This window comes from Electrona antarctica, assembly GCF_951216825.1.
Source record: "Electrona antarctica genome assembly, chromosome: 3".
Lineage (NCBI taxonomy): Eukaryota > Metazoa > Chordata > Actinopteri > Myctophiformes > Myctophidae > Electrona > Electrona antarctica.
The window spans coordinates 41,494,898-41,597,397 of NC_136808.1; the positions used below are offsets into that span (position 1 = coordinate 41,494,898).

The 102,500-nt window shown below is 42.9% G+C and overlaps 2 protein-coding genes across 2 annotated transcripts in view; one reads left to right on the plus strand and one right to left on the minus strand.

The window, feature by feature from the left end:
• pepd (peptidase D) overlaps positions 1 to 15,431 on the plus strand; it is a 28,260-nt gene extending 12,829 nt beyond the window's left edge. Inside the window, exons 8-15 of the mRNA XM_079497785.1 lie at positions 1,105 to 1,180; positions 1,783 to 1,829; positions 4,303 to 4,371; positions 6,064 to 6,141; positions 7,376 to 7,524; positions 11,787 to 11,971; positions 13,558 to 13,749; positions 14,688 to 15,431. Coding sequence (XP_079353911.1) covers positions 1,105 to 1,180; positions 1,783 to 1,829; positions 4,303 to 4,371; positions 6,064 to 6,141; positions 7,376 to 7,524; positions 11,787 to 11,971; positions 13,558 to 13,749; positions 14,688 to 14,834 — 943 coding nt within the window. The 3' untranslated portion in view covers positions 14,835 to 15,431. The remainder of the gene's footprint in view (positions 1 to 1,104; positions 1,181 to 1,782; positions 1,830 to 4,302; positions 4,372 to 6,063; positions 6,142 to 7,375; positions 7,525 to 11,786; positions 11,972 to 13,557; positions 13,750 to 14,687) is intronic.
• A 6,662-nt stretch (positions 15,432 to 22,093) lies between these two features.
• Positions 22,094 to 93,982, minus strand: thsd4 (thrombospondin type 1 domain containing 4). Its single transcript, XM_079496341.1, has 17 exons — positions 93,948 to 93,982; positions 93,748 to 93,817; positions 90,898 to 91,238; positions 89,000 to 89,417; positions 87,629 to 87,731; positions 85,813 to 85,949; positions 41,716 to 41,923; positions 37,191 to 37,366; positions 36,431 to 36,518; positions 34,985 to 35,185; positions 34,481 to 34,610; positions 32,361 to 32,565; positions 30,367 to 30,540; positions 28,718 to 28,891; positions 28,005 to 28,184; positions 24,137 to 24,281; positions 22,094 to 23,730 (listed from the first exon to the last, which is right to left on the minus strand). The coding sequence occupies exons 1-17, from the start codon at positions 93,974 to 93,976 to the stop codon at positions 23,588 to 23,590; spliced, it is 2,922 nt and encodes a 973-aa protein (XP_079352467.1). The 5' UTR covers positions 93,977 to 93,982; the 3' UTR covers positions 22,094 to 23,587.
• Positions 93,983 to 102,500: the final 8,518 nt, after the last annotated feature.

Sequence of the window (102,500 nt, forward strand, 5' to 3'; positions counted from 1 at the left end):
TGCAATTGCTTTTTGGTTGCACACAAGTTGTTAACATCTTTTCCAATAAAAACTAAAATCACCAAAATACATTACTTGTCAAGGGCTGCCAAAACCTCTGCATACAACTGTACATACATATGGAAACAAATTGGCCCATACAGTATTTCCCCCCCAACCCGGTGTGTATCCCCATGTAAACCGCCTTTGAGTACCTAAAAAAGCTCTACATCTGCGATATTAATATTGATGGGGATAATATTATTTACTGTTCCTCACAAACAATGTATTGCTGACCAAGCTGTTTTTTTGTTTGTTTGTTGTAGGGGTTTTTGTGTGTGCAATGTTTAAAACCAAGCAAATTTACTACTTAATTCCTTCCGTCTTGAGAAGTGCCATAATTTTGGTTTGAACAACACAGATATTTCTTCTTGGATTTCAGGATAAATGAGGACTCTGTAGTCTGTACCATATAGTTTCACCCGGGCGTAGTAGGAAGTATGGTCGCCAAAGATTTAAATAACAATGTCCTAATCTCAGAGGCTGCTTTTAAAAACATATATTCATATAGAAGAAAGAAGGTTTCAGACAGCGTCCTGAAGGTATTGTGGTGCCCAGAAGAATCTTAGGCCTGTCAATCATGTTACATGTCAAAGTGAATGGAATCCTCCTCCTCCTGATTCTAAAATTCCAATCACCTCCGCAGTTTTTCATACTTTTTTCCTTTTTTTCAGACCAGATAAGAATATAATGCAGTTTTCCATGTGACATAATACATACTGTATCTCGGTTGCAATATGCTGCAGGAATGACAATGTTTTCATACATTGTGTTGCTATTATTGTCGCTGTCGGGTGGAAACCTCATGCAGTATGTCCACAACTGTTGCTTTTCAGGACTCAAATTCAAATGTAGAAGATCTACAGCTTGCAGATCAGCTTGTATTAAATTATTGCTATTTTGACGCTTTTGTGTGACACTGTAGTATGATCAAGTAGTTTAGAAAAACAAACCTAAACGGTTAAAATATGGAAATATGAGGTTTCAGCCAAACTGTGAACATATGCTGTTGACGTTCTGATCCAAGATAGCTCTCTGACTCCTTGTCTCTGTCTCTCCCTGCAGCCGTCTGCTTAAGACAGACATGGAACTGGAGGTCCTGCGTTACACCAACAGGATTTCCAGTGACGCCCACAAAATGGTAAGATCATGTAGGGCAGGAGAGGCCGTCTACAGGAACACCCCCGAATATTTTTTAAATTATATAAATTATAAAATATCGTTGACTCTTCAAGAACTCTGATTCATATACGCATGTGTAAATGATTATGCAAGACAAGATACGGTTTGTTCTGAAGCCACAATAGCATGGACATGCAAAGAATGTTAGAGAGACCGGTGGTGACATTTCCTAAAAGGGCACTTTTGGTGAAAATAGCAGATTTTACTGACACTCTTCAGCTACTGAGGATGTGGTGTACGACATGGATTTCTCCACAAATTCTTTCAACGCAAAATGCTGCGTTCAAGTTCAGGAGAGTTAGAAAAAAGGCAATTTTCCTGAATGCTGCTTTTGGATATGGCATGGAAAGGGGGGCACTTGCATTTCTTAAATTTCGACATACATGCTGCGTTCATGGTCTAGAGAAGGAAGGTTTTGTTTTACAGATGGGTAAAAGAGCAGGATATTAAGCCCCATTTGATGTCTGTGTGCACGTGCCTGCCAATAGAACTCGAATGTCTGTAGTGTGACCGCTTGTATCTCATGTCCACCAATAATGAAGCCCCTTTGTTTCTCTGTAGCTGATGAAGCATGTGAAACCTGGAATGAAAGAGTATGAGATGGAGAGGTGAGTAGCCCAGTTATGGAAGATGCATACAGATCAGCTGGAGACATCTTCAAGAGTTGGTTAATACATTTAAAAATAGATTATTTTTTTCATTCCTTCATTGGATATTATCAGTCTCCATGTTTCCATTGGATATTATCAGTCTCCATACTATTTCAGTCTTTTCCTGGTGTTTCGCCCAGGTGGACAGGGTTTTGAGCTTAGGTTTAAATAAAAGGACCTATAACGTAAAATTCTACTTTTTCCATTTTTTTTGTTTTTTAAGCTCCCCTGTGTATTTTCTATCCCCACAAATATGCAATTTTGAATAATCAGGATTTCTCATCATATAGGGGCTTTTATGGAAATTGCTCTCAGGAACAGCTCAACTGATTTGGTCGTATTTGTGATGTCATCAATGTCACCCTACTTAGTATAATTCCTCCCTCTCTTCAGTTCCAAATTTGCATTTCCACTTTGTTTACAATGTCCACCATTGTTGATTTTCCAAGCTGGCATGGAATGGAAACAAGCCTGGGTTTATATATATGTTATATATGTATGTTATATATATATATATATATATATATATATATATATATATATATATATATATATATATATATATATATATATATATAAAAAATTCCTGAGGTCAACCCCGTTAATCCATGCGATGTATTTTTTTAGTCATATCTGCCCTGTCCTCTTTTTGAGTGGTGTAAACCACTCCTACAACTGGCTTTTGTGTGCATAAAAAAATGACCATGGTTGCTATGTTCAAAATAATTTCTGACGTAATTAAATCACACCCGGGTGAACTGGATGACCGTAGCAACCGTGGTCATTTTCTCTGCACAAAAAAAGCCAGTTGTGAAATCACATCCAGGTGTGATTTCATTACGTCAGATCAGAGCTTATCAGGCTACATAATACCTTACCTTATTTCATTACGTCAGACATTACGTCAGACCACAGCTGATCATGCTATATAAAACCTTACACCACTCAGTTCACACGGGTGTGATTTTTTCATTACGACAAATGTAATTTACGTATATTCATAAATGTTCCACTGCCAAAAACGCAATTAAATCGTCAATCACAATTATTTGTGTGACAATGAATCGTCAACTTAAATGTGTAATCGTGACACATACACTATAATAGGGCATTAGAATGTTCGAGAGCAGATAAATAACTCAAAGCTACTTGAAATGTGAGAGATGGATAATATTATGCAGTGACATCCATTCAGTGCCTGAGGCTTTACTTGTAGAACTCCCACAGGTCTAATGGAGTCATGACGTTCCACTCAATAAGGAATTGTTTGGAGGAAAATGGCCTAAGTGGATTAAACTTGTCAATTGATATCATACAAGCAATGTTGGAGAGGCGTAAAATATAAGCACTGTTGGAGAGGCTTTCACAGTGAATAAGCAGTTTGAATAAGCAGTTATACACGCCACAGGGCTCCCCAGCACGGCAACACGTTGAAAATCTCAGGGTTCACTTCAGAGTTGTTTAACCCATTCTCACCTGAGATCAGATTCTAAAAATGTCTTCTACATCCTGACAGTTTTCTGAAAAAGCTATGTTTCTATGTCAGTCGTTCTTCGATTTTTCAAAAATAGCAGACCTACAAGAGTACAAGCTCGTAGCGCGCCACTCGGTGGCGCGCTATGAGCTTGTAGATCTGCTATTTTTCAATAGCTAGAGCATAACATAATGCTAACACCAAAATGGGTTCCCGCCCACCAAAATGGGTTAAAATTGCTATGGAGGCGATGGGGTGGCGCAGTGGTAAAGTGCTATCAGTCAAACAAGTCACACCACTGAACACTGTATTGTATAGTACTGGGTCAAGACAGCTGTAGGGTAGTTATTATTATGCACCTTTTAAATATGAGTTATGCAACAGCAGGTTCTTTCATATACTACTATCCAAGCTAAACTATTTGCATGCTGTTTCTCCAAATTTGACGTGAGCTTTGTTTTTTTTCTATTCTGCATTAACAAGTGTTTTGTATGTGCACATACTAGTCTGTTACCCTATGTATAGTCTTGCATCACACAATCACTACCTTACTTCCTATCCGTTTCTACAAGCAGTAACTAGACTGCTTAAGTCATTATTTAAATATTTCCCATTTGGTTTTCAGTTTTTTCATGAATCCTCCATTACGAAGTCTGTCATTCAGTTGCCTTGGGTGTGTGGGCCAAAGCAAAGAACACACCGCATATCAATCTGTGCATCGTTCTGATGTTTGCATTGTTCTGTCACGACAGATGCAGCACAGAGGGTGTCTTGACGTGCATGACTGTGATGATTAGCAATGCGTGAGGTCAGGAGTAGGGCAGGGTGAAGCGTTCTGCTAATTAGTGTTTCATGTGATCTCGGCGGTATCATTCATTTGATTTTCTTCTGTGTTGCTTGGATATGTCTTTGAAGGTTGGGGGGATGTTTTTTTCTTCTTCTCTATTCTATTTTCAGCCTGTTCCAGCACTACTGCTACACCAAAGGGGGAATGCGTCACACCTCCTACACCTGCATCTGTGGAACGTAAGGCCTTCTGCAGGGAAGCATGGATGGATGGCTGGATAATTGGATGGATGACTGGATGGTTTGGATAGATGATCGGATGGATGATGAATGAAATGAAATGGATGGATAAAGAGAGAGAGAGGCCAAGGAGTTTGGCGCTGAAAATGAGCACAGACAATGAAAGGTGAAGCATTTAGACCTGAGGCCTGTTCTAGAGATGTCTTCTAAAGTTTTATGAAAAACCTATGTTGCTATATCGGTGTTTCTCAAAAGTTTGTTCCATGTCTCAAAACCGCGGACCCTATCTCAAAATGTTTTCTTCCAGGGACCCCCAGAAGCAAAGATCTGAATTAAAAATGCTTGCTATAAAATTATATTCAAAGATGTGCACAAAATGGGGGGGGGGGGGGTGGCTATTGCTCCGGTTCAGACTCTATCCTTTTAATACTCTATGGCAAAAACATGATGGAGTCTGTCACCTTGAAATGGGCTCTGAAGCTGCAAATCGCTGGGCATACTGATTTAATGGTTCCAACTGACCCTGGGCTCTCAAAGTGTTTTTAACTTATAGCTTGTTTGAGCAAATTAAACTGCTCAATGCTTCAATTAACCAATTAAGACCTGAAGCCAATTCTACAAAATGTCTTCTAAATCCCATCAGTTTTCTGAAAAACAGTGGTGCTCAAACTTTTTCAGGTCAAGGACCACCAAAATGATATGTATTTGGACACGGACCCGCATCTCAAAATATTTCATTCCAGGGACGCCCAGAAGCAAAGATGTTAGTTAAAATGGTTGCTTTTAAAAATATATACTGTATATTCAAAGATTTGTTCTAAAATGGCTACAAGGCACAAGCTCAAGTGACACCTTATGAGTCTGATATCTTTAAATAGGGATATCTGCTATTGGTTAAAGTGGTTAAAATCCAGCTAAAATATTGCACATGAAAGCGGGCGATTAACGGGAGGGGATACACTTAAAAGTTAAAAAGTGGGAGCCTCCTGCTACAGTTGGGAGTGTTGGTAGATCCCTCTGGCGTCTGGCCTTTTTGTTTTAAAATACAAAATGTCTCCGTTTTCGTCAGGGATGGTATAACTATAAGGGATTAAGTGTTTTAGTCGTCATTCTAATTTGTGCATGTCTGAGGCCCTGACTGACTTCCCTGGGGCATGCTTCAAGCCAATATAGCAATCCTGAATCTCAGAAGGTGTTTTTCTTTGTTTGTTACAGCCTAACTGTATCACCAGGAAGCCTGGTAATTGACACTGGGTGTGCTGTTACTCTTACTTTAGTAGTAAGATCAAGTAGGGGCATTCATTTCCGCAAAAATACATAAAATATTGGTATATGGAGATAGGAGGTTTCCGCCCAACAGCGACGATCTGTTCTGCAATAGTAGGTGATCAACTAATGATTCATACTTCGTCTCACAACGTTGTCGAGCTTCCAAATAGCAGATCTGCAAGCTCGAAACGTGGGTGGATTAAGAACTTTCTAGGTATTGCTGCTAATTTCACTGTTTTAAAACTTAACATAATAAAATGCGTCCTGGGGATTAGTGGCCACTCATGACATTATGTCAAGCTGTGGTTAAACCATATACTGTACCGCACAATTTTCTTTTTAAAATATTTGAAAAGCAGATTTTAAATATACATAATTCAACTGTTTTTCAAATGACCTGATGATTCTCTTGTCGTTCAACAGGGGTAACAACTCCTCTGTTCTTCACTACGGCCATGCTGGGGCTCCCAATGACAAGAGTATTGAGGATGGAGACATGTGGTAAGTAATTGTGTTTACTGTCTCCTATTCATGATCAGAAATGTAACATTTTATTGAAGCAAGTTTAAAAAAAGAGCTTGTGCCTCAACAGTAGGAGTTTCAATTGAATCTTAAACCCATCTGTTACACATTTTGGCCTCGATTGTGACCTTGAACTTATTTTAATCAGTTCTTCAGGGCATCCTACTGAATCCTAGGGTTGTCGCGATTATAACATTTTACTTGATGATTCATTGTTCGCTCAAATAATTGTGATTAACAATTCAATTGTTTCTGTTGTTGAACACTGGAGCATCTATTATACAATTGAAAAGGTGTGCCCAAAAAGCTGTGCGCAACCCAGGAACAAAAGGCACCAGCTACTACGCCACTGACACACTGCAACACACACTGCAACAACCCACAAATAACTAATATATTTATTAACGTCATACTTACGTAGTAATGACGTATACGTAGTATACGTCATACTAGAAAAACATTAATAGTGGAAATATCTATAAGCTCAAAGCGTTGTTGTGCGTCACATTTTAAACCATTTCCAAAAGTTCAGCATGCAAATGATTATGACGATTATGTAAAATAGAATTGCGATCATCACAAAGAATTGCGATTATGTCCTAATTCTTACAGGCCTGCTGATTCCCACCAACTTTCATAACAATTTCATAACATCCATTATCTTGCAAAAATGACTGATTACAGTATCTAAAAATGGCTATTATGGAGACAAATCATTGGACACATACTGTAGCTTCAGGCAAGGTAATAGTGTCCACAATGGCCTTTATTTTATCACTTTGAACCTGGAGTCCCTATTTTGGTAATGTCATAAATTATACCGGTACTATAGGGCCAGGCGGAAATAATTCCAATACAGCAGATCTACAAGCTCACAACACGTTGGATCAGAATGTGTTTGTGTTTGCTTTTAAATCAACGATTTGTGCTATTCGTCTACTATAGGGGTTCAAGTCATTAAAGGCGTTTTATAGTCTTAGGTAGTCTACACTACAGTACTCAGTGGAAGTAAGGTTGATATTATATCCTTAAGTTTCATACATATATTATTTTATTACTATTTATTTGTTTGTTTATGTATTTATTTGGTTTAACGGAAGGCACTTCAGTGATCTTTGTTTTGATGAATGCTTTATTATTATTGTTGTGACTAACTCTAGGTGTGTTAGTGCCCAGCACGTCACAATGTTCACTTGATGCTTTGTCCCTGCAGTCTGTTTGACATGGGTGGCGAGTACTACTGCTACTCCTCTGACATAACCTGCTCCTTCCCAGCCAACGGGAAGTTCACAGCAGACCAGAGGGCCATCTATGAGGCAGTGCTCAAGTCTTCCCGCGCTGTCATGGCTGCCATCAAACCGGGTACACTATCACCTCACTATAGTAACTACAGTTGGAGGCCATCGATATTGTCCTTTTCTTTTTGCTGAGGTTTGCGTGATCTGCGCAAAAGGACAGTTAACCCATTTTGGGCGGGAACCCATTTTGGTGTTTTAAACTATGTTATAATTTAGCTATTGAAAAATAGCAGATCTACAAGCTCATAGCGCGCCACCGAGTGGCGCGCTATGAGCTTGTAGGTCTGCTATTTTTGAAAAATCGTGAAAATATTTATTTCAGAAAACTGGAGGATTTAGAAGGATTTTTTAAAATTTTGGGTCAAATGATAAGGGACAATATCGGTGGCACCCAACTGTATATATCGCTGTTGTCGGGCAGAAACCTCTTATCACCCATGTTTTAACTTTTTGTGTTTTTTTTTTTCTTCTTCCCGTCAATTAACGCCCCACTTGATCATACTAACTACAGCATAGAGGGTAGCACGGGTCCACCTGGAACCCAATACCCGAGGGCTGAACCGAGAACCGAGCAGTTTTGAGTCACACCGCCGGCAATATTAATGCAATCATGGCGAACGAGGTGAAACGCAAAGCAAACTACAAATCACAGCAGGCCGTATGGGACAGGTTTGTTGTGATTGTCGACTGCTCTGGTAAGAATGTCGGTGCGCTAAATGCACTAATATAATGCAACCCTCCGTTCCGCTGCCTCTGCCTCGGAGAGGCTTGGGTGACACTCGTAGACGAGCAGTCTCATGTCATGCTGAAAATAAGCATAATATAGTAGTGCACAATATGGGTTCAAATCTATTTAGGATCGGATCAGCGCCGTTTCGTTCGGACCGGGTCCAAACCACCCAATCCTTCTCGGCTCCGTTTCGGACCGGATCCAATCCTTCTCGGGGCCGTCGCTGCAAATTAGAATGTTTCTCGGATCCATTCGCTTCGGTTCAGATATCACCGTCCCGTATCGGAAGCAGGTCCAATTTTATGGACCTGTGCTAGGCGTGCTACCCTCTACTACAGTGTCAACAAAAGCAGCTGATCTGCAAGCTCAAAACGCGGTTCAAAGTGACGTGTTTTGAGCTTGTAGATCTGCTACCTTTGCTATATTTGAATTTTAATCTTGAAAAGTTAATAGTTTTGGTCATGGGGTTTCCACCTGACAAAAAACTACACTTGCAAAAATTGTATTGGGATTACAAGGTGATTTATAAGGCTTTTTCAGAGACAATACCTACAGTTAACTGCGTATTTTAGCAACACAGTTTGATCTAATCACATCTTTAATAATTGAGATGTCTGTTGTCTGCTTTGAGCATAAACGAAAACTAGAAACCTATATGAAATGAAATGAAATCTATATTTACCCAGGGTATCTGGGCTAAGCTCAAGAACTTGTTTCCAGCCAGGCCCTGCTCATAGAACACATTTCATCGTAGTGGTTGATGCCTTGTTCAAGGGCATTTCAGCGGTGGTAATTTTAACGTGTCGGACGGCTGATTCGAACTGGGAACCTTCCGGTATCTAGACCGCGCCGCTATCCGTTCGGCCACCGCTGCCACAAATATGAAAGTAACAACTTTGCAATTTTGTGTTTGGTAGTCGATCCTCGATTTCTATTGTAACAATGCTTCTTGGCAATATATTTTATACCGTCGGAAAACCTGGTTATTTGTAACGCCCGGGATTCGAGCCCCGGTCTCCCACGTGGAAAGCCAACATCTTAACCACTAGACTAAAGGGGAATTCCCCCTTGCCTGGGGAGATATTAGGCTTTTGGTCATCAGGCCACTGATTCACTACTGCTACATATTTACCTTTATTTGTAAGGAACATGCATTTGTGGGGTGAGCAGCGCAGTTCAGTATGTGGGTTGTGCCCATGAAAAATAAAAATCTGCCAACAGCTTATTCCATATCCTGAAGGGACGATTATTCACAAATATGGCAGCTGTTATTGACTGATCTGAAAACATTTGAGAATTGAGGTCCCTGGCCTGCTGTCAATTTGTGCAAGAAATAGGATCTGCCTAGCCACGAGATTAGTGGAAAGACATACGTAGCCACACATACAGCACAAGATTGAAATGTGTTAACATCTGGTTAACATGAAGGTAAAATAAAACAATATATTGAATAATTCTGCAGGTATTTTATAGATCACTTCTTATTTCACTTTTCTGGGCAATATTTCCTGTCATCACGGTCAAAAACTAGAAAACGACATCATATAATGGATCTACTGGTTGCATGGCACAGTACAAAAATAACCAACTCTGCTAAAGCAGACATTTGAGACCAACGGTTACCTGCAGCACAATTGCTGTGAAAGCATCAAATACCTGCTTTTAGTAGCACTTTTTAATTTTTTCAAGTTTTAGGCCCTCATTTATCAATTGAGTGTAAAATCTGCCCCAAATTCGAGTGTAGGTTTCGTAGTACACCCACGTCGCCACGGCATTTATAAAGTGATCGCAAACAGCTGATCCTTCCTTAATTTCGTTCCGATGTTAATAAATGTGACGGCTGAAATCTATCTGGGCACGCCCTATGAAATCAAGCCTCGCCCTCGTTTTTGCGACATGAACAACTGCAATACGACCTGGAAACCATGGTTACAGGGGGAAAAAAGTTTCCCTCGCTTGCCTTGCTGCCCCCTCTCTCATACACACACACACAGAGACGCACGCACGCACACGCAACTTGCAACTTGTTGTATCTTAAATAAATAAACCTGCATGAATTAAATAAAGCTGTAGGCCTACCCTGTCTGTTTCTCCTCTCGCTTCGCTTCCCTTCCCTTGCTGCCCGCCTCACCCCAACACGCACGCACGCACATATCGCAATTTGCAAGCAACTGTCACTGTGTGTTGTTAGTTGTATATTAAATTATGAAAGTCTTTTTAATTTAATATACAACAAGATATATTAGTAAACGAAAACCTGAACCTGTGAACCATGAATGAAATAACAAATAGGCACACACACACACACTGCTGTTTTGCATAGGTGCTCCTCCTGTCCTGTTTGTCTGTCTCTCTCTCTCTATCACTGTGGTCCGTCCGTGACACCGTGACCAACTGACCATGCACCGCACGTTCGACAGTCTATTTAGATTGCCTCGCAGTAGCTAGTCGCTGCAGTGGCTGGGCTGTCAACTGTCAATATATGAATGTGCAGCACGGTACATTTGGCATTCGAGCGACGCGTCGGGTTTATTAAACGAGGAGGAGATTGCACATACCGTAACTCCAGAAAGACATCAGCCTGCTGTAGATTAGGCTACAGTAGGCTACCCACGTTGGGACTCTATGCAGCTGCAGCACTGCACTATAATATACTCTCCAACGTCCCGTCATGGAAATATTTCAGCACAGACAGCCCAAATCCTCGCATGTATGCGCTCATGCTTAAGCATCTAACTTGCAACATTGTTTTTAATTGCCTGTAAAGTTGGAAATCTCCTAATTTCATATGACACAAAGATACATCGTTGATGTATACGTTTACTCTTTTTTTTTTACATTTAGCCCATACAGTTTTATATAAACATTAAGTGAATACATATGTTTAGATGCCTGTGACAGCCTCTCAGTTGGTCAAACAATGCTGCTCCGCTGTTCTACGACAGAAAAACAGGTGAGGACAAAGCGTACGACAGCTCCCGACCAGACGTGATTTTTGTCCTGGCACACGTTCAATTTCAAGCTTTGGCGGAAATGATAAATGCCGACAATTGCGGTAATTTCGGCGTGCACCAATATTTTGGCGTACGCCGAGTTGATAAATGAGGGCCCTAGTCCTAGCACCAAGTGCTAGAAACAAACACTAAGCTATTATTGGCGCCAGAAACATGCTTGGTCACAGCACAGCAGGTTCCCTATGAAAACGCAGCACAAATTAGTACCTCACCAGCAAGCCAATAAAATGGAAACAAGCAAGAAAGCGCTAAACTAGTCTAGTTGAGTACTGTACATTGTCTCTGCCAGGTGGAAACCTCTCCTAAAAAAATAAACGTACTTTTCAGGATTCAATTGCAAATGCAGCAGATCTACAAGCTCGAACGTCTCTTTGCGCCACATTTCAAGCTTGTGGATCTGTTAATTTAGATGCTTTTGTGTGACGCTGTAGTATGATCAAGTAGGGCATTAATGTACGGAAAAAAATAAGTTTGAATGTGGAGGCATACTGTATGTTAGCAAGTACGTACAGTATAAGGAAGTAAGTTTGTTTACTACAGGATGTATAAACATAAATGTTGTGTCCCCGACTCCCCATGCAGGTGTGAAGTGGACAGAGATGCATCGGCTGGCTGACCAGGTGCACCTGGAGGAGCTGGTTAAGATCGGCATCTTGAAGGGAAGCGTGGCGGACATGATGAAAGTCCACATGGGCTCCGTGTTCATGCCCCACGGCCTGGGACACCTGCTGGGCATCGACGTCCATGACGTGGGGGGCTACCCAGAGGTCAGTGCTGCCCTCTCTATCCCATCTGTATTCAGTATTTTAGCTGTGACGTGAGCGCCCCCTCCAGAGATGCTTCCGGGTCCTACTTTTGTGTCGCTTTTGTGTCCCCATAGAGTTATACTGTGACGCTCCGTCGGACTAAATCTGAGACGAAAACAACCACGAAAGTCTAATTTTACCGCTTTCCTCGCAACAACAAAGCTGCTGCTCTCCCAAATCTGGCTGTGACAGGCCGTCTTGCCCCACACTGAATACTATCGCCATTTTATTTAATTGTGTCAACTAAATCCTCATTAATTGCAAACTAGATTCAACATACTCAAGCCTGCACACATTCTAAATATGCCCCCGAAATATTGTACTGAGCAAATGGACTGTTACCACCTTCAATAATAATGATAATAATAGTCTTTATTGTCTCCACATCATATATTTTCTTTTTCATGGACACTTGTACAAAACATTAATAATTATATTCGAGTTGGAAGCATTAAGACCCATTTTAACCCTCAATGGCTTCCTTTCTGAAAAATAACATCATTGTAGCGTTTAGATATTCTATTTACAATGAGATGCGGACGGGAGCTGGTGCCACTTGGACCCGGACGTAACGTAGCACTACAAGACGTCGGACTTAAATACTGAATAGGGCGTAGCAGTGGCACCATTTTCTGGTGCCATCGTTCCTCCAGACACCATTCATTTTTCCCTTAAATATTTACAAACATTTTGTGTCAGTTATTTTAAGCCTAGAATCAAGCCATCCAGGATCCTGGTGATTCATGACCATAAATCAACTGATTCTGTAAAAATTATATTTTTTTATATTTAATTATATCGTATACCGGTACTATATTTATTAAATACCCTTTGTATTGTGGTTTTCAATTATTAATTTTTTTTCACAGAATAAACATTTATGGTCATGATTCACCAGGTGCCTGATTGGCTTGATTCTTGACTTTTTTTGACATTTTTTGACTTGACATTTTTGGAAATGTCTATTGGAAAAATGAATCAGGTCTGGAACGATGGAACCAGAAGTATAGTTGATTTGGTCAACAAATATGTATTTTGGCGAGCCTCGATTACATAGTAATGGCTGATTTTACACTTGGTTGCATGCTGAAAATAACCGATCTACAAGCGCACAATGTTTTGTGAGCTTGTAGATCTGCTATTTTCAGAGTGCAACACCCGAGCGCAACCAAACATAACCGGGTCTCTTCTCCACTACTCCCTCCCTAACATTTTAGTCTAGTTTTTATTTGTTGGCGAAATTGTCAAGATATTTAGTCTTAGTTTTAGTCTTCATACCTTAGTTTTTATTTTGTTTTCATGTGTGTGTGTGTGTGTGTGTGTGTGTGTGTGTGTGTGTGTGTGTGTGTGTGTGTGTGTGTGTGTGTGTGTGTGTGTGTGTGTGTGTGTGTGTGTGTGTGTGTGTGTGTGTGTGTGGTAGTGGACGAACATTTTTCATCATAGTTTGTCAACGAAAACAACACTGGTTGTAGGTATAACGTTTGATTGTAATTTGACATTTGCTGTAATAACAGATTCACTGAAGTGTAGCATTATTCTGTGCTCAGGGCGTGGAGCGTACCGACGAGCCAGGCCTGAAGAGTCTGAGGATGGGTCGGCTCGTTCGCGAGCGCATGGTCCTGACCGTGGAGCCCGGCATCTACTTCATCAACCACCTGCTGGACCAGGCCCTGGCCAACTCCGCACAGAGCTGCTTCATCGACAACCAAGTGCTGGCTCGCTTCCGCGGCTTCGGAGGGGTGAGTCAGTCTGTCCTCGTCCTCACAGGCCGGCAGCAGTTTGTTTCATTGTGTTTGAGGAGTAGGATTCAGTTTAATGAAGAGGAAAGGCATACGAGTCACCCACCCCCAGCTCACATACGCTATTCTGTACTGTGTGTGGAGGCACACATCTCGCTTTGCCTGTTTTGTTTGCTTTCAATTGAGTGAAGTGAAGGTGTGTTATTGTGTGGGCCTTTCTTGATTTTTTTTTTTTTTTTATGGGATTAGTGTGAGTTCGTAGCCACCACATTAAGAGATACTTGTGCATGATGCTCTATCATTAAGCACATGAATTGTGATTTTTGGTTTTGCAATTGAATTGATTTTAAAAGGAAATGAATAGAGCACAATCTCTGGTGTAGATGTCGTACGGACCATCGGTCTCCAACCGATCGGTCTTTTTTCTGTCTCACCGCCTCTTTACTGTATGTGTTGATTGTTTGAATGACTGCTGTATTGCGTGTATCTGTGTGTGTGCTGTATTGCGTGTATCTGTGTGTGTGTGTTTGTATTACTATACTTGTACCAAATGTCCCCCAAAGTATAGTACAATTTGAGAAATACGGTAGACATTGTAAGGACCCCTTTCCTGGTCCTCACAAGAAAAATCTTTGTTTTATGGTAAAATATATATATATATATATAATAATAATTTATATTGGGAGAATATTCTGATTGGGTATAGGATTTGACATTTAGACTAGAGGTTAGGTTTAGGGGGTAATGATTTATACTTGTCATGCACCGGCAAATAGCTGATCTATAATCCCACAGCGCATTGCGCTGCGACGCATTGTGGGCTTGTAGATCTATTCGTTTTCGGCTTTGGGATTATGATTAAATTGGCAGAATGCATTAAAAATGGCGTCTTCAAATGCTGACGTGCTATATAGTATAGTAATACTAATTGTGTGTAGGTGCGCATCGAGGACGACATTGCGGTCACTGCGAGCGGTGTGGAGCTGTTGACCTGTGTGCCTCGCACGGTGGAGGAGATTGAGGAGTTCATGAGTGACCCAGCAGTGAAAGCCTTCAGTCCCGTGGTCTGCAGCCAGAGCTTATGAATGACATCGCTTCGCCTTCAGAGGTCGCCAACAACACAGTTCCCATTTTATGCAGAGGGATTCTTTTTTCTTTCTTACGATCAAATTATTTGTTTATATACTGTCTGTATTTTGTATTATTATTCATATCAGACACAACAGAAACATAGCTATAAACAATGACTTTCGACTTAATTTGGCTACAAATGAGCTTTAGCAACATACAATGAGCAACAACACCCAGCTGCAAATATAAGAAGGGATTGCCAATATACTGTGATCCAGGAACGACTAATTCCTAGTAAGACATGTAGCATATAGCAAAGGAAAGTTGTTTTCTCTTTCACATTCTCATCTGTGTAGCACTTCCACAATTACGATTAATGAATCACATTCTACAACAGAAGCAGAACATGTCCATAAAAATGCAAGAATGTTGCTCTTTAATTTGTACTATAAAGACTAAAGAGCACTTTTGTGCTGTCTAAAAAGATGAAGTCTTGCTGCTAGCATTTCTGTGCCTCTTGGCGAATTACCTGTTTTTATCAAATGTTTTTATTACTAATAACAAGCAATTCTCCAAATCACCTGTGACTTAATAAACTCCCATTTTCAATTGCTTGCATCATGTATTTTTCAGCTTTAGAAAAAGGACAATCTGAGAACCCATCGTAAAAAAAAAAGGAAAAACAGAGCCCTCTTTTCCTTTGAATTTGGGATCAACAGTCTGAGACTAGAAAAAGGATATCTAAACCATAATGCTGATGTGTTGTAATGGCTATTTCTGACCTCTAGATGGAGATATATACCCAAGGCAGTCCCATATCCTTTGATTTTAGCCACACTAATGGACAGTATTGTGCCACTGCTAAAATACTGTATAGCAGGGGGTCCAGGACCCCTAGGAGGTCCTCATAGTACTGCAGGGGTCAGCCAAATATTTGTGTGATTAGAACCTTTCTTCTTTTTTTACATTAACCACATTGAACCCAGCATTCCTACTCGATCTACAAGCTCACACAAGTTGTGAGCTTGTAGGTCGGCTATTTTCGGTAAAGGGGGAAAAAAGAGTAGACCAAGCAGCCTACAGAATCAAAGGTCAAGTTTACAATGTATAGGGTGGTGGTTAAATGTAAAGAAAAAAAAGTGAACATGAATATGGATACAAAACATTAATAGAGGAGATAGTGTGTAAAATAAACAAAAACATGAATTGACACGACTGTGGTGGTTTATTGTAGCAGCACTGTTGTCTGCCCAGTGTTTTCTCCATTGGCATTGAGCATGACATCAGATAGTCATTGGATATGAAGAGTCAAGTGTAATCATTTGCTGAGGCCAAAGCACGCAAGATTTAGTATGTCTCCTAATGCTTATTGCCGCCCTGCTTGGTCCCGCCTTATCGCTGCTTGCAGCTATATATTATTTAATCCTCCAAAATCATGAAAAACTAGAACTGCACTTTGTCGAGTGCCTACTTGCGTGTTGCACACAAGTAGGCCATAAATGGCAAGCAGAGCGCGCAAGTATTGTCGACCGCTACGAACTTTCAAATCTCAAACAATCTCTGTGAAATAATGGTTTCAATATTGAATTATTAGGTTTAGCTATGTGCTATGACAGCTATGTACCTAGTTATTGGAGGTAAAACTAGAAAAAGTGCCCTTCTGGGCACAGGTCTCCACCAGGAGGATAGGAGTGTGTGTGTGTGATGTTTGGCAAAATGTTTAGGAGTAATATAAACATGTTTTTTTTGTTAGTTTGTTTATTTCTTGCAACAATTTTCTTCATTTTGTTGAGGAAATGCAGAGCCAGATCACTCATAGCATCTCTGAGGATAGAATTCTGGATGAGCAGGACATGTGCAGCATTTTGTACAAAACGGGCTACTCCTGAAAACTTTGGAAGGCAATCTTAGCTAATCTGTGTCGAATTTGAGAAATCCAACAGGCTCGTCTTGATCACATGACTACAGAGATCATGTGTACCGATTTGCGTGAGATTTGGATGAAATCTGTGCGACTAAGATAAACAATGTGTTTTGCAGAAATCGGCCTAATGGTGGCGCTATAACCGGCAGATGTGGAGGGATGTAGGGAAAATGTTTTTCCATGGCCTCTAGGGAGTGCGCATACATAAGTTGTCGATGCAGTTATAGGTAAAAACAGGAATTGGCCTGTTATAGCGCCACCGTGAGGCTGATTTGGGAAAAAAATTGTGGCATGTCGTCCTCTGCCTTTGGGGCAGAGGTTCGTCGTGGCATGGATCGGAACGGTGCCGGAGATTAGCTGATAACGGACGGACGGAAGGACGGACGGACGGACACGCACACACACACACACACGGACGGAGTGCAAAACATACTCTCTCCCCATGCCTTCGGCCTGGTGGAGACAAAAATTGTATTTTGAAGTATGGTAAAAGCTTCTATCTATAAAAGAAATACAGTCCCATTGATTTAGAAGTGTCCAGGATCCACTTGTAGTTTCATCTTGTAGTTTTGTATGGATATCAGATGGTCAAAACGCGCACCATCGCGTTTTGGCATTTCTAGCGATGAAAAACGCGCACCATCGCATTTTGGCATTTCTAGCGATGAAAAACGCGCACCATCGCGTTTTGGCATTTCTAGCGATGAAAAACGCGCACCATCGCGTTTTGGCATTTCTAGCGATGAAAAACGCGCACCATCGCGTTTTGGCATTTCTAGCGATGAAAAACTGTCATTACCATTAGTTGTGGTATATCTCTGCCATAGAAAAATTGCATCCATTCCCTTGATTTTTCTCAAGATTTCCCTCCTTTTCTCTTCTTTCTTCTCTTTTTCTTCTCCCCCCCTTCTTCCCCCTCCATTTTTCTTCTTCCCCCCCTCTTACAGTCTATTGTTCCCCAGCTTTAGCTCAGTCAGTAGAGCTCTTGCCTTCGAACCACAAGGTTGTGTGTTCAAATCCAGGTACTGACAACTCAGCTCGTCAGTCTTATTTGTGCATGTTGTTCTTATTGCATATTGTCTTCTTTCTTGGTCCCGCCTTATCGCTGCTTGCAGCTATATTTTTTACCATGGTATGTTTCAGTATAGTGGTGGCCGCCGTCTTTAAATAGTCTATTTTGAGGGGTTAGGGGCCATTTTTGAGCTTGGCAGTTCGCATACAGCAGATTTGGATTCAGCACACCTCAATACCCCTAAAAAACATGTAGGCTATTCCATAAATTAACACGATTTGCCTTCAGCACTTTAATAAGCACATTTTCTGAAATCCTGCCTTGACTAGTATCATGGTCAGTGTAATATGATCAGCTCAAGGTAAACCACATTAGATAAAACCAAGAGGCATGATATTAAGTGTACAAAAGTCATTAGTAATTTATTTTATTAATCCATACAATCTGAGGGGGGGGGGGGGGGGGGGGGGGTGACTCCCTGTGGCAGTCAAACTCTGCATTTTCTGAGAAATCAGAAGTAGAAGTGATACAGATGACAAAAACTTTATTGGATGATGTTAAATACTGCTGTATTGTAATTCAAAGTCCAGTAGGCTATGTATGTGATCTTACAGTACATTAATGCAGTATACTTATACAGCACAGTTAAGTCAACACATTCAGAATGGTTCATTCCCTTAGGGGTTGAATTCACTGCATACTTGATGAATGTTTTAACTTAACATTAATATACAGTACTTATGGATAAGAGGTAAATGTTAGGGGTGATAAACAACTGAAGAATATTAGAGCACATAAATGCAAATGAATACGAGGCACAAGCCTATTGGATCTGACTGAAAAGGGATTATAGTAGGAAGTAGATGGGCTTGTTTGTTAGCTGAGGAAAGCCTTACTTCCAGAAGATGGTTCTACAGAAAAAACAAAGTTATTCACAAACTGTGACATTCCAGGAATAATCAAGTCAATGGGACATACTGGGACTGTCTGTCCCTGGGGTGTACAATTGTGAATTAGATTGTTCCTTGTACCGTTTCTCTTTTGGCTCCGTGTTGAATTAACCCATTAAGACCTGAGGCCGATTCTACAAATCATCTCTGTCGGGTGGAAACTGTAAAGAAACCTCAATTTGTGCAAAAGTGTTACTTTTCAGGATTCAAATTCAAAAACGGCAAAAGTAGCAGATCCACAAGCTATGTTTCTGAAATCTAAAATGGCACAAATGCTTTTCCGGTACGTGTTAACGAGAGTTATACAGATATAACCATAATCAATTTGGTTACATATGATCTGTACACCAGTTAAAATGTGTCTCTCCCTCTGAACCCACGTAAATAAATAAAGAGGGCTTCCTTGTCCTCGGTCGAATGAGCAAGTCACACTCTCAGATATATCAATCACGAATACATACTGTACAGTACATACATCATATATACATGAGCCATGGGCTGTGTTTGCACAGGGATAATACAATAAAATCACATGAAATAGTGAACTCTTTGTGGCACTTGATCAGAACTTCTGGAGGGAAATGTCAGTTGTCATGGAGCCAAGCCAGAGTAAAAATAAGACCTGTCTGAAGTGAGTGGTGCTGAACTGAACTGAACTGTACTGTACTGTACTGAACTGTACTGTACTGTACTGTACTGTACTGTACTGTACAAGCCCTCCTTCCCTGGCCTGTGTGTGTCTGTGTGTTAGGCTGTGCAACAGTGATTGTCCAATAGCTGATGCCAATGCATTTGTGTTTCTTTTAGTTTATTTTCATTACCCTTTTGTGCCAGAGAAACAAATACATATTCATTGTTATTTTTGAAGTGAGTCTTTCAGCCCTTCATAATTTGTCGTTGGGTAAAGTTAATTATGATTTGCATTTTGGTTTATTATTTAGCTACGTTTTTATTTTAGCAGTCAGGGAGGCTCCTGATGAAGACCAAGGAGGAGTTGCACATGGTGAAATACAACCTGCTGGGTTAGAGGTCAACAAGCAGAAAACTTGTTAGCAGCACTCTTGCATTCACACGTTAAGAGTGTGCTCTCTTTTCTTACCTCCTCCCCTTGTGGGCACTGTATGATTTATGGGAAGGCTCATAAGCATAATACAGTAGCAGTAGTGTTTCATTACAATCAAACACTACACTAGGTGGTTTCATTAATGGCTTCTTTCTCTGGTAAAAGGTATAATAAGTGGTGAAATCAGCTGGTGAAGTGTTGGGCTGCCCGGAATGATTTATTTTTAACTTGAACAGAAACCATTTCACATAAAGAACATGTGATGTGAAATATTTCACTCATTCAGGGGGGAAATGACATGAGGTTATTAGAAATCTGAGAAACCCCCCATGCAAGTGCTTAAAACTAAAACATGTGATTTTCATAAGATCTGAATTACAATATGAGGGTGTGATGAATGCAGCATGCCCAGTGTAAATTAAGTTATTTTCCGTTTGAGAGAACTTGCGCCGCTATATCCTTTAACATGTACATGAAATGTACAGTAGGTACAATTGGTGTATATAACATTATAATACTTTGATGGCCACACTAGCAGCCACACGTGTGTGTGTGTGTGTGTGTGTGTGTGTGTGTGTTGGCATGGGTGCGTTAGGGCTTTCACTTCTAGTGATTTGTACTAGTTGCCTAGTTTACTAGTCGACTAGTTGTTTAACTAGGCCTACCTATTATTATTATTTTAATAATAGGTATTATTGTCTCCACCAGGCCGAAGGCTTGGGGAGAGAGTATGTTTTGCACTCCGTCCGTGTGTGTGTGTGTGCGTCCGTCCGTCCGTCCGTCCTTCCTTCCGTCCGTCTGTTACCAGCTAATCTCCGGCACCGTTGGCCCGATCCATGCCAAACTTTGCACACACACTCTCTGGATGCCAACGACGAACCTCTGCCCCAAATATTCCTCAACGGCCTGTTATAGCGCCACCATGAGGCCGATTTAGGCAAAACACATTTCTGTAGATTACTCGTACACATTTTATCCATACATCACACAATTCGGTATACACTATCTCCATAGTCATGTGATCAACACGGATCTGCACCATTTCCCATCTTCCTTCCTGATTGGCTAAGATTCGCTTCCAAAGCTCACATGATTGGTCTGTTTCGAACAAAATGCCACAAATCACAAACACAGTGTGCAATTTCCGTGAAATTATACACGCACATTTCCACTAGGCTGAGGACGACATGACACAATTTATTTTCCAAACCAGCCTCATGGTGGCGCTATAACAGGGCAATTCCTGTTTTTACCTATAACTGCATTTTCCCTGCATCCCTACACATCTGCCGGTTATAGCGCCACCATGAGGCCGATTTCTGCAAAACACATTGTTTATATTAGTCGCACAGATTTCATCCAAATCTCATGCAAATCGGTACACATGATCTCTGTCATGTGATCAAGACGAGTCTGTTTGATTTCTCAGATTCTACACTGATTGGCTAAGATTGCCTTCCAAAGTCTTCAGGAGTGGCCCGTTTTGTACAAAATGCTGCACATGTCCTGCTCATCCAGAATTCTATCCTCAGAAATGCTATGAGTGATCTGGCTCTGCATTTCCTCAACAAAATGAAGAAAATTGTTGCAAAAAACAAACAAACATGTTTATATCACTCCTAAACATTTTGCCAAACATCACACACACTCCTATCCTCCTGGTGGAGACCTGTGCCCAGAAGGGCACTTTTTCTAGTTATAACTATAATCTAGCTGATCTTGAGGCCTGCAAAACATAATAATAATAATTTAAAAAAATCTTATCAACTAGTCAACTAGTACCAACAAGGTCGACTAGTGGATTTACTAGTCAACTAGTTGCTTAAAGCCCTAGCGTGTGTGTGTGCTTGCGTGTAGGAGGAGGAAAAGCTAAAGCACCATAAAGAAAAGTGACAATCAGGAGATGAAGAAACACCACCAGCTCTGGATTCAGCGAGAGGACACTTTCTGGAGGAAACTCTACTGTAGTTTAGTTTATTATGAACTGTTGCGGCCGCCTGAGTGACCACCTGGGTGAATGCAGATCACTGGCTTCCTTTAAAACAGGCCTGAAAATCCACCTTTCATTAGGCCTCCCTTAGACAGGTGATCCCCCCCTTTACTCGCATTTTCTTCCACTCTCTACAGTCTCTACATATAGTGTGTTATTGTGATTACATTGAATTTTGTTGTTATTTTTTCATGTCATGATTATGAATTGAATACATAGGGCCCGAATGGAACAGGACTTGGTGCTATCCTTTTAGACCAAGTGACTGTACTCTGTTGCTGTTTTCACATTGACTGAGGTGACAGCAAGTATGTCGGAGGGGATATAGCCCTATTACAGTGCGATAGACAGAGCTGATGTGAAGTGCCACACCTACCATCAGCTCCCAGTACTTACGGCACGACTTGACACACCTAAGATTAGGCTCTACTATATACGCTGGTGGTGTCTTGGATCAAACCCTTGACCTTCTGGTTCAAAGGCAAGTGCTCTACCGACTGAGCTACCCGGAAACAATCTATGTGTGTCATCATGTGTATAACTGTGTATTATGTATGTTTAGTATGTGGTTTTGGACACAATGTGTGACAAGAAATTATATCAAGAGAGAAAGACCCCTAATTAAGCTAGCTTCTTGCACACTTACAACGCAATAGTTCATAGAGAACTAGGCTTTAAGCAGCACCGGTCCAAAATGGAAGCTCTGTGTACGTTGAGGACAAGTCTTCTGTTCTCCCGACAACAGGGAGGATTCTTTGGTCAGCTACCGTTTGGCAGAGTTCAATAGTACTTACTGATTCATGATTTTAGCACTTCATAGTGCTTCATAGCACATGTGAGCAGTCATACCATAAATATCGTCTCTCTCGGGTGGAAACCTCATACTGTATGTCCAAAACAGTTACTTCTCAGGATAAAAAAAGAAAATACACATCAAAAGTAGCTGATTCACAAGCTCAAAACGTGTCGCTTTGCGCTACGTTTTCAGCTTGCAGATCTGCTACTTTTGACACACGTAGTATGATCAAGTAGGGTAATAATTTACGAAAAAACACAAACAGTTAAAATATGGAGATTCTGCCCGACAGCAACGATATGCAGATTGTAGTGAAGAAAAGCTTATTAGAAGGTGTAGGATCTATATACTGTACAATATACACAACAATGAACAGCTCTCCAACTTCTCCCTGTACATGTCCTGTTATCATGGCAGCCCAGAAGTACATTTTCATCACTGTCATTTAGCTTAGCTGACTGAGAACTGCAAACCGCTTGTCATGATTCGTGAAACGGTTCCCATTTGACTGGACGTACCGGGTTTGATCCCAAAAAGGTTTGTACTAGGTTCTTCTGCTTGATGCTGCTTTCTCTGGTCCAACCATTATTCAGCCAATTCTCAGCTTGTCCACAGTGAAGTAGGTGTGCCGAATCATGCTCGAGGACGGTTTGATAGGACAGCTTGTATTTGACACTACAGCAACCTTTTGGAATAAAGGCCAGGGACAATCTGGCTGTTTAGGGTTAACTGCTTGCATTAGACAGTGACCCCTCCTCCAATGTCCTACTGTAGGTCAATGTGTATCCACCGTTATTCCAAGCTATTCCCTGTGACGATCTTCAAGCAAATCTAGGACGTGTCCCTTCTGTCAGCTGATTATTTTCGTCACTCCTAAAATAAAAGTGTCCATTCCGGGCAGGTTCAGGCAGTTCGACAACACCCCCCACTGACTCCCTTCTGGGTTAACGTCTTTGACTCAGAAACAGAGTGCCTGCCGTGGGTACAGAGACCGGGCCCGACCGGGGATCCTAGGGGCCATGGGAGAGAGCGCTAGCTGCGTCCACGGTGGATGGACTGTCTATGGGCCACTCGGGTACAGGATGCGCAGCACGTGGTCTTGTAGTAGTCATACACGCAGAGGCGAGCCTGGACCACCACGTTACAGTTGAAATACTTGTCTCTGCAATTCTCATCTGAAACAAAATGAAATACATCCGAATCATTAAAGTCTTAAACGCAAAGTAACACTTGATTTTAATGAATTATTTAAAGGTAGGGTAAGATATGTTCCTTTGTTAAAATAAGTGTTAAATAGATTCTGAGACCGTACTCAATGTTATAGAGTGTTTGTTCAGTAACAGACTCACTGTCTCACCAGCTCTTTAGTACACATAAAATGCATTTTTATGTTTATTAAATAACTGGAGACTGGGAGACCTCTGTTACTGAATAGCTATCAGAATATACTGTAGTGCTTCAACCTGCTTCAGAAAAAAGGGGTTGTTTTAACCAAAAAATATCACTTAACCTACCTTTAATACAAGGTTTCAAAGTGCTTTACAGTATATAAAAAGCTGATCATTCGGGGAAGTGACTGACCTATTTGAGGTATACAGGGTTCTGGGTTGCAGTCCTCCTTCCCTGCTGGTTTGAGATGTTCCTCACAAGCCTCACTGGACCGCATGTCATCAGAGAGACAGCGCACCTCCCGCAGACGAAACCCACCCTCACACGTCTTAGAGCACTGGAGGGGTTAATGGTAGACAGTTAGAGAAGACAGAACGGAAAATGTTTTATATACTTTTACTCAATTATACTGTGAAGTTTCCCAATACCCATTACAAACTACTCACTATTATACAGTACTTCATAAACAATTGTCTTGCTAAAGCGATTTAATTCTTTGGAAGCAAATCTGAATCAACTTTATTGACACGTCAAACAAATTACAGGTGTAAAAGAGTGGGTGAAATTATTTTTCAACATTGCAAGTACAGTTGAAATAGGGATAGAGAGAATCGAGAAGAAAGGGACACATGAGAACAAGAGCAATCTTCACATGCAGAGATTAAAATAGGGTGCATTTTGCATCCCAAAACGCAGTTTATAGTTAAGGGACGCAATAAAACAACAACCTCTGCATCCACGGGATGCGCTATTGTACTACTGTACTGTTTTTTATTCTAGTTTATTTTGCTAGCTTTAGTTAGAATAATGATTTCTTCTTCTGTTTTCTACATGAATATAACCACATTATAACCATATAAAATGAAATGGGAGTTAAATGCTGCAATTTGTAAAAATGGCAAAATATGACTCCTAACGTCGTTGAAGTGGGACTCATAAAATGTACTGGGACTCATCTAAAAGACCATCCCTGCATCCCGGGACTCATTACATTGAAAACCTATTTACATCACTGACATGTGCATGCTAGTTCAATATTATGAACAGATACATATACCAAGTGTCCCCTATGGTCCCCATTAAACCTGGCATTAACGTGCTTCCTGGGTGATCAAACTAGTGCTCAAATGCATAAAAGCCAGGTGCATCCAGACACACTGAAGGTAATCAGAGATGCATTTGGCCATATTGAGTAATCCACATGTACAGTACAACCACATGAAAGGAAATGAGCTTACAAAAGTCATAGGCAACTCACACTGTAATTTACACTAGTATAAAATGACTCAGCCGACAAGAGGATACAAACAAATGTAAATATCATGAGTAAAGTGACGAGTGCGTTTCTCAGATCTGATTTCAATGTGTATACTGCAGACATGTTAAATAATAATGGCAGGTTAAATAATTATCTGGATGCAATCTAGATACAATACATGTTAAATCCACATGTAATAAAGCTGAAGAAAATGTAATAAGTAATGTAATGAGTCTCCACTAGCCGCCGAGATGAAAGGATGTGTCTTGTCGCACTCTCGCGCTCAGTCTCAGACTGTTTACAAAAAAGCGTATTTTCTCGCTCATTTTCTCTTTCTACTCCTGTGGATTATGGACTACTTTAATTCACCCTGGTACTATCATCGCGTGGAAATGGGAAAAAATGGATTACAAGAATAACACCAGTGTTATTCAGTGTTAAGCAACATCACAGCAAATTTTATCTCCACAACAACAATGGATCTAAACACCTGGGCCACAGCACGGTTGGAATCCACGCGTTGTTAACCTGCAATCCAGCTAGACGAAACAAACCCAAAATCGACAAAAGAACGTTTTGTTTTATGATTCTGCTACTGTCAGGAGACATACAGCTTAACCCTGGTCCTGTGACTACTAGACAACAGGCGATGAAACTGTTTTGCAGCCAGGAGGTCGCTTCCTCCTTGTCAGAGAACGTCGAGATCACATCGGACAACAACACAACAACAACAACAAATGGATTCCACCGGCCAAGCGACGGCCGCTTACAACAACACCGCTGACTTCCCTCCACCCCAGCCAAACTGCGCACCCACCCAGGAGACACAGACCTAGTTGAGGTCCCGGTTGCGAATATTGTTTTCATAGGAGACCATGCTACCCCACCCTCCACTAACTTTTTCCCATCACTTGGACCAAGGCACAAACAAAAGGGCCGGTCAGGTAGGCCATGAAACACAGCGCCATCATCGACATTCCCGCTTCCCCCCTCCTCCAAGACAAACAAACAAAGGAACGGTAGAGCTGACCGTGAATCACCGTGAATGGGGGTGGTGTTTGCATGTATATCCACAAAGATACTGAATTCATTACCCGTACTGACTTGCAGCATGTTGAAATTGAAACTGTGTGGGTTGAACTAATTTTCTAAAATGCTGAATCAGTACTAGTTGGCACAGTCTATAGACCTCCTGACCAACAAGGCTTCTATGATATCCTTGAGGGATACTTAGCTGAGGAGGAGGGTACAGAGAAAATTCTGATTGGTAATTTCAATTCAACGTAAAGAGGCGCCTGTTTTCAAATAATTTAGTAGGTTTTGTGATCTGCATAGTGTCAGCCAACTAATTACCCAACCCACTAGTGTGTTTCTACTCAAACTGTCATTGATCTCATTCTGACCTTGGACAAATCTAGAATCTCCAAGAAAGGTGTTATTGTATGCGGGCTTAGCGATCATTTTATGATATTCTGTACCCGCAAAAAACAAAAACGTAAGACCGGCTGTCACAAAACAGTCATATCTAGGGACCTACTCTAGTGAGGTCTTTAATTGGAGAGTCTGGATTGGTCCGATGAGCTTAAGAGCACACTTGTCGAAGAAGCATGGCTTGGCTTCTTGGCTTCAAAACCAAATCAGTACTGAACAACATGGCTCCTTTGAGAACCATCAGGGTCAAAACCCGCTCGGAGCCATGGATGAATTCGGACCTATTTTCTACAGTCTATGATTCGGACATACTGACTGCAATGACAGCCAGAGACAAAATATGCTCTGAATTTCTAAAATGCAAGTCAAAGCTTGCCAAGCGCTTCGACAGTGATCTCCAAGCTCAGCTGGACAACCTAAAAACCTGTTCAGGTATTATCATTCTAATGTTGCTGCTATTCTACATACATACAGTTAACATTTGCTTTTATAAAAAAGGGTATATTTGAAAAAACAAAGAAAAGGTCAGACAATTGTCTGTCCTGATGAAGGTCTAATTGACCGAAACGTCGATCCAATAAAGAGCAACATTTTGGCAAGTGTCTGACAGTGTGCGGGACCTTTTCTTAGTTTTTTCAAAGATACCCTTTTTTATGTATGCTATATTGCCCTACGCACCTGTCACTAGCCTTCTGAGGTGTGCATCAGCCTTTTGCTAAAAAAAACCTTTGCTTTTATGACATTTCTGAGACAATTCATGTTTATGCAACATGAATTTGAGCTTGTCGATCTGCTACTTTTGATGTTTTGAATCCTGAGAAGTAACAGTTTTGGACATATGAGGTTTCCAACCGACAGTGACGATGTTTATGGTGCCATGATGATGAACATGAATTTGATTGCTAGTTTGATCATCCTAGAGCCTGGGTTTGCTCGACGTTTCTTCCAGTTAAGGGGGAGTTTTTTGTTACCACTGTCGCAAAATTGCTTCCTCAGGTCACATGTACATTGCTGTGATTTGACGCTTTAATAAAATTGAATTGAATTGAATTGAATTGAATTGAATTGAATTGAATTGAATTGAATTGAATTGAATTGAATTGAATTGAATTGAATTGAATTGAATTGAATTGAATTGAATTGAACGTCAAAGACTGAACATAGCCGATGTACAAGCTCACAGCACGTCGCACAACGTGCTGTGAGCTTGTAAATCTGCTATTTTTGGTGCAAAGGCATGCTTTCATAGAAGACACGCTGGCTTCTAATGGAATCCAAATGACTGAAGTCAGTCGTGGCGACTGAGAACGTGAATCCATGGAGTCCGGTGTGAACTGTGAAGTGAAGTGTGGGCTGGCTGGTGTGCCTCACCGCGCTCCAGTCGGTGTGGTACCACTTGGCCCCACACTCCTTGAGGTGGCAGCTCTGCTGGCTGAGCGGCCGGTCCAGGGAGGAGCACTCGTATGGAGGCATGACAGCGAAGCCCTCGTCTGACTTCATCAGGCACACCACCGCCCTCTGCTGGCTGCCTGAGCCACACTCTGCAGAGCACTGGAACATAATATACACACAACACAACATGTTTACATGTTGCCAACTGAGCATACTATACATACATCCAATGCAGGAACAGATTGAATAAGTAAAAGATTATTATTATTTTTTTAATGAATACAATCTTCATTTAAAGATTGTCATAAGCAACTAGATAAATGATACTTTGATGGAACATCCGATTACTAACTGCCACTGGACATGGATTGATGGATGTGGGGATTGAACCCATTGCCTTACTAGGGGACTAAATGTGTGTTACTGTTTTGATTGGAGAAAAAAAAGAAAAAAAGAAAATAATAATCGGCCATCCCGATTCTCTAAATATCGGCATCAGCATTGGGCACTGAAAACTGATACTTGGTTGATCACTACATGTATTGTAAGACATTACAACATGTAAACCACCAGAGAGACACCACATCTGTAATGTTACTGTAAAATAACTGTGTAATCCTTGTGCTGCTTTACTGTAGATAACTTCTCTTTGACACGGGCATGACCTCATCTTATCCCCGTACCGTACATACCTGGCTCCAGGGACCAGTAAACCACTCGATGTGGCTCTCGCATGCTCCGTTGTTGCAGACCTGCGAGTCGGCGGGGCGCTCATGGCCACACCCCTCCAGGGGCAGGCTGCTGATTTGGTTGGTTAGGCAGAGCACGCCACGCGTCCGTACGCCCATTCCGCACTCAGCCGAACACTATGACAAGAGCTAGACAAGATTAGTCTCTGATCATTTTTATGGAGAGATAAAAAAAAGGTATAAATTGATCCATTCGAGAGGTTTTGGATTGACCAATATTTCCAACTAAAGTAACGCACTGTGAGCTTGTATATCTGTATAGCCAATGCAAAAATCTAAAATGACAAGGGAATCTTCAAAAGAGCATAGATTGATATCAGCATTCCTGTTCTTCAAAATATCAGAATTAGTATCAGCCTTGAAAGATCCATTTCGGACCACCTCTAATGTGCATGTAACTTGTCACAGTGGTCACAGTGGGTCAAAACACTATTACCAAGTGATATAATGGTGTGTGAGTGACAAGTGAGTGACTTACTCGTATTAGTGAAGGGTGAACAGATTATTAATTTAAAGATGTCTGCACGCACAATGGACCACAATATGGAAACAAGCCCTTTAGGGCTTTTTGTGTTATATCCTATTAGCATCATTGTAAAATCGCACTGTACTTATTGCAAACTGTTAAAAAGTATTCAATCAATCGAAAACGTCACTCTATAAATGCCTCTTTCGGCCTCTGTGCTAAACCAAAAAGGAGACACTCGATAAACACATACTGTATGTATTATTTAAGAAAGAACTAAAGATAGCATTAGAAAATGGAGGTCCTGGGTATGTGAAAAAAAGAAAAGTAATCTCCTGTGAGAAAGGGATTTTTTTGTATCTTGTATTTATTTAGACAGAAAGTAAGAAAGCAGAGGCACTGATGGGATTTGACCCCAGGCCATCTAAGCACAGATGGGGGTCTGAAGGCAGTGATCCTAATCAGTATCTCATGGATGGGCACAGAAAAATGAATAAAGGTTGTGCCTAAAAATAGAAGAAAAAAAACCTAACCCTAACCCTAATACAAGAAAAACTAAAAATGCCTTACTTAGTGTTAATTTTGTCGATTAAAACTATGACAAAAAATGTTTGTCGACTACAAAATCAACTGCAAAGTTAGTCGACTGAAATCTTGTGATATTTAGTCGACTAAAACTATAACTTTTCAGATGACTAAAATGTGTCTAAAACTATTATTTTATTCAAAATAATAAATCAAACATTGCTGTCAAAATCAACACTGTTTCATAGTGGGTAAACCAGTAAGTGCACAAACCTATAATGTTTGTGTTTTATAATATAAAAAAGTGTCACATTCTGGGTGAACTGCAGACCGTGTGGGGGTGTGTGTCACAAACATACATGCCCATATACAGTATGGGGAGAACACTTTAAACTAGATTTAGGCCGTTATTTCTGAAATAGCGGCCTCTAATACTGTCTAATCTCCAGGCGGAGCATAAATAGATACTCAATACGCAACATTTATTTCAATCCTGAACGATGGTGACAATAAATATTTCAATTGATTGATTGATTGATTGATTGATTGATTGATTGATTGATTGACTGACTGCCTCACTGGCAGACGGAAATGAGCTTACCCTATCGCCCCAGTTGGTGTAGAACCAGCTCTTGGCACAGGCACCCATGTCACAGTTCTCCATGTCGCCGGGCCGAAGGTTCATGTTGCACTCCTCGTCGGGAACAAAGTCACCCACGTTGCTCACACAGCGCACCTCCCGGGACCTTTGGCCCAGCCCACATGGCACTGAGCACTATAGGAAGACACAGGCAACACGATTACAATGAATGCACTACTAAATTAACGTAAAAAGGGATTACAGGTGCAGTGTTTATAAAAGTTGCACTTTTTACTGCATGGTTGCAACCCACCTCGCATTGCAAGCTGTTGTGACTCGTGGGCTTGTAGATCGGCTATTTTCACAATATTTATCTGTGGAACCGAGTCAAACTAAATGTGATGCCTCAGGGTCAGGCACCCCATATGATTATTTTGGGGGGTCACGGCATGAAAAGGTTTAGAATGCTGTCTGAATAAATTAAACGCAATAAAATATCATTACTTTAAGTCACACAGCACACAGGCCCCTTTTCCACCTAAAGAACTTTGGTTCTAGAACTGGTTCTGTTCTAGATCCTTGGAACCTTGGTGCTTTCACAGAACCGCCAGACATTTTTTGGTTCCAGTTCCGAACCAACATTTAGTGTTCTGAACCAATTAATTTCCAGTGGAAACACTCTGAACTGGTTCAATATTAGGCAGGGAAAAATAAGCAAACCGGTTCAACACCGGTGGAAAAGGGCCCCAGTTAAACGGGAGGGAGAACAATTCATTTTCCTGGGCTTTTATTTGGAGAAACAAGCTATGTATTGTATTCATTATTGTCAGGAGGAATACAACCTCTAAGAAAATAGTATGAAGCAGATTTTTTTTTTTTTAGCATTTCTTGACTGTCTGTTTGGGGTTGGAACTGCAATACCGCTGGGTGACCCCACAGTTGAGCAGCCTACATGCCCATTCACACTGAGCACTATAACTATATAACTATATAACTATATAACTTCCCAGCTCCTAATCCAGACAACAGTCCTGTCAAAACTTGACTATTGTAACTCTCTCCTTACTGGCCTACCGGCATGTGCACTGAAGCCTCTCCAACTGATCCAAAATGCCGCAACTCGCTTGGTCTTCAACCAGCCAAAATTCTCTCATGTCTCCCCCTGCTCCGCTCCCTGCACTGGCTCCCGGTCGCTGCCCGCACAGAATACAAAACTCTGATGTTGGCATTTAAAGCAACCAAAGGTATGGCTCCCCCATATCTTGCCAGCATGATTGAACCCTACAAACCCTCCCGCGCACTCAGATCAGCCAACGCAGGGAAGCTGGAAGTACCCTCACTAAAAACGCCGGGACAACGCTCCACACGTCCCAAACTCTTCTCCCTTCTGGCCCCAAAACTGTGGAATGCACTTCCCGTTGCAATCAGAACTGCAGCATCACTCCCGATCTTCCGCCGTAGTCTGAAAACCCACCTTTTCAGACTCCATCATGGCCCATAGCACTTACCCTACCCCCCTTAGACAGCACTTCTTAGACTTATATAGCATTTGAAACAGACTTATAGCATGTCATGTAGACAGCACAATAAGTGCATTGTATGTAGTCACAGCACTTCATAGTATATATGTACAGCATAGTATAGCATATATGTATAGTTTATATGTATAGTGTCATTATATAGATATGTTCTAGTTATAGTTTATATGTATAGTGTCATTATATAGATATGTTCTAGTTATAGTTTATATGTATAGTGTCATTATATAGATATGTTCTAGTCACGTTCTTAGCTTATGCATGTTTCGCGATAAATGCATTTTACATATGTGATGTATTCCCATGCTTTTTGTTCTTGCTTAATGTAAGTCTCTCTGGATTAAGAGCGTCTGCTAAATGCCTAAATTGTAAATTGTAACTAACAATAAAACTGTAACGTACAGTATAGAGTATTATCACAATAAAAGTATAGTTGCACCGCTCAGTTCACACAGGTGTGAATTATTTTGCACTCACAGAACTCCACTCTGTCCTGATCTGCCACTCGCTGCAGATCTTCAGCTGGCAGGTACTGGCGGTTTCGGGTCGTTCCAGGTGGCGACAGCGGCTGACGTGGACGTTGAGGGAGCGGTTGGCGTACACTTGTCGACACAGGACCTGGCGGTGCTGCATGCCAAGGCCGCAGGTCTTACTGCATTCCGACCACTCTCCTATGTCCCAGCTGCTCATGGGAGAGAACACAAGGACCTCGTTGTCAGAGAGATGGATATGTGATGATTGGGTGGCTAGGGGAAATCACATACGTGACTTAATGAGGTGATCACTAACATTAGTGTATTTAAGACTGTATGAGCAACCACATACTGTACATTCAGAATAAAACTAGTGTGTACTGAATGTACTGCAGCAATAGCAAACGTGTTGTTCTATCCCTAAAGGTCCTTTCAGATGAGCAGCGATTAATGCGCCTAGTAATTCGTTTGAAAGGGGTTTAATGTCGGGCAGAAACCAATTATGTCCAAAATATAAAATGATCAACAAAAACAACACAATACTGCATAATCGAAGTTGGTATTATGACTTTATACATTGTCAGATACTTGCATGAGTCATTATATTATCATCACTTTAAATCCAGCTGAAGTGGAGTTTGGGAGGTTTTTGACCAGTGAATGTGGAGATAGATCATTGATTACAATGAGTAATGAGGAAATAAACCTGAGTTGGAGTTAGGTGGTTTGGAGGTTTAGTCAGAAGCGCTTTTTAATACTTTTCATTGGTTCCATATTGTATATTATATATACAGGCGTAAACTATGCACCTGTGTGACATTTGAAGATGATGCTCTGCATCCATGAAGAGTTTCAGCTCCAAACGTCACACAGGCACTGTGTGGGTGCCAATACCAACAAAGTCGCCCTTTTACCCACTCACTCCAGGCGTACAGCCTCAGCCTGGTATTCCTAAAGTAACCGAAGAAAATTATGCCCAGGAAACCTAACCCTATTCTTAAACTTAACCACAGTAAAACTATGTCTAACCCTAAACTTATTTCTAACCTTATTCTCCGTAAAACAAAATACAAGAAAGTATACAAGAACCGCCGCACTGAGCGGTCGGCGTGAGATCGGCAGAACAAAACAAGGGCGAGATGGATTATGGACGACAGTACCCGTTACCGTGGGTGAAATACATTGCCAATACTTGCTAAACTGGAGTGGTTTGTTGTTGTTGTCTTTTCTAGTTTGTTTCTAGTTTTGCTCAGTACCTGATTAACGTCTCGGATTGGATGTGCATTAACAATGGATAACTCTATAATCTCTGTTTGATATTATTCGGCCCCTGTTGATGGCAAGGACACTGTTGTGTGCCAACTGTGCCAAGGGCATTCAAGTGAACTAGAGCCTGTTAGGCCTTGGTCAGTCTTTGGTTTATATCCAGTATCCACTATCAATTTAATCATAATCACAAGACATGGCCTGCTTCAATAAAAAAAGAACACTCCAGTCTTTGTCCTATCTATGCTAAAACAGCATAATTAAACAGATGATTGTTGTTATTAAACCCCACCTATCCTCTAGAACACATCCCAATCCTCCTCCTTCATATCAGAAAAGCCCAGGGCATAGAAAGCTAGAAGCAGTCTATGTATTCAGCAGAGTACATATTAACCTTTGCTTACAGACATTTTATTATTTTTAAAAATGATATAACCCATAACTGCATGAACCACATGAACCCTAGCATCCCTATTCTGGGGGCGAGCATTTGGCAAAAAAAATAGCATCTCTGCTGGATTGGCTATTTTCAGTTAAACTATGCCTAAACCTAAATGTATTCCCAACCGTAACTTTAGAAAACAATGCCTAATCCTAAATGTATTCCTAAACCTCACCTTAGGAAAACAAATACAAGAATACAAAAAACAAATCTTTGCTTCTGGAGGTCCCTGACACAAAATATTTTCGAGATGGGGGTGTTGGCATAAAATACATTTTGGGGGTCCTTGGCAAATGACATAACAACAGTTTGAGAACCAAGTATGAGGGAGACAGAAGGTAGTGAGAGGGGGTAAGCTCTTACAAGGCTGGACAAGTATGAGGGAGACAGGGTAGTGAGAGTGGGTAAGCTCTTACAAGGCTGGACAAGGCTGAAGGTTACAGGGCTCTTCCTGTGGGCTGGGCCTCGTGGTACTGTCACACAACGCATCCGACACCGCCTCATGGTTCACCCGGTGCACGCAGCCAAAGATGGGGTACCTGAACCCTGACACAACCAATCAGAAAGTACACATCTTCATACAGAGCCATGTAACAACCAATCAGAAAATAGACATCTTCATATAGAGTTGGAACAGAGTTTCTAGCTAAGACTATGAAGGACTAGTTAGGTGCCAAAAAACTGAAAACAATGTCATATCCCCATTGAATTGAATGGGAAAGTGAAATATCTATAAAAGTGTAATTCAAATTCAAATTTCAAAAGGTTCCTAAGTAGGCCAAATGTTGTAGAGTTGGAACAGAGTGTCTTGCTAAAAGTATGAAGGAGTAGTTAGGGGCTAAACTTGGTATGGGAGTAACAATAGTGTTATTGAAGTAATGCAGTGATTTGGAAAACGAGTGCATTTATGCAGTTCTGACCTCTGCCACAGGAGGCGCTGCACTCCGTAGCCCCAGACAGTTTCCAGTTGTAGTCTCGTTGGCGTCTGGGGGGCTGTATGGCTGGCACCTGGTTGTCAGGGACATGTGCTGGGTACCGTCCCTCTCCAGCTGGGTTGTAGCCCTCATGGTGGGTGTTGCCATGGTGATTGTATCCCCCGCCCTGGCCGTTCAGGGTGTTTCCTGATGTGTGAGGACATACACAGGAGGATGTGTGAGGACATGTGTAGGACACATGAAGCACTGCGATGCAGTAGCAACATGGATGGAGAGATGGATGAAACTTCATGGATTAACCCATTAAGACTGTTTTCTGGAAAAACGTATGTTCCTGTGGTTCCAGTGGTCCTCAAACCTTTTCATGTCAAGGTCATTTGTGATCGCACTGGAATGCTTGGAACGCCACGCCCCCCCTGAGGCACTGCTAGAGTGTAAACTGCGCTCAATTGCCTGGCTGTTTCCAGAATGTATAATAAATTAATTATAACGTGCATCCGTTAAAACTGATTTAAAAATAAGAGTTTATAAATAGATGGACAGATGGATATGGCCAGTTCACGCTTCTCCCTCTCTCTCTCTCTCTCTCTCTCTCTCCCTCTCTCTCTCTCTCTCTCTCTCTCTCTCTCACATGCACGTTACAAATAATAAAGCGTCGAGTTGATATAAAGTGACTCGTGAGGCGGAACGCCTCCCTCTCTCTCTCTCTATCTCTCTCTCTCTCTCTATCTCTCTCTTGCACACTTTAAAAATAATAACAAGCGAGATATAAAGTAGTTGTCATCGAAAGGAAACATGTATGATAATTATAATTAGCCTCCATCCATTCACACAATTGCACCAGATGATGGGGATGGGCAATGATTAGCCTCCATGCATCCATCCATTTATTCACACAATTGCACCTCCTCTTAAATCAGAGATGAGCTGGCCTGTTCCTTTATAATATATCCACGTTTCCTTTCAGTGACAGTGTGACAGTGTGCGGATCCTCTTCTTTGTCATCCAGAGATCCCTTTTTGAATGTCAAGGACCCCCATCTCCAAGTGTTTTGAATGTCAAGGACCCCCATCTCCAAGTGTTTAGTGATATATTGAATGTCAAGGACCCCCATCTCCAAGTGTTTAGTGATATATCGAATGTCAAGGACCCCCATCTCCAAGTGTTTAGTGATATATTGAATGTCAAGGACCCCCATCTCCAAGTGTTTTGTGATATATGGGTCTGGGTGTGGTTCCATTTGCACACTCTCTGAGTTAAAGTAACACTTGAGGAATTTCACTGATGAGATCAAAAATCCTATGAAATGGGGGTCTGTGGCCTAGTGCATATCAACATGGTGGTCCTTGAAAGCAAAGGGTTTGATTAAAAGGAATCACTGCTGTATGTATTGATAGACAGACAGACAGATCTAGATGTGTGTAGTCTTACCGTCTTGCCTGTGGTTTGGCTGCTGGGGGTTGTCAGAGGGTAGGATGTACTCATAGTGAACACCAGGGTTAGGTTGCTGGTAGATCATCTGAAGGCAAATATATGAGATTTACTGGAGGACAATTCAGAGAGCACACCAAATATATGGTCGCTGTCGGGTGAAAACGTCATATGTCCAAAACCGTTTTTTTATCAACAAAAACAACAGTGAAAATAGACGATTTACAAGCTCAAAATGTGAAGGGTGAGAGGCGTTGTGAGCTTGTATATCTGCTATTTTCACTACTTTTGTGCGACACTGTTGTATGATCTTTTTATCATTTTATTTTTATTTTTTGCCGTGGACATGCAAATGAGCGGACAGTACAAGAAACCATTACAGTTCTATAACACTCAGAGTGTATGGTATTACAGGGGTCAGTGGACTAGTGGAATAGTGGAATAGTGGACTAGTGGACTAGTGGAATAGTGGAATAGTGGAATAGTGGAATAGTGGACTAGTGGACTCCTACAGTATATGTGTCATGGTAAATCAGTGTCATACATATTCTGAAGAAAACCTGGAGACTGACATTCAGTAATTTGGGTCTTATGGTCAAAACATTATGATGTTATGTAAAAAGTAAAACAAAATAAAAATGTGTCCACGGACAACTGCAAGTCTTTCTACGGACACCCATGTCCGTGTACGGACATATACTGTATACTGGATGACCCCTGGACATGACCTGCTGTAGGTCTGGGCCGATTGGTGACTCACATAAACATCCAGGATCTCATTGGTGGGGCCCTCGGCCAGGAAGGACTCCCCAGTGGTGGTGGTGATTTCATTGGGTCGGCGGTAGGTGAACATTGTCCCGCCTCCCTCATACTTCCCTGGCCGGTCAATGGCCCAGTTCCCGTTGATGATGGACCGGCCCGATCGGCTACGGAGAGCTGAAGGTGACAAACAAGACCGACAACAACCTTTAACTGACAGAGTTCCGACAGACAGGAAAACGGTTATAAGAACCACTTCCACGTAATTGCCGTTTAATGTGAAAACGTTTAGACGTAATGAGCAATGTAGTAAAAAGAAAAAGGCTGAACCCCTGCATTTCTCACTTTAAAAAACACAATTACAGGAGAATAAACGATCTCACATGCAGTTTCAAAGCAGCAACATTTTATAAACGCGACGAGACGACCACCTTGTTTATGCTGGCAAATGTTTCATGTAAATCCTGTAATGGAATCTTTCAAGTATCTGTCCACTGATTCTGTGGATTAAGGACGAGAGGCCATTAGAAAAGCATTAGATAGGTAACATTAGACAGGCGTGTAGGAGAGTGTTTGGACAACTAAAAGCACATTAGAGATGCATGGCGCAGAACAGAAGTCTATTGAGAGAGCATCAGCGCTGCTGGAATGAGAAGTGCTGTTGGGGAGATTCCTGATTCGTGTCCCTGTCTTCTGTTTCCTGGCACCCATCAAAATGTCATTCCTAAAACCTGCTGTGTACACTGTACGAACCTCAGAAACAATTTAGTGTGCATACTGTATGTAACAAACAGGTCTCTCACTCTCAGTAACAAATGGATACATTAAATGTGTGTGTGTGTGTGTGTGTGTGTGTGTGTGTGTGTGTGTGTGTGTGTGTGTGTGTGTGTGTGTGTGTGTGTGTGTGTGTGTGTGTGTGTGTGTGTGTGTGTGTGTGTGTGTGTGTGTGTGTGTGTGTGTGTGTGTACTGTTATTTGTACAGGAACACTTTTACACAATTATTGACAATATGAACCTTAACCTATATAGCCCCAGGGGTCTATACACTCGACACCAATACACACCATGGGTCAGATTGGGTCTTCAACAGGGGGACCGGGAACCCTAGGGGATCCTCAGAGCTACTACATGGGGATTCGCTAAGTCTTAGTTCGATAGATACTTTTTTACATGAACCAATTGAACCCCAGCATCCCTATTCTGGTAAGACGCTAATTTGCTGCGACGCGTTACTAAACCTGTTACTTTCGCCAAAGAGGTTTGGTGGACATGGGGAAAGAGTAAAAGTACACAAATTGAGAGTTTAAGTGCACATAATCCAAAATATTAATAGAATAGATAATGTTTAAACAAGAACACAGTCTATGAAGCCATCTAAAAAGTTTAATCTACAACACAATGTTATACAATATGTAGTGGGGGTCCCTGCTTCATCTCTCTCTCAACTAAGGGGTCACTGGCCTGAAAACGACACCTGATCTAAGTATACACGAAAAATAATTGCTGAAAAAGCCGCTGTTTTCGGTGAATGTTCGCCCAAAAAAGTTGCGTTTATTGTATAGGCTAATTGCAATTATACAATGCAATTCATACTTTTACTTCTGTAAATACAATGTGTGGGAATCGTTCAATCAATATTTCAAAACTAACAAATAATTGTATTTTAGCATTTTTGCTTTATTCCGGGGGTTGTTGCTAATAATTACTGCATTATGGTAAACCAACTCACTCTCTGAGCCATATTTTCACGTCACGACCACAATTACAGTAGGCCTATTTTACAAAGAAATGTGATATATTTTTATTCCAACAATCATTGTGTCACGTTTCTGTTGGAACTGAGGTCTTAATTTCCTCTACAAGCTGTTATAATACGTTCCTCCAGAGCACTCACTCACTGAAAGGAACTATTGTCTATCTATGCATACATTTCCACTTATGCATTCATTGTGTGCGCCGCAGTGCGCGTGTGCGCGTGTGTGTGTGTGTGCGCGTGTGTGTGTGTGCGTGCGTGCGTGCGTGCGTGCGTGCGTGCGTGCGTGCGTGCGTGCGTGCGTGCGTGCGTGCGTGCGTGCGTGCGTGCGTGCGTGTGAGGAGAGGGGGGTACTTGAGTATATGACAGTGAGTCTGAGTGTAAGAGTGCACTTTGCAACCCAGTTTACACTTGAAAAGCAGCCACAGCAAAGAGAAAGACAGAATGAAAGCGAGACAGAATGAAAGCGAGACAGAATGAAAGCGAGAGAGAGAGAGAGAGAGAGAGAGAGAGAGAGAGAGATCCATCTTTAGTGTTCCCGTCTTCTCCCTTTTCTTTTCTTTTTTCCTTGAGGAAGCGGTGAAATTCCTCACCTTAATTAAAAAGGCTGAGGAGGCTGAAGGGCCATGGTCCTCTAATGAAAGCTTGTTTATACACTTTCCCCGAGGGGGGAGGAGGAGGGGGGGTTCAGGGAACCTCTGCGGGCCGTGTCTGCTCTGTCCCTCAAAAACCTACTGCTGAGACGTGGCATGGCTCTCATTAAACCAATGTCTCTAGCCTCCGACAACAAAACACTGACATTCCAACCAGTCACTACTGAAAATAAACAGCTACTGTGTCGCCGCCGCTCTTCGCCTGCTAAAGACACCAATTATCTGTAGAGGAGCACTTCATTGGGAGGGCTGTGGATAATACCCGCCATGCACGCTAGAGAAGGCGGATGGACGCCCTCCGGGGTTGATCTGCCTTATAATTAGAAAAATCTAGTCCGTTTCACGAGTGTGGCATGCTGCCGCCTGGCGCTGGGCGCACTGCTGTGACTTGGGGAATACAGTAAATGCAGAATAACGCATAATAGTCCTGTATGCCAGTCACGTGGTTCTCAAACGCTTTCATGTCAAGGACCCCCCCCCCACCCCCCCGAAACCCTAACCCTAACTGCAAAAATATTTTGTGCCAGGGACCTCCAGAAGCAAAGATTTGAATTAAATGTTAAAATGTTCACTCTGAAAAAACGATATATATATATATATATATATATATATATATATATAATATATATATATATATATATATTCAAGATTTGTAAAATTTTTCTAAATATAGCATATCTACAAGCTCATAGTGCAGCACAAAGTGATGTGCTATGAGCTTGTATATCTGCTGAGCATATAAGCTTGTAAACAACTGCTGTATTCTATAATCTTGTCAGTGTCTGTGTTTGTTGCCTCTGCCAGGCCAAAAGGCATGGCACATACTATGTTTTGCCGGGTGTCCATCTGTCCGTCTGTGAGCTTCTAATCTCCGGCACTGTTGGCCCGGTCGGTGCCAAACTGTGCACACACTGCACTCCCTGGATGTTGCAGCCAGGAGGCCGATTTTTGCAAAACTCATTTTTGGACAGTACTTCTAAAGATTTTGTCAAAAAAATCACACAAATCAGTACACAGTATCTTTCAGATTTGTCATATTCCATCCTGATTGGCTAGCTGCTGCCATGAAATGTGAATTCCAGTGTGAAACACTGCATGGTTTGATGTAAAGCTCTGCTTGTCCTTGGTGAGTTTTGATCCAGGACAGGTGGTTTATGGTAACTGTAAGCCTGGAAGGTAATTGAACTCCCCTAATGCTGTCTGTAACTGTGATACACTGGTAACATGATATGATTGGATGAATATCAGGGCCATGCTATTTGGCTTACCCTATTTTTATTACATTCTGTTATACCTTTTCTATCATCACAGACATGATTTTGCTGTTTGTTTGTTGTTTATCTTTCTGTGTGTTCGCTTTGGGGTGAAATGTGAAACTATTTTTCTGTAGGTTTCACTTAATTACACATTCACTTTCTCTCTTCTTTTTACGTCTTCTTCTCAGAATGCAACTGTTATTTATTACTGTGCAGCCAACTAAACTAAACTAATCTACATTAATCCATGCAATCAGGGAAAGCATCTGTGTGATTTTAGATTGTCTCTTAGGATTTAGAACATTGGTTTAGTACAGAGTACTAAAGTACTAAGTATTTTTATTCTGAATCATTTTGAATTTTTTAACACAAACCTTTTCCGGGTATCCCTGGCTGGCACAAAACATTTTCAGACGGAGGTCCGCGACCAAATACATTCCAAAACATAAGCCTATCTCACAGAATTTCCCCGCCCCCCTAAATACGCCCCCTTTCGGGGTTAGTGGTGATAGCGTGACGTCACTCCATAGACGCTACATGTTAACAGAGGTAATTTAAGAAGTCTACAACTTTTGTTTTCTCAAGGTAAGGTTTGTTCTATCTGTTCGACCTGATTTACCATCTTGTTTGCTTCATAATAATATTGGTCTGTCACATTTTTACATTATAAAATGTACTTAGATTCTCCAGAGAAAAAAACGTGTAAATGCTCATGTTAAAGACACCACTATTTACCGGAAGTGGGCGTGGAAAGCGGGCTGTGAGATAGGCCTATTCTGGGGGTCCTTGGCACGAAAGAGACCTGAGACTACAGTCTCAGGTCTAAATGGGTAAAAGACCAAGAGGAGAGTGTTGACATCTCACCTAGGTAGTTGCGGCTCTTCACCATCTCAGTGACGTTGATCTTGGTGGCTCCCTCTGGGATCTCCACTATCTTGTGGTAGCCCACCTTGGACAGGCTGTGCTGCTGGAAGAGGCCAGAGACCAGCCGGCAGGCTGTGTTGTCCCCGCCACACACGCCACACTTGTCCATCACCTTGCCCGAGCCGAGGTAGTCATCGCAGCCTGGGCTCTGTCACAGAGAGGAAGGAATAAATTGGACTCTTGAAGTTGAAAGTTACAGCAAAATTCACCTATTCAAGAAGGACATGCCAGAGGTGGCCAATAGCAGAATGGGTGGAGAGGACGTCTGGGAATCAGAAGGTCCCCTGTAAGTGTCTTTGAGCAAGGCGCTTATCACAAACTGCTCCCCAGGTGTTATATAGTACTGTTTCCCAAACAGTGGGTCAGGACACATTAGTGGGTCGCGGGTCGCGACACAGACACATTGTTATGGGTCCTCTTAGTTTTTATTTCCTACATTTGGTTTTTTATTATTATTATTTCAAAACTTTTTTAAAAAGCATTCCCAAAAAAGCTACATTTTTCATGAATTAATCCAACGACCACGGACAGATGGACGGACGGGCGGACGGACGGACGGACGGACGGACGGACGGACGGACGGACGGACGGACGGACGGGGTGCACAGGGTGGAAAACACAGCTACGCCTTCGGCCTGGCGGAGACAATAATCTAATTATCTATAATATATACAATTGCCATTCCGTATCACTTTACACTGTGATTGGCTGAGCTTTGCATAACGTTTGTGGCGTGGGAACCATGAGAGAGAGAGAGAGAGAGAGAGAGAGAGAGAGAGAGAGAGAGAGAACACATACCCTCTCACACAATAAGTCCTTGTGATGAAGAGATAGAAGAGGAAGAGGAATCTGTTAAATTGGCTCTTATCCATATTTATTCTCCTAACATTTCCCTGACACCTCCATGAGGTATAATGCTGATATATGGATTGATGCTTACTCAACTGTTGCAACTTGCACGTGCCGGAACTCCCTCTCGATAAAAGTGTCATCTAACGCCATAAGTACAAATTTAACAAGGAAGTGCTGAGTGTTTGGCTTAAACAGTGAAACACTCTTCAGGTGTTGATCTGTTGAGGCCATTTGTCAACGCTGTACAGTACAGTACAGCTGTATGCAAGTGGAGAAGGACACAGCAGACGTTACAGTAATTAAACACAGGAACATACAGTACTGTACATTTACAAAGCTCGGCTTAGCTTCACCTGCTCGCCCAAACTGCATAGACTCCATCATAATTAACTAAAATAATACAACAACCAATTAGTGGAGGCCTGGGTCCTCTCCCGGAGTCATATTCTTGGCACGGTTAGAGAACAGTTTTCCTCTGGGGGCGGAGAGTTTTCTGTTCATTGGTGGCTGTGAATAACAGGAAACGTAGCTACAGTGAGTATAGAACACTCAAATCAGCAGTCCATAAATTCAACCCAACAAGCCATAAAAAGCAGCTGGATGTGTTACCAGGTGTTCCAGGACTGGCAGCGGTCCCACTAGGGCCCGTCTTGGACCAACCCGAACCTTTCAACCACTCCACTGGGACCACAGTGACTGTATACTGATGCCAAGACCTCTGTGATGGCTCAAGCTGGATTTATACTTGGCCGTGCACCGGCGCACGGTGTCACTTACCGAAAAGAGCTCTATCTACAAGCTCACAACGCGTCGCAGCAAGACACTTTATGAGCTTGTAGATCGGATATTTTCGGTAGACGACACTGCGCGCAACAAAGTATATGAAGCCCTCAATTTGACAAGGATACAAGCAGGCGGAATTGGGCATTAGCCTTTCTTTCAAATCCTCTGATTGGACAGCCGCCAATCTCCTTGCTTTCCTGTCTGCTCAGACGTGAGAGTTGTGGCTTCACAGTGCCCCCAAATGCGTCATTCACACGAAGCCCTCCATTTCCTAGCCGTTAAACCATCACAAACAATCTCTTCCTGACCCCGGGTGAGGTATTATTATTACTAAGCTTTCTGTAGCTACCCAGCTTTACGTGTGGTCTCTAAGTGCTGAATATAACTCTAAAGATAAATCCCATCAACAAATGTGAATAAGATGTGTAGACAGTCATAAAAAAGGGTTTTGCAACAGATTGCAGTGAACTCCTTTGGCTTAGCTGTCCTGGAGTAGCAATAAGTCACTAGGCTGAGGACAGAGAATGCAAAAGGGAGAGATGAGAGGGAAAAAAAGCGAGAAAGAGATGACGACAGGGAGATGAGGGAGGATGAGAAAAGGAGATCGATGATAGAGGGAGAGACGTTCTGAGGAATCAAGGGATAGATGGAGAGGGAGATGGGCTGAGAAAGAGAGAGTCAAACGGGGAGAAATAGAGAGCAATGAGAGGAGAGGGACATATGAGGGGAGGGGGACATGAAGATGGAGAGACCGAGGGAAGAAAAGAGGGAGAGGCTGAGAGAGGGATGCTGCGGCGAAGAGGAGAAGATGAAGACAGGAAAAGGGGAGAGAAGCGGGCTGTTCTCAAGAGACTAGAGGCAGGCTCAGACCCACCCACTGCAGCTCAGTGTAACCCTAGTCAAAATACAGTACCAACTAGATACAGAGCACCTCCTCCTAAATAGGAAACCAGGTCATGAGAGAAGGATGGGCAAACTAGGGACAGAGAAAAACAAATACATACATTAAAAGAAAAGAAAATTGACAAAACTGCAGGCAAATGCTGTTCTGTGCTCAGTGTGTGGAATGGTGCTACAGTACAGCAAAAGGTAATACGCACATGTCCTTGGTTCTGTTTACATGCATAATAATATCCTCTTAATATTCCGGATCCTTGTGTAGCCTATTCTGTTTATGCTCTGTTGGATAACCCGGATACGCTCTAATTTTGGCTACAAGAATAAGCCTAGATAAAGTGCCCGGCATATTCTGATATCTGGGATACTGAAGCAACATGATGTCTTGCTATGTGGGTTTCTTTATTTCAGAAATCTCAGTTGCACTGCTCTGACACAGCACACTCATCCATAGTCACAGTAGGTAGTTGGAAAATAATGACTTCCCACCAAATATAACATTACTTTCTCAACAGCTACAAAGAGTTGAATTACAAACAGGAAGTTCATAGTAAAAACTATGCTGAAAATCAAAGTGCCTTAACTAGCGGGCGAGGGAAACAAATAAACAGAAAGCGTAGTTTTATTTGTGGGCAGATTGAAACAGGGACACTGGAAAGCATGGTATCAACAGTGAAAATAAACAGTATCCCAAATAAGACTAACAGAGATGTGAGCATGTGAGTTTCTGTTTGTACAAGCCACTGAGAGGGAGAATGAGCAACATGCTATGGCTGTCCTGTGTTTTTGGTGAGCCAGAATCATACACACAGTCAAACATGTTACAAGGTTACAAGATGGTTAAATTATTACTGAGTATAATTGTATCATTAAATAAAGTGCCTAATAATACACCCACTGCAGTATACTATAAAGCACTTTTCTTAATATTTTGACTGGCTTCAGTAAGTACACCACAGGAAGAAAAACAAGGGGGAGGCTTGCTGCTCATGGCATTCTAGGAAGGCTATCGGTTACGTAGCATGAATCTTTCTTTCCCATATCAATTTTCACCATAAATCCCTTGACCTAAAATAACACAATTATCACAGCTATCAGTTCAGCTAGCCTTCAGCTAAGGAAAAAAAAGTGAGTAAAGTAATCCTCCACCTCATAAAGATTTTGACAGGCTAAGAGGTTATCTGTAGTCATTTGCCTGGGAAAACCTCTGAATCACTACATATTAGTGTCAGAGGGGAAAGTGGGACATAATTTATTAACAGACAATCTGAGTTATTGATGTCATATGACCATGAACTTTTTAACGAGGGGGGGACACCCCATATGTAGGATTCCCACTCCTTAGATATGGTAAGAGCTACGGCAATCATTTGATATCTAGTAATGTGGACAGTTGCGCCCTTTAAATCGGCAACTGTCAAGACAAACTTTTCAGCATTAGTCTTGCATGCCATACAAATCACAGACATCCTGATCTGTCCTCCCGATTAATCCCCCCTGAAACAGTCAGATCTTGCCCTCAGGGCTGTCCCTGACAAGAGGTGACCGATACTGTGACCCCGGGGGACAAAACGGGGTGTCGGAGGTGTCAGAACACATGAGCACAGCCAAGGACATGGGAGACTTAGCTGTTCCTTGCAGAGAAACCCCTGCTCAAATCCTGTTCCTTGCAGAGAAACCCCTGCTCAAATCCTGTTCCTTGCAGAGAAACCCCTGCTCAAATCCTGTTCTTTGCAGAGAAACCCCTGCTCAAATCCTGTTCCTTGCAGAGAAACCCCTGCTCAAATCTGTTCCTTGCAGAGAAACCCCTGCTCAAATCTGTTCCTTGCAGAGAAACCCCTGCTCAAATCTGTTCCTTGCAGAGAAACCCCTGCTCAAATCTGTTCCTTGCAGAGAAACCCCTGCTCAAATCCCGGCTTTGGAACGGAGATGAACACTCGAGCCCAGCGAGGGGCTGAAGGATACTTTTTTCCTTCTTCAGGGATATGCGTGCGTTTGGCTTTTTCCAAGTCATTTTATTTTATTTTTTATTTATTTTTTTGTCAGGGGCCACATCGTTACTGTCTTTATTTTCACCTTTTCTCTGTGGGTGGTTTATGCCATCTGGAGAAGACAAACACCCCTGTTTTCAGTGGAGCTACAGTAGGCCTATAGTAGGATTTTAAACTGTCACTTGAAGCGTATACCTTCATCTGGAAATGGTTAGGCGTGTCAGGATAGTGGAGTCGACTCAGAGTCAACAGGGGAACGCTGAAAATAACATTATTCTTAAAGTAAATCTCAACAGAGTTTTCCCCACACACTGGAACCGGCATTCACTCACTGAATAGCTGAAATTGTAGAAACAAAAACTCACTTATTATTGCTAGTGCCACTGTGGATTTCTTCCATCTTGCAAAACATAACCAGGCATATAAACTCCAAGCCTTAATCTGAATCTTAAACTAGCCGGGCAGCTAGAGGTGCACACCTGCAGTACAGTATACAGTAAATGCACTGCAATGTGTGCTGACTGAGCCCTGACGTTTAACCAACTCTACAGAATCTCTCTGAGAATGGAGCATTGCATAAGCCTACAAACCAGGGCTCCTGGATTTCTCCTGGATTTGGTAGTAAACTCCCACAATTCACCAGAACACAGACCTTCAACCTACTATGTTAAAATGTTTCTGGGGGAGGACGGCCCCCAGGCAGTGCATGCAGTCATACAGAGATGTTTACTTAATAATGAATGGTTATTATTAAAGATGAGTCTTACATTACTTCAGTCATCAAATCAATTTCTGTAGGCCTACTTTTTGGCCTACCTCAACCTGGTCTCTCTCAAGCAGAAACGATGAACCCAAACCAGCGAGGAAAAAATCTGATATCTCCATAATAATTTCGAGTTGTAGTCTTGTTAGGTTGTGTTTACATGTGCGCTGTAGCCTCGGAAACCCAGACGTTTTTATTTCCAGGGAGAAAAAAAAGTCTGGGTCCGAGTCCACTTCAATACGGCATACGTATTGAACACGTTCATACGTGCATAAGTGCACACGTCAATCACTCTCTGCTGATTTCTGATTGTCTGCACCTTTGTTAAATTGACACGCACACACACACACGTACACGTACACACACACACACTCCTCTTTCTCTCTGTCGCTCTAATTAATTAGTCTCATGTCGCGCAGCTGCATCTAGATTCTCTGCCTATGCCACAGTAGGTGGACCCCAGGCTATGTGCCCCGGTGGCACAGCTTCAATACGTCATCAGTCTCGCCTCTAGGTGCCGCTGATCGGTCCGAAATCCTCTGGTTCGGGATACATTGTCTCTGCCCGAGAGTCCAGAAGGAGGCAGGAGGAGGAACTCACTACTGCCGTGCATCATCTGGCGGAGTCAGGTTAGAAACTGTACCCATCATTTTCTCCCAAAATTCACCAGAACACAGTTAATGACATCTACTCTGTTAAAAGGTTTCTGGGGGAGGACCCCCAGACCCCCTGTTTGGGGAGTTCCCCCCACCCCTCAAAACAATTTAGTGGATTCTTACAGGCCGATGTTGTCAGCTCTGCTACAGACCACCACAGAATAGTTTGAGTGGTACGATTACATACAAAGTCAATGCAAAGACGATGCCGCGTGAACGAGGCGAACGGGGCAACGTGAACGAAGCAAACGGTCGCCTGGTATCTTCGCCCCCAGCTGCGAAAATCCAACTGAAGCGAACTTCACTTCCCCCCCGACTCTGCCCATCGTGTCCTGACTCCTGACAGACAATCAGCGTTGATGTTGAAATGTTTTGGCTGTTTGGTTTTATCCATCCAGCTGCAACTTAACTTAACTAAGCAAAGGTGGAAAAATAATATACAAACCCTTTGCAAAGACATATGAACTAATTTTGCTGCTCATAAATGATATAGCAGGAAATATGTTAAATATATTGAACCGAGCCATCTTGGGTGTTTTCTAGCTCGGCTCTAGGTGTTTCGAGGTACAAAATGGAACGAGTCGGTCTGATTACACTCCCAAAGTTAAATTACTGTGTACTTTTTATATCTGTTATATCAATAATATATCAATAATCAATAATATTATCCTACACTCGAGGGAGGGGGAAGAGAGCTACAGATCTCGCATGGAAAGCGACTGGAGTGAAGGCACTTGTTTTTACCAACGCTGACCTGCACGACCAAAGTGAAGCAATTGAAGCAAATGGAAACAAATATATCTTCAGGTTTGAGTGCACCTTTATAATAAAAATATTATGGGGACCCGGCCTTGACACAGTAATTGCAAAATGAATGGCAGTTACTTATTACTTTTTCCCCAGTAGCATGTGTGCAGAGGCGTCTATCTCAAAGATTTAGAGGCTCATCAAATCTCTCCAAGTCAATATCAGGGAGTCAGTGGGTGGCGATGCTAAATATCATGCTTCTACAGTATATCATAGCTAAATGCTAAACATGCATGCTGTCAAGATATACAGTTGCACAGGCAATGTGTCACAGAATCCCTTCCCGACAGCACTGGCATAAGTTACAGCAGCCTTGCAATAATAGTGCTTTTAACAATGTGGGGGGCCCTGGTTTGTGGTTCCCCAGCAGGAATGCAAATATGACTAGAAATGGAGTGGTCAGAATGACTTCATGCCTAAATTAACAGGAATGTTGGATACAGCATGCAGGCTTTTAACTCCATCCCCGCCTACAGTAAATTAACTTTGAGATGCGGTGGGAAAGAGGCTTGTGCTGGATGCTGCATGGGGACCAGACCAGTCACAACTAGAAGCATGTGGCTGAGCTGACTGGATGCTGCATGGGGACCAGACCAGTCACAACTAGAAGCATGTGGTGCTGGATGCTGCATGGGGACCAGACCAGTCACAACTAGAAGCATGTGGTGCTGGATGCTGCATGGGGAGCAGACCAGTCACAACCAGAAGCATGTGGCTGAGCTGACTGGATGCTGCATGGGGACCAGACCAGTCACAACTAGAAGCATGTGACTGAGCTGACTGGATGCTGCATGGGGACCAGACCAGACACAACTAGAAGCATGTGACTGAGCTGACTGGATGCTGCATGGGGACCAGACCAGTCACAACTAGAAGCATGTGGCTGAGCTGACTGTGTATGTTTTGCACCCTCAACCTTGTTCTGGGTTAGTGTAATGTTCCAACTCAGGGTGGGTCCATGTCAAGCGCGCTTTAGCTAACGAAGACTCGCATTGGGTTAAAATGTGGGGACGTACTGCTTAATGGTAGCAAGATTCACAGCCTGGGTGTTCCTGAACTTCACCTTTGTTCAATATTATTATGTATTTTTTGTTAAAGTCAATATTTTCTACGTTTCTTTTTTTCTTTATTTTACACCACCATTAACTCACTATTTTAGGCATATCTCTTAAGTAAATAAAACAACATAAAAAACTATGCCTGGATCTGACTGAAACAAAGCTCTACTATTTTTGGGGGTTTTGACAGACATGGCAAATATAATGGCATATCAAATATAAATTGTAATAATTTGTTTCTCCTTAAGGACTTATAAAGTGACTTAGGTTACTGACTGACTCCCCATTGTTGAAACACAGGTTATCTGTTGCCTATATCACCGTGCTCTAGGAATAGATAGACTGAAATAGTTACAGCATTGCTTGGTCACCCAACAGTGAGCTAGCAGAACAACCAATCCTCCGGGTTATGTAGTCTATCCTCATTTGGTATATCAACAAAGTAGCCAATCACAGAAATATCGTGACTCCAAGGTTATGGGATTTACAAAAAGCTTGTCTGGAAATGATCTCTATTTAATCTCTACAGTCAAACACAAACAGTTTCTGGCCTACAATGGCTAGTTTAAAAGTTTGTTAACAACATCCCAAGTTTCCAGAGAGAGGAAACAGTTGTCATGTGTGGTTGCTACCCTGTCACGTTTCAACAATCCAATTGGCTTTTTCTGTCCAGAGTCTGTGCTTTGTCTCCCGGTCTGTGTTTATGGTGGTCATATCCTCTAGTGACAGGCAGATCCAGGACCAAGGCTAACAGTGGACTGACAACAGCAGATGCTATAGAGGCTAGTCCAGGCTCCTCCATCACCAGTGTCCATCCAGCGGAGGCAGCTGTTTGAGGCAGCCGTATATACTGTACATAAATGATCCATCATCACATCGGGGATGCAGGGTAGACATAATGGATCCAGCCCGGGTTTACAGTCTCCCTTTGACATATTGTTATACAGTAGAGGAAATCTGGAATGCATCTGACCAACCATAATGCCGGGTATATTATTTTCACGTGTCCTTGAAGAGGTTCACTTATAGATGGGAAACAAAAGCTGTTGAAAGTTGTGTCACTGCCACATAACCTAAAAAAATGGTGGTGTTTACCAAACATGAAAAAAAAATGTCAACATCGCTCCCACAACCTGAAAACACAGCATTACACTGGCGTCTATAGATATCCCACAATGACAATGCTCAAACATCCAAAGCCCGGGAAATACATTTCACAGTGAGAACAAAATATCTTCAATCCAAGAAATCACTGTGAAAACAAACCCGACGGTGTCTCAGTGGAGGCCAATTAGGGACTGGGCAATTCAAGTGAAACAGCTCTGTCCTGGCACGAGTTGTGCATTCTATTTAAAACCACTGTATATCCATTTAGGAAAAACAATCATTACTTGACATTCATCATCCGTTCTGTTATGTAGTGAACCAACCACGCTCCAGTGTGGTATGAACCAAGCTCCAGTGTGGTACAGTATGAACCAAGCTCCAGTGTGGTACAGTATGCCGCCCGGGGCCCAGAATTCAGAGTGCCTCGGAGACAGACATTAAAATGGTATCTTCAACCTCGGCCAAATGACAGAATCAGAGTGAACAATAAGAAGAAGCTATTTAAAATCCCGCTGGCACAGGCGCTTACGCTACGTCCTCAATGAGACTGATTTTCTTCACAGCATCACGGTCGACAGTTTTGGTTCTAATGGAAAGTCTTTAAACTATTAAGACCGAGTTTGTAGATCTGCTAAAAAAATTATAATCGCGAACAGCTGTGCACATCTTTGAATATATACAGTTAGTTTCAAGCAACCATTGTAACTCAAATCCTTGCTTCTTCTGGGGGGGTCCATGGAACAAAACATTTGAGATCTGGAAATAAATACACAATTGTGGGTCCTTGACATGAAAATGTTTGAGCACCACTGATGTAGCAACATACGCTTTTCAGAAAACGGTTTAGAAGACATTTGTAGCCTCAGGTCTTAATGGGTTAAATCCTGTGATCCAGGCAATTCCATCACCCTCTCTCAGCTATCAACGCTTATGAAACCAGTATAAGCTATGTCAAAGGAAAAGGACACTTTTGCCACATTCCTTACAACGAAATAAGGTGAGACATGTTTATATCTTAATCATATCAGCAGCCCTATTAAACTGTGAATTACCATCTGGAATAGAGCAATCTCAAATGACATTGACTCACAATTCTCTCAAGAAAACTTTAAGATTAAAGCATAGTCAAATGCTCTTCCAACCATAAAAATGCACTCTGAGATGAAAGTAGCACATCACTTTAAGAGCAGATTTACGAGGAACGGGTAGAAAGGGTTATTTGATGAACATCATGGGCCCATATCTTCCAACTCCTCGTGTACAAGAGATGCAGAGACCTTTGGACACCTGCCATCGTTGTTATCAAGATTTGGCCGGTCCAATGACACGCCAAGCTCATCTGGAAATGCAATATTTACTTAAGAGGGCTCCCAGGTCGAGAACGCTGAGGCAACATCATCCCGACGAAGAATTTATAGTGGAGAATTTATAGTGGACATGACGGTCACAGCATGGAAATGACATTACTGAGATCTTACACATATTATCTCTCAGACTGACCACATCCTACAAATATTATTTGGGGGGGGCTTAACAACTTAATCCCCATGTACTGTTAATAATTGTTTTTGTTTTAGTTTTTATTACTTGATAAAGATTTCTGGTCTAGTGGTCCACATAGGCTCTAATAGCCTGATAGTGCGCCGTGGGTTAGAATCCCGATCCCGACGACCTTCCAGACAATCCCGGGGAGTGTCACAACCCATGGGTCTCTTGCTTAGAATAGAATAGCATAGGAAACTATTGTACGCTGTACAATAGTACATCATATTTGGAACCGAATTTCACTTATCATATTTGTTGTCGTTGTTGTTGCTGGTGTAATTCAATCTTATTTCTCTTCCGTCAAGTTCCCTGTCCTCTCTGCTTCAAAGCAAGTCTCCAGCAGTGGGTGCTGTCTTTCACTATACCGTCTGTCTGTCTTAGCAGAGCCACACGCTTGACGGCTTGAGTAAAACTGAATATTTTGACTGGCTAGGAAAATATGAGTGTTGGGAAAGTGCATGGATAATGTCTAACTACCCCCTTCCATAGCTACTAGTTGGGGGACTTACTGCAACCCTGCCAGAGCATCTCAATAGTCCTAAACTGGGAAGCTGGCAGGTGTGAAAGGGTGCGACTGTACCAATGTGAAATGATGTACATCTCTTCAGCTTTACATTCACCTATTCATGGTGGAGGAAGCCATACAAGGCACCACCAACCTGCTCATCAGGAGAAGTTGTGGCTTGCTCAAAGACACTTCGACAGTAAACACAGGGGGAGCCCGAGGTCTACAGGAAGGAATAGAGCAAGCTATTCTTTCTCAGGAAGCTCAGGTCTTCCAAGGTGTGCATCAGGGTGTTGCAAATGTTCTACCAGTATGTAGTAGCCAGTAGGGGTGGGTAATATCGTGATAAATATCGTCTCCACGATATGCCTTTTCAGAGATATCATATATATCATGATAGTGAATGCACATTCTATGATTTGCAGTGCTATACCTTAACACAAAGTATGCCAAGAATGCGGGACCTCGTTCTTCTCTCCACAACCCGCCTTTGCCAAGACAAGGAACCTCGTCTTTCTTTAATTTAATTTAATACAGCAATTTAAAAATATTATTTATATATATATATATTAAGGCTGTCAAAGTTAACGTGATAATAACGCAAATTCCTTTTAACGGCGTCAAAAACATTGACGCGCGATTAACGCAGTGAAGTTTGATCCTCGGTGCACTCTATATAGAGTATAAGCAACAACCTCCCGTGAGCCGAAAATGGATAAGAAAGACACAAACAAAGCCCTTTCCAGGTACGGTTGTGGACAGGAGTCACAGGACAAAAGTAATCTATTGTATGTCACTACTACCGGAGATGAGTACGTATAGTTTAAAATACCACTTGTCGGCTAGGCTGCTACACAGCCAATGCAGAGATCCCTACGCCCCCTGCTCGCTTAACACACTGGATAGTTTGACGAGGAGTCAGCTGGACAAATTCTACAAGCCAGAACTTTCAACAGCACTCGCCAAATGGGTTGATATTGTGGAGGATTTTTGCACGTCTTTGGACGTAAAAGTGACAAGTGAGTGAGTGAGTGTGTGCGGAGGAGAGAGAGAGAGAGAAAGAGAGAGGAGAGGGGGGGAAGAAAGGGGTCTGGGAGTGTCTCCCATGCACACCATGGGATAAATGGGATTTTCACCATGGGATTAAACTAAAAAATGATTTAAAACTGAACTCCCTGGCATATTTTGGTCAGTTCAAAGGAATGCTCCAAAACATTTTAACCGTGATTTCTCCTGTTTCAATAATTATTGAGTTATTTTTGTTGATTGGCTGGCTGTTCTGCTTAAAGTTCCTTTGCAATGTACCCTGATTTTACAATGTGATGTCTAATGGAAGTATTTTGTTTTGTATTATATTGTAACCTCGGCTACATTGAAAATGAGGGCTTGCCCTTATTGTACTCCTGTCCTGAGTATAAATAAAGGTGATGATGATGTTAAAGCAGTTGTCTACTCCCCTGTTGATAAGAGTATTAACTAGAAAAAGTGCCCTTCTGGGCACAGGTCTCCACCAGGAGGATAGGAGTGTGTGTGATGTTTGGCAAAATGTTTAGGAGTAATATAATCATGTTTGTGTGTGTGTGTGTGTGTGTGTGTGTGTGTGTGTGTGTGTGTGTGTGTGTGTGTGTGTGTGTGTGTGTGTGTGTGTGTGTGTGTGTGTGTGACACAGCTTGGCCTGTTGTAGCGCCACCATGAGGCTGATTTGAAAACTGTCAAGTGGCATTTTTTCCTCAGCCTAGTGGGAATATGCATGCACAGTTTCACCGAAATCGGATGCTGCGTTGAGTAGTTTGAGTAGGCGATTTGTACAAAACGGGTACCAAGCGGGCTACTCCTGAAAAGTTTAGAAGCCAATCGTAGGCAATGAAGGTGGATTACATGACTATGGAGAGCATGTGTACCGATTTGCGTGCAATTTGGATAACATCTGAAGGAGTAATATTAGAAAATGTGTTTTACATATGTCGGCCTCGTGGTGGCGCTATAAAGAGCAGATGTGGAAAATTCCAGGCAAAGGTTTTTCCTTGGCCTCTAGGGAGTTGGCATACAAAGTTATCCACAGATCCGTGCAGTTAGAGGTAAAAACACTTTTCGGCCAGTTATAGCGCCACCATGAGGCTGAGTTGAAAATGTTCACGTGGCATTTCTTCCTCGGCCGAGTGGGAATGTGCGTGCGCAATTTCACGGAAATCACACGATGTGTTCATGATTTGCAGCATTTTGTTTGAAACTGAACACTCCTGCGAACTTTGGAAGCCAATCTTAGCCAATCAGGATGGAGTCTGGGAAATCTGAAAGACCCGTTTGGTTGAATGGCTCTAGAGAGACTGTGTACCAATTTGCGTGATGTTTGGACAAAATCTGTAGGTGTACTGTCCAAAAACTTGTTTTGCACAAAGCGGCCTCCTGGTGGCGCTATAACAGGCCGTTCTGGAAATTTTGGGGCAGAGGTTCATCGTTGGCATCCAGGGAGTGTGTGTGCAAAATGTGGCATCGACCGGGTTAACAGTGGCGGAGATTAGCTGTTCACAGACGGACACACGGACGGACACACGGACAGACGGACGGACGGACACACGGACGGACGGACGGAGTGCAAAACATACTCTCTCCCCATGCCTTCGGCCTGGTGGAGACAAAAACTTGAAAAAGATCTGTTTAAGTTAGAAGAGTTTAGAACAGATTACATATTTTTTTGTTTTGTTTTTTGCTTTTACTCACGTTACTCATGTTAGACAGCCTACATATGGATCTGATGTGCACGCGTACACGCGCTTATTACTTTGGTGTTTGGGAGATTATAATTCCCTGTTCTTACATCGTGAAGCCTCACTCATAACAAGCCACAGCTCATAACAAACATTATTTATGAACAATTGAGACCTTTTGTAAAGTAATCACTTCTGGAAAATAACAGAAGAAATATCACAGGTTGTTTTCTAATCACTTACTTTTCGATGTGCACAGAGTGCACAGTATATCATTTTATCTGAGGATCTAAACAGCAGCAGGTATCGTTTCTGGCTCCGAAGTATCGCGATATTTGGCTGCCAGACAGGAAACGGTGGGAAGTCTCGCGATACTTGGTGCGTTCAGAAAGGTACTTTGTGCTCTTTAGATACCATACCTCTATAAAAATTACACAGTGTACACATCGAATAACAACACAGCAGACAATAATGTGTTACATGTCTTCTGTTATTTTCCAGAAGTGATTACTTAAGACAAGATAAATATCGTCGAGACGATACAATGTCTCCACGATACAATGTCTCCACGATACAATGTCTCCACGATATGCACACACCTTTCATTTGAAAATGGCGTGATCGGCCCCGATTTCCGATCACGTGATCTGACAACCCTAATCACATCATACAACACATACAGATGATCGTAAATCGGGGCCGATCACGCCATTTTCAAATGATCGTAATCGACTGTCTGTCTGACTTTGGGCTTTATTATTTTGCCTCACGGCCGGGCTACACCAGGCTTTGCGCGCATTTTCCCTAAACGCGTGCGTTGAATTTAGGTCCAGTCCTATTTTAAAAAACGCACGCGCGGGCCACGCGTTTAGGGTAAACGCGCGAGAAAAGCCTGGTGTAGCTTGGCTGTCAGTCTCATCGCCACAGACTGCTGGGCAAGTGTCTCTCTGAACTTGGAGAGACCGTCCTCAATCCGTCTCCAAGCCATGGGATCTGATGCTGCAGCATCCCAGGTGCCCAGATCCATGTTCAGGGCCTGCAGGTCTCTCTTACACGTGTCTTTGTAGCGCCAGTTTTGGTCTGCAAAAATCTGGCATCGATCAGGCTCTCTAACATAAATGCATTTGAGTTGAGAATGAATAACACTGTAGCCAATCCAGCTTCCGCTACAGATCTGAGGAAAGGAGTCCAGCATAATGTTTCATTATCGTCTCAAATGGGTGGAAAGCTCATATGTCCAAAACTGTTACTTTTCCAAATTCAAAAGTATCAAAAGTAGCAGATCGACAAGCACAAAACGCATGCTACTTTTGATACTTGGTGTGACGCTGGTAGTATGATCAAGTTAATTTACAAAAAAACGACACAGTTAGAATATAGAGATAAGAGGTTTCTATATGGTACATGTGACAGCAGAATGACACAGTCCCATCTGTAAATAATAAAAGGAAAGCTCTATTAGCCTGCTGACCCTGGTAATTCTGTTCAGCAGACTTGACCACACATCTATGACTCATATCCTTTGTGTGTGTGTGTGTGTGTGTGTGTGTGTGTGTGTGTGTGTGTGTGTGTGTGTGTGTGTGTGTGTGTGTGTGTGTGTGTGTGTGTGCGTGTGTGTGTGTACGTGTGTGTGTGTGTGTGTGTGTGTGTGTGTGTGTGTGTGTGTGTGTGTGTGTGTGCGCGCGCGTGCGTGTGCGCGTGTGTGTGCGTGTGTGTGTGCGTGTGTGTGTTTGAGGTGAGGTCACGTGCGTCACAGTGTTTGGTATGACAGCCTGTGTGAAGTGAAGTGTGCACGGTGGCCACAGCCAGCTAGCATCTGCATCCCACATGGTGACACGCTGTGTATCTTAAACTGGGATTGATCCCAACTGCTTTTAATGAGCATCCACTCCACAGCTACAGCGACACTGTACAGTATATTTGCCTCAGTCAGCAACTTGAAAAACACATCTGCAATAGTGGACCCGAAGGCTGCGGGGACTGGCTGCTGTCAAGTTCAAAGGTAACTTTCTCGTTTCTCTCACTAGGTCCACCAAATTAACACTCACAGCACTACCTCTCCTCTGTTTATTACCGGCACTGTGCATCGGTGCTGTCGGGCAGAAATCTCTTATCTCCAATCTAACTATTTGTGTTGTTGTTTTTTCTAAATTAACAGCCTAGTACTTGGTCATACGACCCTACAGCGTCACACAAAAGCATCAAAAGTAGCTGATCTACAAGCTCGAAACAGGGCAGCGACAGCTTTTGAGCTTGTAGAACTGCTATATTGAATCCTGAAAAGTAACAGTTTTGGACAAATTGTATTTGGTTCCACCCGACAGAGGCGATATGCCACATTGTGAAATATACATTTTTTTCATGTCATAGCATTGAATGACGATAAGAAATTGAGCCGCATTTTTGCCTATTGTGAGGTTATGCTTACTTTATAAAAGGGAAACATGCCATGGTCTTTCAACCAAAGAGCTGCACAACTATTTGATGCTTTTCTAATAACCGCACCCTAATGAGCGCACTTGTGAGAAAAAAGCATCTCGTTGAACTCAAATAAATAGACAATTGGACAATCACACACCACATGGAGACAAGAGAAGTGATTTGGAGTAAACTAAACCCTTGTGAGCTTATTCAATTTGTTCTTTTCCCTCGGATTCCACTTTCGGTGTTTGTATCTTGGACATACTGGCACGAAGGCGGACCACGGCTTAAAACCACAAATAGAAACTCAAGGTTCTGGTGAGTCTGGAATAGAAATACAACTCAACTTTCCCTTCCCAGAATTACCTCAAAATTAATAGCCCAGAATTCTCCAACATGAATAACAACACGCATCAAATCACGCAGGACTGACTTAACCAGGAGTGGACGATGAGGTCGGAGAATCCCACAATTTACACAGTAAACTACTCCCACTACTGTACTGTACGTCAAAGAGACCGAAATCAGCCACAACACAAACAATGGTAGACTACACATCAGTGTCTGAATAGACTTTCTGCAAAAGCCACAGCTAAGATGTAATAGCATCATTAATTCCCCACCTCAGGTATTCTTTCCCACAGAAAGAATAGCCATAATAGCCATGGTAAAGTAATTGAAAGGGCTAATTTTATTCCAGTTCAGTAGCGTCACATTACTCTTTGGATAACATCAATGTGATTTATGTATACTACTTACTCATTGGCAAATGTTCCCATTGAGAGCAAGGGCCATAGACCGCCTTCCATCATACCTAAATAGGCCATCTATATTCTGCAGGCTGCCCGAGGGGATTTCTGTGTCCCAGTGTCCCAGAGAGATGTAGGCATGACTGGGGGGCCTTATCCCAACAGTAAAGAGGGGCCTCCGCACCACAAACTTGCTCTACGAGCCTGGGGCCAAGGGCACAGGGCCTCCATAAATGCCCAGTGCTTGTAAAGCACTCGGAAATAGCACCGAGGGTGTCGATTCTACAGCCATTAAAACGCATTGGGTTTCTAACTGACATCACTGCTCTGGTTTAGAAATACTGTTTTGGGAAAAGAGTGACATGCTCTCTGGTGAAATTGGGAGGGCACTCTAATTAGCCAACCTGTTAAAATACGAATTCTCACCATTGTTGGAATAAAGTGGCGTTGAGTATAAACAGTGCTATGAGAACTGTTCTTTTGCCAGCAACAAGTAAGTACACCTAAGTCATGTACATTTACATGTACATTTACAGGTATGGAAAAGGTGTTAATAATGTGGGTTTCTGAATACCAATTATACCAAAAAATACATACCACTAATTTCACAAACTATATAAAGGTTTGCCACAAAATTGACTTCCCTGACATAGTTATTTCCATACATGTCTATACATAAATCAGTCATAATATAGAATATATGAGTATATCATTCTAAATCAATACTTCGCCCTAGACAATACAGCAGTAACATCTAAGTTTAAATCAATCAATCAATCAATCAATCAATCAATCAATCAATCAATCAATCAATCAATCAATCAATCAGCTATCTTACCCCCATTAATTACTCAACTCAAAGCCCACTTCCCCTCTGCTGAGACCACCTACAGCCAACAAACTAATGCTTGCTAATCGGGATGTGCTTTCGCTGCTCTATCCGTGGCCAGCTCGGGCCCGTAATAGAGTTTCCAATAGTGTTTTAAGTACATCTTTATAGTCCCAGGACAGGGACTGACAGGCCGGGGCTTCCACCAGGAGGGAAATCTAATCCCACAAGCACCCTGTGAATGCGCTGTGGAAAAATAAACAGCACGGAGAGAGGAGCAAGAGCCACTGTGAAAACAACTCTACTGTAAATACCTCCAGTCAGGGGAGAGATCGCCTTGTGGAATCACAGGCGGCACAGAGCCACAGAAACCCAAGACAGAGAAGGACGGCGTTCGGTTTTAGCCTAGAATTGCCGGAAGGTTTGTGTTGGAGGTAAAAGTGGAACTTGTCTGATGTCGGCATCTAGAATCAGAGTCGCAATTGCAACAAGTGTACACAGAATGTGTACATGCTGACCAACACAGCATGAGGTTGACATCAGGGCTTCACTAACTTCCAGCACAAAGGTACAGGTGCAAGTCACATCACTGGACACCAGAATCATCTGATGTCCAGTGAGTGGTGTGACTTGGATACTGTAGCGTGTCGTGTCTTGCATGCATTAACTTTCACCAGTCTATGCATTTATTATTGAACCTTAGTCTTCCATCAGAGACACGAGTCACACGACAGTAAGAGTGTTAGTATGAAGGAGAATCACTTTTGTTATCCAGAATGGAAAACCTGCAGCAGCAAGGACCAGCAGGTATCTCTGAGATTTAGTAGGCCTACCACAACATATCAGTATCAGTACTAGCGCTCATGAGAGAATCAATATGTAAGCATTAGTATGTACAATAGTATTAGTATCACAAGGAGAGGAATCAGGTGTTACTATCACAGATAAATATCACACAGCCTAGCTACTACATGAAATCCGAATGGCTGTATCAGAAGCAACCGAGTGCCATACTGCATATACTGTAAGGCCGCCAAGGGTTTTAGCTCCCATCAGAGGGACTATAATAGTATACCAGACGAGAGTACTACTAGTATAACAGAGTATGATTAACGTGTCAATGAAATAAGAGTACACAGTAAAGTAAACCTCAGAGGTAATTTAACTCTGAGAGTGTACACATGCATGTTGGCTACATTTTGCACACACCTCTGAGTTGAGTTAACAATGAGGATTTTAGTGTTCGGTGGAAAATAAATCCCCAGGCTGGCCCAGGTTCCTCAAGGACCCGGAGGAGTTCCTTCCTCCGGGGGGCCTCCTCCTCTGACTCCATGCTGACCCCTTCTTACCTGTGTCCACGACTTCCCCTGCCCACGCACGTGGAGGCAGGCGAGCAGCAGGAGAGCCAGGCCTGACAGCATTCTCTCATGTGGACCGCAGGGAACAACGGACCAGCTCTCAGTCAGTCAGTCAGTCAGTCAGTCAGTCAGTCAGTCAGTCAGTCAGTAGGTCAGTCCGTTGGTCAGTCCGTCAGGAAGGCAGGCAGGCAGTTTTCCAGTTGCAGACTGCTACTGTTACTCCTGGCTCCTGTTTTCTCTTCTCGTTGTTGCTTCTGTTAGTGGTGCTGAACACCAGAAAAAAAACCCTCTCTCTCTACTACTACGGAGCTGAACTCTACTCGCTGCCTTGTAAACTGAGATGGAGGAGGTACTGATGGGATAAGGGTGGAGGGGGGGCTGAGGAGAGAGGGATTGTGGAGTAGACGAGGTGGTGGTAGGGGGTGGGGGGGTGGGGAGGAGGAGACTGTGGTTACTGCTGCTGACAGTAAGTTGGAAGAAAGAGAGGAAGTTTTAGGGATGAATATTTTCAATGTGAGAAAGTGGGGAAAGTGTGGAGTGGAGGGGAGAGACTCTCACTGTGTTATGATGACTGAATGAATAAGTGACAACATTGTAACCAGACCATTGAGCCAGAAAAATAAGGAAACACTCCCCAGTGTGGTAATGATGGGCAGGTGAACACAGAGAAACAGTCTCTCTTTGCCTTTCAGAGAGAGAGAGAGAGTTGTGAAGAGCCACTGGGATTTGTCCAGTGTTAGAATGCAGTCCCTGCACAATGCTATTGTCGGGCAGAAACCTCTTATCTCCATATTCTAACTTTTTGAGTTTTCACATAAAGTAATGGGCTACTTGATCACAAAACAGCGTCACACAAAAGCATCAAAAGTAGCAAATATACAAACTCGAAGTGTGGCGCGAAGCGACACATTTTGAGATTGTACTTTTGAATTTGAATCCTGAAAAGTAACAGTTTTGGACATTTCCCCCTGACAGAGACGATATGTAATGGGAACTGAGACACACGATCAGAATGTCTAAAGACATCTCAACAGCACGCCTCACTTTAACCACTTAAACCCTACGTTAGTTAGCCAGGGTTCCCCACTTCCCCGCCTGGGCTCTATACAGTACTACACTAGGTCTGCTCCCTTTTCCCCTCGACACCAAACATTTTTTCGCAGACACTAGCCGATCTGCATGCTGCAAGTGTTGTGAGGTGGTAGATCAACTATCTTCGCCAAATGTGTGTGCGTGCGCGTGCGTGCGTGCGTGCGTGCGTGCGTGTGCGTGCGTGCGTGCGTGCGTGCGTGCGTGTGCGTGCGTGCGTTATATATTCTCAATCTACGGCAACCACATCTCCCAAACAATATGATCCCTTGCACTCTTTTCTTCCAGCTGCGCCCTCCAGCTACTTAATTACAAGCCACGTCGCAAAAAAGTTGGAAGAGCGAATCTCCAGCCAGAAAGAGGATTGACTCATATGGTTTTCCTATTGCGCTGCCATTGTTTCCACAACATTAAGGCCTAATTCATGAGGATGCGGTGAGGCAAGGAGCGCACTCTTCGTCCCCATATCTGACAGTTGGTTTTCACATGAAACTTTACAGCCATGCTGAACACATCGGGGTCATTGTGGCTGTCTTGTGCAAAAGACAATTGTGCACACACATGCAAAAAGGAAAACATGTGCCTGAAATATCCATGACATAATTGAATACCTTCCCGGGGTGACATGATACACAGACCCCACACTGTACACACAGCCATGTTGAAGAAACTGTGTCATATCAATGAACAGGATATGGGCCACAGGTGTCTTTATACTGTTAACATATAATAGCAATTTGTGCACGAAAAAAATATATATAAAAAATAACACCTCATTAACATTTGTATGTTCAGTAAAATAAACACTTTCTAGCAGGCTTCAGAGTTATGTGTGTACTCACACATTTAACAAGACAGCTGAGCAGTTACTGTAGGCAAACACATTGCACGGTAAGGTTAACACGGTGTTATTAGACTGGTACTGGACTCCCAGCCACCCTGTTGTCTGTGAAGCTGTGTCTCACTGAACGAGTAGAGACATCAACAGCATAAAATGCAGGACTCCACACCTGGAGTTAGCTTGGCTTCTGCTGGGATCTCTCTTTCTCACACACACACACACACACACACAGAGACACACTTGCAAATACATATGCACACGCATGCATGCATGGCACGCGCACGCACGCACGCACGCACGCACGCACGCACGCACGCACGCACGCACACACACACACACACACACACACACACACACACACACACACACACTCATGCCCCAACATGCATGAACAGTGAACACACATGCATGCACAATCAAGCACATGCATGCATACACACTCGCACCCACCCACTGCACAGCCAAACACACACGGATACACACACACAGGCAAACACACAGACACACACAGGCAAACACACATGCACACATGGGCAAACACAGGCAAACACTCATACACTCATTCTGGTTGACCCTGGCAATGTATATGCTTGTCACAAAGATTAAGCCAGGCAAGTCTAACATTATTGTAACATGTACAGTAGCGCAGTGAAAGGCTCATTAAATCAGATATGGTTTCATGGCTAAATACACGCACGCACGCACGCACGCACGCACGCACGCACGCACGCACGCACGCACGCACGCACGCACGCACGCACGCACGCACGCACGCACGCACGCACGCACACACACACACACACACACACACACACACATACACACCACAGCTGCACACATGTGTAGTAGAGACATGTGTGGCGGAGGGAAGGCTCTTTCATCACAGTAAGCTCATATACCTAATCTCTCTGCTCTCTGATAAGATCTGCAGGCATTCTGTAACACCCAAGGGTTCTCTGTCCAGCTCTACACAAACTCCACTCTGTTTGGAGAATCTTTGTCTCAACTCAGCTCACAGGTCAACTCTGAAGAGCTATACAGTACAGTACTCTGAAGAGCTATACAGTACAGTACGGACATGGTGAGAATACAGGACTGACAGAGATAAAAGATGTGTGATAAAGACCGCAGGCAGGCAGGCAGACGGTCAGACGGACAGACAGACAGACAGACAGACAGACGGTCAGACAGACAGACAGACAGACAGACAGACAGACAGACAGACAGACAGACAGACAGACAGACAGACAGACGGTCAGACAGACAGACAGACAGACAGACAGACAGACAGACAGACAGACAGACAGACAGACAGACAGACAGACAGACAGACAGACAGACAGACAGACAGACAGACAGAAGGCTACTGTGTCTTAGAGGGGAAGAGAATCTCCTTCAACAACTGGGTCAACTCCGTAGAAACCTTGGCTCCCGTTTTCTAATTCCTCAACCCACACACATCAGAGCGGCGCAGTGCAGCAGGTGGTCCCAGCATTACTGTACCCTGTCAGTATCTGGAAGACAGGCGCTCACACACAAGCTTTATTCAGCTCCCATTTTTCTATTAACTGCCATATTTCCAGTTCTGTCCTGATAGTTGAAGGACAACTTTAATCCAAAGTATCTTACTAGTTACAAATACTATTCTCTAATTTCAATGAATGAATGAATGAATGAATGAATGAATGAACGAACGAACCAAAAATACACACAAGGCCGTGGAATGTTGTGATTATAATACAGCTACTGGTGTTATTGGCATGACGTGAAGCGGCAAGTATTACATGATTAAACGATTAGCAAGAAGATCCAGCTGCAATTTTAACCAAAATCTTCTTTCTTTTACCAATTTCAATTACCATATATGCGTTTTTGTAAATTATGGTCCCTTTCATTTTCAAATTGATGATAAAGTAGGGTTATGTTTTTAGGTCACTGTCACTCGATTGCTTTTCAGGAACGGAATTTCCAAGATGGTGGATTTGAATGGGTGATGTCACCATCCGTTCCCTTGGTCCATATTTATTTTACAGTGTATAATTGAACCCCATACTTTGAGTTAATGTTAACATTATGCACCTTCCCACTGAGCCAAACAAAGAATCAAACCTCTAACCTGTGTAGCGCTGCTGCTGCTTGCTCTAGCCAATAGCCATTGAGCTCCACAGGGAATAGAACCCCGGCCGCACTTGTGCACCGAACCGTATACAGTGACCATGGAACTGGTCAGAGACAGATACTCTACAGGGACCGTGGAACTGGTCAGCGACAGGACTCTTGATTTGTAAGGTATATGAGCATGACTTGCACCTCCCCCTCCTGGCAGGTATATATTCAAGAATGAATCACCATCAAACATGATGCCGCTTTTCAGTTCTTATTTCCCCAACATTCACCTTACAGTTCAAAGCCCTCCCACAAAAAAAAGGAAAAAAACTGCCTGGGATTCCAGCAGCCTGTGTGGAATCCACCAGATAAACCCGAGTGTCATTTAGACAGTGGATCAGCAGCACAGTGAGAGGAGGAGGAGGGGGAGGGGGAGAATGGTTTTTGTTGCAGCTGGGATAGATATTAAGCCAGCAAGGCCAGGCACATAGGTCCCAAGATTATTTCCTCTGAGCTATGTATTTGACTGAGGAAGGAGTGGAGGTGGGGGTGGTGGTGATGGTGGTGGTGCGGGGGGGTTAATGATCAAACCAGGGCCGGGGAGGGACGAGGTGAAGGGAGGGGAGGTTGGGGAGCCGTTGTGGTTATTTGTCTTTTGGCCTGTTTGGCTCATAAAGCCAGCTGGCTGTGAGTGACAGAGTCATCCTGTGGAGCAGGGCCGCGGTGGTTAAAGCATGTCAACACATCGTGGTTCGTTAGTCCTCTCTTATGCACGGTCCATGCTCAAGGCCAGGCCTAATGGACCCAACCCTGTGCATTGATTGGTTTTTGCACCACCACCAATCCATCGCCTGTGCCAGCTTCATGGCAGCAGTGATTATAATTTTTACTGAGGGAAAAGGATTCTCCATCCTGGGGACATATAGGTAGAGGGTTCCCAAACTGTGGGTCGGGACCCCACCCAGGGTGGTCCCCAAATGATTGGAGGGGGTCCCCAGATGCTTAATGTTTTGCTTAATGTGAAAAGTTTTTTTCACCCAATAGTAAACAAACCAACAGTATACGATACGTGTTTATAGTGTAATAATGACACCAAATAATATGAATATGAATATGAATATGAATATGAATATTAATATTAATATTAATATTAATATTAATATTAATATTAATATTAATATTAAGAAGAAGAAGAAGAAGAAGAAGAAGAACATTACTGCGTCAAAAGTAGTCAACAAACTATACTGTATTTTTAAAAAAATAGTCACACTTTGGGTACATTGTCTAAATTGCTAAATTGTCTAAGACGCCTGAGGGCGAGAAGCAGACTGCTGGGCGAGCGATGGCGCTTTGGAATGGGGGTCAGATCAACATATACGCCTGGGTGACAGCAGACTGCTGGGCGAGTGCTGCCGCTTTGGCATGGGGGGTAAGACCTTAATTTTCGGGCCTGTTAAGAACTTTAGTTTTCGCCGGCTGCCCTAATAACTTTGGGGTAGGCCCGTCTAGAGTTTAAATGGACAGGTATCAGTCAAAAGGGAGACATCGAAGAGGAAGGTTGGATGGGGAAGAATCAACATATGGAATGTCAGAACAGGTCAGCTCCATATATGGAGATCTAAGGGTTTGAGGTTTGAGGTCAGTAACAACAGTGACCCAAACAGTGGGTTGTCATAAGACATGTCCACAGGGTCATGGATTAAGATCGGCTCCGACAGGGAGACACTGGGTTATGCAATATATTGGGGCCGTCACTTTAACAGGGATTGTGGGTATACGTTTTGCGTCCACAGCAGATCCAGAGATAAGCTGTGTGTGTTTGTGATTCTTTACACACAGCACACTGCCAACACACTGCCATAAATGAAGCCATCAGGACTCAGTCAGATAAGAGTGTCACTTAATATGGGGTCTGACCCCCTGACTAGCAGACAGACCACCTACAGCACCACAAACCAACAAGCAAACCAACACACAAACCAGCACGCACGCACGCACGCACGCACGCACGCACGCACGCACGCACGCACGCACGCACGCACGCACGCACGCACGCACGCACGCACGCACGCACGCACGCACGCACGCACGCACGCACGCACGCACGCACACACACACACACACACACACACACACACACACACACACACACACACACGCTTACTGTACATATGTGTCACAAACACATTTATAAACAGTAACATCCTTAAAATATTAGGAATCTTAAAACATTAAATTGTACACACCTAAACACACACACACACACTCACACTCACACACACACACACACACACACACACACACACACACACACACACACACACACACACACACACACACACACGCTTACTGTACATATGTGTCACAAACACATTTATAAACAGTAACATCCTTAAAATATTAGGAATCTTAAAACATTAAATTGTACACACCTAAACACACACACACACTCACACACACACACACACACACACACACACACACACACACACACACACACACACACACACACACACACACACACACACACACACACACACACACACACACACACACACTTACATGTCATCCACACCCACACACACATCTCACATTCAGAGGCACCTCTCAATTGACCATGCAGTCAATGAGCACTGACCACACAGTGAGTGCCCCATGTTGCCCGGCATTCCAAACAAAGCAACAGCCACCCAGGAAGTAGCCCATCACTGTCAACAGTCGTGTGGCTGAGGAAGACCCATGTTACTTCTGAGTGCTAAAAATACAGGCCTGCGGTCAAATTCCCTCGTAAATCAGTTGATATAAGAGCCACAGGGCAGAAGTCGGCCTCTACGCTGGAACTATATGCTCTAACCTCCTAATCACCCATATAGCTAACTGTACAAGTAAAGCCCACGGTGGGTCACTAATCTCTGTCTATTTGTCTGTCCATTTATCTTTATCACACCGTCTGTCTGTCTGCAGTTAATTCAGAATGCTGCTACTCAAGTAAGCAAAGCAAAGCAAAGTTCTTTGTTTACCCAGGGTGAATGGACTAAGCTCGAGATGCTTGTTTACAGCCAGACCCTGCTCATAGAACATTTCATGGTAGGGGTTCAATGCCTTGCTCAAGGGCACTTCAGCGGTGGTAATTTTAACGTGCCGGTCCGGGGATTCGAACTGGCGACCTTCCGATAACAAGACCGTTCGGCCACCGCTGCCGCTAGTCCTTACTAAGACCAAGAAAGTGGAGCATACTGTATCACTGCGGTTCTGAAATCCTTACACTGGCTCGGTGGCTCCCTGTGTGTCATAGAATTGATTTCAAAATACTGTTGGTCTATAAAGCGTTAAATGGTTTAGGGCCAAATACGTTTCTGATGTTGTGAGATAACTTGAACCATCATGACCTCAGGTCATCTGGTAAAGGTCTGTTTTCTGTCCCAAAAAACAAAAATAAACGTGGGGAAGCAAGCTTATGCACCACATGTGGAACAAGCTGCTGGTCTGCAGCCACTCTTATTTTTTTTTAAAAACACAACTAAAAGACCTTTCTGTTTGCGCTGCCAAAGACTGAGGTACTTTTCTTTTCTTTCCTTTCTCTTCTATACTGTAACTGTATCTGTTATTTGTATTGTTAATTGTATGTCCTTTGCTTGTTCAGTGCAAAGCACATTGCACATTGAATTGAAAATGTGCTATGCAAATAAAACTGCTTTGCTTTGCTTTGCTTTGCCTTGCCTTGCCTTGCCTTGCCCTGCCCTGCCTGTCTGTCTGTCTGTCTGTCTGTCTGTCTGTCTGTCTGTCTGTCTGTCTGTCTGTCTGTCTGTCTGTCTGTCTGTCTGTCTGTGTCTGTCTGTCTGTCTGTCTGTCTGTCTGTCTGTCTGTCTGTCTGTCTGTCTGTCTGTCTGTCTGTCTGTCTGTCTGTCTGTCTGTCAACGAGCCCTGCGCCATGCCCATCAAGGACGTATCAGGGGTGGCAGAGTGGCAGAGAGGTGGCAGAGTGCAGTAGCAAGTGGCTCTGGCTGAACAGGGAACATCCCACATGGTGTCGCAATATATACTGCAAGCCGGCTAAGCAAGACGCAGAGGGGGTGGTTCTGGGATGTCAGAATGCACTGCTGAGCCTAATGGAGACATTGTGGGTCCAGTCAGTGAAGTGGTGATGAAAGTCGGAAGCCCAGTTGACAACCTCAATGACATGTCGGTCCAGCCTTCTCAACGCTGGAGTAGCGCGTAGGTCAGTGTTTAAGTCTTCTATCATTAGGTATGCGGTCAGCTTGGCTCAGTGAGGCGGGCGCCCCTGCCATGCAGAGTCCCTGCAGGCATTTTGGATTCTATATCACGTTCTGTATTCATCCATCAATCCATACATTAAAGGGCATATGTATGTTTTTACAGCTTTGTAGAATGTCTGATACTATAGAAATGTATGTTTCTATGTTTCTTTTTTTTTTATATCTTTTTTATCCCACGCTTTTGTAACCCATTTTTCACCCCTGTGTCAATTATCTAATGTGATCCTGGGCTCTACACACCCTCCGCCAGCCTAGTCCCCATATATGGGGGACATGGGGAGAGCAACGGACTTGAACTCATGTTTCCTTCATGCCTGAGTGTCCAAGTTGCTCCTTTACACCTGACAGGGGGGAATTTCCCTGGTTGGACGTAGCGCGTGGAAGGAACACGTTATTCCAACCAGTTCCTTTCCCCTCCATCAGGCACCCCGGCTGGCCAGGTGGAGGCAGTTTAGAGACCAGGATTACTGCATGTTTTTTGTGAGGGTACCTACTACCTACCCTAGGGGGCACGGGGAGAACATGCAAACTCCACACAGAAAGGCCCTTTCGCCAACCCCGCCTCGGGTATGGGCACCGATGACGCGGAGGAGGAGACACGCCGCCAGCGCCCACAGCGTCCCGAGCGGGAATCGAACCCAGGACCTTCTAGCTGTGAAGCGACAGCACTACCAACTGTGCCACCGTCAAGTCGTGTCTAAAACCTCAGTAGGGCAGAAGCTGGATACTAAAAGAAAATCACACTTGTGTGAAGTGAGGGGCGTTCTTATCATCATCTCATTCTGGCCAATCACAATTTGTCCACACTTTTCCGTCTTCACTTTTGTCTTCAATGTTACACAAACACGGAAAACTGGGCATAGGAGCATTAAATAACCATCGTTTTTAGCCTATCACCGACCATGGGAAAGAAGCATGGAGGTCCGGGGTTGTGGAGACCTGGGGATGCCTCAGCGGCTTGGTTCTGGCTTCTCTGGACAGCCAGGATCTCCATTAGAACAGACTCTGAGAGGACCGCACTGTTCGCTCATTCAGCGCCACACAGCAGCAGCTGTCAAGGACGAGCACACATGCTATTCGTCACGCGGGGTTGTGCCCTCCATTTAACATAAATCACAATATTCTCAAACCAGTCAAAACAGAACTGTGTGATATATTGTCCTTCCCTCAGGCTAATTATTCAAAAGAAAAAATAACACTGTACCGTAACACGCTACAGCAAGTTATTGATTTCGCGTCTTAACAGGAGTTAAGAGTCATGCCGGGCCAGACACAGACGCCCTGGGGATTCCCACTGAGAAAATACAAGTCTTATTCAGAGGAAATTAGCAGGGCAAATGTAAAAGACAGGAGGCAGAGGGGGCGGAGCGAACGTCGTGTTGGAAACACATCAATTGGAGGTCCCAGTGAAAGCAGACACTTTGCTTTCTCACAGCATGAAGGAGGCAACGTGGCCCTACTCAGAGGGTTAAAGACTCCCCTGTCTCCTCAACGCAGACTTTATGAGCTGTGGGCTCCCATCTCAGAGAGGACCTGGCAACGCAGAAACAAGTGTGTGTGTGACCCCGCCCCCCAATCTGGTGGACTTAAGCCTGCACAGGTGACATGTGGGCTAGAAGAGGCCAGTGTGGGTGTGGTCTGCTGTGGGTTACCAACAGACTGGGACAAAAATTCGGCCCGGTCATTTTCGCGTGAATTTGGCTCAGACCAGCCCACCACAACCAGCGCGCAGATAGCAGAAACTCTACCGCCCACTCCGTCGAGGCACACACAAACAAACAAGCCCTAATATCACCACTTTTACAGAACAACATAAATGATACAAACCAACAGACAACTACACAACCCTTTGTAGAGGGTTTATTTGTCTCACTGATACAGGTACAGTGAAATTATCATGACGGCACTGGCAGAATGGCAGCACGCCCGGACCTTTCCTGGTGGCCTGCCGCCTATTGGCCTGCCTTTTTTTTGTTTTAATCATGGCGGCCCCCTACAGTCGCGGCCCACCGGGAATATGCCCGGTATGACCTGTGGCCAGTCCAGCCCTGTTACCAAGGAGTAAGGACCAGGGAGGTCAGGAGATGGCTATACAAAGAATTGCGTCATAGAATTGATTAAAAAAAAATACTACTGTTGGTCTACACTACAGTATAAAGTTTTGAATGGTTTAGGGCCAAAATACATTCCTGATCTTGTATGATAAACCATCTGAGAGGTCTGCTTTCTGTCCCTAAAACCAAAAATAAACATGAGGAAGCGGAGTTTAGTTTAATATTCACCACATTATCTGGAACAAACTCACAGAATTATTATTTTAATGTATTTTTAATTATTTACTTTAAATAAGGGGGGGGGTCAAGTGGTTAAGACATCATATGTTCATATAAATTTTACAACACTACATGTAGTATGGGGTCAAATATCATATTCACAATACTTTGTATTGGAATTAGCAGTACAGGACAAAGTACAAATGCAAAATGAATTCAATTCCCACGATTGCCTCCCTTACAAACAACAGTGTGGACCAGAATGGTCAAAGGCACAGTCGCAGAAAAGGCAGTTTTTATGAAAACTGGCATCAAGCTGTGCTCTATAACACTGGTTCTAAATGTTGGGTCCAGGGACCACCAGGGGTCCAAAATGGATCCTTTCATGTCTGTTACTCTGAGAGTTAAAGTAACCCTGAAGATTTTGCATTGTAGATTAGGGAACCAGAGATGACAAATCGTATGAAATAGAGCATCGCAGTCCCGCCCCCTTTCAGAACGATGAGGGCCCAGGAAATAATTCCCCATTAATTTTCCCCATAGACATTTCAAAAAGTATTTATTCAAAGACCTTTTAAGCCTTGTACAAAGCCAACTCGAGTTGTGACAAATCATGACAACAAACACAATGTTTTGGGCCGATCAAATAATTAGTAAGAAGAAAAACAAAACAAAAAGTGTTGTACCCTGCCTTTTTTTTATTCTTTCTAATTATTTGTTCTGCACAAAACATTGTGTTTATTGTCATGATTTGTCACGATCCGAGTTGGCTTTGTCCACGGCGTAACCGCATTTAAATAAATACTTTTTGAAAAGTCTGGGGGATCACGACGCTCTATGGCTGTGTCTACACTTAAGATTCCATGAGCGGACAGAAGAAGCTGTCTTTTGCGTAATTTCCGGGTTTTTAGACAGCTGGTGGATGGAAAAGAAGCTCAACCCACGCGGCAGGTTGCCACGTCGGCCAGATTCCCGGAAAAGCTTGCCCCAGCGGCATTCTGCCGCGTGGGTGGAGTTTCATTTCCATCCACCAGCTGTCTAAAAACACGGAAATGACGCAAAAGACAGCTTCCTTTGGCCGAGCATGGAAGTTCAAGTGTGCCCAGGCTGTATAGGGGACTGTAGCTTAATGTTTCCTAAGCAGTGGTTCGGGACCCAAGTTTGGGTCAAAGGTCAAGAAATTTCATAAATTGAAAAAATAATATATATATATATATATATATATTATATATATATATATATATATATATATATAATGCATATCAAACTAGGGGTCCCTGAAATGAAAAAGGTTGGGAGTGACTGCTCTCTAAAGCAATGGCTACTGATGGTTTCTATTCTTCTGCAGCAGTGGGTATAGGCAGCACACTGGAGGCTTGCTGCTGCCTGGGCTCTGTGGTTACAGAGACAGGGTTGTGATCTCTCCGCCAGTCTGTGCCAGTTCAGCCATATATCAGAGCTCTCATCCCCCTTTTAACAAGTTGGCCTGTCCGCCATGCTGGAGAATGCCTAAAACAGATGCAGCTGTCAGAGGAGAGGAGTGAGGAGGGAAAGGCTTGGCTGTGGCCTATAGGCGCACTGGACCAGTTTGAGCCTGAGAGAGAGGACAGCGCAATAGGAGCTCACTGGCTAACTGTGTAAGTACAGTTAGTATTGTGTTGACGGGACAAATTTTGGTGCCAATATAAGTATGTTTTTTTGTTGAGTTGTTGCTTGTCCGCAAGCCTGCCAAAACATCTCACAAACCCATTCCCAGCGACACTGTTTGTGATAAATGCAGATGCTATGATTATTTGAACTTTTCTGAAATCATCACCTCCTCTCATAGCAGTGTTCAGGTCTTCTTTTCGGCCTGTCACTTGATGCGGATTCATATATTATCATGTTCTTAATGTTTGTGTATCTCTATAGATTCTGCCCTATGAGGGGTTCATTCACCACTTATCTCCATATTTGTGTTTATTTTGTTAATTGTTTTCGTAATTCACACAAAAACATCACACAAAAACAAAAACATCAAAAGTAGCAGATCCACAAGCTCGACACATGGCGCAAAGCGACACGTTTTGAGCTTGCAGATTGCTACTCTTTCTATTTTGGAATTTGAAACATGAAAAATAACAATTTTGGACATGAGGTTTCCACCCGGCAGAGACAATAATTATGTCTATTATCATGTTTACGTAATAGCGTAATGTATCTTTAGGCTCTGCTTCAAGGGGCATCGTGTGCTCAGAGTCAAGCCTGTGCAGATTTGTTCTGGAGCATCACAGGAACAGAGTCACACCGCCATGTACAGCACATCATGGTTAAAATGTGTTTCACCTCAACAAGAGGGTCTTTAATGTACTAGGAGAATGTGCCTTAAAGGTGTGTGAAGATACTTTATATAGTTGATTTAATATCGTAAGAATCACAGGTTCAACACCATGGGCTTGCATCAGTGTCTAACAGAAATATGGTCAAGGGAGACATTGCGGAGATATGAGGGAACTGTATGCATGGGCTAGCACACCAACAATAATATTGTCGGTATAACTGATATGTTATATCAGTTTGGCCAATATACAATATCAAGCCATTATTTGACGCTTTTTATAATATCTGTATCAGCAATTATGTAGTCCTGATTTTTAACCTCTTAGTAGATCTACAAGTTCTACCAGATCTTCACAGATCAGAAGTTGTTGTGTTTAATTGTATTTCTTTGTTTGCTTAAGTTAAATGTTCTCAAAATAGTTTTTCTAATTATTTTTCACTTTTTACAAAATATCAGTCCATCAGTAATCAGTGGTCTAGGTCAGGACTCTCCAAAATCAGTATTGGCATCGGACCGAAAAATGTGGCTCTCGTTTGGGCATTGGTGGCTTCTGAGGTCTGGATCTTTTTCACTTTCCATTAAATTGGAATAGTATTGAGTAGCGTTTTATATCTTCATTATCTGCTGAGCAGTCAGAGCAGCCCCAACGGCTATTGAACCTGGAATAGTACAAATCCAGGCCAGATATGGTTTCACCCTCTCCTGGGCCTGCCACTGCCAGCAGAAAAGTGTGTGGTCGGAGATCGCCCTTTAAAAATACACACACCCTTCTCAAATGCACTTCCTTGGCATAAAGAGAGAGAGAGATCGCGGCTCAACGGAATTCCCACCATAAAGGGAGCTTTCTTTTCAAGCGTTCATCTGAAATGAGTAACCGCATTCAGGGTTTTCGGTAGATGTGATCCGGGTTTTCCTCCTTAACGCAAAAGAGCTGGCACGTGTGCCCAGGGCCCTGCCGCACTCACAGGAAAAGCTTTCACCTAAAACATGTGATTCTAGGGAAGGCCTCAGTCTTTCCACTGTTAAAAGACAGCCGACTGTCCTACAGAGACCTTTGCGAGTTTTTATCCATCGCTCAGATGGAGCTTTGTGCTGGTATTGGCCTGGAGTTAGACAGGCTGAGTGATTACTAGTGCCAGGCAGAAAGGTAGAGTCCTGCTATGACCTGATGACTGAAAGGTAGCAGGCCTCACATATTCAGTACCTTAACACTGTTAGTGGGCACAGAAGAACTGCACAAAAAACACTAATGTCCAAAACTGCTACAGTGCTACCACACTTAACCCACTCTGACCTCTGTCTTGGAATGTACAGTATAGGACATGTTATGTGTATGTGGACATAATGTACATGTACAGTACTGTATATACCTGAGAGATACGCAAAAAGAGTGTTTCAACAACAGCTACCAGGCACACAATGCAGACTAGTAAGACTTCATCATGCATTTGTATCCTACTGTGAATGCACAAATCTGTCAGACTGTCTGTCCGTATGTACGTTTCCGCGTGCATTTCGTTGACATACTGTAACTCGTGAACCGTTCGACCAACCTACTTCAAACTCGTATGTGTCGCATGCCTATGTGGGACAGATTACTTAAATCTTGGCGTGCACATCAGCGAGTACCCGAGGGTGTGAAGTTGGTCAGATTGACAATGAATGGACAATTTTATGTCATAGTAGCTAATATACTTTTACGTCATGATGATGTACGATGAGAAGACATGGCTATGATTTTCTTTTTTTAATTTGTATTATAATCCCCATAAGGGACTTTAGATCGCCTCATATAAGAACTGTGTTTGAAAAATAGGCCTGGGCCATGGCTCAGTGGTCCAGGCACCTTGGCTGGTAATCCAGTCTGGCAGTGTGCCGCGGGTTCGACTCCCAATCCCGACGGCCTTTACTGCATGTCACCCCCCCATCTCTCTCCCCATTTCCTGTCAGCCTACTTTCTATCACTCCATAAAAAATAAATAAAATAAAGGCGAAAGAAAGCCACAAAAAAAAACTTCATGGAATCAAATATCAAATATGAGTGACTGACCGACGTAAACGATACAGAGACACCTCCCCGACAATATCGCAGAGACAGTTATTTTTGGACCACAATTATTATATGAAACAATTTATGGAGAATGACCCAATGTTATTCTCCATAGAGAAATTACTTCCGCAAACCAGGGGATGAGCGAGCAACCGTCATATGTGTAGGGGGAGAGGCTACTGTAACAACAGCCGTACTGAGGAAGATGTCAGCACACTTCAACACCAGCTAGGCAGCGGGCCAGATGAGATTCCAAGGGTGGGTATTTAGAGCAGCCATTGGGTGTTTTCACTGATATTTACAACCAATCCCTGTGTGAGCTTAAAGACACCACCAGTTTCAAATCAGCTACAATAATTCAAGTGCCAAAAAAAGCAAGGTAACTGCATGGTTTACTTTAAATGACTGGTAACCCTGTGGCCTTTCACCCCCGTTGTGAGCTAAATGCTTTGAGAAGCATCGTCTGGAAGGGCAGTGAGGGTGCATACCCTATACTTCTTACTACTTTATCATCAATTTAAAAAAATTACTGTATGGGACCATAATTTTTTTTAAAGGCATATCATGGTGAATGAAAGAAGACTGATAACATAACTTTATGGTTAGGCCTAACAAACAAATAATTTGGTTTCCGATTGGCTGTCATTTTTGAGTAGGTAGGGAATTTATTTTATTATATTTTTTATTGTATTTTTTCGTGGGAAGGATGGGTAGTGTCGTGGCAGAGGCATGAGCCGAGGCTGCCTCCTCGCATCTCAGGGCTAGATACTTAAAGTCGTCCAGCGTGGGGGGGAGAGTATGCCGGCTGAGATCACAGTCCATTTATCTGCTCAGTCGTGTCTCCCTTCTGCGGGCGAAAACCGACACCAGCACTGTTTCACCTCCTTAATTATGTCTGCAAATGATTTAGTATTCAATCGAATTATTTGTGGCGGTGCTTTGCAGGGGCAGACGACAGACACGGTACACAGTTCCATGCTGTGTTGTGTTGTGTTGTGTTGTGTTGTGTTGTGTTGTGTTGTGTTGTGTTGTGTTGTGTTGTGGTGTGCGTCTCCTCGCAATGACGCAATCCAAAACATTTGCGCACGTGATATTTTAGATGAAAGAAAACTTTATTTTGACTTCGCACGACCAGGTGGTCTCACCAAAGAGAATTTTAGTGATCAAAGACCTTTTTGGTCTGACTCGGTCGGATTCTGACTTTTTTTTTTTTTTTCACCAAATGCCAATAAAATCATCTGGGTCGCGCATATTTAATAGAGTCGGTCGGCAACCGGAAACCAAAGTATTATTTTGCCTTATGACCATGATTACTATGGTGACAAAATCAAGTGTAAAGTCCGGTCAAATCCCCTTTATAATCGATCAACTAGAAATGAATGAACTAGAAATTCGAGACGTAATGGGCAAAAACATAGCAATACAAAGTGGGGGGCAATGATAACGGCAGTGATATAACGGTTGCGCGATAACCCCACTTCAGCCACTTTCCCCTTGTAAGCGACACCCTTGCAGCCGTCCATGAGAACTGCAGTGCAGAAAAGCACTTCCCATCCATATTGGCTTCAGATCTAGTGGAGCGACCTTGCCGCCTGGTTCAACACCATGCAAGGCATCGACGTGCTCATATCATTGGATGCAGTTAGAGGTTCAATGGGCCTCATGCGCCAATAAGTTCCTAACTTTTCCTCTTACATTTCTTCCTAAGTGAATTCCTAAGAGAAGTCCAGTCAGATTCATGAAACGTTCTTAAGTAGGCAGAATTGTTCGTAAGCATGTTCTTATGATGATGAATCCAAATCCTCGTAACTTGAAGGGGTGTGCCAGTTCATTCAAATAATCATAGGTAGACGCCCCACATATCCTAATTAACATCCTAATTACCATAGGGAACCGCCCCACCAATCCCATATAAGGCATTGGGAATTCACTTTTCTACCTGTGTTCACCCAGGTGGGTGTGGTTTTGCATGACTCCATGGCCTTGCCTGCAGTCACACCTGTGTGTGATTGCAGCACACAGAAATCACAGGACCTCACACATAGAAATAAAGTTGAGTGAAGTCAAGAATACCTAAACTAAAGTCTAAATATGGTGGAACACCAGACTCCAATAATACTGTGGAGGTACTGAAGTGAACAGAAAATGTCAACATTTCAATATTTCAATATTTTCAATAATCAATTCATTATTTATCTCACAATAGTCAACTTGGAGGGGGGGGGGGATGATGGTGGGTGCATGGGGTGGGGGTTATGTGGTGGGTATGGTGCGTTGGGTTGGGTTGTGAACTCTAAACCAGTGGTTCTCAAACATTTTCATGTCAAGGACCCCCAAATTGACATGCATTCTGCAGACCCCCATATGAAAATATTTTCTGCTAGGGAAATGTTTTGAAGATTTATCAAAATGTTTCGAAAATAGCCGATCTACAAGCTCAAAATGGGCAGTAATGGGACGCGTTTGTGAGCTTGTAGATTGGCTATTTTCAAAGTATAAAATGGGATTAAAGTGGTAAATGTTCCATATTTTGCTGTGGACTGCCTGGAACTTCCTCAAGGACCCCTTGAGGTCCTCAGACCAAACTTTGAGCATCATGCAGATGGCGCTGTTTTTCCTTTATGTTTTCAGATTGCACTTAAGAACGAAAAAGGCACCCTAAGAGTGCTCCACAGTGTGCGTAGATTCTGTTCTTACCTACGAACAAATCACAGCTAAGAAAAGATTGAGGGATCCCAAAACCTTCTTAAAAACTTCCTAAGTGGGTCTAAGAACAAATTTCCTCTTAAGAACTTCTTAAGAACGGTTGGCGCATGAGGCCCAATGTCTTGCTCAAGGACTCTTCCGACATGATGCCATTAGGAGCGGGGATTACAGCGGGATGTCTTACAGGTTGCCTTACAGTCTGGCACTATGGTCCCTCATGATGTACATATACAGTACGTAAGGCTTCCTGTATGGATGTACTGTCCAGTAACAAAAACACAGAAGTCACCAGAGAAGAATAAAGCTCAGAGGATTTGTTCTATAGATTTCTATCAGCACTGTGGAATTCAATGATTCTGAGAAAAGAAAAGTCTGTAAAAACAATACTATCCACCACTCATTGTATTCTAGAGACTGTAAATAACAATGACAGAATGTTGTTTATTGTCCAATTTACTGACAGCAAACAGAATTGCTATGCAAGTTTCTAAACTCAGCCAATTTGTCTAATAAGAAATACACCATGGACTTCATGTCCAAAACTATTTATTTCATCAGCCGTGCATTTAGCTAGCCAATGAAGCATGCAATGCTATACTCAGCAGTTCTTTGAGTCAGTTCCTTGGAGGTTCTCTGCAGCACAGCTGAGGAAGGACAAATCGTGACGGAAAGCAAAGTCCTGGCACACAAAGACAAGGCAGTGAGCAACTGTTTAGCCTGCAAAGCTCTGTTACATTCAGGATGTGGCCTGTCTGCCTGTGAGTAAGCGCAGGGCTCTACTGAATGGAATGATGGAAAGTTCACAGGTCACATGAATAGGAGTGAGTAAACTGTAATTTTCATCTTCTGAGAGGACAACGGCCAACTCCAATACTATGGAAATAGTATATACAGTACAACAATCTTTTTCTGAGCAATACGGAGTGACGTTGCCATGCAGCGCTGCCCTACGAAGATACACTGAACTGTATGTGTATATAACATAGGGGAGAGAGAGTGGTTGACATGTGGCGCTAGTAATGTGTCAAACTTGTTAAGGATTTGAAACAGAGACCCGATATTCTAGTGTACCCTGCGCCAAGTGGTTGAACCAACCACAAAGTGTATCACTGCTCAGTGGAGATTTACCCAACCTTTGGACATCAACCTACGGCAGTGGTTCCCAAACTTTGTATGCTGTGACCCAAAAGTGAAATTAGAAATTAGTTAAAATAGCAGATCTTCAAGCAAAAACAAAACATTAAGGCACCCATAAAAATGTGTGACAAATGGGCCCTGACCCGCTATTTGGGAAACAGTGACCTATACGCCATGGTGTACAGTATAGGGAAACCATGACTGGTTGTTTGGGCCATAAAACCTGACAGAGCTGCTGTTTCAGACCAAGTGGAGGGTCTCCGTGTGTCAGAACCAGGAACATGAGACGGGTGCACGAAGTAGCAGCCCAGGTCAGAGGTCAAACCGACTTAGCTAGGCTGTTACTCATCTCACAGGAGAGTGAGTCTATAGGAGAAGGGCCAGGGACCACACAGCCAACTGCTATAGATTGTTCTACTGCTGTACTCAAGTTGTTGTGGGCAAGAATGCAGGCCAAATGCCTCAAAAGGATTCTTGGACCTGTGGCAAGAGCGATACTGGTAAATCGTCTCTGGCGGGTGTAAAACTATATCCAAAACTGTTTGGATTCAAATTCAAAAGCAGCTGACCCACAAGCACAAAATGCGTCGCTTCACATTCACTTCACTTCACTTTTGAGCTTGTGGATCAGCTACTTTTGATATTTTTTTGTGACGCTAGCTAGTAGGCTGTTAATTTACGAAAAAGTTACATTAGATATGGAGATAGGACGTTTCTGTCCAACAGCTACAAAATACTCATTGATTGTATACCATTGCAGAGGACGTTCACTGATAGAAGATATGGAAAAATATTTTTGGACAGATCTGAAGGGAGAGAGTTTGTTGTGGATCTATAACGCTATTGATTCAGCAGTGTGCGTGTGTGTGCACGTTTTAACAAAAGGCAATAGGATAGAAGAAATATTGTAAACACATAACTTGGAAGAAATGCTTGAATACATGAGCCCTGCTACAGTATGTAAGTTATTGGACCCTTTGTTTACCTTATTTCGTATTTTTCTTTGCCACCAATGGACAGTATATTGTACATTGTAAACGTATGATTATTATTGTATGCTGGTCTTCTGTGCCAATGGACTTTAAACTAAAAAACTAAAAAGGCACGCAAAAATCTTGTACTCGGGTAAAACGGTAAGATTGAAATAAGGGAAAAGGGGTACTGAAGCCAAAAGAGTTTGAGAACCACTGGACTATGACAGTAGGGAAGATTTCAGCCCCATAAAAGCCCCTTTGACTTATCATTATTATCCATTATCAATTGAATCGAATACATTTCAAAAAAGTATAAAACAAGTGGGAAAGAAATTGTGGAAGCACTTCTGTGGCCTACTGGCAGTGCACAAGAAATGTGACGCTTATCGGTCCAGAGTCCAGACACAGACAGCCACCCTCTTATAGATGGGCTTGTCTCCTGAGAGCAATGCCGTAAAAAAGGCAATAGCCAGCTCACTTCATAAACAGACAGTTCTGTATAACATACTTAATTTACATGAGTGGCTATGGGTATTTCCAGTAAAACATCACATTTAGAACCACGCACGCACGCACGCACGCACGCACGCACGCACGCACGCACGCACGCACGCACGCACGCGCGCGCGCACGCACGCACACACACACACACACACACACACACACACACACACACACACAGCCCTGAGTTTATAAAAACCGCAGCAGCAGTGGAGGTCTGCTTTCTGTAGCGAAAATTCATGTCACAGAAATTGACATAGTATGGCTGAAGACAAACTGCAACCTCATGCAACAGCGTCTACATATGATCAAGTCTGAGAGCTTGAATAACAGCATGGCACATGAATTATAACAATTATTCTCCAACAAATGCTGGAGGGGAGAAAATGTAGGCTATTTTTGGCAAAGAGTTTTGCCGTACAGTGGAGAAAAGGAGGGGACTATTAACTAAATACAGACCCTGAGGGTCAATGAGTGTTTTCACACATAACAGTCAAGACAGAACAAGGTTCATCACCCTGGGGCTCATGAAAGCCATTCCAAAAAATGCATGTAAAAAATATTTTTTCTGTTTTTTTGTTTTTGTTTTTTTTCTAAAAAGCGGACTTTTTAAAGATGACAACAGAGAAATGTACAAATTAATGTTAATGCATTCATTTTGTGATCGAGGAAAGGCTCCTAAAGGCATGAAGAGCAGCTGTTTCTTTGGCTTATGTCATCAATGAGCTTTGGTCTTCAAGCACAATTTAACAACCTCTTAATGATCTGACAAGATGAGCCCCAACATGCTGAACTCTAAAAGCTAGAATCATAACGCACCAAGAACTGATTGAATGACTGTATATATATATGTATGTACAGTATGTATTTATGACACAGAGAGAGGAGGGGGAGAGAGAGAGAGAGAGAGAGAGAGAGAGAGAGAGAGAGAGAGAGAGAGAGAACGAGAGAGAGATTGAGATGTGTACAGTGTTTACTTGTCTTAACATGAGAGTCAGCATCTAACCAATCCCTGTATAGCAAAGGCACATTGGTGAATAAAATTAGCCAGATGCTATTAGCATCGAGGTGTCCATAGCAAACAATGCAAACAATGCAAACAATGCAAACAATATTTTCACCCAGGGTGGAAGAGCCAATGTTGTTATTTTACACCCGGGTGTATATATAGCATGGCAGAGACAAGCACCCAGGTGTCCGTAGCCAAGAATGTTATTTGCACCCAGGGTGGAATAGCCAATGTGACTATTTACACATGGATGCACATACAGTAGCATCCGCGAGGCTATAGCCAACAACCAAACTGGCAGAAAGACATTTTATGTTCAACTTTTCTGAACCAAAAATACAATTAATTTAACATTTCTAGAAGCGGAACATGTCCTATCGACACGGTCCATGTGGAAACTAACCCTGGACATAGTCTCATTTATATTTCAAATTGCATATAATAGGCCTAACCGATTATAAATGGCCATTACTGTCAGCGCACCTGCCTTGTGTTCAATTCCAAAACTTTGAGTCAAGGGCACACACTGTGCACTGTTGACATTTTCTGTGAAGCCAGAGGGCGGACAAGATGGGACAGAGTGTAAATAGCCAAATACTCGTAGTAGCTGAATAGTCTGACCCAGCTGAAATTAGACACTCTGATAAAATCTGTGATGCAATTATAGCAATGATGTTCGAGGACACTAACTATAGTACTACACTGATAATAGGCTTTTTAATGAATAGAAGTTTTGCTATGGAAATAATAAGATTGATCTAAATTACTATTATAAAAATTACTATTTATTTAACTGAAACATATTGTCATAGCACTTCAAAAAAAAAAAATGCAACATCAGTTAAATACAATAAAAAAAAAAAAAAAGGTAAGGAGACCTTCATATACTGTATACTGGTAAGATTTTGCATGTCTGACTAAAATCACGTATGCATCATCAGGTATGCGGATGGCACGGCGGTGACGGGCCTGACCTTGAAGTCGACCAATCTGATCTGATCTGATCTGACCTGATCTGATCTGACCTGATCTGATCTGATCTGATCTGATCTGATCTGATCTGATCTGATCTGATCTGATCTGATCTGACGTGGTCAGATCAACACATCAACAACACATCAACAAGACCAATGAGCTGATGGTGGCCCGAAGAGAGAGCACGCCCCCATCTACATAGACAATGTCACAGTGGAATGTTCTTCTGCATATTCATCTTTGAGGACCTCAGATAGGCCACACACACCACGGTACGCCACTCACGTAGGGATAAAGGCTCAGCAACGCCTCTACTGCGCCCGATGGCTGTGCCGACCCTCAAAATAACAATTTTCACCGCGGCTCTGCTGCGTAATAACGAGCGGCCGTGCACGCGTCCTCGCAAACAGCGAAAATAGCCGATCTGCATGAGGAATAGTAGCGTTCTCGTCGGGAGGGCAACCAAATGGTCAGCTACGTCCCTGGGTGCACTTCCCTCCATCCAGAACATCAAGGAGAAGTGGTGCATAGACAAGGCTGAGAGGATCATCTACCACACTCACCACCATAGCCATAGTCCGTTTGTGGTGCTGCCGCGGCTGCGGCCAGGAAAGCGATCTCTATGTATCAAAAGTCATGCCATCAGGCTGCTGAACAAGACCTGATCCCATGATACAATCTGTGGATCTTAAGTCATGCCACATGAAGGGTTCGAATGTTGTTGCCATGTCCATGTAATATCTGTATCTTTAGGCTCTGCTTCAGGGGGGTTAGTTGTGATCTCAGGGTTTGTGTCATGCTTGGGCAGATAGTAGTATCACAGGAGCAGAGCCACACCACCAAAAACAATGCACTATCATTGTGGTTTATCTTGATGAAAGTGTCTGACTAAAATAGGGCTTAAGTGGTTAAAGAAAGGAGAGCTGGGGAGCCTGGTAGCTCAACCACTAACCACATGCTCCTTATTGTGAGTTGCAAGGACGCACGTTTGAATCCGACTCCCCGTATCACGTCTCTCACGTGTCTCCCCTCTCTCTCTGCCCTCGGTTTCGCTTCCTCTCTCTACACTGACTTTGCTGTCCGAATAGAGTATGCCAGAGTATGCCAAGAAAAGAAGAAAAAAAGGAAAAGAAAAAGGAAAAGAAAGGAGACCTTAGCTCTGGTGAGATCAGTGCCCCTTGATGAATCATAATTTTGTATGAATTACAAGTCAAGATTACATCAGGGCCAAATAGTAAAAGATCAGAGGACTTTCTGTTTTGATTAAATATTAATATGGTAAAGATCTGCACTGGATTACGGAGCATGGGAAACACAAAGGGGGTTAATAGACAGAGGTCAGCGTGTCCAACTGTGATGCAGGGGAACTTGGAGGCCTTGGAGTGGACATATTTGGCTGCAGTTCATTCAGAAGCAGGACTTTGAGTCACGCTGAAATCCCCCCGTCCCCCCCGACATATTTCCTAGAGCTAAATCCTGATCAAAAGGGGACTAAACTGTATTCAGCATGTGGGACACTGCGCCAGTTAAAGATACATTGGAGACTCATGCACAGGGACATGTGTTTTAGCCAATTCCCTGTGCATATAGGTGTGCTTTTAGTGCTGCATATTAAATATGAGGTCAGCGGGATAAATGTGTGGATCATGAGATCCCAGATACCATGATTTGGTCCAAGAGTGAAAACACATCCATATTATTTGCCCTCCTTTACAGAAGCACCATGCACTCTTATCCTCTGCTGCCCTCCCCTGGCGAGAAACTCTAGTAAATTGTAACATTATGGTTACCATAGCTGTCTGTGCCTTGACATACTAAATCCAACACAGGTTGTGCTTATAACCACGCCCCCGGGCAAGTTAAGTTTACAGAGGTTAAGGTTAGGGTTAGGGTTAGGTTTAGGTATAGTTTTACTGAGGTTATGGTTAGGGTTAGGGTTAGGTTTAGGTATAGTTTTACTAAGGTTAAGGTTAGGGTTAGGTTTAATATGGAGAAACAAGGTTTCTTCCATCCAGACAGTGACTGTATTATATATTGTATTTTATAGCACCTGACACATGACTAACACATAACTCTACATGAGCAGCTTTAATGAAACAGGCTGACTGAGTCATCATGAGCCCTTATATTATCTTATTCACCTGTTAAGTCCACTTATGTTAAGATTCAAGAAAGAGACTTCTGTACGTATGGGGGAACGGAGACCGGTTAAAATAATGTTTTTTTAGTTTTTTAAACCCAGAGACAGGGAATGCACACGGAAGTAAATACTCATTTATCATGATGGTCTGAATCTGATGGACGTTTTGTGTTAAATGCTGAACTGGGGGTGGAAGTTAAAAGCATGATTTGTTTGCCATTATGATCTTTGAGACATCTGATGAAAGTTATATGGGACCGAATCATCATTATTGTCATTTTGATTCAATAATCTTTGAATCTTTAATAATCTTTAATAAAAAGAAGGAAAAAAATCGAATGAAAGAGTGTCGCACCTCATTCATATAAAATCTTGTAGGGGAAAGGAGAATATCTTGTCAACAACTACCACCAAGGTCTCTTTGTATCAAAGCACTTGGACCATAAACACACCTGTGAAGCAGATTTGTGACCAATGGTAATAGCTGTGGCGTTACTGGGCAGACTCCAGTTCTGAAATGTGTGTATGACTGTGACAGCATTGTGTTGCTGAAAAAGAGCATGCATGCCGACCAAGACCCTAGAAAAAAGTTAAGAAAAAAGCACCCTACCTGACACCTTCCCGCCACACACACAGATGTCTCATTCTGGCCACATGGAGTCCCATCGATCACGCTGTCTGCCTGTCGAACATAGAACCTGAAGCCGATAGCCCTACAGTTCAGCTCACAGTGCTGGTCGCCAGGAACTGTAACACATAGTGAAGGATGACTTCAAGTGCACATAAAAGAAGACCTTGTCTAAAGGCCTTAGTGAATTGTTTTTTTTAATACTAAGTTAAGTATTGCCCATCCTGAAGAACACCTGGATTGTTTCCTGCACATGTGGCCTTATTAGTTTATGCCACTAGCACTGCCTGTCTGTTGTTGTTTGAACACTGCTAGAGTTCACCCAAACACGCAGATGGGCGATCAAAGTGGATTACCAGGCACAACAAACGCCATCCCCTTTAAAGGAACAAATAATAATGGCTTTTATGTGTTGAGGTAGGTTAGAGGGTTACTGGTTTGACAATGTTATGGCCAAGAAACAATTTAGACCCTATATGTGACCCTTGACCTTGACCCAACTAACCCCAAAATCTAATCAGGTAATCTATTCTAGGGACTGATTGCCCAACTTTGCGGAAACTTTCAGGTCATTCAGTGAAGCCATTTTCCCATTGAAAGTCAGCAGGGTTCAAAGCTTTGTGGGTCGAGGTCAATGGTCAAAATCACACATATTCCACACAGAGACATGTTTTCCAAATAGGAAGTCACAATGGTCTTTAATTGGGCAACGTGACATGTGACCTTGAGTGAACTTGAAAGGTCAAACTCATCGCCAAAGTGGATCAATTCCCCTCAAAAAGCCAGAGGTCGCCCTATGTTGTCTGTATAAGGAGGGGGGAGTTAACATTGAAACAATGCGACATGAGCTGTTTCGATGCTTGGGTATTTAAAGTTCCTACCGTAATTCACCTGGCAACTCATACTGTCAGCAGGTCAGCACATTTGAAGGATGGTCCACATACTGTGGATAGGAACCCTAAAGTAGCTCACAAGTCTCAATATAAAGACTGAGGAGATGTGAGCTAATTTTACTGTAAAGGTGGGCAAAAAAGCAAAGAGACACAGAGTGACATTGACTAAGATAACTAAATGATGACTAAAGCTGATGACTAACCCTGTTTTATACTTGATGTAAGATTTTAGAAATTCTTTGAAATCGTTATGCTATAATGACAGGCCCAAAATAGGGAAGTGCTTAACTGGATGGAACCCTCAGTTCTGAGGCAGGCAGGCAGGCAGGCAGGCAGGCTGGCCACCCCTGGTCATTTCAAAGTCTGGGTTAAAGGTTAAAGGTGACTGGGCCCCTCCCAGCCAGACCCCGGGGTTCTGCAACACCCTGCTGTCTGTGTCATCTGTGATTCATCAGACAACAGCCTCATTCTTGAAATCATGTCTTAAAAAAGCATTTGTACATATTACAAACGGCTGGCTTGGTTTCACCTATCGTGTTAGCCAGACAGTTCATCTGCGTTTGAACCATGTTTAACCAAGTCTTATCATCTGTAAAAGGCTAAGCCTTAGTAACTCTGTGCAGGCGAGTCTATAGAAATGGGATATCTGTCATTCTGTATGTCCTGCTGCATGCTGGAAACATCACTGGTAAAAGCTAAGATTTCCCACCTTGTGTTTCTGCTTTTTTCGCCTAACTTTCCTGTATTTCCATGTTTCATTTGTCATTTAGATGGGATATATATTATTATTGCGTACACATATACCTTTCTGCGAATATAGTTTCACGTTTGGGACAATACGCGCTTGACTCTGTTCAGTTCACATCCATGTTAGGAGACTTCAGGGAGCTGGTTGGGTTTCCTACCTTCATTGAAGGGCTCCCATTCATAGACTCTGCCCATGAACGGCTGGCTGTTGTAGGAAGAACACTGAACAGCCCGGATGGGTCTGCTGGATGGAGGACAGGCCTGAGAATGGAAAGGACACAAGCACACACGTGTGCATGCAAACACATCCATACACATACACAACAAATACAGGAATGAACACAGTGAAGCAATAACTGTAAAATAGTTAAACTATTCTATGGTATGGGCCAACTGGTTTTATTTATTTTACTTGTACTGTACATCACATACAGTATATATATTTCAGGGCAAAATAGCTTGTGTTCCAATGAATGATGTAGTTATTATTTAGTCTCAAGCTCTTGTTAATACTTTTCATTGGTTCAATATTTATATAACCCACAAAAAACACTTTCACCGTCAAAACCTTCCAACGGTAGCAAAAAATAGCAGATCTGCGAGTTCACAACGCATCCCGATGTGGCACATTGTGAGCTGTAGAACAGTGATATACTATTAAAAAAAAAGACCCACTACTACAGATAGCTGGTCTATAACTATTAACTACACCTGGATCACATTTCATAATGCCATGCCCCATTGCCATTGACTATCTGCTTTTAACTTATTATGTGCTCGATTCTAATATGATGACAGGCCAATAAAAGACCACCTCCAAATCCAAGCCCTGCCTAAACAGGTCCCCAGCCAACATTACTTTGTCTTCAGTCTATATTTATTACAGTATAACTGTGATGATAATGTGTTGGGGAAACATTGCTAAGTTAAGTGTTTTCTTGTCAAGAACATTTACACATGCCCGGAATATGTCCTCTGGCCATCGGTTTTATAACTTATAAACACACATACCCATGTCATACCCCATGTCAGTACCTGCCTTGTTAGGACAGCTAACTCAGTAGCGACACTACCAATCTGTCAATATGAATTGATAAACATTATACTGGGCATTTTTACAATTTTAGGGTCGGTTGGCGAAAGGGCCTTTCTGTGTGGAGTTTGCATGTTTTCCCCGTGTCCCCTAGGGTAGGGGAAGTGTAGAGGAAGTGTAGCGCCCAGGATTATATTAGATAATTGACACTGGGTGAAAAAATGGGTTGCAAAATCGTGGGTTAAAAAAAGAAAAATAATAATAATAATAAATTAGGGTTCAAATGTAATTATTAAATATTCAAATATTATTTGAGTTGCATAAAATCTGTGACCACTGACCAGAGAGGGAATGTTTACACCTCCATATGCTATTTCTCCCCCACCCTAATGTGAATGTACATACTGTAATCTGTCTATATGTGCATCATAATCATCTCATATAAGAACGTAATTGATCCTGATGCGAAGTGAAGTTGTGCGCGGCAAAGTCTTACATTACTATTGCAGATCTTGTACTGGACTGACTCCCCCTCACAGGAGGAGCTGGGCAGAGGATTGTATGGTCTTTCAGACTGCTGGCTGCCTGTGTGCAGATCCTGCTGGGACTGGGGCTGGAGGGCAGATCCTGGCTGGTAGAGAGGGGCCCAGACTGGGTTTGGGTTTGTCTGGGATGCTCTGGGCTGCTGGTAGGGCCTGCTGTAGTACGCAGGGTTGTTAGAGACCTCCCGGTTGTGTGACCTGTGACCCCCGTGGGCTCTAGAAGCGGTGTGGTGGTGATGATCGGCCACCGGGGAACGCCGGCGTCTGTGGGAACTCGCTGTTCCAGGGCTCTGGCCTGTATCCGTCTGAAGTGGAGCCACGTAAGGCATCCTCCCGTAGCCGTACCTGCCGGGGGTGATGTGGCTCACCCTCCTGGAAACATGAAAACACACAAACGAAACACAGCATTAAAGGACACCATCCAATAAAGGATGTGCATCACTGGTTTCTTTCAAAAGTGTCCTGAAAAAACATCTACACCACAAGGTGAGGTAAATGTAAATGCCCAAATTGCCCATCGTAAGGAAGTGTCATTCACTGGAGCCGATTTTCCTTTTTCTCCTTTATAGTGTATTTGTTGATGACAAGTATTATTGTGTTAGTCTCCAGGACGTTTTTGTGTAATCCTTTTAGCCTTAATGTCTGACGTGCTGTTTACATAAAGTATTCAATCAATCAATCAATCAATCAATCAATCAATCAATCAATCAATCAAAGCATAACGCTAGCCAATGGAAGATGACAGTGATAAATGGGGCGCACGATGAAGGTCATTGCTTCAAATTCCCTGAATTGACATATAAAGTTGGAACGAGGAAGTTAGGAACCTGTATGAGATAGCTGCAACTGAACTTAACTTGAACTTTATTGTCACATCACACAAGTTTACAGGTGAAATTAGTGGGTTAAATATTTCAGCTCCCATACCTCTTCTCTCCTACTGTTGTGTGTTGATGTGTGAGGGCTCTGACTGTAATCCCACAGTTACTAAGTGGTAGCTGAACATAATGGTTGCATTGGACAGCTCGTGTACAGCATGAACCGTGTGTGTAACTTTATAGGTGTGAAGCAAGGCGCTGCTGGAAAAAAACACACCTGTGCTCAGTGAACTTTTCCTGTAAAAACAAATGAAAGAAAGAGGGCCTTCAGCTAAATGTCATCTTTGACTGAAGCGACCGTTTAGGCGGACCTATCTGGAATGAACCCTGCAGAAATGCACACGACTCCTCAAGAAGCACTTGGACCTTGGTGGCACAATGCTGGGAGCCTCTGTTGTTATTTGGCTGCTTGAAATGTATTCCCTGCAACCTCCCATTACTCAACTGTCAAAGCTGTTTGTTCAAGGGCTTCTAAGCTAAAGCTCACAGGAAGCGAAGCGACAGACCTGCCAACTGCCAGCCGAGCCATTGACTCCATCTATGAAAGAGTGGATTTCCACTGGAGGGCAGTCAAATAGCCCACAGAGAGCTTCTTCAAAGTCACTTTTAGAGACGACTACTCAGCATGCAGCACAGTGGCAGAGGCACTCTGCCATCAAACCCAGAAAGTCAACATTGTGAATGAGAATGTCAGATTAATTAAGATAATTAGTGGACACAGCTTTTGGATTTTCTTTCTTATACGGTACACTATGTACAGGGTCAGTGTTGTTCTTGTAATACAATGCAACAACCTGTTAAGTTGAAATTGAACATTTTCCTTCAAACTTCATACAATCAAATGCAAAACAATTTGACATGCAACTTCATCGAAGTGGCTCGATTAAGGGCACATCAATGGCAATGGTCGTTGATGAACGCGAGAGCATTACCTCGCGTTCATAACTTTGTGTGACGTGGTGGTGCTGCGTTACCTGCGTCCCGCATCCTTCTCCCTCTGAGGATTCCTCAGCTCTCCGCGACTGGTGCTGCTGTTGGAGTACGAGGGGCGGGTCATGTCCTGGTGCAGGGTGGCCGTAGGCCGCAGCGCTGACACCACATGGCCCGGATGCTGGGGGTGGTGCTGGCCGGCTGCAGGTCTGGTGGGGTAGTTGGACAGGGACGGCGCCGTGTATGCAGGCAGGCAGGGTCTGCTCTGTTCCTGCACCCCTCCTCCACAGGTACGTGAGCAGGTTGTCCAGGACGTCCAGGAGCCCTGAACCCCTCCATGCCCTGCTGCTGGCGAGTCCTGCCTGGGCTCTGCCCTCTGAGGAACCTGCAAGAGGAGCCACCAGTACCCAAGGTTAGGTGAAGTACAGAGCACACACAATGTAGAAATGCCACAGAAACAAATGGGGAGGGAATCAAGACCGGGTGGAAGGGCTCTCTCAGTGAGGCCCACCTTCTGCTCGCCTAGATCCTGCCCTCATGAAAAGCCTCAAGTCAGTGACCTCATCGCGTCAACATGAGCCTCCTGGCCCCTTCACTGTTTATGAAACGGACCTCTGTTCATGCCTCGAAAGCTCAGATCTGGCTGATTAGTGGGTGTCTGCGAGTCGCCCATCCCCTATTGGCTACCTGCTGTTGACCCCATACACGCGTGTGTGTGCATGCGTGCGTGCATGCCTCTGCCAGCAATGTATTAACAGCAATCAGTGCACTTTCTGTCTAAGGAGGCTGCCAAGCCTGCACCAGTCAACAGTGTGCCAGCCTGGGGATATAACCCTGCAGAGCTGTGATGGAAATCCTACTCTTTAATAAGTACTTTGTCTCCATTCCCTGTGAACTCCTCACGCTCCCCTAGCACATGGGACGTAGTAAATGTTCAGCTTGCCTTGGATTTTTAAGCGAATGGTAAGAGAATACAGAAGCACCATGCAGGGAGGGGTGGAGTTGGCAGCTGGCATCTCGTGCTGTCAGTGTCCAGTACTGAGCTATTCACAGGCCTCAGTACTACACACTATCCTCTTCCTTTGTAAATCAACACCACTGTCATCTCCTGGGTCAGTCCCAGGTCACCCAGCTGGACCCTGTGGAATCCACAAACCGAACCAGACTCACAAAGCTTAATAATCAGGGTTCATTTAACTCTCACAGGTCCATTTGGTTACATTTGTACACTCTTAGGAGTTACAAATGGATGAATTAGCAATTTTATGATTTGAATGTGCCGTCTCTCCTCCCAGAAAGAATGCCCCAGCCCGGAATGCCCTAGCCACAAATCACCCAATACCAACCCCACGAAATGGCAGGTTGGCCCAGGAGTAGATCCTTTCAAGTAAATTCATGTCTGCGACTCTGCGTCTGTCTTTGACTCTTCACTATACACACTCCCTGGACACGTCTTTCTTTCACCGCACTGTGGGGGATAGGAGGACTGGGGTATGCTGACAGCTGGCATGACCCTTCCTGTGATCAACGTGGCTTTTCACGTTGCGGAAAGATTTACACCCGGGTCGGGTTGCGCCCTGGCCGACTACATGTTTACATGCAGTGGGATAGACTGGGCTGAATGAATTCAATTTACAATTTAGCAGAAGCTCTTGATCCAGAGCGATTTACAGTAAGCAAGGTAAACACAAGGTAATATATCAAACGCATAGAAGTAATAATCTAGGATCACAGGTAAACCAACAACCTATCATCAGTCGAAACAGTAAAATATCAAATAATAAATAATCTGGACATAGAAACTATACAAACTATAGTATACCAGGTCAACAAATAAACCTGGCATCTGTCTACCTAACATGCTATATGTAAATTTAATTTTAACCTTTGCATAAGCCTACAAGGTTGTTAAGGCTAGGGCAAGTGCTACTATGGCCGGGCTAAGGTAGAGTCTGAAGAAATGAGTCCACAGTTTAGGAGCCAGAAGGGAGAAGAGTCTGGGACGTGTGGAGTGTTGTCCCAGATGTTCTTAGGGAAGGTTCTGACAGCTGAGCTTCTCTGACAGATTCAATGACTATAGTTGCACTAGTCACTAGACCGTACAGACGGACGGTTAGTCCGTACAGCGGGAAGTAGTCTATGTCACTTGTCACACAATGTTTATCTGAGCACAATGGCACCTTACAGAAATGTTGTTATGGCCTGAGAGGAGGATGGGGTGGTGACAATAAACAATCTTTTGCTGTCATTCCTCACAACATGCCGTTGGCACTGGCAGAGGGCCATCAATTAACTAAGATCCCCATATACTGTACATATACAGTACACTGTATATGGAGAGTCACATTCCATGCAGCTTGTGCCAACCATGGCATGGAACGGACAGAAGAGGACCCCCTCTCAGCCTCCAAACAGTCGAGGGAGGTCTGTCTATTGCTGCGAGCTTGGGGATGTCAAACACTCCATGGGTGTTACAACGCAGACAGCTTTTCGCTCCTATAGCCACCCACACTGCACGCTCACGCACGCACGCACGCTCACACGCACGCACGCACACACGCACACACACACACACACACACACACACACACACGTGTGGCAGATGGCACATGTGGCAGCGGTGGCCGAACGGATAGCGGCGCGGTCTAGATACCGGAAGGTTCCCAGTTCGAACCAGCCGTCCGACACGTTAAAATTACCACCGCTGAAATGCCCTTGAACAAGGCATCAACCACTACGATGAAATGTGTTCTATGAGCAGGGCCTGGCTGGAAACAAGTTCTTGAGCTTAGCCCAGATACCCTGGGTAAATATAGATTTCATTTCATTTCATTTCATTTCACACACACACACACACACACACACACACACACACACACACACACACAGCTCACCTTTCTGTGGTCTGTGGGCAGCTGGCAGACCAGGGGGTCTGCCCAGAGCAACAGGAGAAGTGGAGAGACTCTGCAGACAAAATACAACTGGTTGGAGAAGAACCCTTTATGTGATAGTGGTTTATGCATTTTTATAAGTTGATAAAGTCAGTTAAAGAGGTACACAGAAAGAAAAGAGGGACAAATGTCATGCACATTACCTCAGAATCCAAACGCAGGCTTCGCTCATAGCGTATACTATTGACTGTTACAGTTGGGAGTGTCTGCATACAGTGCAAGGAGAGAGGTTTGCAAACTTTGCATCATCAATCAACACATTATTTAGATAGATAGCAAAAGACGATTTGAACACTGCCTGTTGTACAGTAGCCTGTTGCCCTTGGGTAGGCTAAAGAGCCCTGACATAAGTTAAGGGTCTCCTAACCTAACCCCTGCCCTGACTAAGAGGGGAAAATGACTGCTGCCCACTTGACCATGTGACTTGACCCTTGACCTGTTGGTCCTTAATGAGCGATGCCCCCTGCTGAAACGCGACACCCCCTTTTGAGACAGCGGCTCTGAAGTCCCGTCAGCGAGTCTGAAGTCCCGTGAAGCAGACACTTTCACTCTATACACCAGAACACCACACTGCTGTGCTGTATGTATGCACTCAGTCAGAATAAAGGTCCTTATTGCTGATTGAAAACAGCAGGTCGAAGACTCACTATTTCAAGACTTAATAGCAAGTCATTTGATAGAGTCTATCAAAATGACCAAAGACGTCGGGACCGGGGTAAAAGTTTCCAAAAAAATATATAAAGCCGTTCATTTTAAACTTAGCTCTAAATAAAACAGAATGAAAATATAAAATAATTAAAAAAAAATAACTAAACACCATTTGTTGTATTAACATGAAAAAATATTATGTCTACTTCTCCTACCTTATTTCGAGTCAAGTGATGGCTGAGCGCTGAAACAACACTTTGAAGTATTTTCTCAATGTTATCCTAGTATTGTTGCTGGAGTTTGATAAACAAACGCAGACGGCTGGGTATCTATGTATAGGCTAGTTAGTATGTCGATAATAATCCAACGCAAGAACACGACTAGTCCAAGTGGAAATACACGGTAAAGTTCAATAAATCCGTACAGGTTTACAGGTTAGGTTATATTCCAATGTTGTATGGACATCTGGTCATCCTGTTGCGCAGCATTGTCCTCCTTCTCACTCTCCGCCGTCCCGCAGTCCTCTTTTACGCACAGTGACCAAAAGCCATTAGAAAGCAGCTCGCTGCACAGTGCACAGACTGCACACACTCAGTGCATGGTGCATGCGCCCCCATGTCTGGAGCCAGTGCGCGCGCGCTCTCCGTCTGTGCGTGCGGTGCGTGTGCGGTATAGAATACGCTGCAAGCAAAAGTGTTCAACTTCACAGAGTAGACAAAAAGTTAAAGAAAGATATAACAAATACTGTAAAGTGGCAAAGGTATGGAAGAGAGAGAGAGAGAGAGAGAGAGAGAGCTTTTTAAACACACTGACAAATGCCACACAGGTGTTGCACTCTGCACTTCTCTCAGACATCCGCCCACCCTCACCACTGAAAGAGACATACCTTCCGTCTGGGTGGTCAATATTATTACCATCGTTCTCTCCCTGCTGCTGAGATCTGGAATGGTGCTCCATGACAGCAGAATAAAGCATGCTGTTACATGCAATGATGCAGCCTATATCATGAGCTGCTGCAAAGCCTTACAGGCTTTCATTGACAATAGCCGTAACCACAGACCTTAGCAACAGCAACAAATGCATGCATGCAGCAGAGGATAATCATTTGTCAAGGCTTAAAACAACATTAAGCGCTCGAGTCTGCATGCAGTGCTATAACCACCCTGACAACATGAGCGGAATGTACAGTATGTTATGGTCAAATTACACCTACATTCTCCAGTCGTTATTGGTTTGTATCTCTCAGGTTAAATTCCCAAATAGACTTAATTGAGCAAGACAAGATCAGACACCACTTGCTGCTCTAAATCAGTGGTTCACGAAAAGTTTCATGTCAAGGATTCTCAAATTAATATGCATTTTCTCGTGGACACCATCTGAAAACATTTTGGGCCAGGAACCCCATACAAGATTGCTATTGTTTATTATTGTAAGACGCCTAGGGCATGCACGCATCAGGTGACAGCAGACTGCTGGGCGAGCGCTGGCGCTTTGGCAGCAATAAGCGCTGGCACTTTGGCAGTAATAACAAGTTAACATTTGGTGAATCCCATAGTTGCATACAAATAGATACTCAGATGGCTGCTATTATTCTTAAAGGAGATTGATGTACAACAGCAGATGCTTGAGGAGAACAAAAACGATTTCAAAAGACAGACAACACCCGGAAACAGTTTGTAATGATCCAGACTGGCATGTGTTTGAGATGTCTCAATGCCCGGAGCCCGAGGCTTTACAAGTACGTTTTCCTGGTGGCTGTCACTCAGAGCCAGCTTAAACAAGAACATGGACAATATGAGAAATTACATTGACACTGGAACTGTATAATAATCATTCCTGTTTGCCCAAACTGAAATGCTTTTCAGTTGACTTGACACTTGAAGAATATACTTGACAATAAAGTTGAATTTATTTGAGTCAATCTGCCTGCCTGCCTGCCTGCCTGCCTGCCTGCCTGTCTGTCTGTCTGTCTGGACACCTGGACGTAATTATATATTTCATTGGCCCTGCATCATTATTGTTGTTGCCCCCAGAGACCTGTGACCACCCTAGAGTATATTGGCATTTTTCCGAGAACACTAAACATATTTTTTCACTTTCACTTTTCACTAAACACAGGTATATTTTACTCAAAGTAAAATATTCCAAAAAAGAAATTTCCCATCGAAATATATTGAAGTACAGCAATACATTGAGCTTGAGCTACAATTAATATTTCATCATGACTTTTCACAAAAAAAAAGAAAAATAGATATCATGAGGGGGGCCCTATCATAGGGGGGCAAAACCGGTGAAAAACATGCATATTGTTTTTTTTTAAATATTCCTAAAAAAAAAAGAGAACTGAAGTTGGGAACTTCTCCTTTGGTCCACCCATTCCTAGGACATGTGAGAATGGTCCAGTGAAGAAAAAAGAAAAACGTCCATTGTGGTAAGGGATTTTCTCTAAAAACAGGTATGTGGGCAGGGAAACAAACCTACCTTCTATGATGTCACTGAGCATCATGAAGGTATACTGAAAGACCCACCCACCTCAGACATCAGCAACGTTATGAAAATTACAAAAATATAATCGCCCGGGTGAAAATCACCCGTGTTTAGTGTTCTATAGGGTTAACCCTATAGAACACTGTGGGCAGTATTATGCGTGTCTTAAGTACCAGGTCTTATTACTTAACTTAAGACCTGGAGGCGTGATCAATGCCATTTGGCTATTCTGAGTGGCCAAACAGCATTGACCACTCCTCCAGGTCTTAAGTTAAGTCATAAGACCTGGTACTTAAGACACACATAATACTGCCCTGTGTTTCCAAACATGCAGTCATGGACAAACAAGCCTCCAATTAAAATACTGTTCAGTGTTCAATTAACAGCCGTTCCGGATGACCCATTCAAGGCCTATCTCTGGAAAGAAGAGCTCTGCAGTTCTCTGACAAAAATGTGCGTTTCCACACCAATGGACATACAGCACACTGCAAAAAATATATGTTTTTTGTTTTTGTCCTGCCCTGAGTCTCGAAGTCTCAGTTAGTGTCTCAATTATGTTATGTGAACATACAGTAGGCCTACTGTACGTGCCAATAGGTTTAGATCATGAATGTCACTTGTTTTCAGTAATTCAATATATTTCCACAATTGTAATAAGATCACTCCACTAGTCTCAAAGCTATATCACTTAATTCTAGAGCACTAGAATAATGCTCTAGAATGCCAGATAATTTGTCAGATATTTTAAGAGAAAAGCAGATTTTAAAGCTTGTTAGAGGTTTAATTCATATTTTAGGGTGGTTATTTTTTGCAGTGTGCAACTCACAATAAACAATATGTGAGGTTCATTCCAGGAGAAAGTAATAGTTTGCCTTGTGAGGTGGAACGAATTGGCAGCCATGTCCCCAGACACATACACAAAGCTATGGGCAGACCGCAGAGCTATGAATGAACACAAACACATCGCCTCCAATCCCCTCAGATGTGACACTCTATTCCTCTTTAATTTGCTTAAATTCCCACAGCCGAGTTTGTTATTATTCACCCACACGTGAACGTCTGATAACTCCTCCCCACAGTGCAAGGCAAGCAAATATTTATATATATATGTGAGTCTAAATAGATTAAGTATACACGAGAGGGATTACTATGACAGTGACACAAACTTATCTGTTTACAGTATCTAAATGTTCTCACAATAGTGTTATATTTATGGGAAGTAAACAATATACCTCAGATTTCACTGCTGTGTTTTCCATCACTATACATAAAGGTCGAACCCCTCTAAGATGCAGGTGGCATTGTTGTTTGGCATGATGACTAAAAGAGAAGGTTTCAGTCCATATACTTCACATGTTGGGTACATCCAACTATAGGACACCTGCTCCTCCTACTCCTACCAAAGCTTAGACCAAACTTCGAAAACGCCATGCGCTAAAATTCCAAGGTCGAGAATATTTAAGGGTTTGAACACTTAAATAGATTGGAGACCACGCAAGGAACTGTTGTTTCTTTAGACTGTGCAGCAACCTCCCCATGCAGGGCTAGAATACATTTAAGTAATCAATTAGTATCATTTGCTTTTCAAAAAAGCCCTACTTGGCTTGCTTCGGCTGGCAAGGGTTGAACACGCTCCACAACATACAATCATTATCATTGTGGAGATTCAGCACAATATCTTGATTTAATAAATGCCGTAATTCTGGTTTAGATTTTGTTTCATCGGGCTTTGAATTCCAAATATCAGATAGATTAAGTGATCTCAGTCAGTGTACAGCAGTTGATCAATTTTACGACGTTTTAATCACAATGTCATAAGTTTATTTCTTTCTTTTTTACCTAATACAGAGAAAATATTGTTTTGATAACGGCAGATTTACAGTATAGTTGGTTATTACTCATCAAGACATATGGCTACATTTAGTTACTTTTACAGTGTCAGCATCATGGGCTCCCCTTTCTTAAAAGGTTTGAGTTTATCCCCTCTCTCTCTTGTGCACACAAAAAAGATCTTTCTTTTCCCTTTCCCCCACTCTCTTTCTCACTCCCTCGCTAATTCTCCCTATTTCACTTTCTCCTCATCTTTTTCACTTCTCCCACAAGCCATGCATGCTGTCACTTGCCATGACATTTGTTAGAGTGAGAGAACCGTGCATCTTTCTTGACAACCAGTCCAGCCAGCATTAGGTAGGTATACAGTACAGTGATTGTAAGCCATGGCAATATAAAGCGTACTACATGTATCAAAGTTACCGAATAGAGAAAACAAACTTGACTTGTTCCGGCATTATGGAGATGGCACAAATGGGATTATCAAAGAATGCATACTAGAGTTACTGTATATATATACCAGTCAGCACAGGACATACAGATGTATTCCTGTTGGTACAGTATGACAGATTAGGGTTGACTGGCAATACAGGACAATTATGTTAACGTGTACAGAAAACATTTATTAGATTATTCTTGGAGGCATCTCTAGGGAACAGTGTCATATGATACTGGTCTTGAACTACTGGATTTGAACAAATGAGTCAACCAGTTCATACCAACAGACATTTCTCTTACTGTATTTGTTCTCTGATCTTGTTGATGTAAATGTGTGTACTTGAGTACATGTGTATTAGGTGTATGTTTATCATCTGGCCAACAGAGTTGCCCTGCTAGACCTGAGGCCAATTCTACAAATGCCTTCTAAATCAATAGTTCTCACACTTTCTAAGATTTTTCTAAAACGTTAAACATTTACAGATACAGGATACAAGCTTGCATTGCATCTGCTATTTGAAAATCTAAAATGGCACATATGCTTTACCGGTTTTAATTTAAAGTAGCCTTTCCTGTAACCAAAAAGTTATAGGTTCAATCAGTACAGAAAAATATAATACAGTGTCAAATCAATAAATTACTAAAATACTCCATTTTAAACCTTTATCCTTAAATATAATTTATGATTCAACAAAAAACGTCATGTGTTGCATGATATTGTTTTTGCAGATGCATGAACTGTATATGCCTATGCTATAGGCTTCACTCTACCAAAAACCCTTGATATTATATAGATATGCTTAGACTACCTTGTATTTAGCATTCAGACATCTGCAGTCAGCAAGGCAGTTATTTGAGGTGGATGCAAACACAGCTGCATAGAATCTTTGTCTCTTCACACTGTAATAAAGGCATAATAAATTAATTCAAATGGTGCTCCAGTGACAATCTTTTCTTAATGGTTTATTTTAAGTTCATGTAGTGCAAAACAAATGGTACAATACAGATAAAGCTTTATTATTTTTGTTTTGTTATTGTATAATTTATATGTTGCTTTGACCCTATACTGAATGTCTCTGTTTATTCAGTTTGCTGTAACATTCAAAACATTTGGATACCTTCAATTCAGTCTTTGGCATAGGTCCTATCTCTGACAGGATGTGAATCTGGAACTGCATGGATATGAATCTTTGACAGGATGTGAATCTCAAACTGGATATGAATCTGACAGGATGTGAATCTCGAACTGGACATGAATCTCTGACAGGATTTGAATCTCTGAGAGGATGTGAATCTCTGATCGTACGTTCACACAGGCAGATGCAAAAGATACAAAGATGCAAAGATACACACGGTCGTTGATCATCAAGCATGTCGGAGGAAGCCAAGTTCGACAAGAGTCACTGAAGTGCCAATAATCACGGTAAAGCACACGCTCGAGTGGAATATTGCGATTACACAACAGTTACCCTAAAAACCCCCCACATCAACTCAATTCCATTGTAAATAAGATGTTCGATAGAAATTCATAATTCTTAATGCCAGATTTAGCCACTATATGACTGCAAATGGCCCATGCAAACTACTAGCCTAGCCTCTCAGACGGCCCTGCTCACCGACCGTTTGGAACGCATGTGACAGGTGCGCGCACACACACTGATTGATTGATTGATTGAAATATGTATTAACAGTTAGCAGAATTACTCAATACAAAGACTGTTAACTGTGAGTGGACGACCCAATAACACTTGTTTACAAGAGGGTGCACCTTGTTCAAATCAAAACATTTAGAGACGTACATATAAACACTTCTATATAGCCAAAGAACAGAACAGGAATTCATCATAAAGGAGGTAAAAAGGGAAAAGAAACATATACAGTGAGGGGAAAAAGGAGTAGGGGGACACACACGCGCGCACACACACACACACACACACACACACACACACACACACACACACACACACACACACACACACACACACACACACACACACACACACACACACACACACACACACACACACACACACACCAAATACATATCATTTTGGGGGTCCTTGACTGCATGAAAACGTTTGAGAACCACGTGATATAGCAACATACGTTGTTTTTGTTTTATTCTCCGTAAACAGTTAGGATCTAGAAGACATTATTTGAATCGTCCTCTCAGGTGTTAATGGGTTAAAGAGTGAGGGGTGCAGGAGCAGCTGGCGAAGGCCTGGTGGAACCAGCCTACGTATATATGCCTGCAGGGACATTCCACTACAACCTGGTTTCAGCCTCCTGGACCCCCAGCACCGAGCAGGGTACAGCATGCATGCACACAGCCTCCTGGACCCCCAGCACCGAGCAGGGTACAGCCTCCTGGACCCCCAGCACCGAGCAGGGTACAGCCTCCTGGACCCCCAGCACCGAGCAGGGTACAGCATGCATGCACACAGCCTCCTGGACCCCCAGCACCGAGCAGGGTACAGCCTCCTGGACCCCCAGCACCGAGCAGGGTACAGCATGCATGCACACAGCCTCCTGGACCCCCAGCACCGAGCAGGGTACAGCCTCCTGGACCCCCAGCACCGAGCAGGGTACAGCCTCCTGGACCCCCAGCACCGAGCAGGGTACAGCCTCCTGGACCCCCAGCACCGAGCAGGGTACAGCATGCATGCACACAGCCTCCTGGACCCCCAGCACCGAGCAGGGTACAGCCTCCTGGACCCCCAGCACCGAGCAGGGTACAGCCTCCTGGACCCCCAGCACCGAGCAGGGTACAGCCTCCTGGACCCCCAGCACCGAGCAGGGTACAGCATGCATGCACACAGCCCGGGAAAGCATCTGTGTCATTATAGATTTCAGCGTTGGCAATTCAAAAATAGCATAATCAATTATACATCAATTGTATAATTTTGGGGGTCCTTGGCACAAAAAGGTTTGAGATTTCGAAGGCATTTGTAGAATCAGCCTCAGGTCTTAATGAGCTTAATGTGAAGGAACAAAGTTGAAGAGGCTAATGGCCTACTTGGTGTTGATAACACTGCACTTCAAAGTGACGTCCCGTCAAAGGTAATCAGGTTAGAAGACTGGAAAAAGTAAGAGAGGTTGAACTTGAGCGTGAACCCCACCAGGTGGACGCAAATAGACACACCGCACTGCAAAAAAATGTATTTTAGACATGCCTCATTCTGGATTAAAAAAAGCAAATCCACACCTCTGAGCTTTATAATTAATGTCAACATGAATCCCTCAAGGCTGTCAGCACCACTGCCATAACGATGTAATGTTGTTGTTAGTGGGAA

Coding starts and splice junctions, on each gene's coding strand:
- thsd4 (XM_079496341.1), bottom strand. CDS start 93,976: ATGAGCGAAGCCTGCGTTTGGATTCTGAG. Junction 91,239..93,747: donor TGCCCACAGACCACAGAAAG/GTGAGCTGTGTG, acceptor CTCCTCTTGCAG/GTTCCTCAGAGGGCAGAGCC. Junction 24,282..28,004: donor ACCACACCGACTGGAGCGCG/GTGAGGCACACC, acceptor TAACCCCTCCAG/TGCTCTAAGACGTGTGAGGG.